The sequence below is a fragment of the Acartia tonsa genome, chromosome 9 (assembly GCF_053477335.1).
Source record: "Acartia tonsa isolate MP-2025a chromosome 9, ASM5347733v1, whole genome shotgun sequence".
Taxonomy (NCBI): Eukaryota; Metazoa; Arthropoda; class Copepoda; order Calanoida; family Acartiidae; genus Acartia; species Acartia tonsa.
The window spans coordinates 43,411,414-43,551,852 of NC_137268.1; the positions used below are offsets into that span (position 1 = coordinate 43,411,414).

General features: G+C 34.0%; 7 protein-coding genes and 1 long non-coding RNA gene across 11 annotated transcripts in view; 5 read left to right on the top strand and 3 right to left on the bottom strand.

Moving 5' to 3' along the window:
• The first annotated feature begins 2,774 nt into the window (after nucleotides 1-2,774).
• On the top strand, nucleotides 2,775-6,868 carry LOC145329015 (uncharacterized). Its single transcript, XR_013882751.1, has 4 exons — nucleotides 2,775-2,925; nucleotides 3,404-3,484; nucleotides 5,515-5,991; nucleotides 6,723-6,868. It is a non-coding gene; the product is annotated as an uncharacterized LOC145329015 (long non-coding RNA).
• Nucleotides 6,869-7,642: 774 nt separating this feature from the next.
• On the top strand, nucleotides 7,643-16,663 carry LOC145329023 (proline-rich protein PRCC). The gene is made up of 16 exons (XM_080173023.1): nucleotides 7,643-7,738; nucleotides 8,216-8,381; nucleotides 9,019-9,094; nucleotides 9,509-9,587; nucleotides 9,941-10,001; nucleotides 10,226-10,325; nucleotides 10,616-10,718; nucleotides 11,110-11,147; nucleotides 11,443-11,585; nucleotides 12,295-12,371; nucleotides 12,687-12,800; nucleotides 13,236-13,298; nucleotides 13,588-13,704; nucleotides 14,735-14,840; nucleotides 15,221-15,316; nucleotides 15,750-16,663. The coding sequence occupies exons 2-16, from the start codon at nucleotides 8,286-8,288 to the stop codon at nucleotides 15,834-15,836; spliced, it is 1,356 nt and encodes a 451-aa protein (XP_080029149.1). The 5' UTR covers nucleotides 7,643-7,738; nucleotides 8,216-8,285; the 3' UTR covers nucleotides 15,837-16,663.
• Nucleotides 16,585-21,832, bottom strand: LOC145329024 (protein snakeskin-like). 3 transcript variants are annotated; one of them, XM_080173024.1, is made up of 6 exons: nucleotides 21,720-21,832; nucleotides 19,939-20,012; nucleotides 19,319-19,431; nucleotides 18,514-18,591; nucleotides 17,968-18,058; nucleotides 16,585-17,477 (listed from the first exon to the last, which is right to left on the bottom strand). In XM_080173024.1, the coding sequence occupies exons 1-6, from the start codon at nucleotides 21,803-21,805 to the stop codon at nucleotides 17,401-17,403; spliced, it is 519 nt and encodes a 172-aa protein (XP_080029150.1). In that variant the 5' UTR covers nucleotides 21,806-21,832; the 3' UTR covers nucleotides 16,585-17,400. The 3 variants fall into 3 exon arrangements, with proteins under 3 accessions (XP_080029150.1, XP_080029152.1, XP_080029153.1); XM_080173026.1 differs by lacking the exon at nucleotides 21,720-21,832 and adding an exon at nucleotides 21,206-21,311; XM_080173027.1 differs by lacking the exon at nucleotides 21,720-21,832 and adding an exon at nucleotides 21,032-21,102.
• A 4,062-nt stretch (nucleotides 21,833-25,894) lies between these two features.
• LOC145329026 (cell adhesion molecule 3-like) lies at nucleotides 25,895-83,794 on the bottom strand. Its single transcript, XM_080173029.1, has 12 exons — nucleotides 83,740-83,794; nucleotides 82,279-82,325; nucleotides 81,600-81,700; nucleotides 76,632-76,695; nucleotides 73,398-73,465; nucleotides 70,509-70,576; nucleotides 32,269-32,330; nucleotides 31,838-31,909; nucleotides 30,080-30,163; nucleotides 29,581-29,679; nucleotides 28,488-28,542; nucleotides 25,895-26,633 (listed from the first exon to the last, which is right to left on the bottom strand). Exons 1-12 carry the CDS (start codon nucleotides 83,786-83,788, stop codon nucleotides 26,575-26,577), a joined length of 828 nt encoding a protein of 275 aa, XP_080029155.1. The 5' UTR covers nucleotides 83,789-83,794; the 3' UTR covers nucleotides 25,895-26,574.
• A 19,778-nt stretch (nucleotides 83,795-103,572) lies between these two features.
• On the bottom strand, nucleotides 103,573-105,910 carry LOC145329016 (uncharacterized). Its single transcript, XM_080173014.1, has 5 exons — nucleotides 105,746-105,910; nucleotides 105,427-105,554; nucleotides 104,903-104,963; nucleotides 104,284-104,488; nucleotides 103,573-103,892 (listed from the first exon to the last, which is right to left on the bottom strand). The coding sequence occupies exons 1-5, from the start codon at nucleotides 105,854-105,856 to the stop codon at nucleotides 103,717-103,719; spliced, it is 681 nt and encodes a 226-aa protein (XP_080029140.1). The 5' UTR covers nucleotides 105,857-105,910; the 3' UTR covers nucleotides 103,573-103,716.
• A 909-nt stretch (nucleotides 105,911-106,819) lies between these two features.
• On the top strand, nucleotides 106,820-108,944 carry LOC145329028 (uncharacterized). Its single transcript, XM_080173031.1, has 5 exons — nucleotides 106,820-106,974; nucleotides 107,423-107,563; nucleotides 107,865-107,980; nucleotides 108,274-108,394; nucleotides 108,585-108,944. The coding sequence occupies exons 1-5, from the start codon at nucleotides 106,939-106,941 to the stop codon at nucleotides 108,711-108,713; spliced, it is 543 nt and encodes a 180-aa protein (XP_080029157.1). The 5' UTR covers nucleotides 106,820-106,938; the 3' UTR covers nucleotides 108,714-108,944.
• A 14,890-nt stretch (nucleotides 108,945-123,834) lies between these two features.
• On the top strand, nucleotides 123,835-133,650 carry LOC145329027 (uncharacterized). Its single transcript, XM_080173030.1, has 10 exons — nucleotides 123,835-123,954; nucleotides 124,230-124,270; nucleotides 127,480-127,567; nucleotides 129,202-129,267; nucleotides 130,054-130,150; nucleotides 130,719-130,829; nucleotides 131,421-131,510; nucleotides 132,063-132,105; nucleotides 132,592-132,621; nucleotides 133,607-133,650. Exons 1-10 carry the CDS (start codon nucleotides 123,899-123,901, stop codon nucleotides 133,648-133,650), a joined length of 666 nt encoding a protein of 221 aa, XP_080029156.1. The 5' UTR covers nucleotides 123,835-123,898.
• A 3,144-nt stretch (nucleotides 133,651-136,794) lies between these two features.
• The window catches only part of LOC145329017 (uncharacterized), a 22,363-nt gene continuing 18,718 nt past the window's right edge, over nucleotides 136,795-140,439 (top strand). For both annotated transcript variants that reach the window (XM_080173016.1, XM_080173015.1), the window contains exons 1-4: nucleotides 136,795-136,889; nucleotides 138,056-138,104; nucleotides 138,677-138,774; nucleotides 139,402-139,492. In XM_080173016.1, coding sequence (XP_080029142.1) covers nucleotides 136,827-136,889; nucleotides 138,056-138,104; nucleotides 138,677-138,774; nucleotides 139,402-139,492 — 301 coding nt within the window. In that variant the 5' untranslated portion in view covers nucleotides 136,795-136,826. The remainder of the gene's footprint in view (nucleotides 136,890-138,055; nucleotides 138,105-138,676; nucleotides 138,775-139,401; nucleotides 139,493-140,439) is intronic.

Consider the following 140,439-nt stretch of genomic DNA (forward strand, 5'->3'; position numbering starts at 1 on the left):
GAACAACCGGATAAAACTACTGAGAGATATAAGATGAATCGTAACTCCATAATTGAGTTTGGACGGAGATATGGCTCTGCCTTTAATTATGCTCCAACTTTCAAGTTTGTTCTAGGTAATTTTATTTTTATGGAACTGATAATGCACATTTTTATTTTATTTATTATAAATCTTATCTCATGAGCTTCTCTCTTTGCCTCAAAGCATTAAAAAAAGGTACCTACATATTATTTTTTTTTAAATCCTTCAATTAAATTTTGTAATGATTTTTATTCACTGTCATCTTTTGTCTTGTTTAATCCAATGTTATCCTATTATATAAAGTAGTAAGTATTTTTTTGTCTGTATCGAAGGATCTCGCTAACCGCTGAATCGATATGTTTATCCTTAACAGTGAAGCTTCTAATAGGTCCAGGGAAGGTTTTTAACTATTTTTTAACCGCCCCCCCCCCCCACGCATGTTTCCCTAGAGGCCTCTAGGGGCGAAGCCGCTAGTCCTTATAATAAAGTAACATGATGTTTGTGTGTTTGTCTGTGTGTTTGTATGTTTATACCGAAGGATCTCGCTAACCGCTGAACTGATCGGGTTCTCCTTAACAGGGTAGATTCTCATATGTCCCGGGAAGGTTTCTAACCATTTTTGGGGAAGGGTACCACCACCCTCCTTAGAGAAATTAATTTTTTTTTTAATTTATCGATTTTAGAAAGAGAGTTCAACGAAAAATAAACGTCAAACGCAAAATAGCCATATTTTAGATATAAAAAAAAATATTTAAAGTGCCACTAGAGGCCTCTAGGGGCGTAGCCGCTAGTCTTTTATAAACAGCAGTGGTTATGTATAGTAAGATGCTACGTTTTTCCCTTTTTTTCAAATACAATTTAAAAGGATGGGGAAGGGTGGTTATAAGTGCTCAACAGGTACTTTGTGTTAAATCACCAAAATATCATAATATCAGCTGCCTTTTGATTGTGTTTTATTTAATTGAGAATAAACGTTTCTCCAGGTACTCTAAATAATGAGTCTGTTGGGGCGACCCCCCGCAAGCGAGTGGTAAAACGACCAGCAGCCCAGAAAGCCAAGGAGCGGGGCACTACAAAGATTGCCAACATTGGCAAGAATCAAACTGTGGAAGCTTTAACTGATAGGTAATATCTTTGATTAGCGGATTTTTTTGTTGTAAATTATAATAATTATACCTTTTTGAAAAAAAGCACTTATTTTTCACTTCTTCCACTAATTACCTAAAGAATTAGATTGATTTTATTCCTGTATTTTCAACCATTAGGTTATGACAAAACTCACTCACCTTGTCATTATAAAAAGCTTGATTTCTGAAAGCATAATTTGAATTAAAATCTCTGTGATACGCCCAATGAAACATTTGACATAGACAAATAGAATGACATTATGACGTCCTTTATTATGTAGATTATCTTTGTACTTTGACTTTGTATATGACTACATATGAAGTAGATGAACAGCTGCTTTATCTTTGTACATTAAACTTTGTAATCTTTGATGATGTTCAGGTTCATCTAAACATGGACATTATTAATGATTAGCAAACACTAACTCTTCCGATTATCTTCTACTTCTTATATCTTACTAAAACCCAATGAATTTTTAATGGTTTTTATTTTGTAATGAATATCTCAAAAGTTGGCGCATATTTTGATCATTTCGTTAAACAAAAGGGTTCTTTTGATAAACTTTACCTATTTATTTTTGAACTCCTTTATTAGGAAAATTATTTATTTTGTGTATTTTAGACATTTTTGTAGCATTCAATAGTATATTTTAGTTATATAAATTCGGTTAAAAACATATTACTTTTTATTTTAGATATGTAAAGCTGACCCGGAAATGTTTAGAAGACAATTATGCAAAGAACGGAAAGAAAGCTTTGTGTTATTTTTCATTTGTCATTGATCCAGACAGGAATGGTCTTGTTAGTGGTTTATTTTTTAAGGTCTCCCCCCTTCCCCAACCCATTTTTTTTTTGGGGGGGGGGGGTAATTTTCTAGGGGCGATTTCTCTTGGGAGTGTGGTTTGTAAACCTTCCCGGGACCAATGAGACGTGATCGGTTCAGCGGTTAGCAAGGTCCTTTGGTACAAACAAACATCCTGTTACTTTATTATAAGGACTAGCGGCTTCGCCCCTAGCCTCTAATATAGTAAAATATTGTACCATATTAGAGCATTTGCCATACAAAATTTCAGTGTTCTATATTTTAAATTCTTAAAACTCGCATCTTTACGGAACTCTGCGAAAGCTACTTCCCCCTTTGTTGAAAAATTGCGTAAATACAGGTAACTGTATAAGGACTTACTTTCAATTTTAGGACTTCACGATAGAGATGTTTTTTAAATTGTACTTTATTGTCCTAGGAATCAGATTAATAAATTAATTATAACATTAGAGGGGGGAAATACACAACAACATGAAGTATCAGCAATTTATTTTGTTTGCTTTTCTATTAAAAATGTTTTTAAAAAATTAAGCTATTATCACAACTAGACTTTTTTTAAAAACATCTCTTGACCGATGATCAACACAGCTTTTCCGCGTGACACAAAAATTTTTTGTGAATTTGAGGTCTTAATGAACATATTTGTGGATTTCCTTCTACTGCATTATACAGCAGTAGCTTCGTCTCTAGAAATTTTTACCTATCAAGCCTCACTGAAAATTGTAAAGCGATTGGCCAATCTTTTAAAGAGATCTTAATGGACAGACACTTGAATTAAAGTGTATAATATATTCTATATTGTGCGAACGTCCCACTATTAAATAAAATTAATGTAATTTGATTTCAAAACTACTAACACTAACAATCATACATAAATCAGTTTTGGTAAGACAGTTGAGAACATGTTCCATGTGAGTTTTCTAATCAAACAAAGGGTTGCCACTCTAGCAATAGGTTAGTACAGTTTTTTTTTGTAAAATAAAAGTCTAGAATTTGTTTTGTCTTTCAGTTGAATAATGTCATGGTTTTTTATTGACTTATACCTAGAGACAGTAAGATATAAAACATACACAAAGATGATAAACCTGCAGACAAGTTAGTGTATAGACCGGAGGAATTACATACAGATGAAATATCAGCATCTGAATAAAACTAACTGAAAATATACAGACACTTGTATCCTATCCTATAACAAAAATCTGAAGCCAGAGATTTCTGAGAACGCTGGTCAGAATTGGGTTTACTTTTTAGGGAAGCTTTATAAATAAAAAGGTAGTTTTAGACTATTTTCACAGAGGCTAGGAGCGAAGCAACTAGTAATATATAAATGAAATTAGGAATCCAGCGGATATTAATCGGTTACGAAGCCATACTGGAAATGTGTTAACACATTAAAGAAAACTCTGATAAAAAGATGATTATTATTATTTAGGTAAAAATGGAATGCCTACTATTGAACCATTCTATGGAGATGATTCTGACAGTGATAATGAAACTGAAGGAGACTCAATAGGTACCTAGGCATCATTTTTAGTAGCGAAGCTACTCTATAATTCACTTTGTCCGTCAGTCAGTCCGTCAGTCAGTCAGTCCGTAACGCTATGGGGGAAATGGGATTTACTCAGCTCCTATAAAAGATAGAATGCTGAAATTTTTTGACAACATTCCTATTAATAAGGAGCACAATTAACTATAAAACATCAATGGCGGTCGGACCGCTTTTTTAGCAGGTTTTTTTAGGCTATTTTTGTATTTTTCACATTTTTCTTCATATCTTTGGTGTTTATGGTCCGATTTCCAAAACTTTTTCAGTTATAGAAATCAAAATTAAGTTTCCTGTCTTTTAAAGAAAACAACTATGACGGTCAGACTACCTTTAAACAGGTTTTAGGCTATTTTTGTATTTTCACATTTTTCTCCATATCTTTGGTGTTTATGGTCAGATTTCCAAAAAATTTTCAGTTATAGATATCAAAATTAAATTTCCTATCATTTAAAGAAACCATGACAGTCAGACTGCCTTTTTGCAGGTTTTTGACTATTTTTAATTTTTTCCTTATTTTTCCATTTCTCTTATGTACCTATATAGTCCGATTTTCCAATTTTTTTAAAGGGATATAAAAATTAAATTTTCTGTCGTTTTAAGAAAACAACCGTATTCCCATCCATGAATTTTTGGGCTTCGCTACTTATGGATGTTGTCATCCTTATTTTAAAACAACTTTTAAAAAACAAGGATGACAACATCCATAAAAGCAAAGCTCTGAAACGGTAGGACAAACGGACATTAACACTTGTATAATGTCAGAACTGAATAATCAGAATGCGAATGTATTAGAGTCAAAGCAAAATTGTAAGTAAATTTGTTGAAAAACTGCTTGATACAGGATAATGATTATGGACATACTTACATTTTTAGGACTTGATTATAGAGTTGCTTCGCTTATAATATTGTACTTTGTTGTCCCAGGAATCAGTATACCAAAAATCAGACCAATCGGATAATTAGGCCACATACAAATTTGTTGTTAAAAATGTAAAAAAATCGACATGTTTAAAATGGACGTACGGACATTCTGGTAATGATTATAGAGTTGCTACGCTTTCTAACTCGTACCTAACTATTACAGGAATCACCATGCAAAATTTGAAATCGATAGGACAATTCTAACATGCCTAAATTAACGAAAAAAGCTATTTAAAAAAGTAAAAAAGTCAACATGTTTTAAATGGACGTACGGACATTTTGGTAATGATTATAGAGTTGCTACGCTTTCTAAATCGTACCTAACTGCTAAAGGAAAGACCATGCAAAATTTGAAATCAATAGGACAATTCTAACATGTCTAAATTAACGAAAAAAGCTATCCGTTACGGACGGATGGACCGACCCTAATTATAGAAAAGCTTCGCTTTTAAAAAATTTGTCGGGTATTTTTATCAGGATTATGGTATTGCCAACAAGAGAAATAATCTATAATAGTATTTGGGTGACAGATAAAAAGATCGTCTTTATATGAAGCGTTGCCATCTAAATCAGCGGAAATTACCAAATATTTTTTTGATTTAACTTAGTTTATGGTTACTGCTGTATTTTTTTCCGTCAAACTGTATTGATATTCCTTAACAGTAAACGCACAAATCTATTACATTTTATCAAATCATGATAATTATCTAAAGATTAGCAGGTGTTAAACCAAGTGTGTGAATGTTTTCTTTCTTTTATGATTCTAAAATAAGGAATACTGCTTGTGGCGAAGCCGACACAATCCTGTATCGTTTATATAATAATAGATAATTTATCATTCGTGCGCGAGATCTGGACAAGATATCAAATGACAAAAGGAAAGCTCTTCAGGGATTCCAATCCCTAAAAATTTTTTATTTGGGTTTCTGAATATATCATCCTTTATAATTATAGATTTAGGATTCATAATAAATAAATCAAGCAATAATAGACATTTGCAAAAAAAAAATGGGGTCTTTTTGTCCTTAGCAGCTATGGATGCAGAGTAGACATCCTTGTTAATATTTTTGTTTTAGGTTCTAGTATTGACCAAGCTGTGATAGACATATGCCAGGCTGACTGGGAAGAGCTTAAAAATAATCTCAACATCACAAAGAAAATGATTGAAATACCTTCAGCATAAAAAAATGTTAAAATGGAAAAACAGGATCCTGCAAAAATTTAGAATTTTAATTATTTTCTATATTTTTAATTACCAAAAATGTAGTTAATATAAGGGTTTTTCAACTTAAATCTACCTTTTTGCCATTAAAGAAAAGATAATGTTAAAAGAGGAAATAATATTCTAACTTCTAAATTTTAAGAAATGCTTTTCAGATTCAGAATAAAATTTTTATCAATTATTGTAAATAATACCTAATAACTGCCAGTGATCTCAAATATTATTTATTTGTTTGTTGGATTGGTGTAGGAAAACAGTAAATCAATGTGAAGGACAGAACAGTCAAAGATTTATGTTTAGTTTCATATGATATTTTCTATTTTTTACAGTGGTAGGTAAGAGTGTTTAGCTTAAACTTAAAAGGGGGCTATCCACGAACAAGAGCAAGTGATTCTAAGCACCTTCCCGCAGTGATTCTAATTTTTTTTCGTGAATTTACTAGGGTTATGGTACGTTTCATATAGTCATACCAACTAAAAAAAAATAAGTTTCACCATGGTTTTCAATGAATAAAACTTTTAAATGTTCTACATTTTTTTGATGAAATGTAATCAAATGTTTTGTTTGAGTTCAACGGGTAAAATGAAATAACACGCCAAAACACAATTAAATGATGCAAATTAAAAAAGTAAACTAATAAAACTGTTTACAATATTACTAGTTACCATCCCTTTTTTTAAATTAACATTTTTAATCGAAAAAGTTAACTTTTGTGTAACAGTAGTTTGAACTATATTTGATGATTTATACTAATATAGCCAAGAAATGCCTAAAATTTTTAAAAGTTTTATAGTGAAACTTGTCTTTTTAAATTGAAATAACGATATTTAACATAATTCTAGTATATTCACAAAAGAAAATTTAGAATCACTGCGGGAAGGTGCTTAGAATCACTAGCTCTCGTTCGTGGATAGTCTTCTTTCAATAAGCATTGTACCGATTGGGTTCTCTTTTTTAGATAACCTTTATATTGGTCCTGTGATGGGTTTGGGTTATTTTACTTTTAGACTTCAGTCTCAGAAAGGATTTAAGCTATTTCTCTCTTCCCATTCGAATACAAAGCCCCTAGATCTATCTATCTAGTAAAATATAGCCAAAAGTCTTGTTTTTCAACTTGTTTATTTTTTTTCTGCACCTTATGATTTCTGTAAAAGCTGTGATTTTTGTACCTACCTAAAGAAATTTTTACGTATATTTTTTTTCAGAAATCTAAAATGGCACTAGCTGGTTTAGTTGCTTATGGCTCTTCTGGAGAAAGGAATGTTCTTCTTTCAAAACAATATTTCAGCAATCGATATAATATTAATTGGATGTTGCACCAGATTTTCATGTACTCTGATAAAGTGATTCTCGCAGCTGGCTAAAATAACGATACTCCTAATCCACCCTCTATACCCCATCCTTTGCCCTTCTACTGGATGAACGAACCTGTCAATAACTCAATATGTCCACTATATATTCTAAATCCATTACTCAAGCATTGTTTCTTATAATATTTTCTTCCTTGTTGTGAAATATTAATTTCGCCAAAATTCGAAGATTTTTGTACGCGTAACTTATTTTGTTTTAGATTCTTTGAAATTAAGAATAACTTTTCTCGTATTCATTCGAAAACGATTAATATCCGGTGGGTCAGAACCGGTTCTCATCCATACGAAAAAATTATGTATAGCATCGTATTATATCCAGTTTTCTACGATTATAAAAATGTACAATCACAAGATTAATAACATTATTTTTAGCCCGTGCCTTCGGCATCTCGGAGCTAAAAGAAACTGATTTTAATCTTATAATTATACATTTTTATCCGCGAAAAGCTGTTTATAATACGATGCGAGAAATAACTATACTTAAACTAAATTAATGTTACCCTCCCTCCTTAATAAAAACTTTAAAAAAAAACATTTTTAGGCTGAATTTACTGGGTATTTTAAAAGCTCAAAAGTTTGGTTACCCAAATAATTTAAATTAATATTGAAGAAGAAGCATAATTCTAGTGATTCCGAAGATGATGGGCCAACCATAACCCTGAACGGAGTGACGCATGGAGGAGCTAAGCCTCAACCAGCCCTTACTCCAGGAATTAAAGGATAATTAATGTTTTAAATTAATGAATTCATATGAAAAAAAGATAGTTCATATTCAAATATAAATAGTTCATAGGGTTGATGTTGTTCTTTTGACAGCAATCAACATTTTACGCATTTTTACTTACTACTTACCTTGGCCTTGCAATGCAAGAATGACAAGAATGGCTATATTAAAACTTGGATGTTGCACAAGATTTTCATGTACTCTGATAGTGATGCTAGCAGCTGGCTAAAATAACGATAACCCCATCCATCACTTTTACTCCATTCCCTCATCTCTTAATAGATGAACGAACTGACTAATAAATAAAGTCAATATTATCAAACAAAAGTGACGGCAAATTTTCTCCTGTTAATATATCCACATATAATAATATCCTATATCCATTACTAGGGTGTTGCATAACACGTTTGCCCTAACAGCAAGGAATTCAATCAACTTATCCTTTAAACATGTCTTTTATTAGTTGCCTCAGCTTCAAAATTGAAAAAGCCGTCATCTTCAAATCCCAATCAATCAATCAAGGATGAGGAAATGGCGGGAAATTCTATGTCGCTGCCGGCGCCTAAAATTGCAGAAAATTTTTTGAACACCGCACCTACTTCTAGCAGTAGTAGCAGTACAAACAAGGTAAGTAGTCGTTGGTTGACGGTAGATATTTTACCCTTAATGAACTTTTTAACTTTTCAATGAAATACACTGCCAACTGGTATGGTTTCTTATTGGTTGGCTTAAAATCTTTTCAACCAATAATTTTAATCTATAGAATGGGCAATTATGTTTATCATCATGCATTGGGGATATATGTTCCATTGTCTTGACCTTTGAATTTTCCTGATAATTATGGACTACACATACATCCCTAAATGAAGAGTACACTTATTTTTATCCTATTTTCTGTCATGATAGCATTGACTTATAGATAAGATAATCAGATAATTGACCACGATTTATTCAGGAGCAAGGGGACATGAGACCTAAAAATTATACTGGTTTTATAATCACGTTGTATCAATATTTTAGAGTACCCTTATTTATTGAATTTTGATAGATTGGTTATAAACTATTAGTATCCAAACCTTTCAGCCAATAATTTTAATCTACAATGGGAGTAATTTAATTATTATCATCGAAATGGACCATACCAAAAGATTTTTAAAAATTATTTTAATTCTAAGCTTTTTAGTCGATTGTGTATCTGCCTATCAAGAAAATTAAAAACAGAAGAAAAAATGTTTAATATATTATGAGAGGTTTGTTATTTCAGGAACCAGATTTTCATATTAGCGACGATGAGGATGATTTTGGGGGTGAAGACACACACTTCCTAGATGACAGCAAAGGTAGTTCAGTTTTATACCGCTAGTTGGTGTTATCTAATTTACAGTTTAGGAGATTTTTTCACTATTAAGTTGAAAGAAAAAAAATAGGGATAATAAACTATTCTTATCCATTGGAATGTTTTTTTTTTGATAATAGCAAAGTACTTTTGAAAGCAAAGCTTTTTGAAATTATGGTTTATAATTTCCAAATGACAGTTCTATCGTTCTTATAAGCCTATTGGAACTACCTATTAATTTGAAACCTCCAATCGTAAATTTCTCATTATTGTGTCTGTGTTTTGAACTTATGCTAAAAAAGATCGAAGTATTATGTCTACTTTAATATTTCAGCTGCTGACTTGAAAGAAATAACCAAATTATCATATTTGCATAAAAATTGAAGTTTTTTAGAAAGTGTAATATTATTTTATTTAGAAGAGAAAGAGTCTGACATATTCAAATTAATCTCCAAGAAGTTACCCGCCGTCAAACACAAGTTAGCTGAATCAAATAGGTACGACTTTGTATTCATGTAATACAAGATCAACCTTTTTATTTCATTGTTTATTTTGTTTATAGAAAGTAATGATAGATAGATAGGATTAAATTCACTAAATTATTTTTCCTTAATTTTGAAAAAAAATTACTTTTTTATATCATTATTGTCCTCTTTTAAGCTTTCCCTCTAAGCTTCAAAACACTTTATTTTTTTTATAGTCCATTGTCCCCTCTCTCTCTTTCTGTAAAGAATGTATTTTAGCTCAATTTTAATACCCAGTTCAATGCTGATGTTATTTTTCCTTTTACAAAATTTTGATCTACACGAAAAAATGTTACAAATCCTAAATATTTTTTTTTATGTTTCAGTTTTGTAGATAAAAACGAGGATACATCAGATATTGTAAAGAAAGTTGACTATGGTGATAAGGTATACAGTGATACACTCTTTTCAAATAAAACAGAGACAAATTTTGTTCCTGACAGCAAATAATCTATGGTTTAGTTTAAAAATAAAAGTAAACTTCATTGAGCGTAGATTTTTACATATTTACTAAATTTAATGTTAGGTGGGTAGGTAGTAATATAAGAAATTTAACTTAAATAAATTAGCAAAGAAATTAACTCATTTGATTAACAATGTTAATTGTTAAGATTGAGTTGCCGCCCTCCAAGAAGAAGAAAAAGGACGGAGGACCAGTTAGGATCAGTATTCCATCACTTAAAGAATTACAACAAGCAGAAACAGACGCGGGTATGGATAAATAGATTTATTATCCTAGATAGCCAATCAGACAAAATATTACCTATTCACAGGATAAGCTTAACCAAAGTAAAAACATGCGTAAAATAAGTCTTTAGCGCTCATTTTTGTGCGCCAATATGCATTTTTGGGCAATGGTTATTCCAGATTGTTTTGTGCAAACATAATATACAATACATTGTTAGCTGTTTGACCGCTAGCAGCCTTGATAGTTCATTAATTTTTTTTTTACAATCGATCCCAGGAACATTTTACTTGATCCAATATTTATGTTTGTTTAGGTGCTGGACCGTCACGGCCTAGGATAACAGCTAGCAAGACAGGTTCTGGTCTCATGGCTCTTCTACCTGATCCTGTTAATAAGACCACCAGAAGACCTCTAGAGTAAGTTTATATTTCAATTTTTTACTAGCAGATATGCTCCTAGATTAGGGGCACTTGAGCAATAGGGGGGGGGGGGGGGGGGTGCGACCCTCAAATTTCAAGGTTTAAAAAGGGAAAGATTCTTTGCCACACCACACACACACAGACAGACACATAGACATCTCGTTACTGTTCTTGTAGTAGGTATTTTGTAAATTAGAAACATTTTTTGTAAATGTTTAAATACCTAGGTATCATTATTGCGAGCTCTTAAAATTCTTTCCTTTATTATATTGATAATTTTGTGTTTTTAAACCTTAACGATCATTTTTTTTTGTATTTTCATAGAACATAAGCTTAGAGTTTTGTTGTTTGTTGTATAATACCTATATAAAATTAAATAATTTTGTAGTATGTCCCGACCAGAAACAGGTGAAGATTTAAGGCCAGGTAAATAACTTTTATTTTTCGTATGTATTAGATCTCTAAGTGTATTGCTGAGGGCACATCTGTTTTTCTTAAGTTTTTTTCAGTGATGGAACTCCGACAACGTTTTGCTTTAATCCGCAAATATTTTGACAACAAGTCATTATCAAAATAAAAAAACTGGATTTTTCAGCTCAGATTCAAATTTCATCCTAAATTCGATTTAATCTTTAATTTGCCATTGCTTGCTTATTGCGAGCGCTGAAATTCTTACAAACACACTTTGTTGCCATTAATTTTTATGAATTTTGTTTTTTAGCCCGAAATATGAACCTATTGGGAGGCGAACCAGTGAAAAATAATCTGAAGCCCATGGGTGTCAGAAAATCTGGCCTGGTACCGCATGTTTTGGCGGCCAAGCCCGTCTCTATCAGCAAACCACCTAAACCAGCAGTCGAAGAGGTATGTGTTAAATATGAACTAGGGGAAATTTAAAATATCTTCATGATTCTTATTCTGAGAAGTGCAATAATTTTAAAGATTTAATGAACTTAAGAAAATTAGGTATTTTTTATTTTAACAGGTTTTAAGCTTTTATATTTAGACATGCTAAAATATAAATTCCTAAAGCCTTCTAAAGGCCTTTATATCATTCATTTAGGAATGATGTTCGAAAAACCTAAAAACTACCTAACCACTGTCTTTATTATTATAAGGTTTTTTTTTTAATGCAACCATCTCGTAATCAGTGAGCAAATGGCACTTAGAATTCGAATTTTGATCTGAACTTTTGCATGAGTAATCCTTGGTAGGTCTATTTTCCCTAAGTCGAACAAAAAGTAAGAAAAGTAACGGCTGGCGGCTCAGCCGTTTAGCCGTTACTTAGGGAAAATAGGTCTACCAAGGATTACAGATGGAAATTCGAATTCTAAGTGCCATTTGCTCACTGATTACGAGATGGTTGCATTAACCCCCCCCCCCTTACGTCGTACCTCAGCGCATATGCCTCAAATTTAACCCACCTCGTGTGCAAAACCAAAAAAAATTCTAAAAATATGGATTGTCAGTTAGAAACATCTAGCTGTATTTGAATTGAACGTTATAATATGATGATTTTACTGAGGCTTACACTCGGCTCTCATGCCCTGCTTTTAACTTACTAACTATTTAGGAAGAGGAATTGCCGTCAAAGAATCTGTTACTTGGAAGTCATTCAGACTCAGAGGATGAAGGGGATGACAATGAGGGGTAAGTATACTAGCCCTCCAGCTTTAACACTCTTTAGTTTTACTTATTTTAGGTCGGTTATGCCATATTGATCTGATAATTCATAGTTATTTCTGGGGTCGCAATGATGATATGTATTTAACTTTTTTTTGGTGGTATGATGTTTTTGTCCGTAAAAATTGGTATGTAAATTTAATAATAAACGATTTTTTAGAAACAATATTTTTTTTAAAATTGATATAAAATACCTAATCATAATTTGTCATCGTTGTAGGTATTTTAATATGTTGACTGAAATAAATATTTTATGTCTATGTTTAAAATTAAATTTTTCAGGTTCGAATCTGGCTCCTACTTCCCTGGTCCCGATGTACCTGAAAAGTTCAGGGCAGGTGGGATGCCACGGGCCAACACTGCTCCGGAACCAGAACCGATCAAGCCTGTCTATGGGTAAGTCAAGCTAATTCCTATTTGAGTGGCCTTCCGAATCTGTTACACATAATATTTATCCGCCAAAATTTATTATCTAATCCCAAATGCGCGAAAATCTGCATTTTAAACTAACTAGGATGTAACTAGAATTATTTTTCTACGAATTCGCTAGGTAATATTTTACAATTTGTGAATCCGGATGGATTGCTTGAATTGCCATTCATGCAAATTTAGTGACATAATGATATTCTAATGTTGTTATTTGCCTATATTTTATGATCAAGAAATTAAATGCTTTTTAAAAACTAAATTGTTGTACTGTTTGTTTATTACACAAACATTGAAATGATTCGCAAATAATATAATATACCTATGACAAATGTATGTAAAAATTGCCATATTAGAATAGTTCTAGTTTTATACCTATATTACATTGTATTATATTTAATCTAGGTTAAAACGGCCACCCATGCCCCAGCCCATCCTGCCGGCTGACCAGAACTTTATCTCTTTTGACAGGAAAATAACAAATGCATAAATATTCATGTTTAATCTTTCAAATCATTAGACAGGGGAAATTTGGGCCTCATTGGATTTTAAATAAATACCTAACACATTTTTTACGTACCTAGATGTTTCTTTGTGTCTGTTTAGTTCTTTCATTGTTCTTGTATTGCACAAAAAAATATTTGGATGATTTTGCACCCCAAAATAGTTTTACTTTTAGCATTAATTTTACTTAAAGTACAGCAGCAAACTTCCAATTTACCTAGAGCTTAAATTTTTATGCACTTTGCTATTTGACCAGAAGTGCTGGCGAGGGCATGGATCTTGGTCCCGCAGTATCTGTGTATCCGCCACCAGCTCCTGGTCCTGCCATGGCGGGCGCTGGCCCACTCATTGACAGCGAGGAAGCTATCACGTGAGTAATTTTATGACATCCTGTTAAAGATGTGTATTATCCTTATACTAAAGTAACAGGATGTCTGTGTATCTGTGTGTCTGTACCGAAGGATCTCGCTAACCGCTGAACCGATTGGGTTCTCCTTAACAGGGTAGATTGTCATATGTCCCGGGAAGGTTTTTAACTATTTTGGGGGAGAGTACCACCACCCTCCCAAGAGAAATCACAATAAAATCGAAAAAAAATTGAAATATTTCCGCCGCATAGTGTCGCTAGCGTAGTCTCACTAGCGTAGTAGCGCTGCGTAGACGCATGAATTTATCAATTGATAACATAGACAAGTTATTTCTCAAATTAGATATTTAAAATAAAAAAAACATTTAAAGGCCACTAGAGGCCTCTAGGGGCGTAGCCGCTAGTCATTATGTAAAGGAGTAAGGGATTTATTTTCTGTTAGAATATCACTAACCAGTAACCACTACTGATTGAGTTCTCCATTTTGGAAAAGTTTTGTTCTGGCTAATTTAGTTTTAAGAAAGACTAGGGATTTAGACATTTTTTTGTACTTTCCTTGCCAGATTTAAAATCGTTACCCTAGATGCCTGTGACGCAAACGCTAATTACTTAAAAATTGTAAAACTTTTGATAACAGACAGACAGACATGTCTTGATATTTTAAAGTTTATTAATATTGGTCATATGAATCTTCACACAAAATTTCAGCAGTCTAATTTTGATAACAGCAGATAGAAACACATATTTTTCATAGAAATTTTATGTTCTCTAATTAACAGACTGACTGAGTGAGTTATTGGGTAAGTGCTTATTTCTTGAAAAAAATATTCTTCAAAAAAATCAGCCAACTGTTAAGTTTCCACTGAACTTAATTGACAGACGGATGGATTTACAGACACTTGAAATTTTAGAGTTTATTCGCTTCTAAAAACATTGTCAATATGCCTTTAAAAAGATTGTTGTCCGCTTTAAGAGGAAGAAAAACTATCATAATTCTTTTTGGAAGTTAATGTTGAAATATTATTATTTTCAGGAGATTGGCTGGTAAGGCTGCTAAGAGACGTGAATTTGAGGATATGAAGATTATAGATATCAATGAGGATCAAATGAGAGGAGATCCTAATGTCTGGTTGACAAAGGTAAATTTTTGGCTAGACAAACTTTGTTTATATCTGATTTTAACGAGATAATGAGAAATTTTTAAAAAGACATTTTTGTAAAGAAATATTTTCAATAAAAGATCTAGGTATAGTTCTATAGATGTATAAACAGATAACTACCTGCCTCTCTTTTCTTTTTTCTTCTGCTAACAAATTGTTTTCTGCTACTTGGCTGTGTTAATATTCCTGACACTATTGGTTGAATTTCAAAGACCCAATTGAGAGTCAACACAAGATCCTTTGGAAAGAGACATACAATTATTTAACCCCTTCCCCCTCCAGTGTTTTACTATAATGTTTCAATATTCATATTTATAATGTTGTGTGGATTTATTTTCAATATTTTACAATTCTTTAAGGCTATGACCGAAGAGCAAGCTCCAAGACCTGATAGAAAAGCTGGACCAAAAGGATTGTCCAAGTCAAAACATCAAATCACATACTTGGCGCATTTGGTAAGATTAAATGTATTTTCATTTCATTATGCTGGTCTTTAATAAGAATTTAAAATGTTGTCTCTTTTGCTGTCTTCAACACTTTTGGGCGGCTGATATAAATCTTGATTGGATGGTATAAATGTTTTCTGGTTATCGAACACTTTCCGTAAGTCAAAAGTACTCAAATTGATTTAAAATTTACTGAGGTTCTGCTATTTCTTCGACTAGCATAAGTTCTATCATTGTGTTTTTAACAAAGAGCGGATGTGTTTATGCCAATTTGCAATATTTTTTTGCCCACTGGCAAAATTACACCTTTACCAGTACCACTGTAATTAATACAGTTTCATTGACATTTTCACACCCATGAAATGCATTTAGAGTGTCAAATTCACAGTTTTTGTGACAAAAATACATCCACTTATTTCGATTATTTTTTACTTTTTTCCAGGCCAAAGAACGAGATTGGGAGTTGCGACAGGAATGGTCGACTGCCCGGGCTAATAAGAAGGCCTCCCAGAATAAATATGGTTTCTAATTTTTGTACATCTATATATAGTACATTTATCGTGTCCATCTTTTTTGAAAATGCATTGCATAAATCTTCTAAAAATATCATTATAAAGTTATGTTACAAAAATTAGATTTTTCTCCTCATTATATGAATTAACTTATATCTAGAAGTGAGTTTTCAAAAGATAGAAGGTAAAATCCTCGCTCACATTCAAGACATAAACAAACGTATTCATTGGGCTCTATAAATATCACATTATACTATTAGCCAAAAGAATGACGGATTATTTGTAGAGCCCAATGAATGCAGTTGTTTATGTTTTAAATGTGTATTTTACAATCTATCGTTTGAAATCTTACCTCGGTAGATTTTCTTGTAATACTCCTTTTTTATAGAAATTTCTATAGATTATGTTTAACTAGTTTAATGGATATTGAATTTACGTGGATATTATGATAGGGGAAAAATGTCGTCAACTTATGTTGCCTACATGGAACTTATTTATTGGTCAGTCCTTAAATCCATAAGGAGGAGAAGCAATGGGATAAAGGGGGTGGATTGTAGGTATAGTTATTTTAGCCTGCTGCGAGTTTCACGGTATTAGAGAACATGAAAATCTTGAGTAACATCCAAGTATTAACATATCCATTTTAAGTAACATGTTTAGTTAATTTAGCAACTTTTATTGAAATAGAATACACGAACATGTTAAAAAACATACTTGATAATAATAATACAAATTAAAAACTGTACAAGATTTAATATTATAATATTCACTATCATGTAATATTTATTTTGTAAATTAACTACAAACATTTTTTAGATACTTGAAATATACTAGCAGTATTTCTTTAAATTGTTATTTTTTTTATTAGGTTTCAATTTAGGGGGTTACGCTTGTTATTCCCTTACATTTATTTTAGTGGGAAATTAGGAATATTATATAGATTAAGCTATGTTAAATATTTAAATTAACTCACATATAGACATCTGATTACTTTATAAAACATTTGGGAATAGTCCCTTTCGTAACATCGTCGTATTTTCAAAATGGCTTTTTAAAGGTTATTTTAGGTTAGGTGATTGTCCCACAGTGTTAGGTAATTGGCCCCGCAGGGTTATAGCCCCCCTAGGGGCTAGAAATAGGAGAAAAGCTACTGTGAAAAATACGAAGAATCGCCCCATGAGGTGCGATGTTACGAAAGGGACTATACCCAAACATTTATATGAAAACACCCATCAATTTTAAAATGCTGTAAATGAAAATCCTTTTTATATAACTATTGAGGTCACTTATGTCGTTAGATTGTTTTTAATACGTAGCAACTATAAAAATTAACTATTTCAACATAATGTAATTTTCCTCCTTTTTCATGCAAGTTTTTATTTAGACTAGGTATTAGAATCTGATATAGTATTTAATTTGTTTTTAAGTTTGACACTGCCTTTGAACATACAAATTAATATGAAAGAATTGATTTGATTTGAAGAAAAAAACAGAAATTTTCTTTTTATGGAATTTAGATTTTTGTGGATTTTGTGGCTACGCATTTATGGAGGAACTTATCCTTGTTGAAAAGTCGGATATTTAAGGATTTTCATATTGATCCGCATATTTTCTTCTGTAGATGATGGAAACAACTGTATCAACCAAGTACATCACTCCTGATTTATTTTAAGGATTAGTCTCATTAATCATTTTTTTAGTTATGAAGTTAATAAATGTATTGTATATTTTAGATGTATGACAGAACCCAGACATCCTTTTTCGTCTGCTAACAAATTGCACCATGCTTTTTTTGTAGCGACTTTACTGTTGACAACTCCGACGCTGTTGGCTGATATTCAAAGACCCAATTGAAAGTCTGCACTGCACAGGTCCCCTCCCCGTGGTCTCAGTAGTCGTGCCAACTCTTATTCTTTTACTTTTATTTGAAGGTACTCAATAAATTACCTTTGTCCGTCAGTCCGTAATGCTTTGAAGGTCCAGGATATGCTATTTAAATGGATGCTTTCTAAGGATTGCTGATTTTTTTTGTAAAGATATCCCTTCCATTATTTTACTATATCAGTCATGCAGCAAATGGCATATAAACATATTTTTGAAGATTCCAAATAAAATAATTTGTAATTAAAACGTCGCATGAAAACTTACCTATAATGACGCAAATGCCAGCCATGGCAAGCGCAGCGGTAACATTCCTATAAAACTGGGTTTCTGTTATTCCAGAACTCGTGTCAGCCATCTAAAAACACATAAAACAAGGATAATAATGTCCATTTATAGCACAATAGCTAATATTAATCTTGAGTTAAGATATTTTATTAGATAAGAAATTTGAAGCTTATAAGAAAAACTATTTTACGAACAACTTTTCAAACCAATAAGTTGAACTGCTAATGTTTTTTTTTAAAAGCATCATGTATTAGTTATTTATTTAGAGTTTGGATATACATATAACTAATTGATAGATTTAAAAACCTGCTCAAAATATGAAGCTTTCCTGTAAATTTCAGATAATAGCTAGTTTGTTAGCCCCGAAGGGCTGATTCCCTGGCTAACGAAACTGGTATTACTCTTACGATTTTTATATTCGGTGAAAATAATCTGTATAATACGATGATTTACATGATTTTTCATTATGTCGTAAAACCGGTTTTAATCCTGGGGATTCAAAGCCATACTGGAATTTAAATTTACCGTTTCATCCTTCCATGTTATGATTGTAACAGTTGCAGTTCCCAGAAACATGCCGGCTCCTAACAGGTTCCAGATTGGCTGAAACAAAAAGAACTATTAGATATTTATTTTTTTTTTATTTTATGACACACATAACAAGTAAAAATAATAACAGTGTTATAATACAGGTATTAAATATTCATATACAAACAAAAAAATTGAATATGAATAAAATATTAAGAACAGATCAAATAATAATTATGTACAGTGTCAAAGGACTAAACATTCTCGTGAGTGCTAGGCTTCGAAACTTTTGTGCTTTCCCTGAATTAAAGGGAGTGTGGTTAACCCTGCGGGGCTATCCAGTATCCAAAATAACCTAATATGACCTAAAGGAATAAATAAACTAACCAAAAACTGCCCCCCCCCCCCCGCCCTATTTTCAGTTTACTCAAAAATAAGGCAGGGGGGTTTTAGTTTTTGAGTCTACCTAATACTACTTTTAAACAGCTAGATGTTTCCTAACATATTGCAATCAACTCTTTCAGAAAATTTAGAAAAGCGCTAAAACTGATTCAAATTGGTATTTGAAAACAAAATTTGCTTTATTCCATGGGGAGGAAGAAGACTTTTGACTTTAAATTAAACTGGTACTGAAAGTTTTATACCGACGTTAACATATTCGTTGGCTCAAAAACATTGGTTACTTTTACTAAATTTTGTTTTGTTGATCCAACAGAAGGGATAATTTTGTTCATCATCACTGGGGATGTACATCAACTTTTCGCTCATCATCATATTCTTACGTAACGCTGTGGGAACTTACCTCTAAAATGGTGGAATGTGCTTCGTGTCTTCCATCGAAAAAGTAGGATAGAAGTAGGACCAGGTTTATTATCATAAAGGCCACCAGGGTTCCGTTACCAAGGTTTTCAGCATCTGAAATTTGCAGTGATAGGTCATTATTAGATAAATTGAAATTTTACTTTATTGAAAATTAGCGGATGTGCCCCTAGCATCTAGGGGGGGTCTTTATTTAAAGGGGTAAACAAGGGGCAGAAAAATAGCCAAAATCCTTCCCTGGATATATAAGAAGCTTCACTTTAAAGAAAAACCATATCGGTTCAAAAGGTCCTTCGCTACAGGCAAAAAAAGCTCACTTTATATAATAGGATAACAAGTTTTTGCCTTTTAAAACATTCTGTTTTATTATAGAAAATGCCTCGACCTTAAACTAGACAACTAAATCCATGTTCAATTGTTCATTTGGGACATCCATTCAAAGGTCGAGCAATCAATGAGTTTATTTTTTCATTGGTTGTTAAGTCAATAGATTATCTAGTTACCCTCATAAATTCGTGAAATCTTATAAGCAACAGAAAAATTACCATAAACAAAAAAATCTGCCAAGACAGTTATAGAGATCATAAGTAACAAGATTATTACCTATAGTAGGGTCACTGTAGTTGAGTTTGAGTCCTGTTGTTGAGAAAAATAAATATTCTCCATTGTCACCATGTCTAGTAAGAATAAAGAAAAGTTATTTCTCGCATCGTATTATAGACTGCTTTTAAAAGCGAAGCTTTTCTATTATTAGGGTCGGTTCGTACGTTCGTCCGTAACAGATAGCTTATTCATTTATTTAGACATGTTAATATTGCCCTATTGATTTCATACTTTGTATAGTGATTCCTGTAGTACGATTTAGAAAGCGTTAACTTTATAACCAAAACCAGAATGTCCGTACGTTCATTTAAAACATGTTGATTTTTAACTTTTTTTTTAACAAAATTTTTTTATGTGATCTAATTATCCGATTGGTCTGATTTTTGGTATACTGATTCCTGGGACAACAAAGTATAATGTTATAGGCGAAGCAACTCTATAATCAAGTCCTAAAAATGTAAGTATGTCCATAAACATTATCCTTTATCAAGCAGTTTTTCAACAAATTTACTTACAATTTTGCTTTGACCTTTATACATTTATATTCTGATTATTCAGTTCTGACACTATACAAGTGTTATTGTCCGTTTGTCCTAACGTTTCAGTGCTTCGCTTTTATGGATGTTGTCATCCTTGTTTTAACAGTTATTTATCGCATCGTAGACAGGGGGGGCTAGTGTTTTTCCCTAAAATGTCTCATAGTCATACCTCTACTAATGATTCATGGAATAGTAAAGTAATTTTAAAAAGTTATATTATGATACAAATGATAACAAGGGCTCGGCAGCCGCGCAAAAGCCTCAAATTCAAACCCGCTTGTGTGCAAAAAAAGGTTTAGATACATAGCAGAATTTTAGAGTCATAATCTGTCGAGCCCAGATAATGACCTTCAAAGGGAGGTGTACCATGAAGAATATACCTATGTTAGTAACATTAGTGTGATGAATATGAGAATACTTTCAGATAGTTTCATAATCACAGGTCAGGTTGAGTAGCATATTATTGGAATTAATATGAATTGATTTTGACGAGAAATATATCCTCACGAAATTTCTATCCCTATGAATCGTCTATCCATTACCATGAAATTTACCTGTGTAGCATTAGTGTGATGAATTTGAGAATACTTTCAGATAGTTTCATTATCCCGGGTCAGGTTGAGAAGGTAGCATATTATTGGAATTAATATGAATTGATTTTGACGAAAAATCTATCCTTACGAAATTTCTATCCCTACGAATCGTCTACCCAGTAACGTGAAATATACCTGTGTAACATTAGTGTGATGAATATGAGAATACTTTCAGATAGTTTCATTATCCCAGGTCAGGTTAAGTATCATATTATTGGAATTAATATAAATTGATTTTGACGAAAAATCTATTCTCACGAAATTTCAATCCCTACGAATCGTCTACCCATTACCATGAAATTTACCTGTGAAGCATTAGCGTGATGAATTTGAGAATACTTTCAGATAGTTTCATTATCCCGGGTCAGGTTGAGTAGGTAGCATATTATTGGAATTAATATGAATTGATTTTGGCGAAAAATCTATTCTCACGAAATTTCAATCCCTACGAATTGTCTACCCATTACCATGAAATTTACCTGTGTAACATTAGTGTGATGAATATGAGAATACTTTCAGATAGTTTCATTATCCCAGGTCAGGTTGAGTAGCATATTAATGGAATTAATATGAATAGATTTTGACGAAAAATCTATCCTCACGAAATTTCTATCCCTACGAATCGTCTACCCAGTAACGTGAAATATACCTGTGTAACATTAGAGTGATGAAAATGAGAATACTTTCAGATAGTTTCATTATCCCCGGTAGGGAACAAATATCTCCAGCTGGCATTGTTCAAATATTTTTGGAGTCCAATCTTCAAAAAGATATTTAATGTGAAAAAAAATAAAATTCTGTACCTTTTCCCTGTTAAGAAGTTGTTTCAAAAATACATGTCGATATAATGTAAGCCACAACCACTTTTCATTGAAGCCAAGTAGACGACGTATGCCCTTTTTTTTGCACCAAGATCATGAGTTTTCGTTATAGTCAGTGGCGTGCACAGGGCTTTGATATATAGGGAAAGTGATCTTTAATGGGATGAAAAAGGGAATGCAGGCCTACCAAATATCTATTGTAAGGGGGTCTAGAGCAAAGACGTCCATGGGAGGGGTGGGGGGGGTAAAGGGGTGTTAATCCTCCCAAATAAATTTGTTGGAGCTGTATGCACCCTCCTATGAAAATTTAACCCCTAACTTGCAAGTTGGGTATGCCTATGGCAGGTGGGTGGAGGGTAATCCTCTCCACACGTTTTTGCTCCTGGGATATAAAAAAAAAAACTTTTGAAAGGTCCTGAGCCATGACGTCTTAGGGGGTAAAGGGATGTTTAAAAAACTAATTTGGTGTAGCCGTAGGCACCTCCAAAATTGAAATAAATTAGAATATACCCCCCTATATAAATTTTACTCATGGGATAAAACAAATTAGCAAGTGAGTGGATTTGTAAATTATTTTTGATGTCTAACTTCTGCGGATTATGTAACACTTTTTAACTTAGACATAACTTTTTTTGTTCGTTTTATATCATTCTACACCGTTATTATAAAACAAAATCACAGAATGAAAGATATGAAAGGTAACTATTGAAACAAGAATTAAACAAAATAAGGCTAAAACACTGTGTGACTAATTTTTCTTATCTCTAGCTTTTGTTTTACTTTAGTACTACACCACATTGGACATTTTAAATTTTTAGGGACAAAAATAAAAAGGTTTTACTTGAACTGTATTTTAAATCAGGGAGGGAGGGGACATTGAGCTTTTAATAACACTAGTCCCCAAAGTTTTATGATTACGTTTTTTATTCGTTTGCTTAACAACATTAGGGACTTTCTTTGAATTTTAATTGGTTGGTGCATTAAATATAGTGTCCAAACGTTTCAACTACTAATTATGTTCTACAGAACGGGGTGCTATTGTGTATCATCATTATGGATGTACTCAATTTATCAGCCATTGTCTTATCCCCTTTGATCCTTGGTATTAAATCATTACTTGTTAGTCGCATCAAAATATCGACAAAAATATACAAACAATTTTGCACTAATTATTCGCAACAACATTGTTACAAAAGTTACGTATGAAGTTTTGATTTTATTTTAGTATCGTTATTTCGATGATATGTCAGCTATTATCACTTTTATTTAATGCCTTATGGCGATAAAAACACTTCAAGAAGTTCTTAATTTTTTCTCTTGATATATTACTTATGGTTGGGTTAGTTTATATCTGGTACTGGGTAGCCCCGCAGGGTTACTTCAACGCGGATAAAGGCCCCTCAGAGCTAGGGCAACCGCTTGATTAGGGATTGGGAAAAAGGCACTTTGGTTGAAAGTACAAACCATTTATATAAACTAATACGAAAAAAAGGAAGACCTTTTGAAACTTTTTATATACATTTTTATCTTTTTTTTCTGTTTAAATGAATAGTGTATTGATTCAGAACTACGAAGTAGAAGCTTATTATACAATATACATATAAATAAAGAGAGATAAGAAAAATAAAATTCATTTGTTTACGAATATACAAAAAATATTCACATTTACGAATCTTTTTTTTCATTAAATTAAGTTGTTGTTTTTTTCAATCTTTTGCTATTGTATACTAACACTCTTTCTGTATGTTATTAGCAAAATTGTATCGTTAATATGTCATTATTACTAATTTAGTTATACAGGCAATATATTGTCCGTATTAGGTCAGATATAAATGCTTTCTAAAAGCGAGGCTTTTCTATAATTAGGGTCGGTCAGTCCGTCCGTCCTTTCAGTCCGTAACGGATAGCTTTTTCGTTAATTTAAGCATGTTAAAATTGTCCTATCGATTTCAAATTTTGCATGGTGATTTCTGTAGTAGTTAGGTACGATTTAGAAAGCGTAGCAACTCTATAATCGTTACCAGAATGTCCGTACGTCCATTTTAAATATATTGATTTTTTCTACTTTTTTAACAAAAAAATTTATGTGATAAAATCATCCGATTGATCTGATTTTTGGATTACTGATTCCTATTACAATAAGGTACAGTATTTTAAGCGAAGCATCTCTATGAGCAAGTCCTAAAAATGTCAGTATGTCCTTAAAAAGAATTCTGTATTTAAGAAGTTTTGTAACAAATTTACGTATAATTTTGTCAAAACTTATATATTCAAATTTTGTATATTTCATTTCTGAGACTCTACAAGAGTCAATGTTCGTCTATCATACCGTTTTAGAGCTTCGCTTTTATGGATGTTGTCATCCTTGTTATGTCAGCCATATAGTCCTATAAGCGTAAATGTTGTTAAAGATATTTCAAAAAATGCCTGTCAATTTTATGACAGCCATGACTTCTTTTTATTAAAGCCATATAGACAAGGAAGTTCCATGCTCAAATGGCGCTCATTTTAGAGATATTTAACTTCATAAAAAAAACCTTACTTTTACATTATAGGAAGTATTATTTTTATCTTGTTTAAATTTACATTGAATTTTGTGTAAAATTGATCTTTTGTTTACTTTCCCTCATAAAATATCTAAAAACAAACATCTTAGCCGGAAATTTATTTATTTATACAAGGACAATTGCTTTCATTTCACATGAAGTGCATGATTAAAATACAGCATAACTTCTAATAGAAAAACTATTAGCACTTTTCCATAAAGAGTCTGTTAGGCACTGATGACCCCCCTAACCCCCCCCCCCCCCCCCACCCTTTATTATTTAAATTAAGTGAAGGAGTTAATTTTTTTCCTATGCCTAACTCTTGCGGGGGCCTTGACCCTACGGGGCTAAACAAATACCCGATATTACCTGAACTACCCCATTACCTTGTTTTTCATTTATATAACAAATAATGAACAGACAATTCATACCCTAAAAAAGACTTTTTGACGTACTACATACACTATTCATAAAACATTGCTGCTATAATAACATTTCCAATATGGCTTCGTAACCTAAAAATATCCGCTGAATTGGAACCAGTTCTCAACCAAACTGAAAAACTATGTATAAACGTATTACAAACAAATTTTTCTCAAATATTAAAAACAATTTAATACTTTTTCCTTTTAATATCTGCGGAAAGATGTCTATAATACGATGCGACAAATAACTATATTTATTATAATAATATTTATTTTTATCAACAGTTAGGGAACTACTTACATTTTTATAATTATCTATTTACAAGTTAGGAATTGGGTGTTATTATTTTTAATGTTTTAGAAAAACTTTATGTGAAGAGATGGATTCTTAAAAGAAAATAGATGCGGTGATATTATGTTTTAAGGATCCAACTCAGTTTTAGTGTTTTTTAAAATTAAAACTTAACCAAACATATTTTTCTTCAAACAATTTACATATATTGATAATAATTTATAAGTAACAATAATAAAAGTTTAAAAATGTTAACAGAAAATATAAAGTAAAATTTTAGTTTGAAAGGCATGATTTTATTTGATATTAAAAGCTAAATCATTTTCTTAAATTAAAGTTTATTGTGTACTGAAAAAAGATATTTTGAGTTTTAGTAAATTTGGGAACACAGTAATAGTGTCTGACTGATTATGACGTAACAAAAAAATTAGCCAATGAGAGGCCACTATAAATTTTACCATTGGTCAATAACGGCCTCTCATTGGCTAATTTCTTTGTTACGTCATAATCAGTCAGACACTATTACTGTGTTCTAAATTTGGTTATTTAATTACAAAACTTGCGACTGCGTCTTAGCATCAAGGGTAGAAAAGTGCCCTAATACCATCCAAAGGCTACAATTTACAAACAAAAAAGCCTTAAACCATTTGAAAAGCTATGTTAAAAGTCACTAAATTTGATAACTAAATAGATTCAGTAGTTAACGAGAGCCCAACAGACAAATTAAAAATCCTTTCTAATTTATAAGATTAAAAATATAAAAGAATATTTATGAAAGGTAAGCAAATTTAGCCGACGTAGCTTGTAAAAAAATCGAAAAAGGTGAATTTCTTATTAATTTACAGAGATTAAAAACAGCTTTAAAGTTTAGTTAAAACACCAAAAATTTACGGCAGTAGTCTTAGCAAGTGTTATTGACTAATTTCTTACTTTGCTTACCTCCAATAATAATAACCAACTTTCAATGATGACAGATATGGAGCGTTTTTTACAATTAATAATTCGAATTGATTAAAATCGCTGAATATCCTTCAATCTCTATGATAAGGCCATGAAATATAAATGAAGGATGAGGGTATAAGGCATCTGAAGTTTTTTTTTCTCTGAATGATAATATACGTTTCAAAAGAAACTTTGCATTAGTCTGGTTATAATCAGGATTTAATTTGCCAACCCATAATAGCCTAAAACCTGATATGAAGGAGAGATGTACAGACAGACACTTGGACAAAAGTGCAGTCAGCATGACAGGTAGACATAAAAAGTGAAAAAAATATCTGACGAACAAATGAACAGATACAATGTCTGTTAAACAGACAAACACAAAGACATCCTATTACGTGCTACTTCATAAATTTTATTCAGATGCCATAACCCTTCTCTCCCCAATGATATGTGACAAAATGATTTTAAAAATACATTAGTAAAACATGTAGAAAGTGCTGAAGGCGAGTAGAAAAATACTGAAAACACAGTTATCTGAAAAAGAACAAGGATGACAACATCCATAAAAGCGAAGCTCTGAAACGATAGGACAAACGGACATTAACACTTGTATAATGTCAGAACTGAATAATCAGAATGCGAATGTATAAGAGTCAAAGCAAAATTGTAAGTAAATTTGTTGAAAAACTGCTTGATATAGGATAATGATTATGGACATACTTACTTTTTTAGGACTTGATTATAGAGTTGCTTCGCTTATAATATTGTACTTTGTTGTCCCAGGAATCAGTATACCAAAAATCAGACCAATCGGATAATTAGGTCACATACAAATTTGTTGTTAAAAATGTAAAAAAATCAACATGTTTAAAATGGACGTACGGACAATCTGGTAATTATTATAGAGTTGCTACGCTTTCTAACTCGTACCTAACTATTACAGGAATCACCATGCAAAATTTGAAATCGATAGGACAATTTTAACATGCCTAAATTAACGAAAAAAGCTATTTAATAAAGTAAAAAAATCAACATGTTTAAAATGGACGTACGGACATTTTTGTAATGATTATATAGTTGCTACGCTTTTTAAATCGTACCTAACTACTAAAGGAAGCACCATGCAAAATTTGAAATCGATAGGACAATTCTAACATGTCTAAATTAACGAAAAAAGCTATCCGTGACGGACGGACGTACGGACGGACGGACGTACGGACGGACGGACGGACCGACCCTAATTATAGAAAAGCTTCGCTTTTAAAAAATGGTTATTTATCACATCGTATTATAGACAGATTTCCGCGGATAAAATAGTTTTGTTAGCACAGAGGGCCAAAGGTTTTGGATAACAAAACTGGATTTATTTTACTATTTTTATTTAAACTAGCGACTGCAACCCTAGCATCTAGGGGCTCTATATTTGAAAGAATATGGTAGGGCAGAAAAATAGCCTAAAACCATCCCGACACCTATCAGTAGCTTCACTGTAAAGTTGGACCATATAGGTTCAGTGGTTAGCGAGATCCTTCGCTACAGACAAAAAAGCTTATTACTTTATATATTAGGATATTCGTAGAAAATTTCTGTAATACGATGCTTTGCATAATTTACAGTATGGCTCAGACCCTGTTCAAATCAAACGGATATTAATCGGTTTCGAGGCGATACGGGAAAAAAATTATTTTGTTTAGATATCTATAATACAAAGTAGAACGATGTCTGTCTGTTTGTCTGTCTGTTTGTTTGTCTGTAGTGAAGGATCTCGCTAACCGCTGAACCGATCAGGTTCTCCTTTACAGGGTAGCTTCTCATAGGTCCCGGGAAGGTTTATAACTATTTTCTTAAATGAAAAATACCCTCCCCCCCCCAAAAAAAAAAAATTTCTTTTTAAAACTAAAATTAAAATGGTGGGGTCGACTACCCCCCACCCCAAAAATAAAAAAATTTTCCCCCACCAAAAAAAATTTGTTTTAAATTTTTCTTTTAAATCTAAAATACGAAAAATTGGTTTGATTAAACCTCTTGGGGCAAAGCCCCTAGAGGCTAGGGGCGAAGCCGCTAGTATATTATGCAAAAGAAGGACGTTTGCCTACAAATCCAGGGATCTAAAAGACAATAGGCGATAAATTAATATAATCCCTATGATGGTACACAAAATTACCCCTTCTGTGGATTACAATTATTAGTTGAAACGTTTGGAAACTCAACATAATGAACTAAACAATCAAAATTCAGTAAAAGTCCCCAACGTTGTTACTTCAACGAATTTAAAAACTTTAATATAAAACCTTGGGGACTAGTGTAATAAACAGACCTATATGTTGCGATGCTTATCAAAGAAGAAATACTTAATTTATATAGTAGCGTTGCTATTATATTATTTACCTTTTATATGGTGAGCACTACTGACGTGTCTTGCCATCTCATGGTGATATTTCTCCTGTAATAACAATAACATGAAAATATAAATAATAGTTATTTATAGCATCGTATTATAGACAGCTTTCCGCTGATATTAAAATAAAATAATATAGGATTAAAACTAGGTCTGTTAGCCTTGAGGGTCCACAGGCTTAGGACTAACAAACCCTATGCCCGCCACTGGTTATACATACTTTATCTCTATACATAAGAATAAAATAATAACAATATAACAACTTGTCTATAAAAAGTAGTTGCTTGAACAATATTACATAGACTTTTATTGAAGTTAAATAGATGAATGGAAACGCCAGAAAACATGATCGAGAAATGGATATTTTTACCTCAATTTTCATATTATGAGTAGTAGCTTAAACAAATAGACTATTATTATAGTTAGATGAATTTGAACGCCAGAATACTGGATAGAAAGAAAGATATTTATACCTTAATTTTTATATCATGAGCTAGTACAATCTTGAACACGTAGTCTATTATAATATTTTGATGGATAGAAACGCCAGAATACTGGATAGAAAGATATATATTTTTAACTCAAATTTCACATCATATGCTTATAGAAATAGACATTTAGTTTGATTGATTGATTAGCCATAGTTTCTTAGGGCTTGGACCTAATAAGTCATGGAGTAGGCTGAGACACTTTTGTATAGCCACAAGTGCTATCAAGCTCCACGTTCAAGCACATTATGACTTGACCCGCTATCTCATGAGAGCTACTCATTATTACCTCACCCTCGCCGAGTATGGCAGGTGTCCCAAATTAAGTCACCGTAATGAATGACGCTCACCGCAGAGGAGCTTGGGATAAGGGTAGTACTGATATTATTTACTTGACTATTAAGTATCCAAACTTACTCAATAATTCCCTTCTTACACAACAAGGGGAAGTTGCGTAAATCTTTTCAACTTAGAAATTCGAGTTGCCACATGGGGACTAGAACTCGAACTCTCATCACCGTAACCTAGTTCGTTACCACTGAGCTACGACATTTAGTATTAATAGCTGGCTAGTTAGAAAATTATATATTTTTACCTCAATTTTCATATCATGAGTAGTAGCTTGAACGTGTAGGCTACTGGCGCATCTCAAGTCTAGCTCTTGCGTTTCTGGATTCAATTGATTTCTATACACCTAGATAAAAACAAGGTTGGGTTAGTCTAAAATAATATAAAATATTTGAAGAAGTAATAGTTATTCATTGCATTGTATAATAGACAGTATTCTGTGGTTATGAAATAAAAGGATTATCTACTTTTTGTTGGTCCACAAAGGCCGATTAAAACATGTATTAATCTTTTGTTTTGATTTCTATCTTTATGAAAAGTTCCTTATACATATTTTTTTTATAAAACATTTAATTTATCTATTCTATATGCCTCCAGGTTTATATTTTTCTACCTGTTTATCTAATTTATCTATCTTTCTCTCTTTAACTTTTGATATATTTTTTGTCTATTATATCTATCTATCTCTTTCTTTATCTCCAATCTACATATCTATCTACCTATCTAACTTTCATCTGTCTATCTACCTGAAATTCTAGACCAAGTATGGCAGTCTCCAGCCCACTCTCGTGTTTTAGCACTGGATAGTGATGAAGCATTTGGTATGGGGCCTACAAAATTTTAAAATTCAATTAATTTTAGTTAAGGTTTATTTTAGGAAAATAATAACTGTTCAGCAAATGAAAAATTTTGGCCTTTATTTCTTTGTTTAAAGCAACATGCGTCTATCTAGATATTTATTTTCCCTATTTTATGAATTGAGAACAACTTCGTCCTTGTTATCCTAAATGAATGTTATAAAAACAGAAGTGTAAAAAGGTTTTCCGTAGAATCACATAAATATACAATAGAAATCTTCAATACACCCCACCCTTAGGAGGAAGGGAACATTGGGGCTGTTTATTACACTAGTCCCCAAAGTTTTAAAATAACTATTCGTTGACCTAACAACTTTGAGGACATTTATTGAATTTTGATTGGTTGGTTCATTAAGTTGAGTGTCCAAACGTCTTAACCACTAATCTATAATCTACAAGGGTAATTTTGTGTATCATCATTTTGGATGTACATCAATTCAATGAACATTGTCTTTTCCCTTTAGATCCCTGCCTAACTTGAAACGCGACTGTAATGTCAAGCGTAGAGCACCCGTTAATGGTATCTTATCCAAGACTATACTGCGTCAAAACAAAAGACGTCAAAAACATAAGTAAAAAAAGGCAACATATAAATCATTTATATTTATCAAAATATGAAAACTAATGGAAAGGGGGGGTTGGATACAGATGATACATATGCAACTTAAATGATTTTGCCAGGTTTTCTGACATTTAGGAGTACTAGTTGAGGCAAAATTGACATTTATTTAATCAAAAAAGACTTGAAGAGTTTTAGATAATTTGAGGCGCATTTATATAACTGTCTTAATTCTTTTGTCGATGTATGTATGTTAGTTTTTCCTAAGCGAAGATGTTCTAAATTTGTGGCCTGTTTGTTTGTTTAAAGCTACTCTATCAATGTTCATGTCTGTCGGTCTGTCCTTCTCCTGTTTAAGTATGCAGATAATTAACTTTTCAATACTTCCCCTTCACTGCAAATAACAGTCCATTATTCCTGGAAGGTGCAAGCTATCCTTTCTTTCGTTCTATCTCTCTCTCTCTCTCTCTCTCTCACTCTCTCTCTCTTTCTTTCTTTCTTTTTCTTTTTTAATATATTTCTCTTTCGTTCCTTTTCTTTCTTTTTCTTTTATCGCCAAATGTTTAGTTTATAATTTCAAACAGATTCGCTGTTGTTATTTGTTATTGTCAGTTTTATTCTGGTAACCATGAACGTTGCACTTATCCTAGCATTTGTTTGTATCATTCAGCAGGCTTCCTGTAACTATGCATGGTGGCTACGGAAGTCTTTGTGGCTATAGTGGCCTAGGTTGGGGTGGCATTAACGCTCCTGTCGGCTGGGGCTATGGAGGTGGATGGGGAGGCTATAGAGGTGGTTATGGAGGCTACGGTTGGGCCCATGGAGCTGGAATGGAAACTTCCTAGGAGGTGGATGGGGAGGTGGGTATGGGCCCTATGGAGGAGGTCTCTATGGTCCTGGACATTCTCTGAACGGCTACGGACAGTACGGCTTTGAAAGCGGGCTTACCACTGGCGGTTATGGTTATGCTAAGAAAGTGCCAATGTTCTAATTTTATTTATTTTATATAACTTTTTATGTTTCAATAAAATTTAAATGCTATTGTTATTTGCTGATATGTTTTTTTTGTCATGGTAGTGTGTTTTTACCTGGTGGCCGTTTATGTACCATTTGAGTTCAGCTGCAGGATGAGATTTGTCAGATGTACAGTTTACACTAACCTATATTAAAAGTCATATATTAACGCGGGGAGGGACGGGACACTGGACTGTAAAACATACTGGTACACAAATATTTATAAACGTGGTCCCTAAGAAAATGGGTCTATTAAAATTTTAAAAGTCTGTGTAAATAAAATTATGACTCAGGTAGCTGCATTAAGGCCGATGTCAAGATTTTACTTTTCGACTAGTGTGGCTTGTGTGTTTTATGGACAGTTTTCTGTGAATAGTAATAATATGTTTTCGGTTGAAAATTATCTATAATACGATACGATACAGGACTTTTCAGAATGGCTGAAAACCGGTTTTAATCTAGCGGATATTAATCCGATTTGAAGCTTTATTGGAAGAGAACTTACCCTATCCCCAACACTGTAAGAAGATTTACCCCCAGAAATTCTTGGGCCGTGCCGAGGCATTGCTGAAAAAAAGGATGATTAGTAAATTCAAACATGACGCTTTCCCTTAAAGTGTCTATCGAGCACTAAAACCCCCCAGATAACTATTGTAAAATAAGTAGTGTTCTGTGCTGTTGCTGTACTTTCGTTTATTGTTTTACTATTTTCTGTGCTTACTTGGACCGATGCACTGATAACATAACCCCACACTTAATTTTTGAAAAAAATAATGTCGGGGGCTAGTTCTATATCCCACTGGATATTAGCCTCTTGTGAAAGCATCCTACTTCCTTTTTATTTTTTTTCAAAGTCAATGATACTTTTCCTTAATTATATATATACTTTGTTCTCGAGTGTTTCATATTCTATCCATCCATCTATCAAGATATCAATCATCCTATCTATCTATATATCCATCTATCAATCTCCTTATCGAGAAAAAGTATAGGTCCGATGGAAAGTGTTTTCTTTTTCGGCCCGCACAGCAAAGATATCCAATAATCGTAATCTGAGTGTATTGTTGGTGCAAGAAACATTGAAAAATCAACACATTGATGATAATTAGAATTTATATTTACAAAGTTATACTCATTAGAATTTACAAAGTAATAATCATTAGAATTTATATTTACGAGAGTAATCATCATTAGACACTTCCTTTTATATCTGCAAATGACAAACAATACATAATCACATAATAGTACAAATGGGGGTTTAAAGTAAACAAAATTAAACCAAAATATAGAAAGCATGTGTACGGTTCCATCCTCATACTTCCTGGCGGGGCCAATAACAAAAAGACTGCAATAGCCTGGGCCCCCCCCCAGGGGACAGAGATTTGGACTGTCCTCCAGACCAGCAGCAAACAAAACTGTAGGTTGTTTGCTCCGGCCCGCCGAGTTACACGCATACACTCGCCATGTTAAATTTTAAGTTTGCAACTGGTGATCTCTTTTGAAATGAAATGATAAAATAAAATACCTCTCCCAGGGTATGTATGTAGACTTTTGAGTTTGCTTTTTGAATTTGAATAAGAATCGGGCCTTTAATTTGAGTGTATGTGGCAAAAAGAAAGCGAGATCTGAGAAAAAAAGGAAATGGCATTTTAAAGAGGGAGAAATAGGTAATGGGTTATAAAAAAAAAATAATTACTACTATCAAAAAAAGTTTATGAATATCTTAATTTCATTATGTGGGGGAAAGGGGGAAATTTTACGAGCCCACAGATATTTTATGACTATAATGTGAATTAGAAAATTAGTATATATTTCAAAAATTAATCACCAAACCTTCATAACAAGAAATCTTTAATACGATGCGATAATTATATTTACATCAATTTATCCACCATTGTCTTATCTCTTGAATAACATCCATACATATCAAAATATTTATATCAACTGTTCATTAGTTATAAAGCAGATATTTGGGGTAGCAACAAAGGAATCTATAATGCGATGCGAAAATTATAATTTGGCATCTATTTTAATAAGTATTTATAATAAAGCTTGCTGATTAGATCCTTTAAATTTTATGCATTCTATTAATCAGATTCATTCTATTAATCAGATTGACGTACTGACAGACCTTTCTCAAAATGGTTACATTTATTGAATTAAGTAGAATTATGTTTAAACTTTATACGATGCAATCAATTGTCTTCTTAACTATTATATTTTTTTTTACAGATACCAAAACTTATTGTAATTAGTTATTCACTAATAATATCAGGTTAAATTGTTACTACAGACACCGCACTTAAGACAGACAAAAACCTAAAAACCTAAAAAAGAAATGAAATTAAAACAGCCTGTCGGCCAGCCATTCGTCAGGCACTCCCCACGTCCTGCGCAACAGTCTGTCAACTCTTTGGATGTTGGTTTTTGAACCGTAAAAAAACCTAAAAAAAGGAATGGGATGGTGGACGCGGAACCTATTTCTCAATGCGCCTTCACCAGTGAACCTCTCACCAAATTCATTCAGAGATCTGTTGCAGGCCTCAAAGATCTCCGGGAAAGTCCTCATATTGAAGATGTTGTTGTGGTGGTTGACCGTCACCAGCCTGCCCTGATCATTAACCGTCAGGCAGGGCGGGGCACCAGGCGTGGCCTGACGGATGTCGGCAGCCTGTCTTGTCAGTAGTCCCAGTCCCAGTCCAGTGTCATATACATCATCTGTCTCCTTCACTGCCACCGATCCCTGAAACCTGCAAAAATAGTCAACTGGTTGGGGCCCCATTGCGGTGGGGACCATTCTCAAGGGGGGGGTCATGTTTTGGGCCAGCACACCAAAGATCTCCATCCGAAAATCTTCGATGTTCGCAGGGTCAAAGTCAAGTGGGTGGTCATTTGCAAGTGCCCACGCATAGGCACAAACAAAGACTCCACAATTGCGTCCGTCTGTCTGTCGTGCTCGCTTCAAAGGGGCATGGGTTACAACTACCTGATGGTGGTAACCCACCTGTCTCAGGATTGCAACCAGAGTACTGATGGCTGGCTTGGCCATCGTCAAGTAGGCCTCAGTTCCAATCGCATCTATGTGGAAGCCGTCCTGCTCGTCCACAATCACCAGGCTCCAGTGTATTGTGCAGCCATCAGAATTCTTGTGCGGTATGATAGCCAGGATTCTCTTGCCTAAATGTCAGGGGATTGTAAAGGACAATGTAATTTAGTGTGGTAGTGGTTATTAGGTTGAATGAGAAGGTCGCAATTGAACTATTGACTACATGTTTCAATGTGTTGGGACAAACAACATACATTTATGTTTTGTTTTTATGGTGTGTGTGTTGTTTTGCTTGCAATTACACACTTTGCAAAGATACGGACAGGCTGCGCCAATATTATAGAATAGCTGAGCATCAGCAGAGTGAGAAGAAAAAAAACATAACAAATGGTGTACCTGGCTTTATCCTACTGATCTCTTCCCTGTGGGACTGGATAATTGCCTCCACTGGCTTACCAGGCGTTCCAAACAGCGCTGGGGACAGGATGACGTACCCAGCTTGGGCACACACATATTCCAAATAATGGAAAATGGAGTCCCCAGTGAGCCATCCACCTGACGTCAGCCTGTTCAAATCTTCGCCGTGTATTTGTCTCCTACCACTCATAGGAAACACACGGCTATCATTGAAGGTGGACATCTAAATAATAAGTAAATTCTAACAAAAACTAATTGCAACAATAAAAATTAGCTACAAAAAAGGGCCAATGTAGATCTAAGAAGTCAGGGGTCAGAAAATAACGAAAAACCACATTTGATCATGTTGTGAATGGAACCATTTTATTTGAACGTACAAGTATTGGTAAAAAGTATACAATACATACATGGTACAGGTATTGGTAACATAGAAGAAACAAAAATACATAGCAGTGCCATCAGTCATTTTCAAGGGGTGAACTGAGGTCAGGCATAAATTGAAATTATAAAAGACACACCTATCAAAATGTACAATACATAACACCTTGGGCAAACAATGACCGGTTGTTCACAACCCTCTTGGGTCTTGGGTTTGGAAAGGCCCCCAGCTCGGCCAAACAGATTTGTAAATATTTGTGAAAATTAATCTAGACCCTAAGGAATTGGATACCAGTTGGTGGTGTTGGGTATTTGCAAATCTGGTCAGCAAGTGAGCCGCCACTTTACACTGCCTATACCCTGCCATTTATAGAGAAACCATTGCTACTGCTGATCTCTTTTATTGCCAAAAAATATGTGCTACCTCTCCCAGGGTAGAAAAAAGAATTGCTTCAAAACCCCATGATTGCAGTTGATTCTGGACTGGAAAAGAAAAAAGGCCACCCCCTTTGAATTTGGGCATAGGTAGTGTTGAAAATAAAAATTGAAAGCGAGATCTTAAAAAAAAATTGATGGCATTGTTAAAAAAAAAAGAGGGAGATTTTGGCATCTGCTGCATGGATACAATGGGAACAAACAAAAGTGGAACATAATTTGATTTTAACATGAATTATGGTTGAAAAGATAAATGTAAATTAGGTCATATAAGGTCAATTGTGTGTACAATAAAACCTATGACCTAAATACATATACCAATTCAGAAAATGGGTTATTAAAAACAAACAATACAATTAGAGCCATAGCATGAACCGATTACAAAAATAGGTGTTTTATAGGTTTATTTAACAATTGAGAAGGTAGGAAAATGTAAATTAGGTCATATAAGGTCAATTGTGTGTACAATAAAACCTTATATGACCTAAATACATATAAAGATAATTAAAATTAAAAAAAAAACAAAAAAAACTTAGAGCCCTAGTATCAGAAAAGATAAATGTAAATTAGGTCATATAAGGTCAATTGTGTGTACAATAAAACCTATGACCTAAATACATATACCAATTCAGATAATGGGTTATTAAAAAAGAAAAACAATACAATTAGAGCCATAGTATCAACAGATTATAAAAATAGGTGTTTAATAGGTTTATTTAACAATTGAGATGGTAGGAAAATGTAAATTAGGTCATATAAGGTCAATTGTGTGTACAATAAAACCTTATATGACCTAAATACACAGAAAGAAATTTCAATTACTAATACCATGTCAGATTAAAAAGTTATATTATCTACTGAAAAGAAACCACTAGTTACAAAAAAGGCTTTAGTTCTACTCTTAACTACACTGTATTCTATATGCTAGCTACCCTGACAAATTGATATTGCTAGCCGACAAATTCGACTTGTAGAGAATCATCATTTATCAAATGGGGGACTGCAACACATGTACACTTAAATGTAGTTCACTAACTACATTTACGCAATAGCCATGGGAGACTGACGGTGCTTATATACAACTGGGTACACACAGTGAGTAACTATGAACATCTACCTAAGTATACGAATCTACACTAATTGCTAACTACTCATCTACAGAGATGCAAATTAATCATAATAGCAGTATCAAACAACAACAACAAATGTATGATAGTTATGGAGCCTGGTGGTGATGGATTGTTTTCTTGGTTTTGTGGTATTTTTGTACTACTTTGTTACTTAGCTGGTGGTGATTGAACTTACTTGTATACTTGTTAGGTAAAGGTAATAACAATTACAATAAGCAATTCTATCAACAACAAATTGACAACAGTATAGGCAACTGTAGGAGGAATTCAGTCACAGTCAGGGTTAAATGTGTGTACAAGAAAACCCTGACTGTGACCTAACCTCAAACAGGGAATTAAGGGAAAAATAAATAAAAAAAAACAAAAAAATAAATTCAACATTACAACATTGGAACACAAAATATTAAGGTCAGAAAAGGACAAAACAACCAATTACAACATTCAGGGACAACAGGAGACTGTGTTACGCAAAGGCCAGGGGGTGGCAGAAGGTGGACAAATGAGGTGGGTAGGGTGCACTCATTGGCCAGGGGCTGATTTGGAGGTGATTACAATATTTCAATATTTCTTAATACAAAAAACTCTTTAGTTTTAAGGGGGCCGGAATGTGACTTTATGTGTCTTGGGGGTAGGATACATTTTGGAATGCTGGGGGAATTGGATGCAGGGGTCGTGCTATGAGACTGTACAGGAGGGGGATGGTTGGTGTTGGCTTGTGTGGCATGTACTTGCTCATAGATGAAAGGGATATCGATAAAGGGACAACAGTATGCTAATCTAAACTACACTAAACTAAACTAGATTAATTTATTAATACATGGAAAGGGATATCGACAAATGCTAATCTAATGCTAATCTAATCTAAACTAAACACTAGTTGACTAGGTACCTACAGAAAAAAACACACACACATTATGCACAGGCCATAGAGGTATTCTTGACTACACTGTAACTACTCTGGATGCTAACTACTCTTTGACAGATTTGGTTGCTAACCAACAAGCTTAACTTGTAGAGAGTCATATGTATGACATGGAGTTTGAATTTAAAATACAACAAGTATGTAAGTTCACCAACTACATACACGCAAGGGCCATGGGAGACGGAAAGGTGGACAATAGGGAAACGGTAAGGAGCATTCGTTGGCTCGGCGGCTGTTGGGTGATAAAAACTAAATTAGGTCAAATGTAAGATGGGTCACATAAGGTTAATTGTGTGTACAATAAAACCGTGCCCTCGACCTAATTACATAGAAAGGGATTTTGAAACTGTATGGGGTCGGTGGTCAGTTACAGGGTGGGCATTGTTTGGATCTAGGGGGTGGATGGGTACTAGTATGAGCATGTACATGGAGGTTTTGTTGGTGTTGGAAGTGTTGGCACGTACTTGCTCATACAAATGGTCATGCGTTTAAATTAGGCTAAACATAAGGCTAACCTACACTACCTACAGGGAAATAATTCATATTAATCTGCATAAGGGATACAATAATTCATCATTATATAGATAAGAATAGAGATAGTTAAGAAGAAAATTTTGCATTGGTAATAGTTGAATGGTGGATGATGTGTTTGATGGTGTGGTTGTTTTCTTTCTTTTAGTGGGGGGGGGGGGGGAGGGAGGTCTAATTTGTATGAATTTCTTTATTTACTCTGGCTGGGGCCCCTGTTCAGGCACTGCCAGGCCAGCCAGCTCTAGGGTGGCCCGGCTTTTGGCCACCTTGGCCGCCTTGTCCCGTTTCATGTGGCCAAACTTAGCGTTCTTGCTAAACTGGTTGAGCCGGTCCCTGGTTGGCATGGGCCTGAATGCCAGATGGTCCAGCTGTCTGGCCCGGGACAAGGCTGTGTACGTCAGCCCAGCCGAGTACTCCTGGGGGCCCAGGTTGAGGATGGTTAGTCCTAGCGTCTGACCCTGGCCCCGGTGTATACTGAAGGCATAGGCCGGCATGAGGGGTAGCATGCGCCTAGTATACATGGTGGTGGCCGTGTGTTTCCAGGATCGTGAAATGGGCCCCACAGGATACACCTTGTTTGGCCCAAACGTTGTCTCATCTAGGCACCCGTGCGTGCCCTGGTAGGACGGAAAAGATACGAGCACCGTGGGTATCTCTGTCTCGTTGTCCGTGAAATAGATGATGCCCTTGACAACGCCCTTGGTCCCATTGGACAGGCCAAGGTGAAGGGCCACGTTGGCTGTCAGCATCACCTCCATGCCCTCGGCCAGGAAGATGTTGTTGGGCAGGCCGGCCGTGTCTTCGCTTGCACACCTGGCTGAGGGCGGCGTGTTTTCGGCCCTGACTTCAACACGCGGATTGGGGTTGGCCAAGATCTTGTTCTCATTGTGCGTTTTGTAGTCCCTCTTGCGGGCGCACAAGTATGTGGCCGCAGCAAACTCCATGTGATCGATTGAATCATAATTTCTCTGTTTCAGAATCTCGTACTGTGATTCTGAAATGGGCCCGTTGCCCATCTGATCTAGGATCTCGCGCAACAGGTTGCACCCCTCCTGTCGCATGGACCGCTTCAGACAGAGAACGCTGGTGAACAGGGCGTACGCCTCGTACCCCGCCAGCTGTTGGGGGCTGATGTTGCGGCGCTCTCTGTACGGGCAGTACAGAGGCAGGCCCCCCACGGGCTCCAGCTGCGCGAAGTCGCCCATTATTACGATGGATCGATTTCCAAAGGGCTTGTCAATGGCAAAGATTTCGCGCAGCCGCCTATCAATCATGTACATGTAGTATGCTGACAAGAAGCTCTTCTCATCAATGACAATAACCTGGATGTTGCAGTGCCTGTCCTGCAGCGTGCGCCGGGTGGTGTCGCTCAGTGGCAGCAGATCCTTGCTATGGGGCTGGTTGATGGGCAGGTTCAGCATGGAGTGCAGGGTCGCATGTTCGTGGGGCAACAGTTTGGCAGCTGTGCCGGTTGGGGCCGCAAAGAACAGCACCTCACCCACACTCTTGTCTGCATTGATCTCATGGAGACGGCGGTCAAGCTCTGCCCGGTACGTTTGGATGGTGGTGGTCTTGCCGCTGCCCGCACACCCGTCCACCTCCAGCAAAAACTGTTGGTCCGGGTTCTGGACAACCCGGACAGTGTTGTCCACCAGCCAGCGGACAACGTTTTGCTGCTCCCCGTTCAGCTGGTCAAACGGGATGGAGGCCAGGTCTTGGGCGGGATCTCGGGCAGCGACGGCATCCTTGCGCCAGAGCTCTGCATTGTCTGCGCTGGTCCAGTGGGGCACCAAGCGCAGACGGTCCCTGTGGCGGTCGTAGTTGGGACTTGTCTCCAGCAGGTTTGGCCTGTCCTCATCATTATCAGGATCTTCACCAATGGCCAGCAGGATGTCATCATTGATTTCCTCAACATCCTCAACATTTATGTCAGGGTCTGGGTTGTTGGGGTTGGGATCGTCCACTGCTGGCGCCTCCTGCTGGGAGGGGGGAAAGTCGAGGCCCTCGGTCGCCTCAAATGCCTCCAGCATGGCCTGGTGGTTGGCCTCGGTGGTCCACCACAACTCCACCGCATAGGCTGGCACGTTCTCGAGGTTGAACCAGTTGTCCCCCTCCTCGCGGAGCACATCGTCCGTCATCTCATTCAACTCATCCAACGTGATGTTGTAATTGAAGATGCGCAGCATGGAGATCATAAACTTTCTCAGGTGATTGGGCCCCGGCCGTGAGTGGTAGAATGGGACAAAGTGGGGCACTGCAATTGTCTGGCGCGGGGTCCAATCCCTCTCAAAGTAGGCCACATAGTCCCAAAGGTTGAACCTCTTGGGGTCTTTGGGGTACGGCTTGTCGTGTGGCGGGGCACTGTTCCACACGTCAACCAGGGTCTGGAAGACCAGATTGTCGTGGCGCTGGTCAAACTTCCTGTTCCTGTCCTCAGTCTGCAGTTGTGGCACACCATCAGCCGCCTCCTGGTTGGGCAGCCGGATCTGGATGCCGCCCAGGGTGTTGACCACCTCAATCTCACGGCCAAACTCAAACAGCTTGTTGCGGCCCAGGTGGAACACTGTTTCGGCCAGGCTGTAGTCCCTCTCGGTGCCTACTTCTCTGAATAATTTTTGGACAAAGTTGTCCACCCCTTGTTCAGCTGCGCGCCTATGTGCTGCCCGCATGATATCACGCGACACATTGGACTGCGTCTCACTTTTGGCAAGGTACTTGCTGAGGTACAGGCGGACAGAGGTGGGGCTGTGGCAGTACTGCAGCTCCAAGCTGGCTCCCCAAGAGAGGACCAGCTCGGGCGTCTGACTGTACGTCTGGGAGTGATTGCGCTCCCAGGCCACGGCGCAATAAGCCTTCCCCGCCAATGACTTGACCTGCTGCACCTCCCCTTTGATGGGTGGGTCGGTGCGGACAATGGTCGGCTGACCCGTCTCATCGTCAGCGTCACGCTGATGACCAACCAGCTCGTGGGGAAAACGGAAGCGACAGCCAGTTGTCTGCTGGCCGTCGACGACAACCGTCTTTTGGCAGTAGCCCCTGTTGCAGTGGTGTGTGCCAACCTTGTTGGTGAACGACACAAGGTTGGAGAACATGTCGTCCTCAGCAATGCGCTGGTCATATGTTTGCCGGAGACACTGGTTGCTGGGCGCCGAGAGCAGTGTACCACCATGGTTGAGAAATCGGTCGCCCAGGTCCAGCGACGGGTGGTTGCAGGTGATGCCCGTCCGGTCAAACACAGTGTCAATGATGTGCTGTTGCAGGGCCAACACCTTGATGGCTAGCTCCAGGGCGTCCGCCGTCGGCTGTATTTCCAGGCCCTGCAACAGCTGCTGGTATTCAGGGGTTCTCAGCATGTCCTCAGCAGTGGCGTGCGGCTCACTCTTCCACACGGTCTTGATGAACTCGTGCAGTTTTCTGATGGTGGGGGAGACGGGCTTGAACGCCTGGAACCTGTCATCTTCGGGAATCCCCAGGGGCATACACAACAGCATGTGGCAGTGCAAGCCCCCGCGGGACTGAAATTCCCACCGAAGATGGTACTCTGTTACGCCAAAGCACTGCTTGAGAACCCTGTCAATGAAGAGGTGGGTCTTTTTGATGAAGAATGTCGTGTACTCGTGCATGTGCTCGACAATCAACCTATTCCGCTGGTAGTGATCCTGCGCTTTTGTGATGTAAGCGTCCGGATCACCACCTGCTGGGATGTGGTCGGCATTTTGCACCAAGGTTTTGGCCAGCAGGGCGGCGCCCTCCGGGATGGTCGCCAAAAACTCGGTGTCATGCACCTCCTTGGACGTCACCGTGAGAAAGAAGTTAAACTGCTCCCTTCCCTCGGTGAGCGTGTCCAACAGCCGGATGTAGGACTGGGCCTTCTGCGACTCGGCCTGGCAGTGCCCACGACTGCCAGGCACCTTTGTTGCCATCCGCTGGATCTTGTCAACAATGGCCGCCGTGTCATTGTTGTCAATGGCGTTGAGTATATCCTCCTGCCTCAGCTCGAACCTACTGGTGTACAGCCGACCCTGGCTGTACGACAGGTTTTTCAGCACAAACTGGTGCAGGAACATCAGAAAGTGGGGATCCTTGGTGAACCGGCCATCGTCCCAGTTCATCAGGTGGTCCACCCACTCATTGATGTACACACGACTCGGTCTGTCGATATCTGTATAGCCGCCCCGGTTGTGGCAGAACAGGTGGGGGAACCCCATCCCCCAAAAGTCTGGGCTGAAATCGCTGACCACAGTGCCGTCCCTCTCTGGCAGGTCCAGAGGGTTGGCAGCTGTGGCCAGGCCTTGCAGCTGGCGTTGCACCATGTCCGCCTCGGTGCGGGCAGGCAGTGCCGCTGCAACATGATGGCTGGCCACTGTGGGTGGATCTAGACCGGGCATTGCATACTCTTCATCATCCTCATCATCCAGCTCATCGTCCTCATTGTCCTCCTCTGCACCGTCCTGATCAGCCCCCCCCACGGGCTGACCCGGCCCTGGGTTGGGGCCCACGCCAACCTCGTTGGGTTCAACCTCGAGCACGCGCAGATTCTCCACAGCCCCATCCTCCGGATACTGGCTGAGATTCTGTTCGGAAATGACAATGTCTCGGTAGCACGGGTTGAATTCTTTAAGCCACGTCAAGGCGGAAAGAATTTTGTTTCGGTTGGCAAAGAGTGGTCCCCCCCGGTTGGACTTGAACACAATCACCTCGAGGTTTTGGGGCAGGCGGGGTAGGGTTAGGGCAATGTTTGTAATGTTTGCTGACAAAACAATTGTGTTCCCTGCCTTCTTGTAAGGCTTACCCCCCACCCTCACAATCTTAACAAGGGGCGCCGCCCGGCAGATTGCCAGCTTTTCCACCGTTGTCAAGTCCCTCAAGCAGTTGGGCTGATGTAAGAAGTCCATGTTGTTGGCCCGCCCATACTTTGCCCTGCGCCAACTTTGCTTTTGGCAGCTTTCGCACACGTTGTCTGTGAAGACAGCACCGTACGGCCGCTGTTTGCAGTGGACGCAGGCAGTGGGGGGCCTGGACAGTTGGCCAAGTTCTGTGTACATCAGCCGCGACTGCTGGTGAACAGGGTTGTCGGGCCGGAAAATCAGTTTGCCATCCCGATTGTTGTGGCGCTGGAGGACAATTTCTTTCATTTTGGCAATGTTGGCATCAACAGTCTCATTGTTTGGCCAGAACACACACTTGCGCATCGGACGCAAGAGATATTCTGACCTGAGAACCTCATCCAGAGCAGGGTTGTCATACTGCTCTTGAATGAGAGTTGCACAACAATCCCTAGTGTTTCCTGTTCTCTCTTCTCTGTTCAGATTTAGTTTACGAACAAGTTTTCTGTACAATGTTTCAATTTCAATTTGAGAAAGGTTCAACAAGATCTTGGTGGAGGCATCTTGTCTTGAAACATGGTTCTCTTTTTGTTGATTGTAACATTCATTTATGAGATTTTTGAATTCTTGTCCTGGGAGAGTAGTGACTTTTTGCAAAAATTGATCTTTAATTCTTTCATAATCTTTGGTGACATCTATGGCCCAATCATGCTCAATGTTGCAAACCGTCACAATGTCACGAATGGGAAGGAAACGAAAACTTTTGTGTGCCCTAAGACGGGCCAAAATCTCTGCTTTTGCCCCAACAATGTGATGGTCTCTAACATTGGGACATGATCGTTCAATTACACGGTACAAGTCACGAGTTGAGAAACGCAGCCAAATGGGACACCCACTCAACTCAATTTCATCATTGTCAAAAGCAATGGGCGGGGGGGGAACAACAGGCGGAAGCTTTCGGGGAACAAAATTGTACACAAAAAAGTTGGAATGACTAGCGTCCGCCTCAACAGGGTGCCGCATCGGACCAAGTTTCTCACGCTCACAATCCTTGTAAAAGGTACTATGGTTCATGCTATGGGTTACAATCTGTTGTCGCTTTGAAAAAGTGTCAAAACTTGTGGAGAAACAAAAGTATCCGGCGGGGGCATTGGGGAACAAAATTTTGCTGTCAAAATAGGTGGGGGGATGGACTGGGCGTGTTTTGTCGGTGGGAACAGAAATCAAAAGGGTCTCAGTGAAGGGCGTTAAATGGTTGTTCCCACCCAGATTTGCGTTTGAACATGTGGAACAGTGAGAAACAGATTTTACATATATTTTTAATAGCGTGTCAAATTTGGCACGCAATTTCCATGGGAGAACAAGCTTATAATCATACAATTCATTGTTATTATCACTACTGGCCCCCTCTCCAACACAATTGCATTGGAAAACAATTTGCTGGGGAAATTGGTTGGGCAAAATTTGCTTGACAGCTGGCATGAAACGATCAAAAAGTTCATCAAGGTTGAGATTTTGGGCGGGGGGGAATGGATCAACAGGGATGTCACCAGTTTTCTGGGCAATGCTGCTCAGATACTTTGTGAACGGGCTCAGATTTTGAAAGTTTTGCAACAGTTTTGACTTGAAGGTGGGAAAGGAAAAGATGCAGTACAAAAAGTTGATCCATGGGGTAGAAACAGAAGAGGAGGCCTTGACAAATCGACATGAGTTAAAATTACTATTTACTGAGGACCACATAGGGTCCTGGCTTTGACGGTTGGTTTGGTTGGGACTTTGCACATGATACGCTCTTCTTTCCTCTTCAAGTTTGGCAATGTAGGCTGTACGTTGTTCGTTCAGGTAGGCAATATTGGCGATGGTGCTTTGGACAGGGTTGGTGCGGTCAAAGTTGATCTGGACCTGGGGGAACAGATCTTGCAGGTTCTGCAGCTGGAGGTTCACTATTCGCTGGATCATGAGTTTCTTGGAGACTTTGGTCTTGCTTCTGTTTCCCAGGGTAGCCAGTACCTGCATCAGCGCATCTCCTGTGATGTTTTTCGAGTTCAGGACAGTGTAGCGTGGAAAGATGGCAGTGTGGTCCAGCATTCTGTGGGGCAGTGTGGCAGTTGGTTCTTGGTCAGCTGATGCAGGTGGAGAAGCAGGAGCAGCTGGAGGTGGAGCAGGAGCAGCAGCTGCTTCTGGAGCAGCCGCTGCTTCTGGAGCAGCCGCCGCTTCTGGAGCAGCAGCAGTGTCCAAAGCCTCATTAGGCTCTGGCTCATCCACCTCCATGTGCTGCTCATCCCCCAACCCCAACTGGCTGAGGTCAGGCAGCTCCTCCGCTGGACTACCCGCTGGGGGAAACAGAGCTCGAGCTGATGGCTTGGACTTGTTGCCATGGTTGGTGTGTGTGGAAGATGATGCCACCACTCTGACATTGTGCTCTCGATCGTATTGAGAAGCACTTGTCAGAGCTGCATACCTATTCCTGTGCACAGGAATGGGGGGACTGACAATTTGGGGTTGACAGTCATCTGCCTTCTCAACAGGGGTGTGGTGGACGTTGGACCGGGGAGTGCTGTTGAGGGAAGACCTTGGCGTTTTTCTCTTCCTAGCAGATGGGGTGGCAAACAGGTTGGTTTTGTAGAAATCCTCCAATTGTTTAGCCACCTCCCCTGGTTTGCTCTTAACCTTGGTTGACCCAGTCAGGGTGCACAAGATCGACGATACCAGCATCGGCTTACTATACTTGGCAGTGAACTCTTTCTTGAGCAGTTTGGAAAGAATTTCTTGGAGATACCTTGTGCTGTACCCTGAAAATTCTTTATAGGTCAGGCGGATTGTCCAGTTCCTTAGTTGGGAGATGAAGTCTTCTGGGTTTGTGTGGGGTGTGGCGGACAGAGTTGATGATTGTGGAACTCTTTCTGAAGAGGCTGGGGTAGATCTTGATGGGCTGGGAGGTTCTTGTTGGGGTGTTGACCTTGGGGATCCTTGTCTGGATGCCAGCACAATCACTGGCATCGTTTTCCGTGCCATTCCAGGGGATTTCACTTTCACCGGCTTGGTCTGTTGACTACGAGGAAGTGCGGGAAAGTTGACATCATCCATGGCAGGTGCAACAACAGCTTGGGGGGGATTAGTATCAGGTTGATCACCACAAAAGCTGCCCTGACGGCTAAGCCCAGCTAGTGTGGTGATTGGCGGACGACTATTACGTCCCGATACCTGTTTCTGCCTTTTCTGCGGGGGGGATTGGCTGTCATCAACCGGTGAGCCAGGTTTCTCTCTCTCCGGAGACAGGTGGGGTTGCCTGGTGGGTTGGCTGTCGCCGGATGGTTGTGGCGTCTGCACGGGGCTTGATGGACCAGCTCCTCCGCACAGCTTACGATGACAGAATTGACGTATGTACCGCGGAAGGTCTTGTTTGTAGAACAAGTTTGTCAAAAATATTTGACATATGTCAATTCTGTCATCCTGGTCAATTGCTGTGGTTCCAGCTGCATCCTCGAGGTAGGGGAAGTCACTATCCGGCCGCCAGAAACCAAGACTGGTCAGGGGCTGGTAGGGCCTGAACAAAGAAGAATGTATATGATCAATCTTTCATACTTTCTATGTGTGTATTAGTTAGGGATAAAAATAAAAAAACTATTCACAAAGGTTGTCATGTTGTGTTGAGGGACAATGCTAAATGGGCTAACACACCTTATTTCAGTAGAGCATTACATAGCCGAGGTTATTTTTGTTGTTGTTAAAGGAACAGAGTTTGAGGTGAAAAACAAGGATGTTTACCTGGCTTTGAGGAAAATTTTGACAAGGTTGCGGAGGATTCCTGCAACTTTCTCCTCAATGCTCCTCTTGCTCATATATTTGGGTTTGATCAACCGCTGCCCAATGAGTTCGAGCCCATTGTTGATCAAATCCACCAGCGACTGGGGAATTTCATCCTTCCAGTCGGCTGACTCAGCGGGGAATGCCTAGACACATAATAAGTTATTCAAACACTACAAAAAGTTGTATTAATTTTCATATAGCAAAAAATTCACTGACTGTATGATAAGAATTGCAAAATCAATACCTGGAAGCACTCAGCCCACTGGTTGAGTAGGTCAATCAGGTATTGGTAGGACATGGCTGAAAAAGATTTCTTTAATTTTCATTTGCATAACAATTGATAAAACATATATATGTGTATAAATATATGATTGCTAATATCATATCAAAAAAACAATTTTTTGGTTGACATAAATTTTTACTAATTTATTTTCAAGAATGTTACAAATGATTACAGTAAATCTGCTCTGTAACTCACTTTGTCGGTTTGTCTCTATTTTATTATAAATTTGTGCTTTGTAACTTATGGATGTTGTCATCCTTGTTAATTTATCTTTCAACAAGGATGACAACAACCACAAGTAACAAAGCACAAAAAATCATGGATGGGAATACTTACAAAGTAAATTTAAAGTGTATATATTAAATCAATAATAGATTTATTATAAAAAATAAACACAAAATCTTGTTTAATTGACAATGGAAAAAAATATTTTCACTACTGTCATCGCAAAAAAGTTTGAAAATCGGACCAACAATACCAAAGATATGGGAAAAAACTGTGAAAAATATAAAAATAGCCAAAAACCTGCAAAAAGGCAGTCTGACTGACATTGCTGTTTTTTTCAATCAATGAGAAATTTAATTTTGATATCTTTAACTGAAAAAATTTTAAAAATTTGATCATTAATACTGAAGTTATGGGAAAAAACTGTTAACAATATAAAAATAGCCAAAAACCTGCAAATAGGCAGTCTGACTGTCATTGATGTTTTCTTTAATCAATGGAAAATTTAATTTTGATATCTTTAACTAAAAAATTTTTTAAAATCGGACCATTAACACCAAAGATATGGGGAAAAACTGTGAAAAATAAAAAAATAGCCAAAAACCTGCAAAAAGGCAGTCTGACTGTCATTGATGTTTTCTTCAATCAAGCGAAATTTAATTTTGATATCTTTAACTGAAAATTTTTTGAAAATTGGACCATAAACACCAAAGATATGCATAAAAATGTGGAAAATATAAAAATAGCCAAAAACCTGCAAAAAGGCAGTCTGACTGTCATTGGTGTTTTCTTTAAACAATGGGAAATTTAATTTTGATATCCTTAACTGAAGAAATTTTGAAAATTGGACCATAAACACCAAAGATATGCAGAAAAATGTGGAAAATATAAAAATAGCCAAAAACCTGCTAAAAAGCTGTCCTACTGTCTTGAATGTTTTACAATTAATTGTTCTCCTTAATGTCAAAACATTTCAGCTTTCTATCTTTCATAGGAGCTGAGTAAATCGCAATTTCCCCATAGAGTTAAGGACGGACTGATGGGACATACAAAATGAATTATAGAGTTGCTTCGCTACTAAAAAAAATAGTTTAATATCACTATTAATAACAAATGGCTATGCTCCTAGAGGCCTCTAAGGGAACATTATTTATCTTAGGTTTAATACAAATAAGTAAAAAAAAATATTTAGAGAAGCTACCCTCTAAAGGAGAATCATATCGGTTCAGTGGTTAGTGGGATCCTTTGGTACAAACATATACATAGACAGACAGAAAAAAATCTCCTGTTCCTTAGTGATAAGAAGTTTTTTAAAATTTAAATGAATTGACTAATTTAATAGAGTTAATATATAAAATAATTACATTTACATTTACCATTACAAATTTGAAAGAGCTTAACCCAATTGTTTTTAATAGTATTGACCCCTTTCTAAATTTGTCAACCCCCCCCCCCCCCCTTCACATCAATACAATGCAGAATTAATAATTTAGTCCATCAATGAAAAAGATATATTCCCCAATTTTACCCAATTAATGCCCCAATTACATTCTTATGTGTGTGTGTGAGTGTTTGTCTCTGCGCGTTTTTTGTGTGTACTTATGTGTATGTGTGTGTGTGTGTGTGTGTGTAAGGCCTTTTTTTGTGGTAGGTTTAACACATGTTAAATGTTTACATTAAAAATAATCAAATACACAAGGAATTCTTGTAATATTTACTACAGGGATGTTAAGGGATAAGACAAAGTTTTATAATACCTGAAATTTATAATAGTGTTTTAAAACTGTAGTAAAATACATTAAACAATTGTTTTAAACTATAATTTGCAATTTTAAAAAAACGAATTTTTGTCAATGGCTAGATAGATATACATATATACATACACTTGACAAATTTAAAAATAATGAATTGTGTGTGTGTGTGTGTGTGTGTTTGTGAGTAAGAGAGGCTTTAAGATGATTGGTAATCAGTTTTGCGACGAATAAAATTAAAGAAGAAAGGAGTGAAACAAGAGAGAGAAAGAGGGAGGGGGGGGGGTAGAGAGAAAGAGGAAAAGATATAGAGAGGGAGGCAATAAGAATTTAGTTATAGTATTACGATACTTCAAAAAAACGGATACACTTAAAGTGTTTATGTAGCTAATTCACAACTTGACAGTAATTAAAAGCATTTTTGTATTTTAACCACCTTATTTGATTTTTATAAAAGAAGTAAAAATAATTATTTTAATTATTCATCTTTAATTTTCATTGAGGTAAAATGATGGAAACAATTTAAGATTATTACTTTTAAACAAAAAATCAAGAAAACTTCTGTTGTAGTTACCATTTGGTATTTTTCAATATGGGCTTTATTTTTAAATCAAAATAATGTGAAAGCATGAAAATCTTGCAAAAGAGATTTATATAACTAACAGTTTTGCCCCTAGAGGTATATTAAACTAAACTACTATTTTATGCATTTTTTATTATGGCTAAAACTTTAAGAACCACTCGACTGATTTTGAATTGGTCAACGGATTAGAATTTATTATGGACAGAACATATTTTTAGACACCTTGGACAACTAAATCTGTCAAGGAATAGCCGAATACAATATTTTGAAACCAAACTTGAATAAAATGTGGCCGATTATCTTAATCGGCTGAATCTTGCCAAAATCTGCTGAAATCTGGTCAGCTGATAAAAGAAACAGCTTGCTAATACTATTCCAATTTGGTTACACTTTTTAGGGAAGGTCTATAAATGTTCTAGGGGTGGTTTTAGGCTTTGTTCCTGACCTCTATCAGACTCCCCTAGGGGATAAGGTTCAAAAAACTATTATTATAATGTTAGGTCTAGCAGCATAGTTATAGGATGTGAATAATGATTAAAGCAATCATTATATGCTTAGATTGAATCATAACAAAGATATTAATTAACTGCATTTAGGGTTTGCAGAGTTAAACAATTTTTTTGTTTTAATATCGAGGAATTAAACTTTTCAGATAAATGGCAATTACAATCCTTAATTGTATTATAAAAGGTAATTCCTGCACTATCATTCCAAATGTTTTAATGATTACACGAGGATAATGGCTGCACATACTGTACATTTTCTATAACCTTGATTTTTAAGTTTCATTGTAAATCCAAAAAAATATTTTGTTACACAATGCTTCCTTAAGCAACCATATTTTTTTAATGAATATTGGTACTAAAATAAAATTGGTTCTTTTTCCTATAAGCAAGGATGACAACATCCATAGGTAGCTTAAAAATTATGAATGGATATTGTTAAAAATTTACCATATAGAGCAGTGTCATACAACAAATATAAAACTTGATAAAATAGGTATATATAACAAAACCTTTAAAATCAAACAACCTTTAAAATCATGAAAATTTTAAAATCTAGGAATCCATCTAGGACTGTAATTTTAATAAACATATTGTAATTAAACATAGTGAACATATGTAGAATGTAAAATCGATTAATCCCTGAAAATGTCAGCCCTCTAACTTGAAGAGGAAACTTAATAATCTAGGAATCGATCTAGCAACCCAAATAACAGTTGGGACAAAACAATGTATTTTTTTGATGGGCATATGTCATGTGAATATTCACTAAAAATTTCACCTGTCTATCTTGAAAAGGAGCTGAGAAAATCATATTTCCCCCAATTCATTAACAACAGACAGTTGGACAAATATTCGAAATTATAGAGTAGCTTTGCTACTAAAAAAAACATATAGGATTACAAACATAGTGGTCATTATTATTGTATTAAGCTAAAGCTTCTCATACACTTTATTTAAAGTTGCGCGTATCTTAATGATTAACTCGCTTTCCACAAGTTATAGAAATTTAACATTCGACGCGTACATATATGAATAATAACTATGCAAACACTACTAATAATACAAATACTAATTAAATACTACTATAAACATACTATAATAATACTATTAAAATAATTTTTTTCACTATATCGAATTACGTTTATAAACACGTTACGTGCAAAAAAAACTTTTTTAAAAGTTGCGTATTAATCGCCCCCCCCCCCCCCCTCCCTACAAGTAATAAAAAGTTAACATTCCCCCCCCCCCCTCCAACCCGCATGCATAATTATCATCAAATAATGTAATACCAATAATCATATCAGATGGTTCACATTTCATTATTTCAATTATGACGACGATACGCTAAAAAACCTTTTTTTTTGTATAAATTTAAATTGTGTTAATAGGAGGTGAGAACATTTTATCAAGATACCAGATTTATTACGGTATCGCGATTTAAATTAAACAAATAAACTATTAAAAATTAAACAAATAAACTATTAAAGTGCACTTTAATTAACTATTAAGTTAATTAAAGTGCACTTTAATTCAATAAAATTAACTTCTTACCTTTAGTTTCAAAAAAATTGCGGGGTAGCTGCGGTATTTACACTCGTAAAATCACAACTGAAGCTAACTAGGTCAAGGTTGAAGCTGTCAGAAAATCAAGGATGCCAAATTATTTTTTTTTCTCTTCAAGTCTATTTTGAAGAAAAGGAAAATTTAAATGATGACATCTTTTCACTTTTACATAAACATGTTAATAAATTTGTAAAGGAGTAAAAGCATTAAAATTTATTTACCCAACCCCTTTCCAAACTTAAAATGGGTTGGCCCCCTGCTATCAATTAGACTGTATAAATACATATTTTTGGCAGGGATGGCAAGGGATAAGACAAAAATATTAAAACAAAAATAACCACTAGGACAGTAATTACCCCCCCCCCTCTCCCACCCTAAAAAAAAATCCCTTTTATGCAGCTTTTATGTAATTTGGTTCTTTTTTTTACCATGTCTTTGGCTACTACAGTATAAGTACCCAAAGTATTTTTAACCCAACAAACATGACAACTTAGGCTCAAAATAATTTAGACATAATTTACAGTCCATTGTCCCCCCACCCCCCACCTTTTCTCCAGCCATAAGTTGATGATAAAAAAATATATTGAGAATGTGCAGAAATTTATGTGTTTGGCATCCATGAAAAATTGCCGCGACGAATGTTGGTATAATATAGCGGGCCTCGCAATCCTTTTTTACACTTATACTTTTGTTGAATTTTATACTTGTTAATTTTGGTGGGAAATATTAATTAAACATGTGCTATTTAATTTCTAAAAATAAACACAAATAAAAGGTGGAAACACAAAATTTATCTATTGTTGTTCTTAACTTATAAGTTGATAATTAAATAGGCCACCGATTTTCAAAAGTATTGCAGGGCCCCTAAGCTAAGATGCTTATTTTGTCGGTAAGTGGTTTGATTATTGATTAATAAAATTTGGGTAAGAAATTGATCGAGAGAGAGAGGGATAGAGGGGTGGTAGGGGGGGGGGGGGGGAGAGTGAAATGAATGAAGATATTTGGATATTTAACTAAATTTTTACGATAAGCAATTTGGTAAATTTTGAAACGTATGTACTTTCTACTGCTATATCAGGTACCCGACGCATAAAATTGTACCTACTGCTGATTAATTGAGTAATATAAACATGTTGGGGGTAGTGCCATCACTCAAAAACAGGTGCCTCAATTGATTTGAACGGTCGTGGAAACATTTTTTTCTTTTTTTCTATTAGGACTTCAGAACCTACAAAGGGCAACACACACACACACACACACAAACCCATATAAAAACATACACTTTGTATTTATATAAATTGTGTGTGTGTGTGTGTTTGCGCGTTTTTTTGTGTGTATGTGTGTTTCGTGAGGGGTAAATTAGGTTAAAAAGGGTATTATTATTGGATTGTTTACAGTATTATTATTATTATTATTATAAAGTACGTCTGTTAAACGACGCGTATATTTGGAATTATAAATGAAATGGTTTCCGTCGTTCATTTTTATACATTATTAAAATAAAATAGCAGAGTATTAGGTGTGGGGGGGGGGGGGGGGTTTAAATAATTGTTTAGTTTCAATTATTTCCAAAGTGCATAATTGATTTAATTTAAATTCATAGACATTGAAGAGATACGTTGTAAAAGGATTAAATTCATGAAAGTACATGTTTTTTCAGTTGTAGATTATATGTTGAATGGTTTGACAAGAACCAAGTTTAAATCCTAAATACCCCCCCCCAAGAAAAAAAGTTTTGATGAAATATTTTTTTTGGAGCCTTCGGCTTAAAAAAATATTTCATCAAAACTTTTTTTCTTGGGGGGGGGTAAATATTTTTTAGGGGGTCCCCAATATGTCCATCTAATGTATGCAAATGGCGAAAATCACGTATTCGGCGGCGGATAACGGCGAAACGGTCCATCTGAGGCGGTTCATGCATAAGTAACAAAAGATCCGCCTTAAAAAGTTCTCCACTAATGCAGAAATGGTTCTTGGCCCTAAAGTGACTCTGTCCCCCACTTTTTGACGTAAAACCGGTTTTTATTACAAAAATTTTAAAAACGCGCAATTTTAAAATTCCGCTGGAGCAAAACCGGTTTGACGTACAAAATTTTTTACTTCAAATGAAATTTAGCCAATGCAATTGCCCACAAAAAAGTATTTCAGAGCCGTCTTGATTGGACGTCTCCTTCCCCCCCTAAATGTCCGTTAAATCATCGGGAATGGCAAAAATCGCCGAAAATCATATTTTTGGCGGCGGATAACGGCGAAACGGGCCGTCGGAGGCGGATCTTGTATAAGTAACAAAAGTTACGCCTTAAATAGTTGACCAATATTGCAGGAATAGTTCTTGGCCCTAAAACGGCTCCTTCCCCCCCTTAAGGGGCAAAAACTGAAAAAAATTGAAAAAAAAAATTGCCCCCACTTTGAGGGGGTGGGAGGGGTGGAACCCGACACCCCAGGGTCACCAAATATAAACTTTCGACATGCTGCGGGTATACCGGTTCACCCTGCGAAAGTCCCGTTCCATTATCTCTTATACAAAAAAAGTTATTCTTTGTGGGCAAAGTTGAAAAACAGGGTTTTTTTAATGGATTTTTTCGGTGAAATGACAGGATTGCCTTTTTTTAGGCCATTTTTTCGCGGTTTTTCCTCCGCCACGCCCAAACGGTTTGAGATAATCTCACGGGACCTTTTGCCCAATCTAAGTCTGGTTATTACCGAGGTCCATGAACAAAAAAATCTCAGATCGGATGAAGCACGACGTCGCTACGCGCCGTCAAAAAATCTCAACCTGCTCATTTTGCCCCCTCTAACCCTCACCTCGCGCCATTTTTCTAAGCAAAGATTATAATTATAATCTTTTTGCTTTCAGCAAAAAGATTACAATTATTGGATTAATCTTTGCTTGGGTCGAGAAAAAGTATAGGTCCGATGGAAAGTGTTATCTTTTTCGGCCCGCACAGCAAAGATTTTCCAGTCCGTTGGTGCGCGCGTGAGATAAAAAGTGATCAAAAGTAATGAAAACAATATAATTATAGCCACATTATAAGAAAGGGCAGCCTGCGGCAGCCTGTAGCAGAGCAAAATAACATTTAATCATGAAAAAAACAATGATTTATGGTGATTTAAATTCATTCAAACAAGAAAATACAGTTAAAATAAGAAAAATATTAAAAATTAAAAAAACGCGCAATATTGAAATTCAGCTGGAGCAAAACCGGTTGGGCGTACAAAAAATTTTACTTTACATAAAATTTAGCCAATGCAATTGCCTACAAAAAAGTATTTCAGCAAGAACTTGATTGGACAACTCCTTCCCCCCTAAAAAGTCCATTAAAACCTCGGAAACGGCAAAAATCGCCGAAAATCACGCCTTCGGCGGCGAATAACGGCCAAACGGTCCGCCGGAGGCGGATCAAACATAAGTAAAGAAATGTCCGCCACAAAAAGTTCTTCAACTCCAAAGAGATGCTTGAAGTCGCTAAAGCGACTCCTTCTGCCCCTTAAGGGGCAAAAACTGAAAAAAATCAAAAAAAAAAATTGCCCCCACTTTGAGGGGGTGGGAGGGGTGGAACCCGACACCCCAGGGTCACCAAATATAAACTTTCGACATGCTGCGGGTATACCGGATCACCCTGCGAAAGTCCCGTTCCATTATCTCTTATACAAAAAAAGTTATTCTTTGTGGGCAAAGTTGAAAAACAGGGTTTTTTTGATGGATTTTTTTGACAAAATGGAAGTCCGGTCATTTTTAGGGTCATTTTTTTGCGGTTTTTCCTTCGCCACGCCCAAACGGTTTGAGATAATCTCTCGGGACCTTTTGCCCAATCTAAGTCTAGATATTGCTGAGGTCCATGAAAAAAAAAATCCGGAATCGGATGAAGCACGACGTCGCTACGCGCCGTTGAAAATCGCCGGTCGGCGATTTTTGCCCCCTCTAACCCCCCCCTCGCGCCTTTTTTCTGAGCAAAGATTATAATTATAATCTTTTTGCTTTCAGCAAAAAGATTACAATTATTGAATTAATCTTTGCTTGGGTCGAGAAAAAGTATAGGTCCGATGGAAAGTGTTATCTTTTTCGGCCCGCACAGCAAAGATTTTCCAATCCGTTGGTGCGCGCGTGAGATAAAAAGTGATCAAAAGTAATGAAAACGATATAATTATAGCCAAATTATAAGAAAAGGCAGCCTGCGGCAGCCTGTAGCAGGGCAAAATAACATTTAATCATGAAAATAGTAATGATTTATTATGATTTAAATTCATTCCAACAAGAAAATATAGATAAAATAAGAGAAATATTAAAAATTAAAAAATCGCCCAATTTTGAAATTCAGCTGGAGCAAAACCGGTTGGGCTTACAAAAAATTTTACTTTACATGAAATTTAGCCTATGCAATTGCCTACAAAAAAGTACTTCAGCAAGAACTTGATTAGACAACTCCTTCCCCCCCTAGAAGTCCATTAAGTCCTCGGGAACGGCAAAAATCGCCGAAAATCACGCCTTCGGCGACAAATAACGGCCAAACGGTTCGCCGGAGGCGAATCCAACATAAGTAAAGAAATGTCTGCCTCAAAAAGTTCTTTAACATCAAAGAAATGTTTGAAGTCTCTAAAACGACTCCTTCCTACCCTTTTTAGGGTAAAACCGGTTTTTTTGACAAAAATTAAAAAATCGCCCAAATTAGAAATTCCGCTGTAGCAAAACCGGTTAGACTTACAAAAAATTTTACTTCACATAAAATTTAGCCAATGCAATTGCCCACAAAAAAGTATTTCAGAAAGAACTTGATTGGACAACCCCTTCCCCCTCTAAAAGTCCATTAAGTCCTCGGAAACGGCAAAAATCGCCAAAAATCACGCCTTCGGCGGCGAATAACGGCGAAACGGTTCGCCGGAGGCGAATGAAACTTAAATAAAGAAATGTCCGCCTCAAAAAGTTCTTTAATATCATAGAGATGCTTGAAGTCGATAGAACGACTCCTTCACCCCCTTAAGGGGGAAAAACTGAAAAAACGTGATTTTCAAAAGTATGCCCACTTCGTGGGGTTGGGGGGCACTGAACCCGTCACCCCAGGGTCACCAAACTAAAACTTTAGGAGGCCTGGGATGCTGAATTTTCGCTACGCGAAAGTCCCGTGTCATTATCTCTTGTACGAAAAAAGTTATTCTTCGTGGGCTAAAACGAAAACGTGTTTTTTTGATGGATTTTCGTGACAAAATGGAAGTTTGGTCATTTTTAGGGCCATTTTTTCGCGGTTTTTCCTCCGCCACGCCCAAACGGTTTGAGATAATCTCCCGGGACCTTTTGCCCAATCTAAGTCTAGATATTGCTGAGGCCCATGAAAAAAAAAATCCGGAATCGGATGAAGCACGACGTCGCTACGCGCCGTCAAAAATCGTCGGTCGGCGATTTTTGCCCCCTCTAACCCTCACCTCGCGCCTTTTTTCTGAGCAAAGATTATAATTATAATCTTTTTGCTTTCAGCAAAAAGATTACAATTATTGGATTAATCTTTGCTTGGGTCGAGAAAAAGTATAGGTCCGATGGAAAGTGTTATCTTTTTCGGCCCGCACAGCAAAGATTTTCCAGTCCGTTGGTGCGCGCGTGAGATAAAAAGTGATCAAAAGTAATGAAAACAATATAATTATAGCCACATTATAAGAAAGGGCAGCCTGCGGCAGCCTGTAGCAGAGCAAAATAACATTTAATCATGAAAAAAACAATGATTTATGGTGATTTAAATTCATTCAAACAAGAAAATACAGTTAAAATAAGAAAAATATTAAAAATTAAAAAAACGCGCAATATTGAAATTCAGCTGGAGCAAAACCGGTTGGGCGTACAAAAAATTTTACTTTACATAAAATTTAGCCAATGCAATTGCCTACAAAAAAGTATTTCAGCAAGAACTTGATTGGACAACTCCTTCCCCCCTAAAAAGTCCATTAAAACCTCGGAAACGGCAAAAATCGCCGAAAATCACGCCTTCGGCGGCGAATAACGGCCAAACGGTCCGCCGGAGGCGGATCAAACATAAGTAAAGAAATGTCCGCCACAAAAAGTTCTTCAACTCCAAAGAGATGCTTGAAGTCGCTAAAGCGACTCCTTCCCCCCCTTAATGGGCAAAAACTGAAAAAAATTGAAAAAAAAAATTGCCCCCACTTTGAGGGGGTGGGAGGGGTGGAACCCGACACCCCAGGGTCACCAAATATAAACTTTTGACATGCTGCGGGTATACCGGTTCACCCTGCGAAAGTCCCGTTCCATTATCTCTTATAAGAAAAAAGTTATTCTTCGTGGGCAAAGTTGAAAAACAGGGTTTTTTTGATGGATTTTTTCGGTGAAATGACAGGATTGCTTTTTTTTCGGTCATTTTTTCGCGGTTTTCGGTCCGCCACGCCCAAACGGTTTGAGATAATCTCTCGGGACCTTTTGCCCAATCTAAGTCTAGATATTGCCGGGGTCCATGAAAAAAAAAATCCGGAATCGGATGAAGCACGACGTCGCTACGCGCCGTTGAAAATCGCCGGTCGGCGATTTTTGCCCCCTCTAACCCCCCCCTCGCGCCTTTTTTCTGAGCAAAGATTATAATTATAATCTTTTTGCTTCGCAAAAAGATCACAATTATTGAATTAATCTTTGCTTGGGTCGAGAAAAAGTATAGGTCCGATGGAATTATGACGTTGTAATTTTCGGCCCGCACAGCAAAGATTTTCCAGTCCGTTGGTGCGCGCGTGAGATAAAAAGTGATCAAAAGTAATGAAAACGATATAATTATAGCCTAATTATAAGTAAAGGCAGCCTGCGGCAGCCTGTAGCAGGGCAAAATAACATTTAATTATGAAAATAACTTTGATTTATAGTGATTTTAATGGATTCAAACAAGAAACTATAGATAGAATTAGAAAAATAATAAAAATTAAAAAATCGTCCAAAATTGAAATTCAGCTAGAGCAAAACCGGTTAGACGTACAAAAATTTTTACTTCACATAAAATTTAGCCAATGTATTTGCCTACAAAAAAGTATTTCAGCAAGAACTTGATTGGACAACTCCTTCCCCCCTTAAATGTCCATTAAAACCTCGGAAACGGCAAAAATCGCCGAAAATCGCGCCTTCGGCGGCGAATAACGGCCAAACGGTTCGCCGGAGGCGAATCCAACATAAGTAAAGAAATGTCCGCCTCAAAAAGTTCTTCAACTCCAAAGAGATGCTTGAAGTCGCTAAAGCGACTCCTTCCCCCCCTTAAGGGGCAAAAACTGAAATTTTTTGAAAAAAAAAATTGCCCCCACTTTGAGGGGGTGGGAGGGGTGGAACCCGACACCCCACGGTAACGAAATATAAACTTTCGACATGCTGCGGGTATACCGGTTCAGCCTGCGAAAGTCCCGTTCCATTATCTCTTATGAGAAAAAAGTTATTCTTCGTGGGCAAAGTTGAAAAACAGGGTTTTTTTGATGGATTTTCGTGACAAAATGGTAAGCTGGCCTTTTTTTTGGTCATTTTTTCGCGGTTTTTCTTCCGTCACGCCCAAACGGTTTGAGATAATCTCTCGGGACCTTTTGCCCAATCTAAGTCTAGATATTGCTGAGGTCCATGAAAAAAAAAATCCGGAATCGGATGAAGCACGACGTCGCTACGCGCCGTTGAAAATCGCCGGTCGGCGATTTTTGCCCCCTCTAACCCCCCCCTCGCGCCTTTTTTCTGAGCAAAGATTATAATTATAATCTTTTTGCTTCGCAAAAAGATTACAATTATTGAATTAATCTTTGCTTGGGTCGAGAAAAAGTATAGGTCCGATGGAATTTTTGTAATTTTCGGCCCGCACAGCAAAGATTATAGGTCCGTTGGTGCGCGCGTGAGATAAAAAGTGATCAAAAGTAATGAAAACATTAATTATAGTCAAATTATAAGTAAAGGCAGCTTGCAGCAGCCTGTAGCAGGGCAAAATAACATTTAACAATGAAAATAACAATGATTTATAGTGATTTTAATGGATTCAAACAAGAAATTATAGATAGAATTAGAAAAATATTAAAAATTAAAAAATCGCGCAAAATTAAAATTCAGCTGGAGCAAAACCGGTTAGAGGTACGAAAAATTTTACTTCACATGAAATTTAGCCAATGCAATTGCCTACAAAAAAGTATTTCAGCAAGAACTTGATTGGACAACTCCTTCCCCCCCTAAATGTCCATTAAATCCTCGAAAACGGCAAAAATCGCCGAAAATCGCGCCTTCGGCGGCGAATAACGGCCAAACGGTTCGCCGGAGACAGATCAAACATAAGTAAAGAAATGTCCGCCTTAAAAAGTTCTTCAACTCCAAAGAGATGCTTGAAGTCGCTAAAGCGACTCCTTCCCCCCCTAAAGGGGCGAAAACTGAAAAAAATCAAAAAAAAAAATTGCCCCCACTTTGAGGGGGTGGGAGGGGTGGAACCCGACACCCCACGGTAACGAAATATAAACTTTCGACATGCTGCGGGTATACCCGTTCACCCTGCGAAAGTCCCGTTCCATTATCTCTTATACAAAAAAAGTTATTCTTCGTGGGCAAAGTTGAAAAACAGGGTTTTTTTGATGGATTTTTTCGGTGAAATGGAAGTTTGGTCATTTTTAGGGCCATTTTTTCGCGGTTTTTCCTCCGCCACGCCTAAACGGTTTGAGATAACTTCACGGGACCTTTTGCCCAATCTAAGTCTAGATATTACTGAGGTCCATGAAAAAAAAAATCCTGATTCCGATGAAGCACGACGTCGCTACGCGCCGTCAAAGTTTGCTAGTCGGCGATTTTTGCCCCCTCTAACCCTCACCTCGCGCCATTTTTCTGAGCAAAGATTATAATTATAATCTTTTTGCTTTCAGCAAAAAGATTACAATTATTGAATTAATCTTTGCTTGGGTCGAGAAAAAGTATAGGTCCGATGGAAAGTTTTTAGGGCCATTTTTTCGCGGTTTTTCCTCCGCCACGCCCAAACGGTTTGAGATAATCTCCCGGGACCTTTTGCCCAATCTAAGTCTAGATATTGCTGAGGCCCATGAAAAAAAAAATCCGGAATCGGATGAAGCACGACGTCGCTACGCGCCGTCAAAAATCGTCGGTCGGCGATTTTTGCCCCCTCTAACCCTCACCTCGCGCCTTTTTTCTGAGCAAAGATTATAATTATAATCTTTTTGCTTTCAGCAAAAAGATTACAATTATTGGATTAATCTTTGCTTGGGTCGAGAAAAAGTATAGGTCCGATGGAAAGTGTTATCTTTTTCGGCCCGCACAGCAAAGATTTTCCAGTCCGTTGGTGCGCGCGTGAGATAAAAAGTGATCAAAAGTAATGAAAACAATATAATTATAGCCACATTATAAGAAAGGGCAGCCTGCGGCAGCCTGTAGCAGAGCAAAATAACATTTAATCATGAAAAAAACAATGATTTATGGTGATTTAAATTCATTCAAACAAGAAAATACAGTTAAAATAAGAAAAATATTAAAAATTAAAAAAACGCGCAATATTGAAATTCAGCTGGAGCAAAACCGGTTGGGCGTACAAAAAATTTTACTTTACATAAAATTTAGCCAATGCAATTGCCTACAAAAAAGTATTTCAGCAAGAACTTGATTGGACAACTCCTTCCCCCCTAAAAAGTCCATTAAAACCTCGGAAACGGCAAAAATCGCCGAAAATCACGCCTTCGGCGGCGAATAACGGCCAAACGGTCCGCCGGAGGCGGATCAAACATAAGTAAAGAAATGTCCGCCACAAAAAGTTCTTCAACTCCAAAGAGATGCTTGAAGTCGCTAAAGCGACTCCTTCCCCCCCTTAATGGGCAAAAACTGAAAAAAATTGAAAAAAAAAATTGCCCCCACTTTGAGGGGGTGGGAGGGGTGGAACCCGACACCCCAGGGTCACCAAATATAAACTTTTGACATGCTGCGGGTATACCGGTTCACCCTGCGAAAGTCCCGTTCCATTATCTCTTATAAGAAAAAAGTTATTCTTCGTGGGCAAAGTTGAAAAACAGGGTTTTTTTGATGGATTTTTTCGGTGAAATGACAGGATTGCTTTTTTTTCGGTCATTTTTTCGCGGTTTTCGGTCCGCCACGCCCAAACGGTTTGAGATAATCTCTCGGGACCTTTTGCCCAATCTAAGTCTAGATATTGCCGGGGTCCATGAAAAAAAAAATCCGGAATCGGATGAAGCACGACGTCGCTACGCGCCGTTGAAAATCGCCGGTCGGCGATTTTTGCCCCCTCTAACCCCCCCCTCGCGCCTTTTTTCTGAGCAAAGATTATAATTATAATCTTTTTGCTTCGCAAAAAGATCACAATTATTGAATTAATCTTTGCTTGGGTCGAGAAAAAGTATAGGTCCGATGGAAAGTGTTTTCTTTTTCGGCCCGCACAGCAAAGATTTTCCAGTCCGTTGGTGCGCGCGTGAGATAAAAAGTGATCAAAAGTAATGAAAAAGATATAATTATAGCAAAATTATAAGTAAAAGCAGCCTGCGGCAGCCTGTAGCAGGGCAAAATAACATTTATTCATGAAAATAACAATGATTTATAGTAATTTAAATTGATTCCAACAAGAAAATATGGATAAAATAAGAAAAATATTAAAAATTAAAAAATCGTCCAAATTTAAAATTCCGCTGGAGCAAAACGGGTTAAACGTACAAAAATTTGTACTTCACATGAAATTTAGCCATTGCAATTGCCTACAAAAAAGTACTTCAGCAAGAACTTGATTGGACAACTCCTTCACCCCCTAAAAGTTCATTAAGTCCTCGGGAACGGCAAAAATCGCCGAAAATCACGCCTTCGGCGGAGAATTACGGCCAAACGGTTCGCCGGAGGCGAATACAACATAAGTAAAGAAATGTCCGCCTCAAAAAGTTCTTCAACTCCAAAGAGATGCTTGAAGTCGCTAAAGCGACTCCTTCCCCCCCTTAAGGGGCAAAAACAAAAAAAAAATGAAAAAAAAAATTGCCCCCACTTTGAGGGGGTGGGAGGGGTGGAACCCGACACCCCAGGGTCACCAAATATAAACTTTTGACATGCTGCAGGTATACCGGTTCACTCTGCGAAAGTCCCGTTCCATTATCTCTTGTACGAAAAAAGTTATTCTTTGTGGGCAAAGTTGAAAAACAGGGTTTTTTTGATGGATTTTTTCGGTGAAATGGCAAGCTGGCCTTTTTTTCGGGTATTTTTTCGCGGTTTTCGGCCCGCCACGCCCAAACGGTTTGAGATAACCTCACGGGACCTTTTGCCCAATCTAAGTCTAGATATTACTGAGGTCCATGAAAAAAAAAATCCGGAATCGGATGAAGCACGACGTCGCTACGCGCCGTCAAAAATCGTCGGTCGGCGATTTTTGCCCCCTCTAACCCTCACCTCGCGCCATTTTTCTAAGCAAAGATTATAATTATAATCTTTTTGCTTTCAGCAAAAAGATTACAATTATTGGATTAATCTTTGCTTGGGTCGAGAAAAAGTATAGGTCCGATGGAATTATGACGTTGTAATTTTCGGCCCGCACAGCAAAGATTAGATATTCGTCAGTCCGTTGGTGCGCGCGTAATGTAAAAGAAGTGATTGAAAGAGATCAAAAGCGATCAAAAGGAATTAAAAATAATATAATTATAGCCACATTATAAGAAAGGGCAGCCTGCGGCAGCCTGTACCAGGGCAAAACAACATTCAATCATGAAAATAACAATGATTTATAGTGATTTAAATGGATTAAAACAAGAAAATATGGATAAAATAAGAAAAATATTAAAAATTAAAAAATCGCCCAAAATTAAAATTCCGCTGGAGCAAAACCGGTTGGAGCTACAAAAAATTTTACTTTACATGAAATTTAGCAAATATAATTGCCTACAAAAAAGTACTTAAGCAAGAACTTGATTGGACAACCCCTTCCGCCCCTAAATGTCCAATAAAACCTCGGGAACGGCAAAAATCGCCGAAAATCGCGCCTTCGGCGGCGAATAACGGCCAAACGGTTCGCCGGAGGCGAATCCAACATAAGTAAAGAAATGTCCGCCTCAAAAAGTCCTTCAATATCATAGAAATGCTTGAAGTCGCTAAAGCGACTCCTTCCCCCCCTTAAGGGGGAAAAACTGAAAAAAATCGAAAAAAAAAATTGCCCCCACTTTGAGGGGGTGGGAGGGGTGGAACCCGACACCCCAGGGTCACCAAATATAAACTTTCGACATGCTGCGGGTATACGGGATCACCCTGCGAAAGTCCCGTTCCATTATCTCTTATACGAAAAAAGTTATTCTTTGTGGGCAAAGTTGAAAAACAGGGTTTTTTTGATGGATTTTTTTGACAAAATGGCACCATTGCCTTTTTTTAGGCCATTTTTTCGCGGTTTTTCCTCCGCCACGCCCAAGCGGTTTGAGATAATCTCACGGGACCTTTTGCCCAATCTAAGTCTGGTTATTGCTGAGGTCCTTGAAAAAAAAAATCCGGAATCGGATGAAGCACGACGTCGCTACGCGCCGTCAAAGTTTGCTTGTCGGCAATTTTTGCCCCCTCTAACCCCCCCCTCGCGCCATTTTTCTAAGCAAAGATTATAATTATAATCTTTTTGCTTACGCAAAAAGATTACAATTATTGAATTAATCTTTGCTTGGGTCGAGAAAAAGTATAGGTCCGATGGAAAGTGTTATCTTTTTCGGCCCGCACAGCAAAGATTATAGGTCCGTTGGTGCGCGCGTGAGATAAAAAGTGATCAAAAGTGATGAAAACGATATAATTATAGCCAAATTATAAGAAAAGGCAGCCTGCGGCAGCCTGTAGCAGGACAAAATAACATTTAATCATGAAAATAACAATGATTTATAGTGATTTAATTTCATTCAAACAAGAAAATATGGATAAAATAAGAAAAATATTAAAAATTAAAAAATCGCCCAAAATTGAAATTCAGCTGGAGCAAAACCAGTTTGACGTACAAAAAATTTTACTTTACATGAAATTTAGCCAATGCAATTGCCTAAAAAAAAGTATTTCAGCAAGAACTTGATTGGACAACTCCTTCCCCCCCTAAATGTCCATTAAAACCTTGGGAACGGCAAAAATCGCCGAAAATCGCGCCTTCGGCGGCGAATAACGGCCAAACGGTTCGCCGGAGGCGAATCAAACATAAGTAAAGAAATGTCCGCCTCAAAAAGTTCTTCAATCCCAAAGAGATGCTTGAAGTCGCTAAAGCGACTCCTTCACCCCCTAAAGGGGGTAAAACTGAAATTTTTTGAAAAAAAATGACAAGGCCACTTTGGGGGCGTGGGAGGGGTGGAACCCGACACCCCACGGTCACCAAACCAAAAGTTTTGGCGCCCCGCAATGCTGAATTTTCGCCCTGCGAAAGTCCCGTTCCATTATCTCTTGTACGAAAAAAGTTATTCTTTGTGGGCAAAGTTGAAAAACAGGGTTTTTTTGATGGATTTTCATGATGAAATGGCACCATTGGCTTTTTTTAGGCCATTTTTTCGCGGTTTTTCCTCCGCCACGCCCAAACGGTTTGAGATAATCTCACGGGACCTTTTGCCCAATCTAAGTCTAGATATTGCTGAGGCCCATGAAAAAAAAATCTAAAATCGGATGAAGCACGACGTCGCTACGCGCCGTCAAAAATCGTCGGTCGGCGATTTTTGCCCCCTCTAACCCCCCCCTCGCGCCTTTTTTCTGAGCAAAGATTATAATTATAATCTTTTTGCTTTCAGCAAAAAGATCACAATTATTGGATTAATCTTTGCTTGGGTCGAGAAAAAGTATAGGTCCGATGGAAAGTGTTATCTTTTTCGGCCCGCACAGCAAAGATAAGTATGCGTTGGTCCGTTGGTGCGCGCATAATGTAATTAAAGTGTTTAAAAGCAGTCAAAAGCGATTAAAAGTAATGAAAACAATATAATTATAGCCACATTATAAGAAAGGGCAGCCTGCGGCAGCCTGTAGCAGGGCAAAATAACATTTAATCATGAAAATAACATTGATTTATAGTGATTTTAATGGATTCAAACAAGAAAACATAGTTAAAATAAGAAAAATATTAAAAATTAAAAAAACGCGCAAAATTGAAATTCAGCTGGAGCAAAACCGGTAGGAGGTACAAAAAATTTTACTTTACATGAAATTTAGCCAATGAAATTGCCTAAAAAAAAGTATTTCAGCAAGATCTTGATTGGACAACTCCTTCCGCCCCTAAATGTCCATTAAAACCTCGGGAACGGCAAAAATCGCCGAAAATCGCGCCTTCGGCGGCGAATAACGGCGAAACGGTTCGCCGGAGGCGAATCCAACATAAGTAAAGAAATGTCCACCTCTAAAAGTTCTTCAACTCCAAAGAGATGTTTGAAGTCTCTAAAACAACTCCTTCCTACCTTTTTTAGGGTAAAACCGGTTTTTTTGACAAAAATTTTAAAAACGCGCCAAATTAAAATTCAGCTGGAGCAAAACCGGTTAGGCGTACAAAATTTTTTACTTCACATGAAATTTAGCTAATACAATTGCCTATAAAAAAGTACTTCAGCAAGAACTTGATTGGACAACTCCTTGACCCCTTAAATGTCCATTAAAACCTCGAAAACGGAAAAAATCGCCGAAAATCACGCCTTCGGCGGCAAATAACGGCCAAACGGTCCGCCGGAGGCGAATCCAACATAAGTAAAGAAATGTCTGCCTCAAAAAGTTCTTTAATATCATAGAGATGCTTGAAGTCGATAGAACGACTCCTTCCCCCCCTTAAGGGGGAAAAACTGAAAAAACGCGATTTTCAAAAGTATGCCCACTTCGTGGGGTTGGGGGGCACTGAACCCGTCACCCCAGGGTCACCAAATTTAAAGTTTAGGGATGCTGGGATGCTGAATTTTCACCCTGCGAAGGTCCCGTGTCATTATCTCTTATGAGAAAAAAGTTATTCTTCGTGGGCTAAAACGAAAACGTGTTTTTTTGATGGATTTTCATGATGATTTTGCACGGATGCTATTTTTTCGGTCATTTTTTCGCGGTTTTTCCTCCGCCACGCCCAAACGGTTTGAGATAATCTCTCGGGACCTTTTGCCCAATCTAAGTCTAGATATTACCGAGGTCCATGAAAAAAAAAATCCGGATTCCGATGAAGCACGACGTCGCTACGCGCCGTCAAAGTTTGCTTGTCGGCGATTTTTGCCCCCTCCAACCCCCACCTCGTGCCATTTTTCTAAGCAAAGATTATAATTATAATCTTTTTGCTTTCAGCAAAAAGATTACAATTATTGAATTAATCTTTGCTTGGGTCTATCTACCAATGTATAAATATATTGACCATGTCTTGGCATATAAAAGGTAAAGTTTGTTCAGCTCTTAACCTCTCAGATATTATGGGTGTGCCCACATTTTCACCAAATATTTATTATTATTTATTAACCGCAAAAAACTACCACAGCATAATTTTCTTTTTAAACAAATTATTTATTCTGATTATTAAACAAACTTAGATAGAACTCCACATCTTATTAAGTTTTGGCTAATTGCGAATTTGGAATTTAAAAGATTTTCGGAAACAATGGAACACCATATTTTGGCAAAATTCATTCAAACCAACAATAAAAAAATAGCCAATATTATAAATATTTTCCATTGAATTTCTTAATTTTTTTTTATCATCTTTAAAAGCCAAAAGTAAGTGGCAAAATGATTTTATTGTAAGTACGATATTCCCTTTTATTTCCTCCTCTTAATTGGTATGTTGTTTAGAAATTATTTTGATGTCAAAGTTTGTTTCAAGGCCATAAAACGCGAATCAAATGATGTAAATAAGCAAAGATGAATAGAAAATCAGTTTGAAATTTTTAGAGAAAAAAGAAATGTTTGAAGTATTAAAATTGGATAAAATCATTCTTTTAAAATTTTGTTTGTTCATATTTTGGTTGAATTGAATGCCTTCCTGTTTTGAAACTTTATCTATGGTTCGCAACTGTTGTCACATCCTTAAATACCCTTTGTACACATCCATCCATCTATTTATCATTTATTTTCATCTATCAATCCATTCATTCTTAAATACCCTTTGTATACATCTATCCATCTATTTATCATTTATTTTCATCTATCAATCCATTCATTCTTAAATACCCTTTGTATACATCCATCCATCTATTTATCATTTATTTTCATCTATCAATCCATTCATCCTTAAATACCCTTTGTACACATCCATCCATCTATTTATCATTTATTTTCATCTATCAATCCATTCATTCTTAAATACCCTTTGTACACATCCATCCATCTATTTATCATTTATTTTCATCTATCAATCCATTCATTCTTAAATACCCTTTGTATACATCCATCCATCTATTTATAATTTATTTTCATCTATCAATCCATTCATTCTTAAATACCCTTTGTATACATCCATCCATCTATTTATCATTTATTTTCATCTATCAATCCATTCATTCTTAAATACCCTTTGTACACATCCATCCATCTATTTATCATTTATTTTCATCTATCAATCCATTCATTCTTAAATACCCTTTGTATACATCCATCCATCTATTTATCATTTATTTTCATCTATCAATCCATTCATTCTTAAATACCCTTTGTATACATCCATCCATCTATTTATCATTTATTTTCATCTATCAATCCATTCATTCTTAAATACCCTTTGTATACATCCATCCATCTATTTATCATTTATTTTCATCTATCAATCCATTCATTCTTAAATACCCTTTGTACACATCCATCCATCTATTTATCATTTATTTTCATCTATCAATCCATTCATTCTTAAATACCCTTTGTATACATCCATCCATCTATTTATCATTTATTTTCATCTATCAATCCATTCATTCTTAAATACCCTTTGTATACATCCATCCATCTATTTATCATTTATTTTCATCTATCAATCCATTCATTCTTAAATACCCTTTGTATACATCCATCCATCTATTTATCATTTATTTTCATCTATCAATCCATTCATTCTTAAATACCCTTTGTATACATCCATCCATCTATTTATCATTTATTTTCATCTATCAATCCATTCATTCTTAAATACCCTTTGTATACATCCATCCATCTATTTATAATTTATTTTCATCTATCAATCCATTCATTCTTAAATACCCTTTGTATACATCCATCCATCTATTTATAATTTATTTTCATCTATCAATCCATTCATTCTTAAATACCCTTTGTATACATCCATCCATCTATTTATCATTTATTTTCATCTATCAATCCATTCATTCTTAAATACCCTTTGTATACATCCATCCATCTATTTATCATTTATTTTCATCTATCAATCCATTCATTCTTAAATACCCTTTGTATACATCCATCCATCTATTTATAATTTATTTTCATCTATCAATCCATTCATTCTTAAATACCCTTTGTATACATCCATCCATCTATTTATCATTTATTTTCATCTATCAATCCATTCATCCTTAAATACCCTTTGTACACATCCATCCATCTATTTATCATTTATTTTCATCTATCAATCCATTTATTCTTAAATACTCTTTGTACACATCAATCCATCTATTTATCAAATTACAATCTATCCATTCTTAAATACCCTTTGTACACATCAATCCATCTATTTATTATTTATTTTCATCTATCAATCCATTCATTCTTAAATTCCCTTTGTATACATCCATCCATCTATTTATCATTTATTTTCATCTATCAATCCATTTATTCTTAAATACCCTTTGTATACATCCATCCATCTATTTATCAACTATTATATATCTTTTAATCGACCCATCCATCCAATTATCAATCTATCTATAAAACTACTTTTTCTTTACTTATAATATTAAATTATTTTTTAATCTATTTTTATCCATCTTTTTTATTTATATCCATTTTTATATCTATCTATCTATCATTCTTTCTATCCATCTACTTGATGATACTAAATAAAGAAACAAACATTTTATTGCAAGACTTTATCTGGAACACTTCATTATGTAGTGTATTTTTTTGGTCAAATCTACCCACCATTTTCTACGTTTTCAAGGAGAATAACTGGGACTCGAACTCAACTTTTGTCTAATAAAGAGTGTTAATGGATATAGAATGCGATGTAGATATTGTGACAGTGGAATTTTATTTTTTAATTTAGGTTGCTAAAATGGTCTCTAGATATTGGTCAATACGTTCCTCCCTGGTCAGGGGACGGATGGTGTAAAGTCATAAAAGTTGGGGTGCATAATTATATTAGCCATCTGAGAGAAACATTTTATCAGGGTATGTAAGAATCTTCACAATATCCACGAATTCTATATCCATTACCTTGTTAAACTGTAACTATATTTACTGACCTACGACCTGCATGTGCTTGCTTTGTGATACCGTGTTGAACAAGGGGGCCTCGGCTGACACCTCACATCTAAAACGTAAAATTGCGTAATTATTTCTATTATTTATCTTTTCAGTAAAACAAGGATGACAACATCCATAAAAGCGAAGCACTGAAACGGTAGGACAAACGGTCATTAACACTTGTATAGTATCTGAACTGAAAAATCGGAACATAAATGTATAAATGTCGAATCAAAATTGTAGGTAAATTTGTTGAAAAACTGCTTAAAAACAGGATAATGTTTATGGACATACTTACATTTTTGGACTTGATTATAGAGTTGCTTCGCTTATAATATTGTTCTTTGTTGTCCCAGGAATCAATATACCAAAAATCAGATCAAACGGATAATTAAAACACTTGAAAATTTGTTGTTAAAAAAGTAAAAAAATCAACATGTTTAAAATGGACGTACGGACATTCTGGTAATGATTATAGAGTTGCTACGCTTTCTAAATCGTACCCAACTACTACAGGAATCATCATGCAAAGTTTGAAATCGATAGGACAATTCTAACATGCCTAAATTAACGAATAAAAGCTATCTATCTCGGACGGACGTACGGACGGACGTACGGACGGACGTACGGACGGACGGACCGACCCTAATTATAGAAAAGCTTCGCTTTTAAAAAAGAGGTAATTTGGTGTTAAGACCTGATAACCCCACTCCTTATTTTTAAAAGCGAAGCTTTTCTATAATTAGGGTCGGTCCGTCCGTCCGTACGTCCGTAACGGATAGCTTTTTTCGTTAATTTAGGCATGTTAGAATTGTCCTATCAATTTCAAACTTTGCATGGTAATAACTTTAGTAGTTTGGTATGATTTAGAAAGCGTAGCAACTCTATAATCATTACCAGAATGTCCGTAGTTCATTTTAAACATGTTGATTTTTAAAAATTTTAACAACTAATTTTAATGGGATCTATTTATCCGATTTATCTGATTTTTTGCATATTGACTCCTTGAAAAACAAAGTATACTGTTATAAGCGAAGTAACTCTATAATCAAGTCCTAAAAATGTAAGTATGTCCATAAACATTATCCTGTATCAAGCAGTTTTTCAACAAATTTACTTACAATTTTGCTTCAAATCTTATACATTTATATTCTGATTATTAAGTTCTGACACTATACAAGTGTTAATGTCCGTTTGTCCTACCGTTTCAGTGCTTCGCTTTTATGGATGTTGTCATCCTTGGTTATTGAAATTAAAAGGGGAAGGTTACTTTTTTAAAATGCCTAACCCCTGTGTGGCTACCCAGTACCCAATATAACTTTTTTGGTGCAACTACTCTACAACTAGAGCATGAATGTCCTTATCCTTCACCTCTTTCATAAGATTAAAACCAGTTTTTTTAGCCGGTGCCTTCGGCACATAGGGGCTAAAAAACTGGTTTTGATATAAACTTTAACTTTATTGTTCATATTCATTTTTTAAATATACATTATTACTTCATTTTGAGTTTTAAAAAAGTTTTTGTAAGCTTACTATTGCTGCCATAGCTATTAACATAGCTGTCATTTTGGAAGATTTCTAACCAATGCTGTCAAATACAGAAATGGTTACCAAACCCTTTCACTTAAAGTAAAAAGTATCCTTTTATAGAGAGAGTGGACAATGGGCCGTTAATTGCACTAGTCCCCAAAGTTTTATGATAACGCTTGCTTATTCGTTGGTTACACAACTTTGGGTACTTGAGTTAATTTTGATTGGTAGGTTTATTAAGGCGAGTTTACAAACGATTCAACCACTAATTTAATCTGCAGAAGTGGTAATTTTGTGTAACTTTATTGGGAATGTATATAAATTTTTTGGCCATTGTCTTATCTCTTTAGATCTCTGATTCTTTTTAAAAGCGAAGCTTTTCTATAATTAGGGTCGGTCCGTCCGTCCGTACGTCCGTCCGAGATAGATAGCTTTTATTCGTTAATTTAGGCATGTTAGAATTGTCCTATCGATTTCAAACATTGCATGATGATTCCTGTAGTAGTTGGGTACGATTTAGAAAGCGTAGCAACTCTATAATCATTACCAGAATGTCCGTACGTCCATTTTAAACATGTTGATTTTTCTACTTTTTTAACAACAAATTTTCAAGTGCTTTAATTATCCGTTTGATCTGATTTTTGGTATATTGATTCCTGGGACAACAAAGAACAATATTATAAGCGGAGCAACTCTATAATCAAGTCCAAAAATGTAAGTATGTCCATAAACATTATCCTATTTTAAGCAGTTTTTCAACAAATTTACCTACAATTTTGATTCGACATTTATACATTTATGTTCCGATTTTTCAGTTCAGATACTATACAAGTGTTAATGTCCGTTTGTCCTACCGTTTCAGTGCTTCGCTTTTATGGATGTTGTCATCCTTGTTATCTATAATGCATAGAAGTTTGAAGGGTGTGTATGTTATACATTTCTCGGTTATTATTGGTTAAAGTTATCATATATAAACTGACTGCTAGCTACATGGCAAATTTTGATGTATCTTTTATTGATATATTGATAGTGAAAACGCGGGAACGACAGCCGCGAATTTTAATCATAGCTTTAATCTAAAAAACAAAACAAATCGGCAACATGTACCTATTTTGGCGGCTAAAATGGTATAAAGACAATGGATGACAAATTGATATACAAACATATACATATGATGCTAAACAAAATAACCAATTCTGTAGCTATTAAAATAATTGGTTCAACTGTTTAAACACTGCTAGTTTAAAATCAGCTAATCAAAAATCAACAAAACTACCCATTTTTTTATGATTCAACGTATTAGATCCCGTGGTTATATTACTTTGGGTACCAGTGTAATTTACAGTGCAATATTTTACCTGTATCTACCGGCTGAACCGAGATTTACATTTCTCAGTGTTACTTGGTTTGCGTCCGAATTCACTTTCTAAAAAATTGAAGATAAATAATCAGTCATTACGGTGGTTTCCAACGAAGTGTCCAATCGAGCATAGAAAACCCTACTTCTAATTAAGTAGGTAGGAGAATTTTTTTTCTTGGTGTGATTTCTCTTTAGAGATTGGTGGCATCCTCCCACAAAATAGTTATAAACCATTCCTTTACCTGAGAGAAGCTTTTTTGTAAAGGAGGACAATATAGGTTAAGCAGTTAACGAGATCTTACAGTGAAGATATACACAGAGAGATTATAATGATTGATCTACCAACTTCGTGAAAGTAGAAAAAAAACAACAGGACAGACAGTCACAAAAACTTTACGAGAAGCTCCGCTATTAATAATGTATAATATCGTCAATGTTTACAGTATATGAAATTCTCGTAAAATAAATGTTTTACAAACTTATATTGGATCAACAACGAGCTATATAATCGCGGGTTCCATAGATATTGATACGGTCTTTTCACACAAAGTGCCTCTTTAGTACTGATACCTTCGCTTCCGGTTTTACCTATCTCGTTTTCTGTTTGTGAAAGAAAGTAGGTTATAACTGAGTGACTTTTAAAATATGGGTATGACACATAAATGAGAGTTGGAATCTTTAGAATATCTCCATCCTGGCGGGCACAGGGTGCCAGCAGACCCGGCAGGGTGATTCAGGAAAAAAAGCGAAAAATATTTTTGTTGACTTTAACAAACTTTTTAGGGGGTTGAGGGTCAATCCGTTTCTTCAATTGTTAAAATTATGACAAATTTGCACATTTCATGTTAAAATATCAAATGCATGTTGTCAAATTTATAAAATAATTCATCAAAATTGACGCCAAATCATGATATTAAAGTAAAGCACAAAGTTACAAAGATCCTTAGAAATTATATAAAATATAAAATGAGGTAAAACACTCAAACATTTCCTTTTCTCATATCAAATAGAATCATAGATTAAACATAACAAGATCAACCAACCACAACGATTATTAGCTATCAAATTTTATTCCAATATTATATTAACTTCAAAACATACTGACAAATAAATGGAAACAGCGTTTAGTGTCCAATAAAAAATGACGTCATACAATACAAATGAACAAAGATAGGCCAGTATACAATTTACTATTGGTCAATTACAATTTATACTGGCCTATCATTGGTCATTTATATTGTATAACGACATATTTTATTGGAAACTATACGATGTTTCAGTAGACGCATTAAAATGCCAGTGGAAAAAATATTAGCCCTCTATCTGAAATAATTCAGCTAGATATGCAATGAAAGAGTAACTTCTATACAAAAAATATTTTTTATATTGTTTAAAATTAAATCAATAAAAACGTCACAGACAAAAAGCTGCTCAAAGGTAGTCAAAGGGCTTTTTGACTTCCAATGTTATAAAATGCACGTTAATTATCTTTAATAGCAGCTAAGATATATTTTTTTCAAGGTTTAGAACCTATGATGTCAAGGTTCAAATGATCTTTTTTAGAGATTATTAATATTAACGTCCTGTGTAAACTAGAGTCAATGTTAGTGAATTAATAATTATTTATCGCATTGTATTATAGACAGCTTTCCACAGATATTAAAATTAAGAATAGTAAGATTAAAAACAGTTTTGTAAGCTTCAATGGGCCGTAGGCCCAGGTTAATAAAACTGGTATTAATTTTCTAATTTTTGTTCTATTATTCGTGGAAAATTGTCTGATTAAACTATATCAAATATTAATCGTATTCAAAGCCATACTGGAAATTATTTTTAAAAAAACATCTTTTGCTAAAATGTTTTGTTGTTAAAATTTCTGATCTATAGTAATATTTGATGTTTGGAACATTACTCAAGACAATCAAAGTTCTGGTAAACAGAGATAAAGCCAACATGTTGCAACTATTGGTCAAATATTATTTATCCAGCTATCTATCCAACTATCTATCTATCTACCTCCCCTTCTAACCATTCATCTATCTATCTATTTGAAGAAAGATATATAGGCAACATGTGGCCACAATTGTTCAAATATTATCCATCTATCTATCAATTTTTAAACATTATCTATCTGTCTATCCAGGTATCTACCTCTCTTTCTAACCATCCATCTATCTATCTATTTGAAGAAAGATATATAGGCAACTTGTAGCCACAATTGTTCAAATATTATCCATCTATCTATCAATTTTTAAACATTATCTATCCATACATCAATCTTACTAGCAATCTAATTATCTATCTAGCCATCCATCATCTATTTGATGAAAGATACATAGCCATCAGATGGCCACAATTGGTCAAATATTATCTATCTTTCTATCAAGTCATATAGTATATCTATCTAGCTATCAATCTATTTATTTGTCTAATTAAAGATATATAGAAATCATGCGTTTACTGGTCAAAATATCTATCTATATCTAATGAAAGAAATATGTGTTTACAATTGGTCAAAATTATCTACCTATCTATCCAATAAAACAAGCTTTCTATTTATCTATTGCATCCTATTGAACAAGCTTTATATTTAGCTATCTATCTATTTAAACAGATTTAAAGCCAAGCTGTGTCTACAATTTTATTACTAACACATCTAATCCTAATGCCTTTTTAAAAGCAAAGCTTTTCTATAATTAGGGTAGGTTCGTCCGTACGTCCGTCCGAGATAGTTAGCTTTTATTCGTTAATTTAGGCATGTTAGAATTGTCCTATCGATTTCAAACTTTGCATGGTGATTCCTGTAGTAGTTAGGTAAGATTTAGAAAGCGTAGCAATTCTATAATCGTTACCAGAATGTCCTTACGTCCATTTTAAACATGTTCAGTTCATTTTTTTACTTTTTTACTAACAATTTTTTATGTGATAAAATATCCGATTGATCTGATTTTTTGATTACTGATTTCTATTACATAAGGTACAATACTATGAGCGAAGCATCTCTATAATTAAATATTAAGAATGTCAGTATGTCCTTAAACAGAATTCTGTATTTAAGAAGTTTTGCAACAAATTTACGTATAATTTTGTCAAACCTTATATTTTCATATTTTGTATATTCAGTTCTGACACTCAACAAAAGTTAATGTTCGTCTGTCATATCGTTTCAGAGCTTCGCTTTTATGGATGTTGTCATCCTTATTTTTTAAAAGGTTACAATAAAATAACCTACCTCAACAAATATTCCAGGCAGATTAAAAGTTGTTATTCGCTGGTCTCTGTCTCCAGGGATAAATCTAGATAAATAGAGATAGATAGATAGATAGATAGATAGATAGATAGATAGATAGATAGATAGATAGATAGATAGATAGATAGATAGATAGATAGATAGATAGATAGATAGATAGATAGATAGATAGATAGATAGATAGATAGATAGATAGATAGATAGATAGATAGATAGATAGATAGATAGATAGATAGATAGATAGATAGATAGATAGATAGATAGATAGATAGATAGATAGATAGATAGATAGATAGATAGATAGATAGATAGATAGATAGATAGATAGATAGATAGATAGATAGATAGATAGATAGATAGATAGATAGATAGATAGATAGATAGATAGATAGATAGATAGATAGATAGATAGATAGATAGATAGATAGATAGATAGATAGATAGATAGATAGATAGATAGATAGATAGATAGATAGATAGATAGATAGATAGATAGATAGATAGATAGATAGATAGATAGATAGATAGATAGATAGATAGATAGATAGATAGATAGATAGATAGATAGATAGATAGATAGATAGATAGATAGATAGATAGATAGATAGATAGATAGATAGATAGATAGATAGATAGATAGATAGATAGATAGATAGATAGATTTTCTTGTTTACTATATAAGTATTTATGATAATAAGATATAAAACAAAGGATAATTGATCTTATTCGATAGATATTGTTTAGATTATTAGGTAATTAAAAAATATCGAAAATTTTGTTTACATTCGTGTGAGGTTATTGATTTTAATTAATTAATATTTAGATATTTTAGTTTAAACATTAAAAGTGTAAAACAATATTTTAAGCAAAAAATACTTTTTTTATATGTTATTCAATACGTGTTTTGACCTATAAATTATTTATTTAATACTTTTATTTATCTATCTATCGTTTTATTGAATGATATTTGTTATGATTTATATGTTTTCATAATACCCAAGAAAATACAACTTTTTGACCACTGTTCTTGTTAGCAGAGTGACACAAAATAATAATTTTTAGTACAAAGTATAACAACGAGGATGATAACATCCATATAGACGACGTAAACTAATCAGAAGACAAACAAACACTAACAAAAATTTGCTTCGAATGATGCCTAATTTCCACAAGAATCATATTCCAAAAATCAGGGTAGTAGGATAATAAAATGGTTGTAGAATTATCTCAAAAATGCTAAATTGGAACAGTGACTTTTCTTAATGATGCCTGACTATTATAGAAATTAGCATGAAAAGTTTGACACAAGTAGGACAATTCTTACATGCCTAAATAAGTCATAACAATTTTATTCACCAAAAGAAGTAAATTGGTCCTATCTAATGCCCGAGGTAGAAAGGGGTAGCTCTATTCTTTGGGCCATTTATCATGGGGTGGATGGCGTACTCTGTCCGCTAAAAAGCCTAAAACCTTCCCGATATCAATGATAAATTTTCTGAAATGTTAAACTATCGATACAGCGGTTTTAAAGAACAATTTGTGTAGTTTTGATATTAGCAAAGCGTTTAATACTAATATAAACTTTTATTCGACTCAGCGTTTGCTTTCAGTGATTGAATTAAAATTAAGTAGAACATAATTTTTATTGCTTTTTTCCACAATAAAAAACAAAAACATTTTTGGTTTAAAAATTATTCTTTCATAATTGTTTTAATGTTGTACTTGTACTTGTATTATTTTGTGGACCAACTTTTTTTATGTTAAAGTTATTGATCCTATATAATTCTTGTATTGTCTAACATAAATCAAAGCTGGCTTTAACACGCTGAACGTGTTCTATAATGCTTTCTCACCTTACTCTGTTTGGGTGTGTAGCTTTAGATATTTCCTTATTTCAAACAAAATCTTTATGATTCTTAAATGGCAATAGCGTAATGCTCCAAATATTATTTCATTTAGAGACTTCTTTATATTATAAGTACCGAAGCCTCTCTAGAATTAGAGTACATCCGTATGTCCGTCTGTTTATCCAAAAAAGTCTTGTATAGATAACTTATTGACCTTTTAGTTTCCTCTTTAAGAAGTGAAGCAACCAACTTATTTCCGTTTATCTATTGATAAAAAATATAGAAATCTCCTTTCCTAAGATGTTTTTTTAAAATTCTATTTTTAAAAACCTTTTAAAATTCTGGAAAAACAATGTAATAATACTGCTTTTTAAAAGCGAAGCTTTTCTATAATTAGGGTCAGTCCGTACGTCCGTCACAGAGAGTTAGCTCTTTTCGTTAATTTAAACAGGTTAGAATTGTCCTATCGATTTCAAACTTTGCATGATGATTCCTATAGTAGTTAGGTACAATTAAGAAAGCGTAGCAACTCTATAAACAATACCAGAATTTCCGTACGTCCATTTTAAACATGTCGATTTTTAACTTTTTTGAAAACAAATTTTTGTATGTTAAAATTATCCGATTCTTCTGATTTTTTGAAAACTGATTCCTATTACAACAAGGTACAATGCTATAAGCGAAGCATCTCTATAAACAAGTCCCAAAAATGTAAGTATGTTCTTAAACAGTATCATCTATTTATGCAGTTTTGCAACAAATTTTTTTAAAGTATTGTTTGTACTGATGCATTAATATTCTGCTAATTCAGTTCTGACAATCTACTAGTGTTAATGTTCGTTTGTCCTTCCATTTCAGGGCTTCGCTTTTATGGATGTTGTCATCCTTGTTTATTCTTTGTTAATAGTACAAGGGTTGCTATCTTTTATTATACTGACAAAGAGATGCTTATTGTTTTCTTAATTAGTCTAAAAACTTCTTTAATTTATTCCTAGAATGTGTGTTGTATGTACTAAATTTTTAGTAAAGAAGCCACACTATAAATATGCATGTTCGTTTGTTTGCCAACCTATCCTTTTGTCCTTTCTTTACCCCTCTCTTACCCTCCCTTCCCCTTCCATTCCTCGTTCCCTTTATCTATCCTTCCCTTTCCCTTCACTAACCCTTAATTAAATAAACATGTAAGAATAGATTTATTATTACTTGGATTTTACTAAGAATATCATGTACTTTTATTCAGTGAAACTTGTAGCGGGCTAAAATAACGATGCCCTACACACCTCCCTTTACCCCATATCCTTACCTTCTGCTTGATGAACTGCCCAACCAATAAATGACAGTAGAAACCTAAATTGACTTATATTCTATACATCCATTCATGTAAGCTCGATTAAACAGTTTTTATTTATGCGTGTATATATTTAAAAGTTTATTGATATCTCTTTAATGGCTGGAACGATCTCTCTTAAATTTTCTTGGGATTGAGACAAACACGATAGATAAAATTAGTAAGAATTAAGAGGGAGAAAGCATACATTTTCCCTTGAGATAAATGGATACATACATAGATGCTTTTAAAAGAGATATACATAGAGATAGAGAGAGAAAGAGAAGAAAAAGAGAGAGAGAGAGAGAGAGAGAGAAAGAGAAAGAGAGGAAAGAAAAAAAAAAAGAGAGAGAGAGAAAGAGAAAGAGAGAGAAAGAAAAAAAGAGAGAGAGAAAGAGAGAGAGAAAGAGAGAGAGAGAGAGAGAGAGAGATATAGGGAGTAAGAATTGGAAGATAGATAATTAAACTAATGATTGGTAAATTGGTTAATTGTAACGATCAGCCGTTTACATGATTTTACTTGACATGGACACATAGGGACAGTCGTACAGAATCTCACTACTTTAGTTTAATTCATAGAATTTTCAAGTCAATCGCCATTTCACTTCAAAACATTATTTTTAATATAATTTATCCCTGTTGGTGAGAAGTAGTATAAATTTTCCCAGAGGGACAGAAAAGAATAAATTTGTTATGTCAGGTTAGCAAGCACGGATTACAGATTTACAGGGATGTGGGGATAGGTATATGTTGGTCTGTGGAAATACTAATGCTCGGCAGTCGCGCGCAAGACGAGTAAAAGCCGCAGTGAAATCGTCATATTATAATATCAAAATTCAGCTAAACCTGTTGCGAAACTTTTTAGATTTTGTATATTATCATTGGGTATGTACATTTATTTTTGTCCATTTTCATATCACTTAAATTCCAGAAGTTTTTTAAAACTTCAATTTTAGAAGCAGTATTTGGGAAATCATTTGTTCTTATGAACTAAAAAAGTACATACTTTCGTTATTTACTCGTGAAAAATGGTGGAAGGTTTACCATTTTAAATTTTGAACTTTCTTTACCACTACTTTTTCTCCATATATTAAAACCAATTTTATTCAAAACAGCAAAACACATTTAATAAAACAGCCTTAGAAGTCAGGCAAGGAGTAATGGCAGCTAAAAGTCCTCCTCTTTCAGAAGTCAGATTTTTTAAAAATGAGAAATTATAATTTTCTTTATGTATGAGATAAATTTGTGTAAGTAAAATAAAGTAAGTAAATAAGTTTTAGAAGCATATATCAAAGAGTTGCTATATTTTAGGGGGAGACATTTTTAGATTCGTAAGAACATATTTTCCATGAAATAAGATGGGGCAGTGATTCATGGATCTACATGAAATCTTTACCATAACTTTATGTCAATGGACATTTAATGGTAATTTTTGTTTTGATAAGATATGTGAAATTCTTTATAAAATTTAAAGATGCTAAAAGCTGCTTCAAGACAGCCAGACTGCCATGGATGTAATATACTTGATATGCTTCATAAGTATGGGAATTTAGACACAAAGAAACAGAAGTCAAGCTTTAGCAGCAGCTCAGTAAATCACATGTGCCCCATAGCGTTACGGACTGATGGAATGACTGACGGACAGACATAGGGAATTTTCTTTGCTTTGTTACTAAAAGGAAAAGAAATGATAAAAAGAAATTAAAATATCTTTTAAAATGGACCAGTACACAGAAGAAAGCTTATTTTTACCATTAATACAGCAGGGAAGCTTACCTGAAAAATTCTTGTCCAGCTTTGTACCATTTAACAGAATATAGATCTTCTTGCTCCATATCATACAAACATTTTAATACAGCTCTGTCTCCATACATAACCTTAGACAATCATTCATATTATATAAAGTATTAAGCTTTTTTTCTGTCTGTAGCGAAGGTTCTTGCTAACCGCTGAACCGATATGGTTGTCCTTTCCATCGTAGGATGGTTTTTAAGTATACTAAAAAAAAATTCAAATTGAAAATGAGTGGTGTCGACTTTTCCCCCTTTTACCTTATTTGCCTTTAGTGGCTTTTATAGGCCAAGCTTTTAAGCACTTTTGTTTTGTTTTGGGATAGATTAAAGCTAATTTTCTAGTCAAACTCAATCCCTTTGAATTACAAGCTCCCATATGCTAGGGGCATGGCCGCTAGAAACAATAAAATTATCTTCAAAATTATTGCAAGCAGCTAAAGAGCAGTTAAGGAACGGTCTAGCTGTTATTTTATCAAATATTTGAAGAAATTACCCTAGAAAATCAGACCTGTAACTTTTATAGCCCAAGAGAAAATATCCTAAATACAACCCCAGACTTTGTTTGAAATATAGCCTAAAACAATCCCATACCTATGTGAAGCTTCCTGAAATTATAAAAGTTTAGTGGACGGACAGCAAGATCTCAAAGGACAAACCATTACCTGTTGTGGTACCATCAACTCAACCATTCGAACACCATCACAACGACCTACCAATAATTAAAAACTTTAAAGTTAGAATTTGAAAATAAGAATTAAAAAATAATCTTGAGGTGCACCCCTTATTATAACATCTTTAATTAAATAAATCTGTTATCTATAATAAAAAGTAGAACGATGTCCGTCCGTCTGAAGGTTAAGATCAGGATAACATCTGAGCCGATTAGGCTCTACTCCTACTCCTAGGAAAATATAGCTATTCGTCCAGCGATGGTTTAGGATATCTTTTAGGAGAAGAGACTAATCCCAAAAATAATACCTCATGGGGCGAAGCCACTAGTTAATTATAAAACACATTTACTAAAATGAAAGGCATAATACTTTTTATGAAAATATAACATTTCCCTTCTAAATCCAGCGAAAAATTAGAATAGATTTCTCTTTCTTATGAGATAATAAACAAATTTCTGCCTATGATAGTTCAAAATATTGTGAGAAAATGTTGGAAATAAAAGATAAAAAAATGAAAATAACTTTCCTTCAAATAATATTAATTGGAGGGAATGTTTCATTATTGGGGGAGGGGGGGATTATAAATTTATCATCCATTATCCTATCCTCGGTTTGAACCCATATCTATCCCTTTGTAAGAATTTGTTATTAATTTTATGGCTGTGAGATCAATATTGGATAAAATTTGATGAGAGGGCCAATATTGACAAAAAATTTGAATATTTTTACATTAGATTTTAAATTTATGGACTCATCATTCGAATTTTGATATATATTTGGGAAGAAGCTACTCTATAAATAGTATTTTCCGTACGCCAAGAACATAAAAGATTTAACTTTTATTGTATAATTCAGCAATTAAATAACGTTACTTTCTGACGAACAAAATACTAGTAGGAGTAGGTATTGTCTTAGCCTATTAAAAGGTACAACTCATTACCATTTCTCTGGACACATAAAGTTTAATCAAAGTTTTTTTTTGATCTAAGCCACAAAAAATTCCTTGTATCAAATGTATCCTTTATAAGAAAAATGAATACATTTTTAAAATGATTTATCCATTCATATTCTATCCACTATTTGATCCTTTTTTATTTATTCCAGAATTTTCATCATTTTAATTCATAAAAGGAATGTTATTTTGAAAATTTAAGATATTTAACAAACAGATAAAAATAAAGTTTTAAAAATATAATCAATTATATTCATCCCTAACAAAAAGACAACAGAATTTTTATTTTGAAAACGTTGATAAAAAAGTAATAATTGTATAAAGTATTGCCTGCAAAGTCCATGAACCAATAAAATGAGAATTTAAACTTTTTTAGTGTTTAAGATTTTGAAAATCAATTAAACACCTAATTAATTATATAGACATGTAATTAACAGACAGACGCGTGTGATTACTATCACTATAGAAGAGCTATGATAACAAAAATCAAGAAAAACTACCTAAAATGTCGAAAACCAACAAGAAACAGAAAGACAAAATTTCTGACATCCTAAACAATCTGAAAAAATGATTAAAAATGTTCACAATATAAAACAAACTGCTATTATTCTTAGAATAGCGTCGTAAAATCGGTACAATACCCTAATGTGAATAAATTGAATAATCTTTTTAATAACATAAAGACAAATATATTAACAATAACAAATAGGTTGGCATATAGCATTAGGTTTTGACAAGAAACCTATGCATTTCCTCTTAAGTGCCTTGTTTACCAAGATACCCCCCAACCAGTCCGATTTGAATAAATTTTAAAAAAGAGGGGTGATTTTAGTATTTTGTTTATTTCTTTAGGCTAGGTTAGGTTAGGTTATAATAGATACTGTGTAGCCCCGCATGTTTAGGGCACAAAAAGTATTCACCCGTCTGATTTAAGGCCCACCCCAGTTGTTAGACATAAAAAAAATTTCTCTCAAATCTTTTCTATTGGAATAAAAAGGTGGAGAGGGGGTGGGGTGGTTCAGTGCTCGACATGCAATCATAGGGAAAGCACTGAAACATAATATTAAAATTCAAATATGTAAAAAGTAATCTTCAAGTAATCTGATGATTGAAACAAAGTAATCCGAGCAAAACTGACAAATTCCCTAATCTGAAAGTGTACCACTAAGTTCTTGGTTGAAAATAATGCATTTTTTATGACCATTCAAGTTGGGTTAGGTTTAGAAAGGTCTAATAGGGGTGGTTTTTACACGTATTTAAAATTAAGATTGAGGGGTTGTGGGTTTAAATGTTCCATTTGTCGGTTCGAGGGATTATTATTTTTGGGAAACAATAATGCAAACTTTAACACATATATCCAATAAAAAGACACAAAAATTAATGGAATTTTGCATTTACATGCGGCCATACCGTCGTTATTTGGTTCACGCCAGGCTACAATTGAATCAAGACAAAAGTAAGTGCCGAGCTCTATGACCTATGTACGGTAAAATTAGACATAAAACCATGATGATTCCAGGTAAAACTTAAATATTTCAGCGGGATCTTTTTGAGAAAATTAGATTTGAAAATTTCAAATTCAATTTTCACCCCCTAGGAGTTGCCGCATCCTAATCATGATAAGAAAAGCAAAGATTATATATTTAAAATTTTAAACAACTTTGCTTTTATGAAGTCTGTCATAAAACCTCTATATATGATTTATTTAAGGCTGAATTTCCGTGACCTTAGCAAAGCAACTGATAAAAATGGCAATTAATTAACTCCCTTCAGGAGTGGTTTTATGAGAAACTTTATAAAAGCAAAGTTGTTCAAAACTTTAAATAAATAATCTTTGCTTTTCTTGTCATGATTATGCGGCAACTCCTAGGGAGTGAAAATTGAATTTGAAATTTTTAAATCTGATTTTCTCAAAAAGATCCCGCTGAAATATTTTGGTTTTACATGGAATCATCATGGTTTTATGTCTAATTTCACCATACATAGGTCCCAGAGCTCGGCACTAACTTTTGTCTTGATTCAATTGTAGCTTGGCGTGGGTTACTTTTCAGATCCTCTTATAAAGTAGCTTTGCTATTTAGAAATAAATATTTAGATTATTTGGGACAATTAACTTTGGAGGAAACATTTTGGACAAATTCTAGAAAACTCTAAAAAGTTTAATTGTTGTTTAGTTCAGTCTTTCAAAATCAATGAACAGGGGGATAAGAATAGGGATAAACAAAAAAAAGTAAAATCTATTTTACACTGAGGTGGATTCTAAAAAATATAATGGTCGCTGCAGCGCTGCCACGTCAAAATTGTTTCTGTGAAAATACTTCAAATTCCCATGCAAAATCAAAAAAAAAAATAAAATCTAATGTTAATAACCATTCTATGATTTTATTTAATTTTATAGATTTTTTATGTGATTTATGAGGATTTTTAACAAAAATAATTTTGGTGAGGCAGCGAAAATAATGCAGTCACCCCTATATAGCCTTCTAATACTGAATCTTGTTTAAGATTAAAATATGTTTAGAAAAATGATATCTTAATATTAATTTACAATCCAAAATGAGACATAACCAGGTATCTTAAAGGATAAGTCAATGGACATTAAATTTTTTAAAAAGATTAACCTTCCCCGTGAAAAGGGTAACAATACTAATTTGTAACCAAATATCACAATTTAATAAAAGTTCCCAAAGTTTTTGAGCTAAATAATGCGATAAAATGGTTATTAAACTTCGGGTGCCAGAGTAAAATTACAGTTCAATGTCCCCTTCTTATGCAGGCAAAACTCTTAGTTCAAATCAAAATTCAAACTTGGGTTATAGATTAAAAGCTACAGAACCCCCAACCCCCCCCCCCCCAAAAAAAAAAAAATTGAAAATACATACGGTGAGGGGTAAGTTTTCGCTTAATTGCTTATTACTTTAGGTCAGGTAAGGTAAGGTTATATTAAGTATAGGGTAGTCCTGCAAGGAACTACCACCTTTCTCCTATTTTATAAGCCATGCACGTTAAGAACTGTTTTTCATGTAAAGTGTTTTTTTTCTACAATTCTTATCCGGATACGTGATAAAATGCAAGTTTTTCAATAAGAAGTAAACTTTTATTTTTTGAAGCACAGAGAATATTCAATTAGTAGATTTGTTTGTCTGTGTTTATATTTTATCCAGATATAAATGTAACAGGATGTCTGTCCTTCTGTCTGTTTGTGTACAAAAAGATCTCGTTAACTGTTGAACCTATATGGTTCTCCTTTATATTTATGCTTCGCATAGGTACTTGGAAGGTTAATAACTATTTTGGGGGAGGGTAGCTTCACCCTTCTAAGCGAAATCGCCTCTAGAAAATGAACCCACATTTTTTTTTTCACTTTTATTTTTACTGTCAGACATTTTAAACAGCAAAACCAAATACACTTTCACCGTCAAGACATAAATAAATTTTAGTCTATGTTGATTAATAAAAAATGAATTGGTTAAATTCATCCTTGTTTTATTTGTTGTAAGAGTTACTTTTAATCAATTATAATTCCACTTTTAACAATTTTCATGCAGTCATGGTTTTTATTAGATTTTAGGTAACAAACGTATGAATGATATCAGCTTTAGGTCAATGGGAAAGAAATAAATCTTTTCAATTTTCTATATTTAAATATATCTTTCAGCTATTTCAAATAAAACAAATTTTAAGCTAATTCTAATTTGTTCTTTACATTTTATCTTATCTTAATTATCTAACCTTCGTTTTCAATTGAGATTAACTTAGACATGACATTTGATTTGTTTGACATTTAATTTTAATCCTTTTTAGTAGCGAAGCTACTCTATAATTAGGGTCGGTCCGTCCGTTACGTCCGTCCGTCCGTACGTCCGTAACGGATAGCTTTTCCCGTTAATTTAGGCGTGTTAAAATTGTCCTATCGATTTTAAATTTTGCATGGTGATTCCTTCAGTAGTTAGGTACGATTTAGAAAGCGTAGTAACTCTATAATCATTACTTAAATGTCCGTACGTCCATTTTAAACATGTTGATTTTTTTACTTTTTTAACAACAAATTTTTATGTGATCAAATCATCGGATTGATCTGATTTTTGGTATATTGATTCCTGGGACAACAAAGTATAATGTAATAAGCGAAGCAACTCTATAATCAAGTCCTAAAAATGTAAGTATGTCCATAAAAATTATCCTGTATCAAGCAGTTTTACAACAAATTTACTTACAATTTTGCTTTGACTCTTATAAATTTATATTATGATAATTATTAAGTTCTAACACTATACAAGTGTTAATGTCCGTTTGTTCTAACGTTTCAGTGCTTCGCTTTTATGGATGTTGTCATCCTTGTTTATTTATATCGCAGCTTAGCTAATCTACAAGACAAGGCAATATAAAAAATACCTCTTCCTTTTTTTTTAACAAAACTAATGTGGGGGTGGGGGGTTTTACTCAACAAGGTACTTGGAGTAAAAGCTCCTAGCTTTTTTACCTTACGGTTTTATAGATGTTTGAAATAAAGCATTTTCATTTTCAATTAAGTAAAATTTTTTCCTTGTTGAAATAAAACCAATACAAATTTAAATAAGTAATTTGAAATAAAGGCAAATCAATAGTTTAATTTTATAACAAGGAAGTAAGAATTCATAGTGCACGAAAAGAATATTGATAAGAATACCCTACATTGATTTGATTATTAGAATAGATAAATTCCCCTATGACTTTTTAACTCTTCATTATAAAAAATAATATAATTTAATGCACGTTAAAATGATCCCAATCGTCCTTTTAGATTGTCTCTATAATGATAAGTTGTAACCTTAATAGTGTGGTAACTCTATAATCAGTTCCGGAAAGTCTGTACGTCGTACATTTCGAATCTTGAACATTTTTTTGTTATTTCAACAAGAAAATTTATCGTGACCCTATTAATTTGATTTAAAATCAAGCTTCGGTCTAATTGTATGTACGTAACAACTTTAACTTTGTGATTACGTTTTAAAGCTCAAAGATTTTCCATTTTTAGCTTATATGGATGTTGTTATCCTTGTTTCCGTAGAATTGCAAAATTTATTATTTGAATAGTTAGTAACACAGTAGTGTTTTAATGAACAAAACAATGACAGCAAATGTTTATGTTCTTCAGAGAAAACTTTTTTCAGATACCTAAAATGTAGAAAAGTGTTTCAGTTAATTTTTAAAGTTTGTAAGGGGGGGGGGGGGGGGGCGCTTATAAATATATGTTGTTGTTACTGTGTTGATATCTGATTTTAATGATATATGTTGCATGTATGACTTTAATCATACCAAAAATGACTAACTTACTATCGAAATGATGTTGATGAAAATAGCAAATTTGCAAACTTATAAGAAGATAAAATTAAGATTCCAACATGAAACCATTGTGTATTATGAATGTTTGTAAATTGTAATATCCATCAATCAAGCCAACAGAACAGTTCAAAAGTGCAGTGGGATTTCAAAACTGCAAATATTTTAAAATATGCAAACTGATCACCATAAAACGTGAATATATGTTTTTTTTATTATTTCACAAGATAATGAAATTATTTAAATAGATAGAAAATCTAATCTATAAATTATTTGATGAATGCGAGAATATTATCTTCAATATATTCCGTGTCTTGGAACTGTTAAACTTCTATTAGACCGATTGATGTTAAGTTTTACGTAACAGCCAACAGACAACCAATCCTTTGATGGCACGACCTTTTAGAAGAAGTCGTAATTTTGTATGCTACTGCTTATGGGCCAAGACATTCCTATACTATTACTATACTGAAATAAGTTTTAACACCTCTAGTATGAATGAGAATATAGCAAAACATATAAAGAGATAGAAAATTCGAAAATATGACTTGAAAAGCATGGAGATCACTATCGACCAAGCATTTCGAAATTTATTTTATACATATTGGTTATTTTAAATGACCACTGCAAAGTGCAACTGAACATTATTTTACAAATTTTATCATTTTTTCTAGAAGTTCAACTCATCCTCCTAGGGTCAAGAGTTGATCTGGTAAATAGATAGATAATTTAAAAACCGAAAAAATAAAAGTTTAATCCTATTGGATAAAGTAGTAAGGTTTATTTGTCTGAAGCATGAAACTTCCATAACTACCGAACCAATCATAGACGTCCAAGGGGGGGGGGCAATGGGGCGATTACCCCCCCCCCCACGACACCCCCAATTTTTTTTTCATTTTACCCCCCGCAAAATAAAAAGCTTGGACGCCCCTGGAACCAATTTGGTTCTCTTTTTAGGAAAGCTTCACATAGATAATGCGATGATTTTAGGCTATCTTATTTTCAGATAATATTATAGGGATGGTTTCGAGCTATTTATAGCCCCTTCTGCTTCTACGAATACAGAGCACATAAATGTTAGGAACGTAGCCGCTAGTGTATATAATAAAGAATACTGATAAAATAATGAACTTAAAGACTAAAGGGGCTGTATAGTTATCATATAAAATAAGAAATATCTAAGTCATAAACTACATGTACAATCACGGGATCCTTCCTAAAGTTTTCTGGAAACCTGGAGGACCAGGACCTGCAGGATCTAACCTGGAACCTGGAATTGAATAGGATTATAGGACAACTATATTTGATATTGTTTTGTACTATTAAAGGATATTTAATTATTTTTGCTACATAAAATGCTTTGTTTAAGTAAAACAAAATATTATTGCTCTTAACCTGAATGACCTGCTAAGTTTCTAATCATCCTGTGCCCGCCATGAAGACATATATATATATAAACTAAGGGTTAAGTGGTTTCGAGGTATTTTTGATTACACGCACGCAACTAATTTAAAACATGAAGCAGTAACTCATCCAATTATAAGGCGTTACAGACAGAGTATAAATGTATATACCCACAGACAAAATTTTCGGAGACCATAGTTATAGATGTCCAAAGGAACATATAAATGACGAGAAAACACTACAAATTTTTGGATTGTTGAATGAAGTGAAAATAATAATTATGTTTCGATTTGCATAGACAAAAATCTAAAATTGCATTTGAATAAGAAGATTAAATAAGAGAGAAATACTTTTCAAGGACATATAGATTCATAAATCAGGGAGGTAGAGGACTTTGGGTCGTTAATTATGCTAGCCCTCAAAGTTTTATGAATGTGAGGTGGATTCTTAAAAAAATTTGCCCCACTAATCGCTTAGTGGGCAAAATTGTTTTCGTAAAAAATCCTCCAAAATCACATAAAAATCCCCAAAATTTAAATAAAATCTTATGTTCATAACCCTTTTATGAGTTTGTTTAACTTTTGTAGATTTTAAATGTGATTTTAGAGGATTTTTCACGAACACAATTTTGCCCCACTATGCGATTAGTGGGGCAAACTTTTTTAAAGAATCCACCTCTGTTCTCTCATTTGTCACTTTTATTAAATCTTGATTGGGTTGTACAAACTTGAGTGTCCAAACATTTTCACCAATAGTATTTCAATCTTAAACGGGTTAATTTTGTTTATTGTAATTGGGGGTGTACATTGTACATCCATTATCGTTAATTGTCTTATCCCTTAAGATCCTTGTAAAGAAATTTAGATTGTACTTCAGACATATATCATGAATATCGTGGCTTCTATTACAGCAAGAGACCTATAATTTTTTTTGGTAAATCCTTGAGGAACAATAAACAGATAAAAATATAATTTGGCGTCGCCAACCGCCGTTTCACCGCCGTAACCGCCAAAAATGGCGGTTTCCGTTATTTACCGTTTTTTGGCGATGATCAGAATTAGTAATTTTTTTTGTTATGAAAATTATAAGTTCGTCCTAAAATTTGGTCATCCTTGCGGCAAAATTGGCCGCTCTACAGCTGTTTTAAAATTTAGCGGCTGGCCGCAAAAAAGCGGCTAAGGAGCGGTCTGACTGCTATGACTAGAAAAAGTAATTTTCTCTAAAAATACACATGAACCACCGGAAAAAAATTTTACGTCTTTATCTGTAACAGGAGCCATATAGAGGGGGGGCTCTTAGAGCCCCCCCCCCCCATCTGATAAGGTGGGAATTGGGGCCATATCTGTAAGGGTTAAACAAAGCTTTTCTTCAATTTTGTTTCACGTGGCTCACTTAAAGTTTATGTTTGTTGGTTATTGTAATTGTTAGAATTGTCCTAATGATCTCAAACATTTTTCATTTAGATATTTTATAGTAATTATTTTATAATAAGTTTATCATCTTTAAGCATGATATAGTTAATTGTTGTTAACACTAAAGAAAACTAACAGGTTTTCCTGGAGAAAAACAGGTTTCATTCAGCTGCGTGCACATCCCCCTGTCCCAGCTAAAATCTTATTAAAGTTTCTATTTCTTAGCTAAAATGATTGGAAAATGTTTGGGAAAATATTTGAAAATCTATGGGGAGAATCTTTTCATGTTTCTTACAATGACACATTTTAATTGATTAGCATAAAAAATAAAATAAAACAATATAAATTAATGAAACTTTAAAAGTGTATTTAAATAAACACACACAAACACAATAACCTGAAAAAAAATTTCTACTGCTTAAAAAAACAGTGGTTGCGCCTCTATCATCTGGGCCATTTAAAAAAAACCCCAAAAATGAAGCTCTTTATAGTGCCCAAAAAATGTTGCCATACAATACAATTGACCAATAATAGGACAATACACAGACTAAATTACCAATGGTAGGCCAGTATACATTTTATTTGTCCAATGGTAGGGCAATGTGACGTCATCTTTATAGGCACTATAAAAACCTTCAAATAAAATATTTTTAATGCCCTCTCTCATGGAAATGTTAGTTTATTATTTTTAGGCGAATTAAAGCAAATTTAATATTAAATGGTAATTTGCTATTTCATGAAAACACAAATCTTTGTAAATGTATAGCTCTGTTTGAGAAAAACAAGCCAAGAGAAGTTTCATTAGATTGGATTCTTTTAATAGATGTGGGAATAAGACAGCTAGTTTTAGGTCAGCTGCAAACTTGTATAGGTATAGACCTAAACTTGCAAAAAGTATTTCTAAATCTGCTTTCCGATAAAGTAGTCAAATGTATGTCCAATAGGAATTACAGATCGTTGGCTTTACCTGGCATTTTAATTGGGAGGGTAGGGGGAGGGGGGACCCAGAAAGGAATCCATTGATGACAAAATATCTAAAATGAATTTATTAAGTTATTAAGTTTTTTGTCTGAAGCTTAAGATTTTAATAAATAATGTACTGGTTGAGTTCTCCTTTATAACTAATCTTTGTATAGGTCCTGGGATGGTTTTTGACTATTTTATGTTTAGGTTTAAGTATTAGGATGATTTTAGGCTATTTTTCTATTTTCTTTTTATCCCTATAATTACAGAGTTCTTGTCAGATTGTCAGAAATTTGGATATTTGCAGCAACTATCTTTTTGCGGAATATATTACCACACCTTTTAATGCAAATCTCTTTCGTTTCTTTGCTATCTTTTATTTTTATGCATTTTGCATTGGGATTATCGAAATTATTGGAAATTATCGTATTTGCTTATGAATTATTATTCACACCACAGATAATTGTAGATCAGTATCAGGCAGCTAATTTGAAATCCTCAACGAGTTTTGAGGTAATTTAACTTTAAATGAATGATTATTTCTATTCAGTATAATCTGAAGACACTTATTAATCTATAAGCATATTCCAGAACTCCACCCATTTTTCAAAAATGTCTTCAGTTTTCATTTCAACATCCTAAAGATCTCTTTACTATTAAAAGAATTATGATCAAAATCTATATTTAGGAAGGTATTGACAATAAATTACTTGGTGATTGGGTTAACGTCGAACAGTCGGTCAGTCAGGGGAGGTGACATATTCTAGTTAAAGAGTAGTTATACCAGAACCAGTCCGACGTTGAAATATGCTTAATAGAGGTAAGAAAAATTAGTATGAATTTAAATTTTGGCTATGATTTAAAAGCAATGCCCATAAAACAAGGATGACAACATCCATAAAAGCGAAGCTCTGAAATGGAAGCACAAACGAATATTAACACTTGTAGAGTGTCAGTACTGAATAAACTGAATATCAATGCATATGTCTCTATAAAATTGTAAGTAAATTTGTTGCAAAACTTAATTACATGTTACTGTTTAAGGACCCACTGACGTTTTTAGGACTTAGAGATGCTTCGCTTTTAACACTATACATTGTTGTAATAGAAATCAGTATTAAAAAAATCAGATGAATAGGATAATTTTAACTTTCAAAAATTTGTTGTCAAAAAAGTAAAAAAATAATCAGCTTGTTTTAAATGGACGTACAGACTTTCAGGTAATGATTATAGAGTTGCAGCGCTTTCTAAGTCGTACCTAACTATTATAGGAATCGATAGGACAATTCCAATCTGTTTAAATTAACGAAAAGAGCTAACTGTAACGGACGGACGTACGTACGTACAAACTAACCCTAACTATTGCAAAGCTTCGCTTTAAATAATGCTGTTGTTTTTTTCTTTTATTGCTGCACTTTATTTAAACACAATTACTCTTCCAATTACATAAAGTGATAAGGTTTTATGTTTGTACGTTAAGATCTCGCAAAATAATGAACTTATTGAGTTATCCATTATCAGGAAGCTTCATATATATGCTGGGAATTAGTTTAGGCTATTTTTCTTTGAATACAGAGCAGCCCTTATCAGCTAGGGGCGTGTCCTTTGAAGTTTCATAAAGCAATAAAACATCACATTTCCCTTTGAGCTAGAAATCAAATAAATAACCCTAATACGTTTCCCGTAACTTTTATATTTTCATGGTATTTTTATGTAAATCTGTAATAGCTAGACAATGGTTCCGTTGGAATTCCACCCAGATGGGTTTGCAACACTTGACTGCTGCCACTGCAGGGAGCCTAAAGCTTTATGTACCCTAACCACTGCGTTGTGCTAACCGAGAGGGGAAAGGATATTGGACTGTGAATTACACTGTAAAATTTATGACTTCTCTATCTTGTAGGGTTAAATATTTGAGTACTGTTATTGGATTTTAATTGATTGGTTTCAAACTTTTAACCAATAATTTTAACCTTCAAAAGGGATAATTTTGTTTATTATCATTCGGGATTTGTTTCAATTTACCGTTTTATTAATTTCTAAAGAACTTAATTTAACTTGTCGAATTTGGTTCCATTTAAATTGCATCGATTCTGGATTTTCCCAATAGATTTAGAGACTCTTACTTTTGAAAAATAGCTACATCTGCGATTACCGCAAGACTTTGACTAACCTAACCTAAACCCCCTGGTAATTCGTTGCAAATGAGTGAATGCATGCTCACTTAATTAATAATGAATAATAAGTAAGATTTTATTTTTTTAAGTAAAGCTTTTTTTTACATTCTGTAGGTCTTATGACATATTTCTATTTTCAGATTTTAAGTCTTAAAACAACCAAGCTTTTATTTTTTTTCGAGATTTTGTATGATATGACCTATTTCATAAATATATTTCTTCAATAGGTTAAAGATTTTTTTTGCTATCACTGTAAGACATTAGCATATAAGAAAGGATTTAATTAATTCATTTCAATTGAACTTTTATACATTTTTAAAAGCGAAGCTTTTCTATAATTAGGGTCGGTCCGTCCGTACGTCCGTCCGTCCGTAACGGATAGCTTTTAAAATTAATTTAGGCATGTTAGAATTGTCCTATCGATTTCAAATTTTGCATGGTGATTCCTTTAGTAGTTAGGTACGATTTAGAAAGCGTAGCAACTCTATAATCATTACTAAAATGTCCGTACGTCCATTTGAAACATGTTGATTTTTTTACTTTTTTAACAACAAATTTTTATGTGAACTAATCATCTGATTGATCTGATTTTTGGTATTTTGATTCCTGGGACAACAAAGTATAATGTAATAAGCGAAGCAACTCTATAATAAAGTCCTAATAATGTAAGTATGTCCATAAACATTATTCTGAATCAAGCAGTTTTTTAACAAATTTACTTACAATTTTGCTTTGACCTGAATGAATTTATATTATGAATATTCAGTTCTGATACTATTCAAGTGTTAATGTCCGTTTGTCCTACCGTTTCAGTGCTTCGCTTTTATGGATGTTGTCATCCTTGTTTTATATGAAAATTTATTTCATAGTAATCACTACATAAACGTTTAAATACAACAAACCAATGTATAAAACAAAACACAAAATAACCCTTATAGGCCAGAAACCCCACAATTTACCCTTTAGTTGACCTCCATAGGGGTGCTCCCCCCACCCCACCCTAAAACCCCATTCCCAAACTTTGAATTGTTGCAAAGAAAATCTGCGAAAATACTTTGGCTCTCTGAGTATAACGTAGTAATCTCCGGTTTGATTTTAAGATGAACGGAGATTTCATATTTCATGGATGTTATTGAGGTGAGGGGGGGGGGGCGGAAGAGAGAGAGGGAGATAGACAGAGAGGAATACAGGAAAGGAGAGATAGAAATGATTTTGGCGCTCATAGTAAAATCATATAAATGTACTGCTTTATGTAAATGCCAGCGGCTTCGCCCCTGGGCTTTCGTTTTTCTCTATTTATATAATTCATTAAAGGAATAATAATAATTTCCATAGTAGCGCAACAATAATTACCTTGACATCATTTTTAAATAATAAGAAAAGGTTTATCATAGAAAGAATAAAGAAAAAATGACCCAGGATCTAATCAGAAAGGAAATATAATGAAGTTATGTGTTGTGATAATCAAGCTAATATAATTTTAAGTATCTTAAATATTTGTAAGTTTTATGTTGAGATTTATTTCTTTAGTTGGTTTTAGGCAATTTAACTGCCTTTCCTACATTGCTTGCTAGATGCCCAGCCGTTAATTAATCATAAACAAACTGCAATATCACAGTTTTTAATAATGGCTAATGAATCAAAAAGCCTTTAAGATTAAATGCGACTAGCAGAAATAACTGTATATGCCCATGAATTTAAACCCAGCTTATACCAACAATGAAATTAATTCGGAAAAAAATCATGAAACCTATACGTGTTTTTCAGCTGTCGTTGGGGGGCAACACATCGTAAAATTGACGACCTCTCCATTTGCCCCCCAAATATTATTTTAGAATTTTTTCACTTGTTGGTTATATCTATTCCTGATTTAAACCTCAAAAATATTAGAATTATTTTTATCTAAATGCTTCTTATTCTGCAAAGTTTGAAATACAATTTAAATCTAAATACTCCTGTATTTTAAAAGAAATGAGGATATCAAATTTTATTAAATATTCAAAGTTTTTAAAAACTTTTAAAGATATGAAAAAGACAGAAGCCTGAAATTTTTAACTTTGTGATCATTTGGAAAAAAAACAATTGTTGGTTGACATATAAACTTCTTGTAACGCTATAACTGGCGTGGTGACTAAAATTTAGGCATCTATGACTTTTGTTCAATGTTACATTTTTTCAATTGTCGCCTGACAAAGCAGCAGTGTTATAGATTTTTAATACATAAAATTAAATTTTGGTTTAGACAAACATACAAGAAATCATAAGTTTTAAACAGGTATCATTAAAGATGTGACAATGGACTTTTTATAATAAGGTACCCCTAAATATGATACACCAAAATAACCCTTTTAATTATTTGAATAATCGGTTGAAAAGTTTGTAATTGTATAGACCAATCATAAATCAACCATAGGACAACGAATGTGGGAACGTATTTATAAAATTTGGTGGGAAGTATAGTTTACAATACAATATACCCTCCCTCCAGGCTTTTAAAATAAAAAAAAATATTTATTTAGGGACATCTTGACTTTTCCGACGTGTTTGATATTTTTTATTTGCGTTTAGTTGTTCATCTCTTATCATTTATTTTTAAAAGCGAAGCTTTTCTATAATTAGGGTCGGTCCGTCCGTCCGTCCGTCCGTACGTCCGTAACGGATAGCTTTTTCCGTTAATTTAGGCATGTTAGAATTGTCCTATCGATTTCAAATTTTGCATGGTGATTCCTTTAGTAGTTAGGTACGATTTAGAAAGCGTAGTAACTCTATAATCATTACCAAAATGTCCGTACGTCCATTTTAAACATGTTTATTTTTTTACTTTTTTAACAACAAATTTTTATGTGATCAAATCATCGGATTGATCTGATTTTTGGTATATTGATTCCTGGGACAACAAAGTATAATGTAATAAGCGAAGCAACTCTATAATCAAGTCCTAAAAATGTAAGTATGTCCATAAAAATTATCCTGTATCAAGCAGTTTTTCAACAAACTTACTTACAATTTTGCTTTGACTCTTATAAATTTATATTATGATAATTATTAAGTTCTAACACTATACAAGTGTTAATGTCCGTTTGTCCTACCGTTTCAGTGCTTCGCTTTTATGGATGTTGTCATCCTTGTTTAAGAATATTTTAATTAACATAATCGTCCTCGTTTTAAGGTTTAAAAATGTTGTGGTTTGAAGGAGTGTGGAATAACGTATCGGTCAAAGTTTCTTTTTCTGGTTTAAATTGAAAAAGTTAAAAAAAAGATATTTCAATATCAAGATTGTGAATTTTTTCTTCATGTATAATTGAATATGAGCAAAAAGTTTTAGGGGAATATTTTTTTTGAAGCGTAGCTTCTCTATATGACTACTATTCTGTCCCATGCGTTAGTTTTTATACAATATCTGTGCAATTAAAGAACAAAATTATATATTTTTATCCAAAACATAAATAATTACATTTAAAAACAACAAAGCTATGAGACTAGAACTAGTGTAACGAACAACCAGACAGACATGTAAATTTAATGGTTCTCCCTACTGATATTAAAGATAGATGCCCATTGTTCGTCTGTCAATTTGTTACATGAAAGAAATATCATTTTATCAGATGTCAATAAAGATAGGTGTCTGATATTTTTTGTGAATAATTCTCTGTTAAACAACTTTCAACTATACAACTTACCTTGTAAGTTCGGCTTTGTTTTTTAGCTTAGTTGTTAAATTTGTCAACTATTTCATCTCCATATGTTCCTACTTTGTTAGCTTCCCTGAAACTGAAAGTGTCATTCTTGTTTTTTACTTGATTGAAAAAAAACTTTTTTATTCAATAGTTAGATATTTTTTAAGGTGCATTTTAAAAACAATTTTAAAGAAGATGGTGCACATATTTATCTTTTTTCATGACTATAATTTTTTATTTGTAATTGTAATAATACCTTAGATACTAATAAATAAATTGGTATAAACATTTAACAAACAAAAAATCCAGTAAATCTATCATTTTAATATTTTATTTACTGAAAATGTTCCAAGTTTTTTTTATTATAACTGTTTCACAGTTTTTACTTTGCGATAATTATGATATAACTGTCCTTTTTATATAATTCTTTCTTTTTTTCTCTTTTTAACAGAGAAAACACTGCAGAAAATATTTTAATTTGGAAGTGATTTTCTTAATGTACTCGTGTATCCTTTAAACGATGAGTGCTAAAGCATACCAACCAACAATTTTAGCTTCATAGCTAGGTTTTAACTTCAGTATCTTTATTTGACCGATCGATCATGAAGAATTATCACTTATATTTCCTTTTGCCATGTACATATTATTTACAGACGAACGGTAAGTAAGACATACGGTCAGACAACTGTTTTCTTGTATTGGAACTTTCAGATCTAGTGCAGTTCACGGTAAAATGTCCCTGGCAACGAATATCTCCAAAAATCTATGAATTTTAAAGGCAGCTAGCTGCCAAACGGCTGAACGTACATATCATGCCCACACCCCGTTTTAAGCGTAATAAGAAGGCCTACAAATAACTGGAATAGCCTAGATCAAATCATGCACAGGGAAAGCTTCACTGAAGAAAAACGTGTGAAACAAGTGTTTTGTGTGCACTGCGAGATCACTGTGCATTATTCATTAATGACTATTTTGTGCGAACATAATCCACCGTTTGGCCGTTGGAAGCCTTTAAAGTTCAAAGATTTTTAGAAAAATCGTTACCAGGAACATTTTACTATGAACTGCTATTGACCCGAACTTTCTGCTAAAGAAAACCAGACACTTTATTTTCTCCCTTCATTTTATAAACGTTTTCAAGTATTTAAACATTGAGTTTATTGGAAGGATATTTAAACAGTCAGTTTGGAGAAAATAAATTTTAAATTCATTCAAATACTATTTTACACAATTTAACAGAAAAAGCCTTACAGTTTTAGCAAGAAAGCTACTTATACTTTTAACTGTCCGTCTATATAGTTAAGAAAAGATGATATGAAAATTTTTCTGCTACTTTCATGTAACATAAGCATGTATTTTTAAATTATAATTACTAGTTTAGTATGATATTATTTTTTAATCTTTGTTATGTCTAAAGCATCTCTAAAAAGTATATCATATTAAGCATCTTGCATTCAAGTAATTTTGGGACAGATTTACAGAAGCAGCTTATAGTACATATACAAAAACGACGTCATATAATACAAATGACCAATACAAAAGTATATATTTTACCATTTGTCAATTAACTTGTCTATCATTGCCTTTTGTGTTGTTTGACGTCATTTTTTATAGGATCAATAAGATGCTTCAAAATTACACGGAATCTTTGTTTATTCTTGAATGGTGATTCTTTATTTAATCTATACATGTTTCTATGGATGTTTCACTTCTATGGATATTGTCATTCTTGTGTTTTCTTTTTGAATCCTGGGTCATGTTTCTGACATTAACCTGCTCTGAATTATTGCCTTAAATATCATAAAATTCTGTGAATATGGTTCAACAATACAGTTACAGAATATAGAGTGTTCTGTATCAGGGAGGGAAGGGACATAGGGCTGTTTATTACACTAGTCCCCAAAGTTTTATAATAACGTTTTCTTATGTTTTGGCATAATAGATTTGGGGACTTTTATTGAATTTGGATTGGTTGGTGCTTTAAGTGTAGTGTCCAAACATTTCAACCACTAATAGTAATCTACAAAAGTGGAATTATGTTTATCATCGTTGGGAATGTACATCTATTCATCGGCCATTATCTTATCCTTTTAGATCCCTGGTTATGTACGTACTATAAGTAGGCCACTTAGCCTCTTGGGGCTCTTTATTCGAAGTTGATTACTAATCTAAAACTAAATGAAGCACTAAATTTTTTGGCGAGATTTTACTGGATAAATAAAAAAAAATCTTACGGCAATATTTAATGGGATAACATTTTTTATTATTGTGTTCTCAAACAACAATATCTCTGTCTTATATTTTTTGTTCTTTTATTTATAGTGGCGGTGTCATCTCCCCCCCCCCCCCCATTGAAATAAATTGTACATTCTTTTTTCTTAATGATTTTGTTAGGTTAGGTACATTGTAGCCACCCAGATAATGGCTCCACAGGGTGAAGGCCCCCAGTAGGGGTCAGGCATGAAGAAAAAAACTACTCGGTATTAATTTTTTTATTGAAAATAATGGTGGGGGAATTTTCGAGCTCCCTAGGCACTATTAGAGATGTTATCTTTACCTTTTTAGCCACATTTAGCTTACTTTAATTCTTCTATTCTCATATACCTATTGTTTTAACTAAGATAAACTTGTTTCAAATTTCAAGAACGTTTTATTTTATTTTATTGTCTTTATGTGTATTATGTAACTGTTAATATCTTATTTTTTTCTGCTGGAATTTGCACTTAGTACCCTGGACCTTATAAGAGTGGTCGTTTAGAAACCCTGTTTTGGCTAATTTGCAAGTTTTAGGCTATTTCTAAGAGTAGGGATGCCTGTATTCAAAGTTGGCTTCTAGAAGATCCTATACATTTTGCAATAAAAGCTCATCGATTTTTCTTTCGATATTTTTTTTATTTATTTTAAGTTTCCTTTTAGGAATATTTTTATCCAAACTTTCAAAATATATAGCTTAATCTTTCTAAAACCAACCAATTAAGACCTTCTATAAATAACTCAAGAATTATTAAACAAGATATTACTCCTTTTGTCCTATTTGATAATATTTACAGATTTTATACTATTGATAACGAACTTTTTCGTTTAAAGGGCTAATATAGAATCTTTCCAATTTAGAATTTTTTACTAGTATTGAAATATATCATGTATATTACAGGTACTCTTTATAGATTTTTACTTTTATCCAGGGAGAAGGGAGTTAGGTTAAATATAAACAATTAAATAATATTTTTGTCAGGATTAGATTGCAATAAATGTATAAGTATAGATGTATAACCCAGGCAACTACCTGGCCCAAGTGGTGGAGACCTTTTTGTCGGCTTGCAAATGGCTTTCTACTCTTTTGCAGCGACTTGGCTGTGTTTATATTTCCGACGCTATTGGCAGATAATCATAAACCCAATTTTAAATATTACATATAGCTCGTGCCCCCTCTTTTCTTTTACTTTAATGATTTAGCCAAAGATGTATAAAAATGAAAGTTATTATAAAAAAAAAACATTTAAAATTTGAGTGATGTCTTCATCTCTGGTTTTTATCGCACTTTTAGAAACTGATTTACTCAATTGAATTGATTCTTTACTATTCATTCATCCTATAATAGTTTCTTATTCAATTCTTTTGCTCATTTTTAACAAAATTTATAATATTGTAGATATAATTTTTTACTAGAATTCTACATATATCTCATCGAAACCACCAATATAAAAAATGAACAATCCTAAAAGGCGTAGCTCCACAAATAAGTCAGTAGGACAAACGAGCATTAAAAACTGAATACTTAATATGGATGTACTACCAATGGAAAACTTGGTTATAGAGTTTCTTCGCATTTGACATTGTACTTCATCATCTAATTCTCAAACTCAAGATACAATTTCATGTAAAAAAATGATGTCAAAAAAAAATCATACAGACTTAATGTTAATGATTTTAATTATGGCTAACAATTACAGAAAGTTTGAAATCAAAAGGGTTATTACAACATGCATAAATGGACGATAATAGCTTTCCGGACAGACCCAAAATCTAGAAAAGCTTCGCTTTCAAAAAAACGTTATTTGCAGGTAGCAAACAATTTTGTTTTTCATGCTGTAAACAATTTATTTACCAATAGATGAGTAATTCTTAGTAATTCTTAACCAATCTTAAAACTTATTAATACAATTTGTTTATATCTTTACAAGGTTCTCATTCTGCTAGCAGAAAATCTTATCTATACCTTCAATTTGTTGGTTGGTCTAGACGTAACTAATAAAAGTAGTAGAATTTTTAGCTAAAGCTAAAGATTTCAACAACTACTGAGCCAATTGAGTTAATCGTTTTAGGAAAGTTTCAAATTGGTTACAAGATGGTTTTAAGCTATTATATTTGAAAATCCACTTCAACCCCTCCTCAACAATTTTTCTTTATATAATTTACTAATTTTTTAAGGAGAGATTGTGTACCCCGACGGCGGAAAATCTATAAATGAGATTCTAATTTGCAAGTGATTTTTTAAAAATCCACAATATCCTTATCAACAACAAAGAAAATCAGGTTTTTCCAAAAATATTGCAAAAAGACGTGAAGTTGTAATTATAGAGTAGCCTTAACACCAACAAAAAAGTTTTGATAAGAATATGTCAGGGATCTAAAGGGATAAGACAATTGCCAATAAATCCCCCTTGATGATACACAAAATTTCCCCTTCTTAACACTTAACTTAATGAATCAACCAATAAAAATTCACCTATTCAAATAAGTTGTTTGACCAATGAAAAAGAAAACGTTATTTAAAAACTTTGGGGACTAGTGCAATAAACAGCCCCTCTCTCTCTCTGGTAAATGTATGCACTGAATCATTTTCTTACTTACACTCTACTAAGAAATTTATCTTCTCACCATTTTTTTTATTTCTTATTCTTGTAAGCGGAAAATAGTAAAACACATTTATATATTTTCCTTAGTATCGAAGCTACTTTATAATTAGGTCATGTTCGTTACTAAGTTTATTATATATATATATATATTGCTTCACTAATAAAAGCAAAATTGTCCTTAATTATACCAAAAATCATGACAACAACCACAAGAAAGGAAACATAGAAAATTTTAATTATATATGAAAAACGGACAAGGAGATTTAAAGAGAATTTGTTAAAAAGCAAGAATCACGAAACCTTTCTCATTCTATATTTTTAATATTTTTTTTGAAGCATGACTGACAAAACGATAAACAAAGTAAATTACATAATAGATTCTCATTGGTTTAGGGAATCTTCACAAAAAAATCAGCCGTCTATCTAGAATAACGGCTGAGAAAATCACAGTCCCCCTATTGTGTTAAGGAATGACAGACAAAATTTAATATAGAGTAGATTCGCTACTAAACAATCGTGTTCATTATTTCCATATTTATTTGCAATTTTCTACATAACATATCAAATTTATTACAACATAATATTACAGAATTGTTAGTTAAATGCCCTTAACAATTTTTTGCTTTTTTTAATTTTGAGTAATTTTCATTGTAAATAGTTTCTTTAAAACGGTGGTAGCATCGGTGCAACGGTGGTAGCTGGTTCATCAGCCTCAGCCGCACAGGCGTAGCCGCCAAAACCGCAGTACAGAGCGGCTACAGTACAGGTTGAGCCGCACACAGCAGGAGCATATAAACCGCAAAGGGCGCAGCCGATTGAAAATCCAGGACAGATTTTACCTAAAATACAAGAAAAATAATATTTTATCTTAATCTATCTATTATGTATAATATCTTCAACTATTATATAAAGTAGCTAGGTTTTTATCTGTTCTTTAGGATCTCACTAACCACAAAAATAAACTTAAGGATGACCTAGAGGCTATAAGCGCAGTCACTAGTATGTCGCTTTATAACAATCTTAATATTTTAAGCAATATCTATCGAACTAACTATATCCAATTAAACAAAACAATTATTGGTGTTTACCCTCAAAGTTTCTTTGAATATTAAACCCCCTCACATTAATTCTATAGAAAAGTAATTGAAAATATTGGTGGGAGGCAGTTTATTTCCCTCCAACCTAACCGCCTAATTATTAATTCTACTTATCAATTAAAGTTTGTATTACCTGCTCCATCACAAGTGATCCTAGCTTGTTGAACCTGAAAGAAATCCTCTGAGCACTCGAAGAGTGACCTACAGGTGTCATAGCCCATGGCCTCTCCGACCTCAATGGCGCCAATGAGCTGCTTCATGTTGGACCTCTCTGCGTCGTCCCCGAAGATTTCCTCCCACTTGTCCTTCACGGTGTTCCAAGCGTCCTTGATGATCATCTAAAAAATTCCAAAGTTTTAGATAAATACAAGAGAGAATAGGTAGCTTATTTCACTTGAAAGGATAATTTATGAAAAAAAGAGGGTCTTCTTAAAGCAGTTGGTTTCATTACACAAAAAATAGTGTCCTTATATATGTTATTTTTAAGTGTATTAAGCAAAAATACAACTGTAGAAAACATTGCTTTATAAATAAATGTATAAGTATAAATATATAATCCAGATAACAACCTGTTTATAGTGTTGGAGACCTTTTTTTGTCTACTAGCAAATTAATTCCAGCTATTTTTGTAGCGACTTGTCTGTTTTAATATTTACGACGCTATTGGCTGATATTCAAATACACAAATGAAAGTCGGCACAGTTATTTAACCCCTTCCCCCTGTATTGTATTACTTTATAGAAAGTTGTTACCTGAACTTTATCCCATGCATCTTCAATGGTCATGTCAGTTACAAATCTTCCAGTGGCTTTTCTAAAAAGTTAAATAAATATATTATTAATCTACCAGCGAATGCACTCCTAGCAATTAGGGACTTTATATTCGAAGGAATCATGAAAGGGGAAAAAAGCCTAAAACCATCTCAGTAAGAAGATTCACTGTAAAGGAGATCTACTTAGTTTCAGCGGTAAGCGAGATCTTTCGCTACAGACAAAAAAAGCTTAATACTTTATGTAATAGGGTATCGTATTATTTGTTAATTTACTTATTATTTTCTTATTATAAATATAGAACTATCTATTTGTATATTAAATAATATCCGCCTATGTCTCTCACTATTTTACATACTTAGTTTTAATTTTATCCTTTCGACTACATCAACTTGAGTAAAGCCATAAGTCACATATTATACACGAATATAGGCATTCCTACCTACATTAGCCATTTATTCAAGAATCTATAACTCTATTCTAATAGTGAGATTTTTACTTTATACCTGGCTCCATATTGGCACATAGCCCTTGCAAGACATCCATTATCAGATTTGGCTAGAAATTGTTCAATAATGACGGCTCCTTGTTGCCTTGCGGTCGATGAAATCATTGAGTGTCCCCCACGTGGAACCTAAATAGAAATAAGTTTTTTTTATTTCATACAAAAATATAAAAATGTATTACTATATTAAGTGTTGTTAATTTTGTTGCTGTGCCTTTGGTGAACAAATTTCTTGTCGTTAATACAGAAGATTTAAATGATTGTGGAAAATTTAACAATTTGTATTGAATTAATTTTGAAAAAAAATCTTAAAGAATTACCGCAAGGCGTCCAAGGTTGGCTCTGGCGATGGGCTGCTCTGGAGCAAAGAGCCTGGCAGGATCAGGTCCTGCTGCAGCCCCCACAATCAAGCCAAGTACCAGGTATAACATTCTGATGGTTGTTGGTAGGTCTCTACTTGATGATAGTCAATCCCTAACTGTTTAATATTTACAAGCTTTACATTTAATCTAAAGAGAATTTTCTATATTTTTCCTTCCCTTTTAGTTTGAAATGTATCAAAGGTGATTCCCCATTTTATTAGAAAGTAAAAAACAACTTATTTTAGGGTGAAGCATGTTATTTTCCTATCATATCATATTGGAATTTCCAATTGCCTTTTTATTCAGGGGTAATGTAAACATGATATTTTTAAAATTTCTTTTTGCTTTGAAAAAAATATGCTGCTTATTAATTTATTTTTTTTTGGATGGGGGGGGGGGAAGGATGTATTTTTTCTCAGGCCAAACCTGAAAGGGGATGTGCCATACCCTCAACTTTTTCCTTCCAAATAGCTGAAAACCTTCAAAAAATAAATAAAACTTTTCAAGAAAATTGTGAAACAATCAGTATAGCTGTTTGCCAGATCTTAATGGACATATAAATAGCCACACTCTGTAAACCTGTAATTTTGGTAAACAAATATTTAAATAAAACTATTTATCCCTGCTTTATAATTTAAGTACATAATACTTTTAATTTATTGTTTACATGTATCCTAAAGTAATTTTGATAAAATCAAAATCATAACAAAGTACCGTTATTCTAAATCCCGTTATTTTTAATGGTTTTATTATGCGCGCACGCCAGCGGTTTGTCTGGTTGACCGTAAAACGCGCAGTCAATTGACCAATGAGAAGCGAGAGATCTTTGCGTGTCTGACCAATAGGAAGCCATAACAAAAGGAAAGGGGGATGGGGGTAACACCATAAGGGTAAGTTGCGTAAATATGAATAACAAGCAACCTAATAAATCTATTTTTAATTTAATATTACTTTAAATAGACAAATGAGGGAAGGGAGATAGAAAAAGGGAGAGGAGGGGTGGATTAAAAGGGGAAAATGATTAAATTTAAAGTTGATCTAACTGTAAATTGGTTTATTAAAGTTATTTTGACAGTTTGTGGACAGCAGCCTTCATTTGCATTACAACTACCAAAGTCTATACACCACCACTCCCCTCTTCTACAGACAAAATGTTGTCTCTTTTATTTTTGGTTCCTACTGTTTTGGTAAGTTTGATTTTTTTAACAAATAAAAAAATATTAAAACTAAAAAAAATACGATGCTTTACATGATTTTTTAGTATGGCTGAGAACTGATTCTATTCCATCTGATATTAATCGATTTTGAAGCTATACTGGAAAAAGGATTATATTATGACTAATGTAAACATCTAGTAAAAAATTACATTTAGTTTTTTTTTTAAAGAATAGTTATTTCTCGCATCGTATTATAAACAGCTTTCCGCAGATATAGAATGTACAATCATGAGATTAAAACCGGTTTTTTTTATCCCCGAGGTGCCGAAGGCACAGGCTAAAAAAACTGGTTTTAATCTTATGATTGTACATTTCTATATTCGTAGAAAGCTGGATATAGTTTTTTTTCGTATGGATGAGAACCGGTTCCTATTCCCAGATTCGAATGAATACGAGAAAAATAATTTTGGTATTTTAGGGCACAACAAGCATGAACTACATGCAAAGTCAGAGCGCCCTGGTTGCTGAGATGTCCTTGTCTGGGCGGATGACTGAATGTCTGTTGCGCAGCTACTGTTTAGTTGGTGCTCATAGCACTAGAAGCGGCGATATTGCACAGGTATTTGTTTGCTTTTATAATATTTTAAAAATTAGAAATGGAAAAAATTGCATCCAATTTATCCTACAATATAAACCTTTTTTTTGTCTGTATTATCTCGCTAACCGCCAAACCGATATGGTTCTCCTTTACAATAACGTTTCTTATAGGTTCTGATGTAGTTTCAGGCTACTTTATTTATATAGATAAGTCTAGGTATAGTTTTAGGCTATTTTTCTGCCCTACTATATTGCCCCAAAGTTAGTGGCGCTACCGCTTGTCATCTTATAAAATATATACATAAATCTATTTTTATTTGTAGGGTATTGTTGAATCTGTACGTGTTTTCTCACAAGTTTTGAACAGTGTGGAGCACAATGAAAAGCTGACAAACATGAGAAAATTGAAAGCCAGCTTCGATCTGGGAGCAACAACCAAGTAAGTGTCAATAAATCACAGAATATGTCATCTTGTCAGATATCTTAATGTAGCTGGACAAAGTGTCTCAAAAACTAGCCATGTGACTTAATAAAAATGAGGGAGATGAGAGGAAAAGTGGGAAAGAAAACCCTAAAAAAAGAGATGGATAATCCTTCATTCTTATGACGTCACATGGCTGATTTTTAAGACACTTTGTCCAGTTACATAGACTTGGTAATATGCCCTAGAAGTGCTACTATTTAATTAGTCAATCATAGATATTGGATTATTGACATACTTTTCCTGCATAGGAACTCAGATCTGTGTAGCTCTGTATTCCGTTGCAAGCTGGAGGAGAACCTGGAGCTCGTACCTGACCACGCCAGAACTGAGATGCCAGAGTGCGACAATATTACAGCCGTCTGCCCTGGGGTGAGTTTGGAGATAGATAACAAAAGACAGAAAGAGTAAAAATAGATAAATAAGAATAAATGGAGAAAAAAATGGAGAGAAAAGTAGATAGATAGATAATAAAGGTTTTAAGGAAGAGAAAAAATAAGAAGGTATTTACATTAATTAAAAATCATTTTGGCACTTATTTGAAAAATGTAATTTTTTTCAGGCCAGTATCTCCTGTGCCTTGTGCGGAATGTTCCTTCCTGGCGCCTGTACCACTGTCTGTCCCATTGCTGGTATATTCTGTGGAGCTAGCGGATACCTGTGCCTCCTCCAGCCACCTGCAGCACCGTAAACAAAAATCCAACAAAAAATATCAAAATGATTACCATGTCATAAAAGATCAGAGATGATTAAAGTACAAAAAAAGAAATAATGTAGAAAAATACATCAAAATTTAGTTGAAACCAAAATCCAATTTATTATCCTTAATTTAAGGGCATTATATAAAAATCATTGTGTTATTATTAGTATTAATTTTAAATTTATGTAAAATTTAAGTTGAAATAAATGATAAAAAGATTAATGATGTTTAATATATAAAGCATACAATTAAATAAATTATTACTTGAATCTTACACCAGATTATCGTGTATTCTAATAAGTAAAACTTGTAGATGGTTTTAATAACGCACCCCCCCCCCCTTATCCAACCCTGTTCCCCCCTCCCCTACTACTGGATGAATAAACTGTCCAATAAATCATATCCTTGTTAGTAACCTACATTGAGGAAAATTTTTCCTTGTCATAATATATTCTATATCCATTATTAAATAAAAGGTTTGATTAAATCTAGGTATAAAGAACAGATTTCTGTCTGTCTGAAATGTATAAACTGTTTTTTTTTCGGGAGAAGCTTTTTTCAAATTATCTAAAGATAGAAAGTATGTCCTTGGTTTTTACATTTTTGAGGCATTTTGAAATATTTCTTAAATGCTAAAGAGTAGCTGGATTTTATATAAAAGTAATGGAGGGTGTGTAGTATACATGAAAAAATAATAAGATAGATGAAAATCCATAGGAACAAGGATGACAACATCCATAAAAGCGAAGCACTGAAACGGTAGGACAAACGGACACTAACACTTGTATAACAGAACTGAATAATCAGAATATAAATGTATAAGAATCGAAGCAAAATTGTAAGTAAAATTGTTGAAAAACTGCTTGATACAGAATAATATTTTTGAACATACTTACAACTTTAGGACTCGATTATAGAGTTGCTTCGCTTATAATATTGTACTTTGTTGTCCAAGGAATCAGTATACCAAAAATTAGACCAATCGGCTTATTATATCACATAAAAATTAATTGTTAAAAAAGTAAAAAAATCAACACATTTAAAATGGACGTACTAAATTAACGAAAAAAGCTATCCGTTACAGACGTACGAACGGACCGACCCTATAATTATAGAAAAGCTTCGCTTTTAAAAAGAAAAGAAGAGAAAGATCTGGAAAAAGGGAAAAGAACAATCAATTGAAAGAGAAAAGATAGAGAAGCTCACAGAGAGAGGAAGAAAGAAAGAAAGAGAGAGAGAGAGAGAGAGAGAGAGATAGAAAATGAAAGAAGAGAGAGAGAGAGACACACAGAGAGAGAGAGAGAGAGAGAGAGAGAGAGAGAGAGAGAGAGAGAGCGGGAGAGAGAGAGACACACACACAGAGAGAGAGAGATAGAGAATGAAAGAGGATAGGGAGGAAAAAGTATGAGCAAAGCCCCACTTCTGTGAATGAGGTGTAAACTCAATTTAAAAGTTTTAGCCTCATTATAATCAAGCATAAAGTATCCAGAATTTCTACCACTGTCACAACTAACATTATGGTTAATTTGACATATTTACAATACATTACTGCACAAATGACATAAATCATTTTGTCTCAATTACCATTAAGCCGTAAAAAATGGCTTGCCTTATACTATCTAACATTTTACGTTGTAAATTTGACATTTTGTTACCAAATAATAGATCAGAGATGATCTAAAAAGATAAAAATGTTAACTTGTTACTCATTGTGAATTAAACTTTAGTATTAGTGTCATATAAACAGACTTTGGTGGTCGGACATACATATAGAGTAGTTTCACTAATGAAATTAATGTTAACAAAATATTATAATGATTATATTTATTAGATTATACGTTGATTAAATATAAGTAAATATGGTTAAATATGAAGACAGATTTTAATAGCTGTTTGTTATGAATGCAGCCAGCACAAAGGCAAGGCTGCGCGAATTCTGTAGAAGGTGAAACCTCACTTGGACAGAACTCTAAACACAACACTAAACTCTCCACCAATAGTTGACACAAATGAAAGCTTGACAAGAGACGTCATTCAATAACTGCCTGCCACCAGCAAGTTGATGTTAACAGAAAGCTTTTATGCAAGAAATAATTCAGCTCCATTCATTGGATCAAGGATGAGGGATCAGGATATAACATTAGAATACCATAGTAAACAAAGGAGATAGTTTAAATGATAGATAAGCAATTCTCATAGTGAATATAAACCTTTTTATGATCATACATCTATAATACAAAGTAGCTTGATGTCTGTCCGTCTGTCCGTCTGTCTGTCTGTCCATCTGTCTGTCTGTCTGTCTGTCTGTCCCTTAAGATCTCGGTAACCACTAAACCGATCGGATTTTACTCTTTAGGGTATATACCTATTGGTCCTGTGGTGGTTTTAAGCTATTTTTTTGGGGGGTGAGACACCCCTAACCCCCCAAAAACTAATAAAATCCACCCCGCCCAAAAATTTTGTTTACATTTTTTGTAAAATCTCAGTAACTGCTGAACAAATTGGGCTCTACCTTTCTGGGAATATACCTACTGTTCCTTTGGTGGTTTTAAGCTATTTTCTTGGGGGGTGGGACACCCCATCCCCCCAAAAATAAAAAAATCCCAACTTCCAAAATTTTTATTTTTTTTTACTTTTACAAACAAAAACCAGTAATTGGGGTGGGGGAACCCCACTGCACCATGGGGCGAAGCCCCCATGAACCCCCCCCTCCTCCCCCCCCAAAAAAATTTTAAATATTTTTTTTTTACAAATTTTAATTTTTGTGTATGCGAACAACCTAGGTTTAATTTATCAAATTGAAATTTTTGTGTATCCAGCAAACAACCTGGGTTTAATTTGTACAAATTGAAATTTTTGTGCACAAAACGCACAACCTGGGTTTAATTTTACCACAGAGTAATTTAACAAAGAATATTTTTTTTTGAATATTTCTATATAGGAGGGTTGACTTCCCATTACTTCATAGGGCGAAGCCCCTAGAGGCTAGGGGCGAAGCTGCTAGTAAAATAAATTCCAAAGAGATTTGGAACTTTTTAAATCAGCTTCCAAATATAAGGCTATTAACTTAATAAATCAATAGACAGGATTTAAATACGTCCAACCAGTGGCAAGATCAGGAGGGTTGGAGCCATCAAGAATTGAAAAAAGTGTAGGTATGCCTTCCTAATTTTAATTTTAAGGAAGGTTTTGACACCCTCCTATTGCCCTAACCTAAGGAAAGAAAACAATTTACAAGCTTATTTAATTCTATAAAATGATTATTCATTTGATTATCAAAATATACCTAATTTCAAATATTTCATTTGTGTGATTTTAAATAAGAGAAATCTGCAGTGGTCAGCAATACATGTTGCATAATAAAATACAAGTTATTTGCTGATTAAGGATATTTCTTAAATGAAAATGAAATATTGAAGTATTTGCTGTCACAGGAGCCATTTAAAGTTTGCTGGAGCCTGGTGGAGCAGGACCTACAAAATCATACCTGGAACCTGAAATTGACTTGAACATCTATATTTTACATTAGGTTGTTCTACAAAATAATGTTTTAGTATTTTAATTTTGATAAAAGCTTTGCTTTAGTCAATAGAATTTTTATGCTCTATACCTGGATAATCCTGTCAAGTTTGCTGTGCCTGCCAGAATGGAGAAAAAATGTCAAATTACGTACAATCACATTTTCAATGCCCTATCGATTTTTTAGGTTTTTGGCAATGTGTAAGCGTTTTTGAAAACACTTGCGAGAAAGGAAATTTAAGTATCTGACTTATCATTTTTGGATTTGAATTTATCCATAAAGTAAGTTTAATGGTTGCTAATTTTCCAGCCACCCAATTCGATCCTTTTCTCTTGGGGCAACCACAACTAGCCCAAGATTTTTCTCTCTCTCTTTTAATAGTTTGCTACACTTATTTCAGGCAGGAGAAAGACAATTGCAACCAAAATATTCAAAACCTGCCAAATGCCTCAAAAATCATTGAATCTATTATGAAAAAGATTTAATAGGTGATTTTAAAAAAAAAATAATTGCTATTCTTTTTTTAAATTTTTCTCTTTTTACCAGGAATCTCAATGGATTAGATGATAAATTAATGCACTTCCTTAATGATTATAAACTAAATCAACCCTCTGTAGACTAATATCATTAGTTGAAAAGTTGGTACACAACCAGTTTGGAAGCAACCAATAAAAATTCAATGAAGTTCCCTAAGTTTAAGAGCCAGCAATAAGGACGTGGTAATGTCCCCTTCCTCCCTGCTTTTTACAGTGTTTAACATAACCAAATTTTCTCTCTTTACCAACCGGGCCAAAAAGCCTCGAGATTTTGCAAAGTAGCAAAGTATTTTTGCACATATTTTAGTCTAGAGTTTAGCTTTTTTTCTATACTTTTTGACCCTTATATTTCATGAAATAAAGTCTCAAAGTCCTGACTTTGGGGAGAGTTATTTACTCCTGTTTTTGGGCCAAGGTATTCCATTTACTTGCTAACATAAGTTTGCCTGTTTAATACAGTTTTTGTTATGTTCAAAACGACTTGCTATAATTCTATTTCTACATCATGTCTGCATAAGAGTTGACTGTTATTATGTTATTAAAGCGCTTATATTGGACAAAATTGTTTTAATACGGTAATCTTGCGTTATTGAATGAACAGCAAAAATTTCAGCAAAAATGGCTGCCAAAGAAAATCTGAGAAAAATTATTTGTAAACAAAACAGAAAGTTTGATGCTATATGCTTTATTATGATGGGGTGGGGAAAAAGCCACAGAAAATTATGTTTTCACATAAAAACAGAAATCTAATTTTTGAGATGAAATAAAATGAAAACTATCAAAGAGTTAGCACAGGGTAAAAACGACGAAAGGACATAACCTAATTGTAAACTAACTGTAATTCTAAAGCAAAAAGATGGTTAGAAAGGAAGTTACTTTTTGTAAAAGGCCATTTATCTGAATAACTCTATCCAACACCAAAAAATAGCCTGAAACCAACTAAGATTAAAATTTGAAGATATTAAAAACATCATATTTGACTTCTTTAATATGGATTTAATAGTTTTAGCAGTTTTGGTATGAAGAATCTTAAGCTGTTTTAGAAAAAATCCTCTAAAAAGTTAGTTAAAGTTGTACAATACCCTTTGCTTCCCCTCCAAGTCTCTTTTAAACCTAATAATACACACACACAGAAAGAATTAATAAACTAACACATAGCCCAATTTTATTTCACAGGAAAAAAGTCAGTTTTTTTTTAAAATTCTAACAAGGAGCAACAATACAAAAAATAGGATGAAGTAATAAACAATCAAATAATAAAAAAATTTTTTCTTCATTCTTCAAAGGATGAAGATATGCCTGTTGCAGGCTAAGGTATTCCACACACTTTACTATTAAGACAAAATAGAAATAAACAAGGATTACAACATCCATAAGTAGGGAACATCAGACCAAAACCCAAAGGTATTTGTAAATCAGTTGTAAAAGATAAAAGAACATGTAAATCTGCTTAGAGCAGTCTGACCGATATGGATGTGCTATACTTAAATAAATATGCTTCATATTGATTAGGAATGTTGACATGAAGTTTCAACAATCTATCTTGAATAGGAGCTATTAATTCAGGTTGCTTCCACTTCGTTTCTTACCGATGGTTGAACGAACAGGCGAACGGACACACATTTTAGAGTATCATCGCTACTAAACTTAAAACTGGAATAGACAAAAAAAGAGATCTAGACCATAGGAGGAAGGGAATAATTCTTGTTTCCAAAAGGTTTAAACAAAAGATTTATTTCCTTGCCAAATTTTTTAACTTCTTCAGCATTTTTAGTGGTGTAGCAACTTCATATCTATGACTAATTAATTTTATAAATATCTTTAAATTGGTAGATTAATTAATAAAACGGACGACTTATTGTAAACCCGCCGTTTGTTAATTTTAAGCCGCTATTGAGTTCGCGTCTCATCAAAAACAAATTTTAAAATAAAAAAAGGTTAATATATCATATGATTGAACATTTTACATAAAAAGAGTAAGAGGAATTTCATGGCTATTAGACGGGTGAAACATTTACCATTGATAGACAAACATGCTGTTAAAAACTATAGGCATGTAATTATGTAGTATTTGTATCGTTTAGTAGGTGTTGCTTGCATTAATATTTTACATTATATAACATTCACTTGTATTTATTTTAATGCTTTTATATCTTCATTTAAAGTGAAGCTATCCAATAATTAGGACCTTTTGCTTGCCTAGGCTTATAAGAAATTGCGTGATTCTTTAAAATTATTTAATAGAAAGTAGCTCAACCTTTTACAAATCAATCCTAGGCATCCCTAAAAATTCTAGACAACCATCGGGATCGAAAGGGATATGACTATTGGTGTTAAATTGATGTATACTACCCAATTATGATAATCAAAATTATCATTTCTGTAGATCAATATTATAGATTTGTAGGAAAATTTGGACACTGCTAATTTTTACCAGTTAATCAAGATTTAATAAAAGTCCCCAGACAAATTAGAGAATATTTTTATTAAACTTTGGGTACCAGCATCCTTTTGGTCCAATGTCCCCTCCATTCCAGTAAAGTAAAAAATATTGAAAATGTTTTTTTAAATAATAATGTAAACCTGTTATTTTGTTATTATGCTATGTTGTTTATGCCTAAATGTATTTGTGATTACAATAAAGCAAAAATAAATCTGTATATACAATCTTGATCAAAATAAATTGGTGTGTGGGCATATTTCAGCAAACATTTTAAAACCCTTCATTAAAAAATCAACCCAGATTCAAGCATAACATATTTTGACTTCAGATTTAATTTACATGTCCAGAGAAGTTTTTTACTTCATCCAGTTTTATGCTACTTTTGTTTTATGTTTGTGTAAGTTATCTTTATAAACCTTAATGAGGTTGAATCTTTTGTTTTTTGAAGCATGCTTTATATAATCCCAACCGATAATTGTAGATAAGATTATGCATGAAGATTCTTGTAACGGCAAGAAAAAGCATATTAACTTTTTAAGGGTTAAACCAAAGTCAATACGCTCGCAATTTAATATTACGCATATAAATGGATGAAATCTGTTGTTCTTTCAAATAAAGCAATGGAACACAATACTTAAGAGTAGCATTTCTAAAAGTTAAAATTAATAAGAATCTGTTTTAATTGCTGTGTATGCTTATTGAGTTCACTTTCATTAGTTTGCTGTTAAGTTTTTTTTTGCTTTTTTATGCCCAAAACCCTGATAAATTGCTGCATAAACATATATAACTGTGATTCCTCCCCCCCCCCAGATAATAATAAAAAACCTTTGTCACTCACTTCCCTACGCCCCTACCCCCTTTATCCTCTCTTTTTGTCCTTACCCCCCAAAGGAGAAAGTCAAGCTAACCCGGTCAAAGCCATTAACCTGTGTTTACCATTATACTTTGGTTTCGGGTGTTTTTACTTTGTGAACATAAAATAATAGATAGCAAAATGGGACAAATATCGTTTTAAGTTATTATCTATTGATCTGTTTATTGATCCTTTTATATACAGTAGTAAGGTTTATTTGTATGAAGCTTAAGATCTCAATAACTATTGGTAACCCAATTGTGTTCTTTAATTCAAATAAGCTTTACACTGGTTATGTTTTAGGCTATTTTATTTTCAGATTTGGGTGGTTTTAAGCTATCTTTCTAGAAACAAGAAACTCTGGGAAAAGCCATTAGTTTTGAATATAATATAAACAAAAACATGTTCAGTTTTAAAATTTTAGAGACACTGTAGAAACATATATAATTATTATTCAAAGCCTGTTGAATAAAAAATTTAATAACATCCACCCTTTCTAAATTGCTATCATCTACACCTAGCAACATAATATTATCTTTTAAAATGCTTTGGTCATTTTCAAATTTCTAATCGAAGCTACAACATACCTCAATTTGTTCGTTTGTCTGTCTATCCGTCACGCCAAGGCGAAGATTTTAATTTCTATGATACATGTATTTTCAGTATGGCTACGAAGCCGATTAGTATCCGCTGGATTTGAACCGGTTCTCAATTATATTGAAAATTCATGTATAGCTTCGTATTATAGACAATTTTTCACGAATATCAAAATAAAAATCATGAAATTAATACCATTTGGCATTTTTGTTAGCCCGGGCACCCGACGCCTCGGTGATAACAAATCTTGTTTAATATCTGTGGAAATCTGTCTCTAATACGATCCGATGAAAATCTATTCTATCTTCTACTATTTAAGATTGCAGACTGAAATTTGGTTTGAAGATTCCTTTCACTCTCAAACAATTTACTTGACCTGTCCGTTAAACGGTTCGTTACTTAGAATAAAAATCATCCTTGTTTTAATTAAAAATGTAATGAATTATATAATTAAAATACAATTATAAAAAAAACACATTAACCGCCGTTAGGGCCCCCCTTCCCCAAAATGTCTTCTGTATTAAATCATTCCTGACTATATACATTTTAATAATGTTCTGAAGTCTGATATAGCTGTTCCTTTTTTCAGGAAAAAAGGAGACATTGGGCTGTAGATTACACTGGTCCCCAAAAGTTTTATAACCTTCTATGAATGTTATTCAACGACTAAAATTCATTTAGCAGTTTCTGTAATTTTAACCAATAATTCAAATCTATTGCAGAAATAATTTTGTACATCACCATTGTCTTAACCTTTTAAATCCCTGGACTTATGGATATTGTTATCCTTGTTTTCCTAAGAAAATTACTCTTCTATATTCATTGTTAATTGATTAAAGATAATTTTGGAGGATGACAAATCCAGAGCTGCAGAGAGAGAGAGAAAATCAGGGATCTTAAGGGATAAGACAATGGGCGACAAAAAATGTAGATAATGATGATTAATAAATTGCTTCTCTTGTTCTGTAGGTTCAAATCATAAGTTGGAAAGTTACGACACTGCTAGTTAATAAAAAATACTCAACATTTTAAGCCAACTAATAAGATAAATGTTTATATACTTTGGGTACCAGCATAATTTAGAGTCCAATGTGCCCTCCCTACCTGTTACTCACAACTTTTTATTTTGAAGATCATAATGAAATTATAGTCAATAAACAATACTTTTTGAGTGGTGGAAAAGTTATAGATATAAATCTGCAGATGTAATATTTCTATTCCTTGGTACAAGGATACAATGAGACGATTTAAGACAATTTCCTGTAAATTTAAATCATCCTCACTCAACTAAAATAATAATTATGGGCAGCTTTCCGCAGATATTAAAATAATAAATTATAAGATTAAAACTAGTTTTGCTTGAGTTGGCAAAGTCTCGGGCTAACAAAATTGGTATTGATTTATGGTTTTATTTCAATATTCGTGGATACTGTCTATAATACGATGCTATACATGTTTTTTTCAGTATGGCTTAAAACCGGTTCTAACCAAGCGGATATTAATTGGGTTCAAAACTATACTAAGGAAAAAGTTCTTTTATTAGCTCTGTTAAGATAGATCAATAGAAGATTGATTATAATCAATTATTTTTGCGGGGAGGGGGAGGGGTTATGCCCTTAATGCCCCCTTCTAACGCCTATGAATATTTCACCATCATTTGTAATTTGAAAATTTTGCCTGTTTCTTGAGCTCATATTTCGACGGTACCAACCAAAAATGACCTCTTTTTTTTATTCAGGAGAGGGCGGGGGGGGGGGATGGTTAAAAAAACAAGGACCAATTTAACTGGTAAGGATATTGATAAATGTACTAATTACATAGAAAACCAATCTTCTCAAGATATTAGGGAATAATTGTGAAACAATGGCTGGGATAAATATAATTTTTATCTAACCTAGATATCATTATTACAAATGGCATTGCCTCTAGCCTCTTTTTTCGAATCTTTCCCATATTTTTTAAATTTAAATTGCCTGAAATTATGGTATTAGTAAAGCCGTTTCAGAGATCTTTATCTATTTAAAATACATTTAATATTCATAAGAAGCGAAGCGTAGCTAACAACATTTTATAGGTAAATATAGATATAAGTAAATTTTTACAATATATATTTGTCTTTGTGCTTATCCTAAAGATCTCGGAAAATGTAATGTCCGAATTGGTTGTGGTATTTGGGATGGTTCTTTTAATGACGTATATGTTTATTAATTCTATTCTCCAATAAATAAATACAACGCTCATTGGGGAAAAATATCATTTTATATTTCATTTTCCTATCCCTGTTTAGTTACTTCTAAATTGTAATCTATTCCTAATTTATTACAATCATAAGTAAACGAATAAAAGAGTTTTTATTTTTCTGATTAATCGTACATTAGTTAATGTATTCACTGATTGCAATTAGCAGGGCGGAAGGGTATATTTGATTGTAAAGTTTAAGTGAATTTGATCTCTTATTCGTTGGCTGCAATATCTTTGGGTAAATATATTAAATCACAGATGATGTTACTAAAAGAAGGGGTAAGTTTTTTATCGTTATTTTGTATGTACTACACCTATTTTTCGTCCATTGTCTTATCCCTGACAATTATATATGATGTAGAATGCAGGAATAGTTAGATACTAATATTCAGATAGATAGACAGATAGTTGGATATACTAGAAATGTTTAGGTCAAAAATCTTCACTATACTTTTTGAAAACATTTTATTATGTAATAAAATTATACTTTTCATCTGATTTTTGGAATAGTGATTTCTATTACAACAAGGTACATTGTTAAAAGCAAAGCATCTCTATAATAAAGTCCTAAAAATATAATATGTCCTTAAACAGTATCGTGTATTAAATCAGTTTCACAACAAATTTACTTAAAATTTTGTTTCGACTTATACAATTATATGCTGCTTATTCAGTTCTAACACTCTACAAGTGTCAATTTTTGGTTGTCCTACCTTTTCAGAGCTTCGCTTTTATGGATGTTGTCATCATTGTTGTGATTGTGTTTCTAAAAATATATTTATGTAAAGCTTTGTTAAGCTAATTGATGAGGTGAGAGGGATGAACAGATTATATTTAGACCAGGAAAGGATCAATTAAAGATAAAACATACTTCTTTAAATAATCTCTAATTTAAGATAGGCGATAATTTTCAAGAACACAAAAACATTTTAGCCAAAAGATCTAAGCCGAGCAAAATTACAAATGTCTTATTTATTTATACATTTTTGCAATGGAACATCTTTTTCTGTATGGCTTCGAAACCGATTAATATCCCCTGGATTAAAACCGGTTCTCGGCCATCATCATTCATCATGTATAGCATTGGATAATAAGATTAGATAAATGATTATTATTATAATAAATTGAGGGAAAATGTCCCTTGTCTGTAAGACCTAACTTACATTGAGTTACATGAGATTCGCCTGTTTTAGACCAAGGCTTTCTTTCTACTCATACTTAGGTCACAAAACTGGCTTAACAGCAGTATGTACAACTTTTTTAACATCTTCAGTTATGACGACGTTTGGAATAGAACCAATCACCACCGAGTTTTATAATTAGATACATAGATATACAGGAATCTAAAGGGATAAGAAAATGGCCGATAGATTGATGTACATCCAAATTGATGACTCACTAAATTACCCCTTAGTAGATTAAAATTAGTGGTGGAAACATTTGAACACTCAACTTAATAAACCAACCAATCAAAATTCAAGTCCCCAATGTTGTTCAGCCAACGAATAAGAAAACTCTATTATAAAACTTTGGGGACTAGTGAAATAAACACCCCATTGTCCCCTCTCTCTCTTTGCTGAATATAGGTATTGAGTAGTTAGTATTGCATCATTATTATTCCTTGCGAGGCTTCTCCAAGATTATCACACTTATCCATAGGGATAAATACCAAACTATACCAAAGGGTGTTCCAAAATAAAGATTTAATCACTTGTTTGTAGCCCATACAAACGGTGTGTCCATTAAAAACTTTCTTGTAAACAAAGACTATGTAACTGTCCAACCGTCAATCGATTTGCCCGGCCTTTAAGATATCGTCATTGAGGGGGGACTTCATACTGTAAATTACACTGGTACTAAAAGTTTATGACACCGTAATTCCTTGGCTATAAAACGTTGGGTACTTTTAATAAATTTTGGTTGGTTAGTAGCAAACTAGTAGTGTACAAAACTTTCAAGCAATATTTTACTCATAAAGAGGGGATAATTTAGTTTATTATCATTTCACATCATATTAAAGTCTATAATCTTATTACTTTATATACCTGGATGTCTTTCACCGCTGGACCGTATTGGTTCTGTTTTTTTCTCTCAGCGAACATACCTTCTAATCAAAGAAGCATAGTATATTAAAGTGATAAAAAGCTGTCAGATGTTCGGCTTCACTTGAAAAAATGTAACCATACAGCTGCGACAGTAGCTAAAATTATGAGATGGGATGATGTTAAAAAAAATTAAACTGGATGCGGCTGGGGTTAACTTATATTATCGGCTGAAATGGATATAGAATATACGCGAATATTATGACATGGGAAAAATTGTTGTCCATTTTGGTTGCTATTTCATTCATTGGCCAATTCATTAATCCAGTTTTAGGGGAGGGGATGGTGGATATCGTTATTTTAGGCCGCTTTAAAGTACACTTTATTAGAAAACAAGATAAATCCAAGTAAAAAAATCCATTTTTGCAGAAACTGTGTTTGTTGGACACTTTGCACACAAACTAGAAGATAATTACACATACACACACAAATATATACTCTGAATCTTTGCATAAACACAAGTAAATAGAACTGGCATGTTATGCAAAATAATATAAAATTGCCAAAAACATCTTTAAGAATTGAATGTAACAAAAAAACTACTTTCTATTTTTAATAGTAGCTACTCGCCTAGAGCCCTTGGGACCCTAAGGTAGTTGATAAAGGAAATCTAAAGCTAAAGACCAAAAAAACTGTACTAATTTACATATATAATAGCAGCTCCTTGTCTAGAGGACGTTAGCGGGCCTCTGAAAGAAGATAAGGGGGTCAAGTCGAACATCCACTTTATATTGTAGTTTAAATGAAAAAGTAACCAAAAACGTTTTGTTTGGTGGGTTATTAATTTCTTGGACGATTTATCTTGGGAAGTTAAAGGTACCTTTCCCCAAAAACTTCCCATGACCTATACAAAGCTTCATTATATAGAAGAACCGTATCAGTAGATTAGTTAATGAGATCTTGAGATACAGACACGCGAATACACATACAGAAACACACAAAGACATCCTGTTACTTTTATGAAAAGATTAGTACATGAGGCAAGTGGCTAGTTGAAGATGGGTAGTTATAAGTATAACAGAATCATTACAGACAATCTACCGATCAAAAGAATGTAAACGATGTGCATAAAAATAAGCATTAGTGGTGAGCCAAATCGGGGCGAGCCTACTTTCCACTAATGAGAGCACAGCATTTTATGAAATGCCGCGCTGTGATTGGCTGAAATTCGGCTCACCCCGATCTGGCTCACCACTAAAATGATTTAAAGATCCAGCTCTGCTGAATATACTTTAAACCCCAAATTGATTTTAGATAATTGTATTATAAAACTTTTAATTTTAATAGCTTTCTTTTTCATCATGCTATGTATAAAAAGAAATATAATTTCTAAAACTTTTTTTTCTACTTGCCAAATAATGTTTATTTTATTGAGGAAATTTCTCAAAGACAGTTAAAAATATATCTTTAATTTTTATTCATGCAAGCGGTTACATTTAGGGTATTTTAAAATCATCCTTCCGATTTCAAACTTTTAATGATGCATCCGGTAAGAATACAATTTGTATGACTTATATTTTAAGTAAATTAATAACGCCCAATTTTTTTTTCTGGTTCGAGTCTTGCATTGCAAGCTGACCTTGTTTCTTTACCTTTAATGTTTGTCTGTTAATGTATATTTGGATGGAAGTGCTTTAATTTCACTAAAAGAATAAAATCTCTTTTTTAAAATTACAATAATTGAACTTTTTTAGAGTATACAGTACATTGATAAAGTTATATATGTGGTAATATAAGGATCAGTTCAAAAAAAATAATTTTTAAGATACTAATTTAGTTACTATAATTTATCAAATCTATATAACACCATGCATACAAATATGTAAAGTGTGACAGAATGTCTCAAAAGAGGGCGCGGGTTCCAACACCCCCTTAAAAATAAATTTGGGACACCTAACATTTTTTGACATTCTCAAAACTTACTTCTTTTTTCAAATTCTCTGCATATTCGACTGGTTAAATTACTTCTCTAAGGACTTAATTTACATTATGGATGACAACACTCACAAAATACAAAATAGGTTCTCTTTGATCAGGGGAATATTCACAAAAAAAAGTCTGTAGCCTATACCATATATCTCTTACTTTATTGCGCTATGAATAGAAGGCCAGACAGACAGACAGATTGATTTTTAAAGTAGTTGCTCTTAGGCCAGGAGAATCATCTACAAACGTTACTTGATACATTAGGTCTACATGAGAAGAAAATTCTGAGTTAATGTAAGAATATCTTTTAGTTTTGTTCCTAATTGCTAGGATTACAACAGGATAACGTAGAGATCACTATCATTAACTAAATAACTTCACTACATAGATAGATAGATAGATAGATAGATAGATAGATAGATAGATAGATAGATAGATAGATAGATAGATAGATAATAGATAGATAGATAGATAGATAGATAGATAGATAGATAGATAGATAGATAGATAGATAGATAGATAGATAGATAGATAGATAGATAGATAGATAGATAGATAGATAGATAGATAGATAGATATATAGATAGATAGATAGATAATAGATAGATAGATAGATAGATAGATAGATAGATAGATAGATAGATAGATAGATAGATAGATAGATAGATAGATAGATAGATAGATAGATAGATAGATAGATAGATAGATAGATAGATAGATAGATAGATATAAATTTAAAAATAATTTTTTAATGTAATAGTATACTGTAAAGCAATTAAAATCTAATCAAAGTATATTTACAATACACACAAACAAAGTATATATACTACATATTAATTACTTTTAAAGAATTAAAAACAAAAACATTGTAAATATTTGAAAACACGCACATTATAGTACTCAGTTGTAGTTGAGATTTTGAACAATAACAAACAAAATAATTTTGTTTGTGAACAAAATGTTATCAATGAGATATGTGTTCTTGTGTTTTGCTGCATTTATAACTTTTTTAAGGTATTAGTTTCAATTAATTCTATTGTTTAACCAAACTTATTCTTTTATAAGTATAAAAGCTACTCTATAATTCGAAATGTCCGCCTGCATGTCTGTTTGAACGTTGTCACCTCTAAACATCTGATTTAAAAATAAATTTTTCTGTTTATCCATCTATGATTTTTGTGCTTAAAAATATTGCCATATTTGTTTGTCCTATTAAATCACTAAACCAGCAAATATATTGTTTAACCAACGACATAACTAATGCTTAAACTATTTTATTTATTTTTCAGTTGCACTGTTAAAGCACAAGATAGTTCGAAATTTCATCCAGGTATTGTATAATTTTATATCCCATAACATAAAGTAGTAAGGTATTGTCTGTAGCGTAGGATCTCGCTAACTGCTGAACTAATATGGTACTACCTTACTGTGAGGCTTCGTATAGGTCTGGGGACGGTCGAAACTATTTTTGGGGAGGGGAGGGGTGTCGACACCCACTTTAAGTGGCCCTAGAGGTTCTAGGGACGTAGCCGCTAGTGAAAAAATACACTATCTATTTCAAATGATTCCTGCGATGATGTAGATTAAAATTTCAACACCACCTTAAAATTAAAATTGAGAAGTCACGCCTTCCCTTTTTTTCACTCCCTAATAGTTTTATACCGGGGGATCTAAAGGGATAAGACAATGGCCGATAAATTAATGTACATGTCTAATGTTAATACACAAAATTACCCATTTCTATAGATTACAATTAGTGGTTGAAACGTTTGGACACTTAACTTAATAAATCAATCACAATTCATTAAAAATCTCCAAAGTTGTTAAGCGAACGAATAAGAAAACGTTAATATTAAATTTTAGGGACTAGTGTCATGAACAGCCCATTGTCCCCTCTCTCCATATTTCACACGCCCCTTGTGAATAGCTGTGTATGTTGTCATCCTTGATTTAAATTCATATATGGGCTTGAAAGGTTTGGTGAATATTATGTAGCGGATAAAGTGATATTTAATCTATCTTCCACTTTGGCTTCGAAACCGATTCATATCCGCTGGTTTAGAACCAGTTATCAGCCAAACTGAAAATCCATATGTAACATCGTATGAAAGACAATTTTCCACGAATATTAAAATAAAAATCATAATATTAATTACTATTTTGTCAGCCTTGCCTCTCGGGGTTATCAAAACTGGTTTTAATCTTATAATCTTTCTTTTTTTATATCTACGGAAAGCTGTCTATAATACGATGCAGTAAATAACTATTCCCTTCACTACCTTTAATTAAAATAGGTTATTCTTATGGACCGATTGACGTCACATAACGACTGGAAGAAACGAATTATCTTTCATATTCAAATTCCCCCTCTTAAATGGGTGTCTTTTAGATTTTCACTGAAGTTTGTTTAGACTTATAGACATTTTGTTTGAAATTAAAATCGTTGTTACTTTATATTAATCAATGTTCGTTTGTCTGTCTGAATTGTTAAGCTTCGCTTTTATGGATGTTGTTATCCTTGTTTTATTTGTTTCAAGAAAGTAAAACTGTGCAATAATCAAAGATAGGGTCAACGATTCTTATACAGAAACATGGATTTTAGATGAAACAATGGAACTATATCAATATTCCCCTATTAAAATAAACAAAATTACCACTTTTGTATTTTTACAATTTTTAAAAACTTTACTTAACTTTGGGGAACTTTAATATTTATGGACGATTGTCCTTTCCCTCTCTGATAATTGCAACAGCAACAAGGATGACAACATCCATAAAAGCGAAGCACTGAAACGTTAAGATAAACGGACATTAACACTTGTATAGTGTCATAACTGAATAATCATAATATAAATGTATAAGAGTCAAAGCAAAACTGTAAGTAAATTTGTTGAAAAAATGCTTAATTCAGGATAATGTTTATGGACATACTTACATTTTTAGGACTTGATTATAGAGTTGCTTCGCTTATTAAATTATCCTTTGTTGTCCCAGGAATTAATATACCAAAAATCAGATCAATCGGATGATTAGATCACATAAAAATTTGTTGTTAAAAAATCAACATGTTTAAAATGGACGTACGGACATTTTGGTGATGATTATAGAGTTGCTACGCTTTCTAAATCGTACCCAACTACTAAAGGAATCACCATGCAAAATTTGAAATCGATAGGACAATTCTAACATGCCAAAATTAACGAAAAAAGCTATCCGTTACGGACGTACGGACGGACGGGCGTACGGACGGACCGACCCTAATTATAGAAAAGCTTCGCTTTTAAAAACTGCTAAAAGAAAAATAATACACACATTATAATTTAAGGGAGTAGAACAAAATTACTTTGCTTTGATAACTACCATCTAACTCCCATCTTACTGGTTGAATGAATTGACCAATAAATAAGTTCCATTTTAGAAACCTGAAATTGACGACAATTTTTCTCCTGTCATAATATCCACGTATATTATATTTTCATTGTTAGCATAAAGCTATAAGAAGAATTAAAGTGATGTAGATTTTCCCAAGTTTTTTCATAAAATCCCTATTCCAAACCCCGATTGTGCTAACATATTGAAAAAATGAATATTGTTTGGTATCAGGGATCTATGAGATAAGGCAATGGCACACAAATTAATGTACATCTCCAATAATGATTCACAAAATTACCCCTTCTGTAGATTACAATTGAAACGTTTGAACTCTCAACAAAATTCAATGAAAGATCCCCAAACTAGGTTGTTGAGACAACGAATATGAAAACGTTATTAAAATACTTCGGGGACTGTAGATTTCAATTTTGGTTGAAAGTTAGGATACTTCTAGTTTGGAGACAACCAATGAAAATAAAGAAAAGTACCCAAAGTTTTTGAGCAAACGAATTAGAAAACATGTTTGTAAAACTTTGGGTACCAATGTAAGTCCCCTTTTTACTAGTTGTAAATGATAAAAGTAGGTAAACAATCAAATTATTCTTTTACAACCTTGTCTCCAGGATATTTTAAACTAGGATTACACCATCTATGAAAGTGAAGCTTAAGAAATTATAAACAAACAGTTACGGTTAAAGGCTTTTTCGTCAATTCAAAGGCTTATATTAGCTGCTCAATTTTGCAATTTTCCGCAATCTAAAATAATGTAGGCAAACCACTGATTTATAAAGAGTAAAAACGGCTAAATATTTTACGTGGGTTTTCTCTATGCATTACTGGCTAACGTTATATTCTATCCTCTGCACTCCTTGGGTATTTAGACAAGGATATTCTACAATTTTTGTCGCATATTTAGTCAAGTATGTCAATATTCAAATAAAACCAGTCAATCTTTTTTCAGATAACTACCTCCCTTCCTTTTTCAAAGACCTCTTTCGTCTGCTTCTAAATTATTTTTGGTTCTTGGCTGTGTTAATATAAGCGACACGATTGGTTGATTTCAATGACCCAATAGAAAGGTTTCACAAGGCGGTTGCGATGGGGAGATACAGTTATTTAACCCTTTCTCTCTCTAGTGTTTTACTCTAATTTCCAAACCTTTTTCAGTAAGTCCTGAGTTAAAATCGTATGCAAGAATGATGGATACAATATTAGACAGCAATGATGTTAGACTACGTGTTTGTCAAAATTCAAGGTATATGAGATAGATAGCAATAGATATATATATGACTACATAGAGAGATAGAAAACTTATCAGATAGATATATAGAAAAATTTAGCTTGTCAAAATTCAAGGTATAAAAAGAGATAGAAAGACAACAATAGATGGATAGACAGATAGATATATAGAACCATGGATAAAATACTAGATAGTAATGATGTTAGATTACGTGTCTTTCAAAATTCAAGGTAGATAAAGTAGATAGAAAATTAGGAGTGGATACAAAACCGCGACAAACAAAACCGCGACAGGGACAAAACCGCGACATAACAAAACCGCGACAGTGACAAAACCGCGACATTACAAAAAAATCTATAATAAAAAAATCTTAAAAAGAGCTCGGCCCCCTGCCATGCCTAGCCGCAGGCGCTCGGCCCCCTTGCCTATAACCTAACCTAACCTATATGTTTGAATGTTTAATGTACATTAACTTATTTATAATTTAGAATTTCGTGGATTTTACAAAAAGTGGTTGGTAGATTTTTTTCAAATTTTTAATATTTTTTTTACAATATTTAGGTTAGGTTAGGTTATGGGCAAGGGGGCCGAGCGCCCGCGGCTAGGCAGGCCAGGGGGCCGAGCGCTGCGGCCATGTATTTCTACAAAAAAAATCCTACATAGTTATATTTCTGTTATTGTCGCGGTTTTGTTATTGTCGCGGTTTTGTCACTGTCGCGGTTTTGTTATGTCGCGGTTTTGTCCCTGTCGCGGTTTTGTTTGTCGCGGTTTTGTATCCACTCCGAAAATTAGCTATAGATAGATAGATAGATAGACAGGCACAGATGAAATAAATAGAATCATGGATAGAATAATAGATAGATAGTAATGATGCTAGATTACGTGTCTGTCAAAATTCAAGGTATATAAAATAGATGAAAAGTAAGCTATAGATACTGATAGATAGATAACTTAATAGATAGAAAGGATAGATAGATATAATATGGCTTAGGACCCGGCCAATATCAGCTGACAATTTTTTTAACAGCAATAAAATAAAAATTACAACAATAATACCAGTTTGGCTAACTATCTGAAAAAAAATCAGATTTTTTTATTTCATTATCCGAGGAAAGCTGTCTATAATACGATGCAACTAAATCTATATATAAAAGTAACTGGCTAAACATTTGAACCTATATGGTTCTCATTTACAATGTAGCTTCACACAGGTCCGGGGAAGGTTTATATCCATTTTTTATATTTTTTCATTTTTATACTGAATTTGAAAATGCCTCTAGAGGCTTCTAGGAAAGAAAAGTTGCTAGTAAGAAATAAATTGACACTGAAAAAATAGATTGATAGATATTTTTCTTTTGTAATTAAATTTTTTGGGAATAGTCCTTTTCGTGACATCGCTTCTTATGGGGCGATTTTTCGTATTTTTAAAATGGCTTTTTATAGGTTATTTTAGGTTAGGTTAGGTTATATTGGGTTAGGTGATTGCCCCACAGGGCTAGGTTATTGGCCCCGCAGGGTTAGAGCCCCCCGCAGGGGCTAGAAATAGGAGAAAATCTACTGTGAAAAATACGACAAATCGCCCCATAAGAAGCGATGTCACGAAAAGGACTATACCCAATTTTTTTTATTACCAAATGATTTTCTTTTAGATATTTTGGAAGAGGAATCATAGCGATGTTGAATTTCTACACTGCAATGACTGAATTTTGGCATAAGTATGGAAAAAAACCGATCTTTAAAATATACTTTTTTTATAAAACTTGAAGTTGAATAATGGATGTATTATTACTTGGATCTTACACCAGATTTTCATATCAAAAATACAAAGTAGTACGATGTCTGTCTGTCTGTCCGTCCGTCTGAAGCTTAAGATCTCGGTAAGCACTGAACCGATCGGATTCTACTCTTGAGGGTATATACCTATTGGTCCTGTGGTGGTTTTAAGCTATTTTTTTGGGGGGGTGGGACACCCCCAACCCCCCCAAAAACAAAAAAAATCCCCCCCATTTTTTTTTTTTGTAAGAAATATCCTTGGTCCTTTGTAGAAGATTTCCTTTGTGGAATATTTCCTTTGTAGAAGATTTCCTTGGTCCTTCTTATTATTTTTTTTTTACAAATTTCACCTTACACTTTTTTTACCATCTCTTGGGGCAAAGCCCCTAGAGGCTAGGGGCGAAGCCGCTAGTTATATGATAAAGTAAAATAACGATTTCCCCCATCCCCCCTTTACCCCATCCTCTTTCCCGCTGTCGGATAAACGGCCCGACCAATGAATCCGGGGGGAAAGTGCAACCTGAATTGACGACAATTATTCTCCTGTTATAACATCCACGTATATTCAACATCAATTAGTTGAATACTTATTATTAGTAGTTTAAAGGTTTTGTGATTTTTATCATAAAAATTATATTTTTAAGATTATGATTAGAAATCAAATTAGTTTTTCATTAATTATTAGAGAAAATTATTGAATACATATAGATAATATATTATGGATTTAGGTATGGATCTAAAGAAGAAACCCTAGATTGGTTAAAAATGTACGAAATCTATTCAAACGAAACGAAAATGGACGAAGTTCTAAAATCAATTCCAGAGGTAAAATGCATTTTTTAAATATCTTTTTTTGTTTCATTAACGACTTCGGGGGGGGGGGGGGGGGAGGGGGGCATTAAAATAGCTCAAAACCATGACCTAAAAGTAAAACCATATATCTAAAGATTTCCTAGTAGTAGCGATATCTTGATAGCCAAAACAAAATCTTTACTACTTTATGTAAATTTAGTATTTTTATGTATATCAAACCCTAACCTCTAACTTTCACGGTGGTAGGGAGAGTAAAGTAGCTAAAATATTTGAGAATTGGGAAATTATCAATGTCTCTAATCGCCCCTAGAGACCTCTATCAGAAGCTACATTTAAAAAAAAAAACAAATCGGTTCAGCGGTTAGTGAAATCCTTCGGTACAAAGACACAGATACAGACCCTGTTATTTTATTATGAGGATTAACTATAGATCCTAGAAAATCACGAAACCTTCAAGCCAAATACCTTCTACGTGCATTGTGACGAACTGACATACAAAGTATCAGTATGCTCTACTTACAGAGTAGCTACGCTTATCGTATAAATATTGTAAAAGAGGATAGATTTGTTTTTTTTTTAGTCAGAAGTGTTATTTCCCAACGGGCTGCCCACTATTGAAGTTCTAACCGAGGATATTGAATGGCTTGTTCATCAATGCAAAGACGAAAAAAAGATTCAGTTAATTTTAGATGTAAGTACTTGTAGAAACCTACTCTAGAACTTGTGCATGGCGGTTTATTGGTCTTTATAGCTTTTCCTTCCTGCGGTTCAGTATCAATTACCATAATGTCAATTCATGTAAGTGCTATATCCCTGCGGTGAGCCCTAATCATGCGGGGCTACCTTTTACCCAATATAACCTAAACTGTCATGTAAAAATTATTGAAAGTGTAACTCATGAAATGTAATTTAAGGAACTGTAATTTTATTATAAATAACATTTTATGAAATAATACTTTAACCTTCTCGTTAATAATTAGGTCTACAATAACTTTATAATTCTATCCTTATATAAAAAGTCCTGGAAAGGTTCATAAGATTTTGGGGGAGGGTATCAGCAATCGCAAAAATTTAGCCCACCCCCCCTGTAAGAAAACCAAAAACATTTTCTTAATCTTTATTAAACCTAAACTTGAAAGTGATTAAGGGTCGTTTTATACCCCCCCCCCCTCACCTCTAACTCATTCCCACAAGAGACCTCTATGGGTACTTTTGAATTGTTTTATACCGACTACTACTTCCTAAATTTTCTATGTTGTTATTTAAAAAAAAAATATTTCAGATTATCCGCCGCACAGTTGTTGTAGATGATGAAGAGGCTGAATTTCAGCATCTAGCCGCTCTTATTACAGCTGCTGAATTAGGACACAAGGTTTGTAATTCATTTATCACCTATGACCAATATGAACAACCGCCGAATCAGCAAATGAGACTAGTTTATAATGTAAGCATCTAGCCGCTCTTATAATAGCTGCTGAAATAGGGCCCAATGTTTGTGAATAGTTTATACCTGACATAATGATTTCAACATCTAGCTGTTCATATAACAGCCGCCGAATTAGGAAATGAAGCTAGTTTAGAATTTTAGCTTCTAGCCGCTCTTAAACAGCTGCTGAATTAGGACACAATGTTTGTGAATAGTTGATCCCTGATTTCAACATCTGGCAGTTCATTTAAAAGCAGCCGAATTAGGAAATGAAGCTAGTTTAAAATTTTAGCTTCTAGCCGCTCCTTTAACAGCTGTTAAATTAGGACACAAGGTTTGTTAATTATTTATCACTTGTAACACTTATGCTAAGTTTCAACATATAGAAGTTCATGGAACACAACGGCTAATCTACCTTTGTACATAGGAATGTTGATTTTGTTATGTAGTTTGACCTAAAGATTAAAACTTTTAATCAATTAAAACTAAATATTTTAGAAACGAAGATTGTGCAAGATTGTTTATCAAAGTGCTAAAAAAGGTAAAATATCTATTACAAAAAAAACAAGAGAAAAGTTTAACCAAGTAGCTAAAATCAGAGCTGGATCTTTAAATCATTTCAATGGTGCGCCAAATCGGGGTGAGCCAACTTTCCACCAATGAAAGCACAGCATTTTACGAAATACCGCGCTGTGATTGGCTGAAATTCAGCGCAATCCGATTGCAGATTGTAATCATTAGTTTGAAAGTTTGCATACTGCTGCAACTCACCAAACGATATTTAACCCAAAGTACTCAAAGTTTTAAAGCCAACGGATAATGTATTCAAGGTCTGGCACTCACAGAAAAAAGATTTTTGAACCTGTTCTGTATTGGCGATACGTCCGTTATATGCTCCATAATGGATTAAAATGGTAGCGAATTGGCGGGCGGGTAAAATCTGAAATATAAATACTGAATTTTAAATAAAAAAATTAACATTTGTTTTAAAGAAATCAACATTTTATTAAAAATATTCTTTTTTTAGGACCTAAGAAAAATGTACTAAACATGTTGAGTAAGTATTAATTTCATCATTTAATTCAATTTTAAAAGTGAAGCTTTTCTATAATTAGGGTTGGTCTGTCCTTCCCTCCGTAACGGATAGCTTTTTTCGTTAATTAAGGCATGTTAGAAATGTCCTATCGATTTCAAATTTTGCATGGTGATTCCTTTAGTAATTAGGTACGATTTAGAAAGCGTAGCAACTCTATAATCATTACAAGAATGTCCGTACGTCCATTTTAAACATGTTGATTTTTTTACTTTTTTAACAACAAATTTTTATGTGATCTAATCATCCGATTAATCTGATTTTTGTTTTATTGATTCCTGGGACAACAAAGTATAATGTTAATAGCGAAACAACTCTATAATCAAGTCCTAAAAATGTAAGTATGTCCATAAACATAATCCTGTATAAAGCAGTTTTTCAACAATTTTACTTACAACTTTGCTTCGACTCTTATACATTTATATTCTGATTATTTATTTCTGACACTATATAAGTGTTAATGTCCGTTTGTCCTACTGTTTCAGTGCTTCGCTTTTATGGATGTTGTCATCCTTGTTTGAAGATAAAGGGATAGGTCTGTGTGTCTGTCTGTAACGAAGGATCTCGCTAACCACTAATCGATATTGTTTTCCTTTAAAATGTAACTTCTCTTAGCCCATGGGAATGTTTATAACTATTTTAACTATTTTGGTGGAGGATACCACCACCCTCCGAAAAGAAATCGCACCTAGAAAAAAATGACCCCTACAAAATTTATAAAAAAAATCTTTTTATAAATAAAATTGGAAATGGGGGGGGGGGAGCTCGAATTGTCTCCCCCCCCCCCCCAAAAAAAAACTCAAGTGCCCCTAAAGGCATCTAGGGACGTAGCCGCTAGTGAATGATAAAATCTTATTTCATAAATCAAATACCTGGCATAAAAGGAAAATAATTTCATTAAATTTTGCTGTGTATTAAGAATGTTTTTAAATTTTGGTTGTATTTTTAGGTTTATACCAAATTCATAACTTACTCAAGAATCAAATAGCTTAATAAAAGTAAGTTTTATTAACCTAACATACCTATCATTATTATAACAATGCGAACAGCCAAACAGACGGACATACAAAGTGAGTTATATAGAAGATGTTTATTTCACATGGAAAAATCTCCAGTAAATCCAAATTCCCTATTTTAAGTGCTTTTAATGGACTGATTGACAAAGGTTTTACAAGTATTTTCATAAGCCAAGGGAATCATCTTTAGCTATTTTAGACTTCTATCTTATAGAACAGCTTCATCAATCATTGTATCATACTTCATTTTAGAGTTCCTGTTATTTCCAGAAACTTTTATCATCAAGAAGGCATTACTCAAATTATTGTAGATAATTATATTATTAATTATTTTGTTGTTTTCATGTACCTTAAAAATTTAAATATAATTTAAAATGTTTATATAATCATATTCAAACAAGGATGAATACATCGATAAGTGGTGAAGCACAAAATTAAAACATGGATTTTTATTTTCATGATGTTAAAAAACATAAATATTTTTTGTATCTACAGGTGCTAATATTAAATAGTGCATTTATCTGCAGATATGAAATTTAAAAAAACATACGAAATTTTTTTTCTTCTGAAACCTGAAAAAATAAAAGCAAAGTTTTTATTATTTCTTGGATCTTACACCAGTTTATTATGTACTATAATAAAGTGAAACTCTTAGCTGGCAAAAATAATCACAAGCCCCCCCTTATACACTATCTCTACCCTTTCTCCTATCCTTATACTGGATGAACGAACAGCTCAATAAGTGATATCCATGTTAGAAAGCTAAATTTCCCCTGTCATAATATCTTTGTATATTCTATACCCAATATGATAGCTAAAATTCTTTTTTTTAACAATTGTTTAAATTGAATATACTTGAGTAATGCTACTTAGTATACTGTTATTCTTGTTTTGGTCACACGTATATATGTCACTGCCTACTTATTTCTTTACATTAGAATAGCATGATACGATTTTGAAAAAGCATGAAAAAATCCTAGATAAGGAAAGCATTTTAGGTTGCAGACGGCGGCAGGTAAATGGCGGAATTTTAATATTTTAGAAAGTGTGAAGATTTTTATGTCTGAAGCTTAAAATCTCAATAACTGCTAAACTAACCCTGTTATCTTATTTCAAATAAGCTTCACATAGATCATGTGACGGTTTTAGGCTATTTTATTTTCAGATTTAAGTCTTGGGATGGTTTCAATAACTTTTTTTATCGCTTTTCTGCCTCTATATACACAGAGCCCTTAGATACTAGGGGTGTAGCCGCTAGTAAGATACAAGAAACTTGAGCTATTCAAATTTACCTAGAGACATGGAGAAACAGGACCTTTGGAATCATACCTGGAATCTAAAGAGGTCTTGAACAATTGCATGATTCATTTTATTTTATTATGGGATATTCCATTAAAATTAAATGCTTTGTTAAAGTCATGATTTTTTGCTCTGTATTTAACGTCAGGATGTTTAAATCTAAAAAATTTCCATTTGTAAGAAATTAAAAAGTCATTTAAACTTAAACTCATTAACTAACATAGAAAACTAATTAAATAATGATAATTCAACGCATGCTAATAAAACAATAGATAAGGCAAAATTATAAAAATAATGATAATGCGAATTATAATTAATCCTTAAATAAAATTGTTAAGTAGTTTAAAAGTGATAATCATGAACAAACAATCAAATATATTTCTATTATTTTTCTTTGTTTTAACTTTTGGACATTACACTTTGGCATTACCTCAGGTTAGACGATGTTTTATGAAAAAAAAATCAATAAAATTGGTGGTTTCACTCAAAGGGACTAGTAGAGCAACCTTACTTTAGGTTTATTTAAGGTTAGATTATATTGTGCAGTGGTTAGCACCACAGGGTTAGGGCACTCGAGAGGCATAGGCATAGAAAAAAGCTATACTTCCCTTATTTTTATTTAGTGCTTTAAATCAGGGTTCGGAAGCCGCGCCTCAGCCGCGCATAAGCCTCAGTTTTAAACCTGCTTGTGAGCAGAAAAAGAAATTTTTGAAAGAAGGATTGTCTACTAAAGAGACAGTTTTATACATCCAGCTAAATTTTATAGTGATAAAATGACGATTTCACTTAGGCTTACACGCGGCTTACGCGCATCTTCCGATCTCTGCTAACAATAAGGAGATGTGAGAGGTTTAGTGCTCGATGGGCAATTAAAGGATTTTATTTACTATAGCAACAACAAAAAATAGTTCATAAAAGGGAAAACTCACAGTGGCGTGCACGGGGTTTTACCAGAGGGTGTAAAAAAGTTCAAGGCTATTTTTCTATTAAGCGTTTATTTCTTCACTTGTTGTTGATTAGGGAAGGGTAGCCGTTGAAAATGAATGCACTGCACTGCACAACTTCGTAGAAACTGTAAAAACAGTCGTGCATGGATGGATGAATTGGCCTAGTTAAACAGAATCTGTGCTGCTAAAATAGTAAGATTGTAAATATATGACCAATTAAAGAATAATGAGATGGGAATACCTAACCTAACTTATTTTTAGTGTGCTGCTGAATGTTTTAAATTAGATGATGGCGAGCAAAAATACTGTGAAGCAGGGAAGGGCATACAAAGCATTTTTAAAAGTGAAGCTTTACTTTAGCCTCGGTCTGAACCTCAGTTTGTAACGGATGGATATCATCATCAATTTAGACAAATTGAAATCGTCCTATCTATTTAAAACTAGATGGTCCGTTAGTCCATTTTTAAATGTAAGGATACGTCCGTCCATTCATCCTATTCAAAACTTGCATGCAGGGACGTCCAAGCTTTTTAATTAAAGGAGGGTAAAATGAGAAATTTCAAAGGCTTGAAATTTTTAAAATTTTGAGGGGGGTAAAAAAAGGTGTTTCTAAGTTTGAGGATGTTAAACATATCGTTACTCTCCCAACCCCCCTCCTTGGACGTCTGTGCTTGCAGGGTGAAACAATCTCTACAATCACAAGAAAGTCAATTTAAACATGTTGATTTCAACTAATATTTGATATTCTGTGAAGTCAACGTATGTTCGTAAAAGTTTGTTTGTCTAAATTGGACTACTTTTATGGATGTTGTCATAACTCTATAACCGATAGCAAAATGTTACGTAATGTTTATATGACTTTAGCTGTTTGACTAAAAAAAATTTCATCTTATTTTACTTTTTTTAAATGCCCTCTATACTATCAGGATGCAATTCAAATCCAAATAATATATTAAATACTTGTGTCTGGGTAAGTTTTTATATAAATACATTTATTGTTCATATCCTTATGTAAAGAACCAGGATGTGTATCCGTCTGTGTGCAAAGTTGCTAAGTTTATAGTGAAGCTTCTTACAGGTTGAAGGAAGGTCAATATCTATAGTTTTAGGGGAATGGTACCTCCACCCCCAAAAAGAATAAACTCATTGGAATTAGAATTTGAAATTGAAAGATGAGTTTCGACTTACGCTTACCCCTCGATCCACCTCACCTTTACTATAGCCGCAACAATAAATATGAAATAATACTTAAATATGTCAATTTCAGGAGTTTTAGCTATTAACCCTTAACAGTCGGGTCCAATGCCGCACCTTTATTGGTCGGAGGGGGGGGGGAAGGGAAGGAGCGTTCAACTCCCCCCTATTATCTCAGCTCCCATTAGAGCTAAAGGGCTAAAAAAAATTGTCCCTTGTTTAATAATAAATTTCCGACTATAAGTGATTCAAAGTAATTTTTCGCCTCCTTCACCCTTTTATTTAACAACCTTTGTTTTAGGTCCTTTTTTTCTTAAAACGGCTGTAACTTTCTTATTTTTGAAGCTAGAAAAGCAATTTTTTCAGATAATTTTTTTCTTTATGTAAATTTCATATTAGAAATCTCAAAACATAAATTTCGGTGGCTGCAGTTGTACTTAAAGCTGCCAGCTGCCGAAGTCAGCGGTCGGCGTGAAAATGGCGGCGGATCATTATGAAATTATAATATGTTATGTAGACATGTAAAAAAGTTTAAAATTTGAAGTCTGGAACCTGAAATTGTCTTGAATGGATATTTTTGTATTTTGGTAAGATAAAATGCTTTGTTTAAGTAAAATAGCATATTTTTGCTCTTTACCTGGATGACCTTGCCAGGTTTGCTGGTATCCTGTGCCCGCCAGGATGGAGATATTAAAAAGATTTCAACTCTTAGTTATGTATCATACTCATATTTAAAAGTCACTTAGCTATAGCCTTCTATCTTTCACACGCAGAAAATGAGATAGACAAAACCGGAGAGGGAGGGGCGTTCAACGCCCCCCCCCCCTGATTGTTAAGGGTTAAAAAAGAATGAAGTCTATTTTTAATCTAATGCCAATAAAATAGCCTAATTTTTAAATCTTTGCTTCCTATGAAATATTACTTTTGTTTATTTGTTTGTAGAATGATACAATTAGTGAAATTTCTTGTACAAACCCTATACAAAAATTAGGTAATTTTTATTTCTCGTATTCATTCGAATCCGGTGGATAGGAACCGGTTCTCATCCATTCGAAAAAACTATGTCTAGCATTGTATTATAAACCGCTTTCTACGAATATAAAAATTCACAATCATAAGATTAAAACCAGTTTTTTTTAACCCGTGCCTTCGGCACCTCGGGGCTTAAAAACTGGTTTTAATCTTATAATTGAACATTCTATATCCGCGGAAAGCGGTTTTTAATACGATCAAAGAAATAACTATTCTTAATTTTGTTATACTTCCTTATGACTAGGGATAGGCAGCGTAAACCCCAATCTTTTTCTTGCTGGCGTTTGTTGTCAGGAATTTAAACTGATAAGACAATGGCCAAAACAATTGATGTACATCCCTAATAATTTTTCTGTAGATAACAATAAGTAGTTGAAACGTTTGGAAACTCAACTTAATGAATCTACCAATCAAAATTCCCAAAAGTTGTGAAGCCAATCAATAAGAAAACGTTATTTTAAAACTTTGGGAGTCGGATAATAAACAGCCCACATCGTTCAAAATTTCTTTGCATAATTTTTCTTGTTTTAGATAAAGTAGATATATCTGGATGGACAGAGGCTGCCTGTTCCAGCCTGTGTTCTCAAATGGAGGATTGTTCTGCCTACTATTGGGAAATGGATGATAGGGTACAAATTTTAAGCATCTTACAGTGCCTAATAAAAAAAGACGTAATACAATGCAAATGACCAATGAAAGGCAAGTATACATTCTAATTGACCAATAGCAAAGTGTTTACTTGCCTATCATTGGTCATATAATATACTCTGCTTCACAAATTTTACAATGTAATATGCATAACAGACGGACACACAGTTGACTATAGAGAAGTAATGATGCAAAGTAGTGCATACTTAATACTGCTGCTTTGTTAGATGCATGCCAATGATAAAATTATTAGAAATTAGTGGAAATTTCATTGCTGAAAAACGTATTAAGCCCAAACCCTGCGGGGCTTATACCTGCGGTGCACTAATCCTGGCTACGAATATAGCTGTTTTTATAATCCTATTGATGTTTCCTGAGGGATCTTTAAAAAAGTTTTTGGCTCACTGCCTCGCTAAAATCTTTGTGAAAAATCCTACAAAATCGCATTAAAAATCTACAAAAATTAAACAAAATGTTAAATATGTTAATATACCTTTGATGATTTTAATATATTTTGTAGATTTTTTTATGCAGTTTTGGAGGATTTTTCACAAAATTTTAGTGAGGCAATGAGCCAATAGCATTTTAAGAATCCACCTCTGGTTTAGATTAGCCACTGTGTGCTACACCGTGAATGTTTGGATCATTGGGAAGGGAATTTGCACTGCACTGAATGCGAGAAAGTGGCCAGAAAATGCGGTAACCCTTTTTATTATAGTGTGATATTTATACAAAATATTGTTGTAACTTTATCTTATGCCTCTACCCAGGGATGGATGGGCTGTTCATTATAACGTTTTCTTATACGTTGGCTTAACAATTTTGAAGGACAGTTATTGAATTTGATTGGTTGGTTCATTCAGTTGATTGTTTCAAAAAGGATTATTAGAAGCTTTTGATTATAATTTTGATACCTTATTATTTTTCTACATTTTTGTAAATCTTTATGCAAAAGTGTAATAGGATGTGTGTATTTTGGAAAGGAAATCGCTAAGATCTTAATAATAGTGCATTGAATAAATCCTGAAAAGGTTTTGAAATATTTTTGGAGAGGGTATCACCACCTTAACAAGAAAAATTTACCACAGAAAACAATCCCTCCCCAAACTTCTTTTAAATAAAAAAATGAAAAGGTAGGTCATCCCCCGGTCCCCCCCCCCTCCCTCTATAATTATGCCTCAACCGTAAAATACAACAAAAACAAATTAGGTTATGCAATATTGAAAAAAACCTTGTTGTCAATCCTTTGTCGTATTCTCAATAGGCTGGACTTTGGACCAAAGAATTGACTTAGTCATAATTTATTCAATAGCAGAGCTACTCTATGAGTGAGGTTTGTTCGTACCTTGTATTAAAGAGACTATTGACCAAAATATTTGTGTGATTTTCTTTTTATTGGCAGATTCTAAAAACACAACAACTTTGGAATAATTGTCCTTGTTTTCTTTTATTTCAAAGTATTTTTTAAATTTAGTTTAAATGTCAGCCGTTTCAGCTTTAGAACAAACAATGATATGATATTTTTTAATCAAACAATTAGTATAAAATAATAAAGTAATAAAGTACAGCAAATATTTCAAATTTGTAAAATTATGTCTTTAAAAATAGTAAACGAATGGAAAACGGAAGTCTATACAATATATTAA

Bases quoted from the DNA above. Each gene is read 5' to 3' on its own strand.
- LOC145329023 (XM_080173023.1), top strand. From the start codon at position 8,286: ATGGCGGGAAATTCTATGTCGCTGCCGGCGCCTAAAATTGCAGAAAAT. The intron at 8,382-9,018 runs GTAAGTAGTCGT...TTGTTATTTCAG, and splicing joins GTAGTAGCAGTACAAACAAG to GAACCAGATTTTCATATTAG. The intron at 10,002-10,225 runs GTATACAGTGAT...TTAATTGTTAAG, and splicing joins AAGTTGACTATGGTGATAAG to ATTGAGTTGCCGCCCTCCAA.
- LOC145329024 (XM_080173024.1), bottom strand. From the start codon at position 21,805: ATGCCAGCTGGAGATATTTGTTCCCTACCGGGGATAATGAAACTATCT. The intron at 18,592-19,318 runs GTAAGTTCCCAC...TTTTTGTTTCAG, and splicing joins CACATTCCACCATTTTAGAG to CCAATCTGGAACCTGTTAGG. The intron at 17,478-17,967 runs GTAAGTTTTCAT...AAAATAAATCAG, and splicing joins TGGCATTTGCGTCATTATAG to GAGTGATGTACTTGGTTGAT.
- LOC145329026 (XM_080173029.1), bottom strand. From the start codon at position 83,788: ATGTCAGAAATTTTGTCTTTCTGTTTCTTGTTGGTTTTCGACATTTTA. The intron at 32,331-70,508 runs GTCAGTAAATAT...CCTTTTTTTCAG, and splicing joins CAAGCACATGCAGGTCGTAG to CAATGCCTCGGCACGGCCCA. The intron at 26,634-28,487 runs GTAAATAATATA...GTTCTTTTTCAG, and splicing joins TAGTGCTCACCATATAAAAG to ATAACTGTGTTTTCAGTATT.
- LOC145329016 (XM_080173014.1), bottom strand. From the start codon at position 105,856: ATGTTATACCTGGTACTTGGCTTGATTGTGGGGGCTGCAGCAGGACCT. The intron at 104,489-104,902 runs GTAACAACTTTC...GGAATTTTTTAG, and splicing joins ATGCATGGGATAAAGTTCAG to ATGATCATCAAGGACGCTTG. The intron at 103,893-104,283 runs GTAATACAAACT...CTTGTATTTTAG, and splicing joins GATCACTTGTGATGGAGCAG to GTAAAATCTGTCCTGGATTT.
- LOC145329028 (XM_080173031.1), top strand. From the start codon at position 106,939: ATGTTGTCTCTTTTATTTTTGGTTCCTACTGTTTTG. The intron at 106,975-107,422 runs GTAAGTTTGATT...TTGGTATTTTAG, and splicing joins TTTTGGTTCCTACTGTTTTG to GGCACAACAAGCATGAACTA. The intron at 108,395-108,584 runs GTGAGTTTGGAG...AATTTTTTTCAG, and splicing joins TTACAGCCGTCTGCCCTGGG to GCCAGTATCTCCTGTGCCTT.
- LOC145329027 (XM_080173030.1), top strand. From the start codon at position 123,899: ATGTTATCAATGAGATATGTGTTCTTGTGTTTTGCTGCATTTATAACT. The intron at 124,271-127,479 runs GTATTGTATAAT...AACCTTTTTCAG, and splicing joins TAGTTCGAAATTTCATCCAG to TAAGTCCTGAGTTAAAATCG. The intron at 130,830-131,420 runs GTAAGTACTTGT...AAAATATTTCAG, and splicing joins AGATTCAGTTAATTTTAGAT to ATTATCCGCCGCACAGTTGT.